General features: G+C 44.7%; 4 protein-coding genes and 5 pseudogenes across 6 annotated transcripts in view; 5 read left to right on the top strand and 4 right to left on the bottom strand.

Moving 5' to 3' along the window:
- Nucleotides 1-3,470: 3,470 nt before the first annotated feature.
- LOC123637895 lies at nt 3,471-4,087 on the bottom strand (annotated as a pseudogene).
- Nucleotides 4,088-27,980: 23,893 nt separating this feature from the next.
- Nucleotides 27,981-28,342, top strand: LOC123637897 (annotated as a pseudogene).
- A 919-nt stretch (nt 28,343-29,261) lies between these two features.
- LOC123631051 lies at nt 29,262-29,459 on the top strand (annotated as a pseudogene).
- Nucleotides 29,460-30,475: 1,016 nt separating this feature from the next.
- LOC123639675 (olfactory receptor 10H3) lies at nt 30,476-32,727 on the bottom strand. The gene is made up of 2 exons (XM_045553749.1): nt 31,766-32,727; nt 30,476-30,611 (listed from the first exon to the last, which is right to left on the bottom strand). Exons 1-2 carry the CDS (start codon nt 32,725-32,727, stop codon nt 30,476-30,478), a joined length of 1,098 nt encoding a protein of 365 aa, XP_045409705.1.
- A 15,183-nt stretch (nt 32,728-47,910) lies between these two features.
- On the bottom strand, nt 47,911-48,943 carry LOC123637902 (olfactory receptor 10H2). Its single transcript, XM_045551067.1, has one exon. The coding sequence runs from the start codon at nt 48,919-48,921 to the stop codon at nt 47,971-47,973; it is 951 nt and encodes a 316-aa protein (XP_045407023.1). The 5' UTR covers nt 48,922-48,943; the 3' UTR covers nt 47,911-47,970.
- Nucleotides 48,944-59,259: 10,316 nt separating this feature from the next.
- On the bottom strand, nt 59,260-74,139 carry LOC123637907 (annotated as a pseudogene). The gene is made up of 13 exons (XR_006735089.1): nt 74,036-74,139; nt 73,457-73,655; nt 71,521-71,665; nt 68,913-68,966; nt 68,694-68,821; nt 66,690-66,811; nt 65,620-65,890; nt 64,083-64,149; nt 63,755-63,884; nt 60,341-60,474; nt 60,181-60,245; nt 59,926-60,008; nt 59,260-59,518 (listed from the first exon to the last, which is right to left on the bottom strand). The product of XR_006735089.1 is annotated as a cytochrome P450 4F2-like (transcript).
- A 631-nt stretch (nt 74,140-74,770) lies between these two features.
- LOC123639752 (olfactory receptor 2Z1-like) lies at nt 74,771-101,876 on the top strand. Its single transcript, XM_045553873.1, is given in 4 exon segments — nt 74,771-74,800; nt 75,147-75,174; nt 76,307-76,369; nt 100,915-101,876. Coding segments are annotated over 4 exon segments (1,083 nt in total).
- Nucleotides 101,877-125,589: 23,713 nt separating this feature from the next.
- LOC123639817 lies at nt 125,590-126,510 on the top strand (annotated as a pseudogene).
- A 12,641-nt stretch (nt 126,511-139,151) lies between these two features.
- Nucleotides 139,152-144,179, top strand: part of TPM4 (tropomyosin 4) — a 22,970-nt gene continuing 17,942 nt past the window's right edge. The window contains exon 1 of one of the 2 annotated variants that reach the window (XM_045551092.1): nt 139,152-139,334. In XM_045551092.1, the coding sequence (XP_045407048.1) occupies nt 139,221-139,334 (114 nt within the window). In that variant the 5' untranslated portion in view covers nt 139,152-139,220. The remainder of the gene's footprint in view (nt 139,335-144,179) is intronic. The other variant, XM_045551110.1, reaches the window with a different exon arrangement.

Genomic DNA, 144,179 nt, shown 5'->3' on the forward strand with positions numbered 1-144,179 from the left:
AGTTAAATTGTTGTGTCTTTACTGGATTTATCATAAATATTCATTCACAATTACTAAGCTATGCAGACATGATATAGACCAAAGAATTAACGTTGCTTAAAAGGCATAAACCACAATGAATAGAACTGGAGTGTAACCGTAGAATGCAACTCTCATAAGATTAGAAATGGAACCATGACCTGATGTTAATAGTAAGTCAGAACAGCTGCTACCTGTAAATTAGTTTAAGAATAGAATAAGATAAGGAAATACTAACACTCTGTCAGCATAGTAAATGGCTCAATCTCCTAGTTATTAAGGAAGTCGTAGTAAAATAGCAATTATCTGGAGAAATTTATGAATTTATGGTTTTAAATTTATTTAACAAATTCAGCTCTGTAACACAATGCCAGGCATTATTTTAGGCACTTTACCATTATTACTACATTAATTCTCATAACAATCTGAGGATGGGATACTTTTTATCCCCACTATACAGATAAGACAATTTAAACACAGAGCTTGAAAAACCTGATGAAAACACACATCTAGTAAATGGTGGAGCTGAAATATGAACCCAGGTAATTCCGCTCTAGTGTGTTTTTAACCACCGCACTATCCTAAGAGGAAAAGTAGACTCTGACACCTTGCTTTTAGGAGTATAAACAGCTACAACTTTTAAAGAAAGGAATATTACAGTGTATATGAAAATCTAAAATTCACACATCTTTTTGCCCAGAAATATTACTATTTTGGGGAATTTATCTCTACAGAAGTAATGGACCAAATATTAGGATGCTGTACAACATTGAGTATAGTGGCAAAAAAATAAATAAAATAATGAAAATAAAACAAACCAAATATACATAGATACACACACATACTCCACCTCAGAAATAAGCAGGATGATTAAGAATAGGTAAATTTTGAATAAATTGTAATATATCCATTCTAGAGAACCATGTGTCTCTTGAAGTAAAGCAGTTTGATATAAATGTATACCCCAAGGAATCATTAATAATATATAATTCAGGCCAAGAAAAAAAGCAAACATTATTCTGGAAAGTACTATTCAATATAATCTCATTTTTACATAAAACAAGACACTATCTGTACATACATGTTTGTGCTTGTGCTATTCACGATTGCAGGTAAAAAGTGTGTGACAATGCATACTACACCGTTACACTGATCGCCTTAAAGAACCGGAACTGAAGAAAAAGATATTAATCAATGAACAGTATTAGCTAAAGTGCATCGAGCACTGAACATGCGTCAGACACTGCTCTAAAGAAACCAAAATGCATAACAAAGATGAGGGCAATAATCAGCGAATCATGGATAAAAACCCAAAACCATAGAGATGATTAGCAAAGATAAAAGAGGCTTCTTTAAAAAAGATAATAAAACAGAATAATCTGTGTCAAGACTAATTAGAAAAAGACAAATTAGAAATAAGTCTAATATAGAATGAATTAGAAAAAATAAATCCAGACACAATAGAAATTAATAAAATTATAAAAATATTTTATGATAATTTGTGCACCAATAAATATTAATGAATTGAAAAGTTTATACCACAAGGCAAGATTTTTATAAATACAATTTTGGAGAGACTAACAGCTAAAAAATGTTGATAGGAGAACTTTCCCCAAAATAACCCAAGTCCAGATAGTTTTACACACGTATTCTATCAGACTTTTAAGAGGCAGGTGATATCTATTTTTATCTTTTATAAGTTGTTCCAGAAAAAGTCAGAGAAAGTTTCCCAGAGAACTTTAGAAAGACAACATAAACTTAATTCCAAAATCAGATGGCACAACACAACCAGCCACATTTACAAATTTCTTTTTTTTTATTTTAGAAGAAGGTGTTTCCATTTACATTAACGGAACCAAGACTTAACAACCCAGCATATTTAAACAACAAACTGATGAAAATACTCACTTTTTAAAACATAATACCATTCTCTCTCTCTTTCTCTTCCATTCTTAAACATAAATCAGTCTTCACTTTCTACTTAAATTGCAATGAGCAACCCCACAAACTAGGTATTTGAAAATCAGTGGGCAAACTAAAATTGTTAAATCCAAACTTCTTTAAACCAAGTTATTTCTTAAATGTCACACATATTGTCAACCACCCACTGACTCAATATTTCACTACAGAGAGTAGCACCTATTTTAAAACAATGTGAGAAACTAAAAAAAAAAAAAAAACAAAAACTTGAGGGTTTGATGTGAAAAATATTGCAAGATGGAGTCTATCAACCAGAAACCACCTATTCTAGTTGCTACACTCCTAATGCACTCTTAATTTCAAAATATAGGAATAATTTTTTAAAAATCCAACACAGCAAATACCTAAGTATCTAGATGTGTAACAGTTCAGCTCACAGGTTTGACTCAAGACTTTGAACTTATTACTTGGAAAGATTAAGATTTTGGACCCAATTAATCAAAAATCCACTGACAAACCCATAATGCAGTTTGTGTTAATCGGCTGTGCAAATCAACCAGGTAACAGCAGTCAGATGATTCTCATCTCAGTCCAACAGAAGCAGCAATAAAATTAGAAAGTAATATTTCTTTTTAGTAATTAGATACTCAATATAACAGCACTGGGATAAAATGAAGAGAATTTCTTATTTCAGCTTCTTGTTCAATAAACTTGTTCCTCATTTTTAGATGAGGATAAAGGTATCACAACCAAATATGGGAAACTGCTTTCTCTTTATTTAGACTTTCGGGACAAAACTAACTTTGGTCACATATTATCTAAAAAAAAAACAGAACCAATTTTACATGCTTTTAAATAGATAGAACTAAATGACTACAGAATTAACTTCTTCTGTAAAAACTGGCCAAATTTTATCAAAAACCTAACAAAATGTAATTCAAATTATATAAAGACTGCTTGGGCTCATAGCATCTCAGATGTATGACAGTGTTTACTCCATCCTAATAGGTGTGAAAGTACTTGCTCTCATGTTGCTTTGGTCCAAAGAGAAGAGCTGAGTAAGAGGAAACTAATCTTTTGCAGAAATATCCATGATGAATAGTTCTACTATAACAAAGGATAATTAAAGAATATTTCTCATGAACATATCACAGTATCAAATTTTTATAAGAGAAAAATATGAAGGAACAAAAATGATAAAACTGCTACCACAAACAAAAAGAAGGGTCTCCCCCATAACTGCATCCGAAGGGGTAAAAAGGTGAGACTAGAGGACTGATGATGCTAATATGAAAGGAAGTTGAGTACTGTATTTATTTCTTATTTTGTACAACTCTTACTCTTTACAAAAAGGTTATAGTCAGGCCCATAAAAGTGTAACCAATGGCATTTGAAAGCAAACACTCTTTGTAATTATTTAAAAGGGCCTTTTTAAAAATTATAATACAAAGGTCTGTGCTCTATAAGCAGTCCTCCACCGTGCATCACAACAATAAGGCTTACTTTTAATACAAAGACTAAGTGTTTGGGAGTTAGGAACCACTGGATTTAACAAACACCATTTTATAGTTGCTTTTTGCATCTTTTTTGTTTTGGGATCCTCCACCTCATCAGGGTGCTCAGCAGCTCGGAGTTCTTCGCAGATTCTTTTCTCTGACTCTGAATCACTTTCAGAGTCATCTGGACTTTCAGGATCAGGTGAATCATCATCATCATCGTCATCATCTCCAGCCACATCACCTTCTCCATCATGATCTACCTCACTGAAGCCAAATCCACAATGTCGCCGATATCTTCCTGATAATTTACTTGTCCATACTTTGCTGATATTGAGACTCCAGTTCTTCATTAATTTTCTTGTCTTCTTCCTCCGTTCGGAAGTGCGATGTTGATTTTTGATCTCCAGTAACAAGACGACCAGTCTGTTCTTTCTTTCCTGCACCCATCAGTCTCAAGAACTTTTGTTTTCTCTCTTCATTACCCGTCTGCCGCCTCCGATTGCTAGATCCAAGATCGCCGTCTGGGGACGCTGAACGCTTCGCCCGTGGGGGTGAGACTCTCTGGCGGCGCTCATGGTTGTCGGGGTCCCGGCGAGAAATGCCGGACCCACCCACGGGGCTCCGCCGAGACACCAGCAGCCTGCAATCTGCCACCGGCCCAAGCAGCGCCACTCCGAGCGCCCGTATCTACAAATGTTAATAAAATCTCATGTAATCTAATCTGTACTAAATCCAACTATAAGTCTCCTATAGTTGTCCATTATGATGAAATGGCGATTCAGGATGGTTTAGCATCAGAAAATCTATTATATAACTGGCATTATTAAGGACTAAAGAAAAATTTACAAAGTTTTCTCAATAGGTTTGAAACCATCATTTGATAATATCCACTACCTACTTTGATGACAAAAAAGTGCTCTCAGATGAGTCAGAAATTTAGGGAAATAACTCAACCTGATAAAAACCACGTGTAAACAAATATACAAAAAATAATTCGGAGAAAACATTACATCTATTGCATTTTATGTTTTCATCAAGATCAGAAATGATCCTCACAGGGTAACCCAGGGACTGCTGAGCACAGGCCCGGAGTGTGGCTGGCGCGGTGCAAGCAGGGCGAGCGGGTAAGTGATGGGAGCCGCAGTCACTGGAAAGGAGCGGGAAGCGGCATGTAATCGAATAGTGACCACAGTGGCGCATGTCACCCCGGCTCGCGGCTTCCGTGGTCCTGTGCACGCTACCTATTCCTGTCCCTGGCCTTGACTGCGCTCTCTCCTACGGTTCTACCACAAATGCCCAGCGGGCCTGGACGCTGCCGAGCCTCCTTTCTTCAACCCAAGTCTCTTCCAAATTCCCTGGCTGGGTCAGTGAAACCGCCGCTGTCTTTCCATGGAACTGAAGATGGAAATCTGGAATTTCCAAATGGTCCCTTTTCTCACAGGTCCACATACAATCAAAGGACCGGTTTATATCTCTGATCTTTTTCCTTTCTGCTCCTAATGTCACTACACTAACTTAGATAACTATAGAATAGGATATTTATGACACCATGGCAACAACCATTTAATTGTTAGAGGTTAAAAAGAAAAGAACAAATACACAAAACAGGTAGCAAATGCTAGGGTTAACACAAGAATTAGTAGGAACAGAGAAAGAGCAGTGTCAGAATCAACTCATCCACTCCAGGTGATAACTGAGGAATTCTGAACTTCATAGGGATTCAGAACAGTACATACCACATTAATGCTGCACACAAATCTATTTCACAGTTCCTTATTGCGTTAATATAAATTTGAAGTACTTCATTAACAGTAAGTACATGAATAAATGCAAAATGGGGAATTTTTAATTTAACTATGTAGAATTAATGTTTTTAGTAGTGAATAGTGGGGTGGAGGATTACTTTAAATGACACAACAAAATGGTGGCTCAGTTGGTTAAAATGAATTCATCATGAAAAAGGAAAGTAATAGAAAAGATAACACAAATGATTACACTTCCTGCACAAAATCAAAAGAATCAAGTTAACCCATTGTCCAGGCTACCTCTTAATCGGGCTATTCTTCAATAACGGTGATTCTCTGACATATATACTTCCAAGTGTTTGCATATGGCACTCCCTTCCTTTGGACTTTCTCATCTTTTTCTGCTCTTTATTATTATAAAATCTTACTAAGCTAAAGTAACTCCTCTTTGGAAAGATCTGTTTGTGGAAAACTTTATATTCTCAGAAATAAAAATATATGTAATGTACATGACATAGAAAACAGTGATACATAATATGGGAAAAATAAAATGCAGGTGGAGACATGGATTGTTGGGTTGAGTATGGGGAAAGATATTGCAACTTTAAATCAAATGTGATTCCACACCTGTTGGAATGTCTACTATCAAAAAAAAAAAGCTGTGTGTTGGTGAGGATGAGGAGAAAAGGGAACATCTGTATGCTGTTGATAGGAAAATGTGCAGCTACAATGGAAAACAGTATGGAGATTCCTCAAAAAATTAAAAATAGAACTACCATAGGACCAAATAATTCTAATTCTGGGAATGTTTCCAAAGGAATTGAAACCAGGATTTTGAAAAGATCTACTCTTTAACGCTCATTGCAACATTATTCACAAAAGCCAAAATATAAACAAATTATCCATCGGCAAATGAATAGATAAAGAAAATGTCACACATACACACACACACACACACACGCACACACCCCACTGTGGAATCTTAGCCTTAAAAAAAGAAGGAAATCTTACCATTTGCCCTTTGCAGCATGGCTAACCCTGGAGGACATTGTACTAGATAGAACCAGCCAGACACATGGCAAATACTACGTGACACCACAGAGATGAGGAATTTAAAACAGTCAAACTCATAGAATCAGGCAATAGAATGGTGGTTGCCAGAGGCTGGGGGCAGGGAAAATGGGCAGTTATTAGTCAAAGGATGCAAAGTTATACAAGATGAGTAAGTCCTAGAGTTCCACTGTGTAGCATGGGGCCCATACTAACAATACTGTATGGAATACTTAACAAAATGCTGCAAGGGTAGATCTTATGCTAACTGTTCTTATCACAAAATAATAATAGTAACAAAATAATAATAAATAAAGATAAAAAGGGAGGGAGGAAAATTTTGAAGGTGATAGAAATGCTTATGGCATGAATTGTGATGATGGTTTTATGCGTATAAACTTACCTCCAAACTCATCGATTTGCACACATTGAATATGTACAGCTTTTTGCACATCAATCAGGCCTCAATAAATGTATTTGTTTTTAAAAAAATCAATAAGGTAGTCTGGAAAAGCTTCACAAAGAAGGTGACATTTGAAATGCAATTATTGGTGTATTTTTCATATCTCCATCCCAAATTAAAGAATAAATTATAACATATATTTAAATCACCAAGTGTGAGTTGTTATTCAAAAGAACTTATGCTTGAACAAAGGTAATTTTGACTACAGTATATTTAGGATCCTCATTTCTTTGGTATAATTGATGTATTTTAAACATACAAACTACAAATACTATTCTGAAAAATAAATACAGTTGAAATAGATCAAAACTCTACAGTAACTCTTACATATACACTTAGAATGTTTTTAATGGACCATGTTTAATTTCTTGTTTGGGCTTGTCATTAGCTATAGCAAAATAATTTTGCAAACTCCCAAGATAATGTAGGTATACAGAGAGTCCACAAGGGCCATTAAAAATGCCCTGGATGATTTTATTTGTCAGCATAAAGATCAGCCAGGACGGTTGTTAAACTATTAAATAAATTAGTGAGAAGCACAGAGAAAACTCAAGACAACCAGAAATTTATTATGGATTCCCTGTGCTTTGTAGATTTGAGTTTAACGTAATGAATGGGCAGAGGGCATCTTATAGAATTATTCGGTCTGGTTTTTATATCTCATCATATTGAATTTGAAATCTCAGCATATACCCCGTTTATCTCTTAAGATTTTAGCAATAACCACTTCCCACTTCCAATATTGCTTGCTGCTCTATGAGCTTACATTGAGTAAAATAATCCCACTTGCCCTTATGTTTATCCACAATCAGGTCAGAAGGAAGCAGTTAAAAGGCAACACTAAAAAACATAACTATTTTACCACTGAGTGGAAAAGGAATTGTTTCCTGCTTCAATGGCTACATAAGGTTCCTTGGTTTTCCATGAAAAACAAAATACTGGGTTTGGGAATATAAATTTCATACCAGTATGGGCTCTGGTGAACCCTAGCTTCACCACGTATTAATACAATATTGGCCAAATTATTTACAATTTTTGTATCTTTATCTATAAATGGATATAATACTATAATAGTAATTACTACATCGGTTATAGAGAGGCGTCATAGAGCGACTGTATGGAAAGCCTGGCACAGAGCAAGCACTAGATGCATGTCGCTCTGCCTCCCCCTCCGGCCCCCTTTCCCTCCTCCTCCGGCTCCTCCTCCAGCTCCTCCCTCCTCCTCCCTCTCCCTCTCCCTCTGCTCCGGCTCCTCCCTCCTCCTCCCTCTCTCTCTGCTCCGGCTCCTCCCCCCTCCCTCTCCCTCTGCTCCGGCTCCTCCCTCCTCCTCCCTCTCCCTCTGCTCCGGCTCCTCCCTCCTCCTCCCTCTCCCTCTGCTCCGGCTCCTCCCCCTCCCCCTCCTCCCTCTCCCTCTGCTCCAGCTCCTCCCCCCTCCTCCCTCTCCCTCTCCTCTGGCTCCTCCCCCCTCCCTCTCCCTCTGCTCCGGCTCCTCCCTCCTCCTCCCTCTCCCTCTGCTCCGGCTCCTCCCTCCTCCTCCCTCTCCCTCTGCTCCGGCTCCTCCCCCTCCCCCTCCTCCCTCTCCCTCTGCTCCAGCTCCTCCCCCCTCCTCCCTCTCCCTCTCCTCTGGCTCCTCCCCCCTCCCTCTCTCTCTGCTCCGGCTCCTCCCTCCTCCTCCCTCTCCCTCTGCTCCGGCTCCTCCCTCCTCCCTCTCCCTCTGCTCCGGCTTCCCCCCCCCCCATAACCATCGCACAATCATCCTGAAGACCGACTCACGGAGAAGGAACTCCTGCGCGTTCTCGACCCATACAGATGACTTGGTGGCTGTCATCGCTTCCAGTTTCTTCCCAAGAAAATACAAAATACGGAGAGTTCAGAAATAGACACAGGAACTGTTACAGCGAATGACCTGTGTAAGCTGAGCTTGCGACCAAGTGGCTCTGACGGCGGAACGGGTGGAGGCGTTCTATCATGTCCTTTCAGATACTTCAGTTTTCCAAACGGCAAATCTTAAACTCATGCGACAACCTCTCACATGTCTAGCATGTGAGAATATTGGCCCAGATTTGTTTTTGTTTTCCCTTCCATTTGGGGGAGCAAGATACTCTAAGACATTCAGTGGGGAATGGTCTACTTTTTCTTTTAATTTTGAAAAACGGGAGACAGTTGTCCCTATTAAGGAGGAAAAAGAGAAAAACGACTGTGACATTGGACGGGCCCCTGGAGGGTGTTTTGATTTCTAAAGGGATCACAGCTTACACAGAGCAGCCCCATGCCTAACAGAACAATAGTAACAAGGCAAAGACAACCTAGAAAAAGCGAACATTAAAATACGACCTTCTTTACAGAACCGGGAAGCGAGAGCCCGTGCGGGGCAGCGGCGAGAGCTCCGGGCGCTGCAGGACCGCGGTCCCCGCCCCGCTCCAGCCGCGGCTCCCAGCAGCCAGGCACGCAGCCCAAGGGCCCTGAGGCCCGATCAGAAACGGATGGCTTGCGACAAGGGTCTACACTGAAATGCCAACCGCAGACAGAAATGTATTTACACCTGTGATGACAAATATAAAATAATGGAGAAGCCAGGCCTAGAAATGAAAGATTATGTGCCTCATATTTAAGGAACTGAAATAAAAAAGCAAAAGCCAATGTGCAAGCCAATATAGTATCTGCCACGTCTGCAGGATAAGTAAGAGAAAATTTATACTTTGGAAGTAAATATTTTTTAACCTCTACTTGGTATTTGCCAAGTTTTCATTACGGATGTAATTTTTTTTTTATTTTGTTAGGCTAGTACTAAAGTCTGTATATTATCAGTCTCTTGTATAGAAATGTTTGCCAAAATATCTGCAGGCTGATCATCTGTTAAATAGGATACAGATTAATATATCAATTTATATCAGTCAATCAGTGTCTATATATACCTATATCTATATGTGCATGCCTGTGTGTAACCATAACAGAGCTTGTTTTACCATAAGAACTCTATGAGGATTTTGAAAACAGGTGAAATTATTTTTCTTTCTTTAAAATCATAGTTAAATATTACTAATTTTATAACACTTCATATTTTACATAACATGCTAATCCAACACGACCTTGATCTTTAATTTTTTTCACTCATTACCAAACCATATTGTCAATAGCTACATTGTTTAAAATCAATGTTAACAATAAGTATACTGACATCATGTGTGTAGTCATTTGTCCATATCTTCAGCATGGGAATTGAGTGTGTGAGAAACCATAATTAATCCTGAGTTATGCTGCATCAGTCACCTCTGATGCACAGGCACAAAGTCAGCATCTACTTTCTTTTCATTAGGAGTTCCTTTTTTTTTTTTTTTTTTTTCCATTCTAAATTTCTCTCCCTCAGGACCTTCTCACTCTTAATTTGCATTAGGAATTCCTCCGAAAGGATCTACTTAGTAGGGCCTCACAGAGTATTTATGGAAGATCTTTAGCAGCTAATTTAGGCTTTCCTAAAGCAGTCACAATGTTACAGGAAGGTTTTTTAATACAAAATTTGTGAGGAAACGTGCACAGCTATATCTTATCTATTTTTTTCTTTCTTTGCCAAGAAGAAAAATTCCAATGTGATTAATCATTGAAATATTTAATAATACAACTGCATTTGACTAACATAAAAACTGCTTTTCTAAATACAAGTTCTCTACTCAAAACTAACATCGGTTTTATGCAAAACTGGGTCATTTCTATTCCTAAGATATTGCATATCTAAGTATTCCCAAATGAAATGCCTTTTCCTTTAATCCAGTTTCTGTTTTCCTTGTTCATAACCTTATTCAAACACCCCATTTACCACCACCAATAACAACAAAACCAACCAAACATTTTGCTATTTACTCTAAATTTTATTATTCTTCTATTCACTAACTCACTGTTCTTTCAATATTTCAATGCTCCTTCTTGTCTATTTACATTGCTATTAACTGGAATTCCAGCATTCAATAAATATTTGCTGAATGAATGAAAGAACACAAGATGTTTTGCTTGTATATAATTATATTCTACCTGATTTTTCACTCAAAATGGTAATTTCATTACATTATTACTTTTAAAACTGATTGTAATGAGTATATAAGCCACATGGCATTGTTTAGCACCACATGGTCAAACTACCTCCTTCCCTGCTACCAGACGACTCCCAAAGTCACTGCCCTGTTAACAGGTACTGCAGGAATCTGAAATATGTTAAACAATGAAGCTCAGGAAAATTATCTCAATTTGCTGCACTAGTGAGAGTTGACAGATTGCAGGGCAATGAATTCGATTCCGCATATGGATTAAAAATATATATATGCCTACTGAAGGAAAACGTTATAGTCATGATATTGTAGTCATGCTGAAATCTTTCAACTGGAGGTGTTCATGCTTTGATAATTCTTAGGTATTTTTATTAATATCTTCCAGTATTCAAATATGATTTCTGAAATTTTCAAAAAAATGTCAGTGTGATTCTCAGATTGTGGATGCTTCTGCAAACCTTTGTTAACTTTCTTTGTGGAAACTGAAGCTAATCCCAATGGTTGTCTTTAAATGGCTTACAGAATGGTACTTATGTTTCACAGAAAAAAAAATGTAATTAAATGATCAAAATGCCTGCAACAAACCATTTATAGGAAGTGTGCTGTCTTCACTTTCGTTTTCATTTCTTACAATCTTTCCTAATTAAAATGGCAACTATTCTGTGTCTCTGGGGCCCAGAAAAAATACTCTGAAGCATCATCTTCTAACTCCTGCTTGTAACATTTTCCCAGTAGGCACTTTGTTGCAGAAATACCAATGAGTAATCACTCTGAGGATGATGCTGTGAGGATAAATTTGATCAAGATACCAATTCTGAAGGCTGTAGCAACCAGAAGTAATTTTTCTGATGCTGACTAATGAAAAAGAAAGCAGAAGATGTATTAACTGTGCCAAATTCATTGATTTCTATTTCACAAGCAAACACAAATATGAACATTTCTGGGTTGATTAAACAGCGTTTCAGTGAGAGAGCAACAACAGAGAGATCCTCCTCAGGGTAGGAGCTCTTACGTCTTTGCACCATATCATCTGCTTATACACAGCAGCTTGAGGTTGTGTTTAAAACTAAAAGAAGCTTAAACACAAATTTTGAATAAATTATAGGTATGAACTTGATTATTGAAATCCAGAGTAATAAACCATCAAAGTATGGTGCAATCCTTCAGCGCTTACACTGTTCCTCTTGGCTAGCTCATTCCCGCACACAGCTTTGAATCTCTCCTCTGTGAAGACATCATCTAAATTTTATCTCCCATTGCATTTGAAATCTAGCGCTGCATTTCTACCTGCTTAATAAATATGTCTTCTCTCATATTCCACGGAGATCTCAACATCAGCATATCTCTCAAATCTCATTCATTCAAGGCCCTTCATTCCTTTAAATTGAAATACTGAATTTGTAATCAGTGGTAGGCTCTCTATTCAGTGCCTAACTACTGAAATTAAAATACTACCCTCTTGCTTCAAGACTAAAGCAGATGAGTTTGGGCTAGGAGAAGGAGCTCAGGATGAGCTTCCAGGAGTTAGCAAAGCCTTCAGAAGAGAGATAGGTGAGCACAGGTGTGCTAGGTCCCAGGCACGGACACAGGGCTAAGGCATGGATCCCTGAGACAGAACACACAACGCGGTGACTGTAAGAATGTCTGTATTCATTATAGGGAGTGGAGGGGGAGTAGAAAGGAATGAGGCTGGAAGGGCGGCTAGGAGCCAGTTTGTAAAGGAACTTGTATCTTCTGAGTATAGAGTTAATCAACCTTGAACTGTCAGAGTGCCTTCTTCCCTGGTCTATCCATTTTCAACTTCCCTACTCAGGTCTGCCTTACACACCACTGTTAACACACACTTCCTAACATGCAACTTTGATAACTTAGCTCCTCCAATGCTTTATTAAGCCCACAAAATGTGTATTTTCTGCAATATGGTTCCAACTCTCTCTGCTCCTTCCGTCTACATATTTATGTACATGCTGCATACAGTCCAGACAGCCTCCTGACCCTTTCCCTGCCTCCAGTCTCCCAAAATGTTTCTGTTTGTGCTGTTCTCCAGCTTCATGATAAGTTCTGTGTCCTTGGTGGTCTCTATAGTAACAGCAACAGTCACAGTAGTAGTAATAGTAGCAATGAGCATTCAGTCACATCTACAAGCTCGTCTGCATGACACTTGCCTCATGACCTCTTTATCTCCCAAAAGGTTTGCATTCACTTTTGAATAAATTGAACATTTTATGACTTTCTCATATTTTGTTTTGTCTTTAGTCATTTGTTACACTTTAAAATATGAGACTGTAACTTATTCATTATAAACAAAATTTCATAAGGCATCCAATGTAAGTTACCATATATAACACGTTCACTGTACATGTACTGTATACCTTTGAGTTAATACTCCATCAGGAAAAGGTAAACCCAATCAATAGTCCATGAAAAAGCCTGCAGAACAGGCTTTTTGGTAGATAGAGCTGTTTCTTGCATTTTTGGTATAATAACTGGAATTTCCCTAGGGTTTCTACCAGATAACCTCTGGGAAAAATAATTTAAAAGAGCACAGGAGACAAAGATAATACCAGCACATGATATTAAATGGATTTATTGTTTAATAGATTCAAAAGTCTACATGTATATACATAATATAATTTATGATATACATATATGTCTGTGTATATCTACATCTATATCTATATTATAGCATCAGTATCTATATCTATATCTTTAAAGAGTAACATACAACTCAATTCAATTGCCTTAGAGTTGCTGGATAATCACACAACATAAAATTCAACAAATACTTGGTCCATCACCCGCTGAAAGGCCCTACGACTTTGTCAGCTGTGTTAACTTTCTGTTATGCTGTGGAATGCAGAAACCCTGTGGGAACAAACCAGTTTCATATCCTCAGTGGAAACACACCAGGATGATCAGTGCTGGAATGCGGACTGTCCACTCTCATTCGTTGCACTGCCTAAGTGGGTTGACTCAGAAAGGGAATGGACTCTTCCATGACTAAATTGCAATAGGTAATTTGCAGACAAGCATGGAAGGATTTGTTTATCAGAACCTTGTGGTTTGTTTACAGTAATAGGAAAGATAAAGTTTATTTATTCTGTGAGAATCATTGGTCATTCTGGAAAGCCACAGAGACCCTCCTGCTGCTTCTCAAATGCATATGAGAAAAAAAATTCTCCTCCATATATTATCAGGTACTTGGTGGTTTAAAGCCATTTTTTGGCAGGATATTATGTAGCTAAGAAGACGGGAATGGGACAGAGAAAGTAGGGAAAGATAAGGACTTTAGCAGACGTGAAAAAGTGTTTCAAGCATAATTAGCAAGAAGTTCCACCCTTTGAGAGACCTTGTTCAATATCTTAGATATTTTACATGACTGGCAGAGGAAATAAAAAATAAATTATCACCACTATCTCATGCCCCAGCCCAAATAAACAAACTGTCTCACCCCAGCCTTCCTAAAATGTAAATAAGAACGGCAGAGCGTATCACCTGGCCTCATAACCAACCCACTTTTCCTGACTTATTAATGGCTGATGTGAAATCTTTGAGAATAGGCTAATTATGTCAAGTATTCACAAGAACACACAAATTCAATCCATACACAACTAACAACTACGTGTATGTTAAAGATTTTAAAATTAAGATGAATAAATGGTCTTGCAGAAATATTTTCTATATTTTGCATTTTAAAATGATATACTGTTTTAGACATTTTTATTTGCCTAAAGAGAAAGTAAAAGATTAAGAGAATGGGATATACATCTCTCTCTCTCTCTCTCTCTCTCTCTCTCTGTGTATATATATATATAAATATAATGAACTTAAAATACTTGCCAAAATACATAAAATCAGATGATTATGAAAGGTCAATATGTTAATCACACTTTAGCAGTCGGGAACAGCAACAACAACAAAAGACCCATGGATTTACAACAGAACAAAATAATTTTTTAAGCACCATGTTAGCTATGACAATAACACAATGACAGATTGTTGAGCTAAGCCAGGATGTATATGACCTGCCATTTCCAATTTCCCACCAAAGCGGCTCAAACAATGTAAGAAAGATTTTTATTTTTTACTGAAGAAAATACAGAGAGTTCTTACCCATCAATATTCAGCAATTTTTGTGAAAATGGTGGAGTGGTAATAAAAAGTGGACATTATTGACCTATTTATTAACTAGTAGCAATCCACAGAGCTTGGGGAACAGAAGAAGGCTTGGTTTTGTATGCTTGTGGGAAAATGCAATAGGGCACAATGATTGTCACCAACTCTGCTACTGTGCACTTTGACATAACCTGTAGAAAGAATGGAAACTTCTACCAACTTGACAGCCTGCATCTATCAATTTCATAGAGAGAGCAAAGGATATTCCTGTGTTCAATATCCTCATGGTAGACCATTGGGTAAGGAGCTGTTACGTCTGCTGCCACAGGTTGTCTGAATAAATACGGAGAACAGTGAGATTCTATACAAATGCACGTTCTCTGGCCCTCTCACACTCTCTTTTCATGGAGTTGTATTCTTAGCTTTTCCAAATTAAATGTTTCCAATACTGGCAAGGAAAAATATCACAGTGAATACATTGGTGCTCATTCCAATCAAATGAATGATTTTGAAGATAGTATTCTATTTCTCCAGATTTCCATTAACTGCAGAGAATTCACCAAACAATTATCTTTTACATTAAATAAATTCACACTTATTTCTGGTCACTCAATGCCTAACAGCTAACAAGCACTCAGGTGAGGTATGTGTTCTTCAAAATGCAAATGGCCTCATAAGGCGCTGCGCTTCTTTCCTGTTGGTGAGATTTAGCAAAGACAATAACTTACCTCATGCTGCCTATGGAATGTCTCTTGTGTCCCTAGCTCCAGTTATACCCAAGAATTTAACTGACGTGTCTGGCCTGTATTTTATCTGACCAAATAAGCCAGCCTCACCTAGCGGCACATGCTATAGCAATTCTCACATATCCTTTGTCTTTCTCCATGATATCATCAATGCAATAAATTCAGTTGCTTTGATGATGAATCATAACTAAATATAAACAATGGTGCCTCGGGCAAGATTTACATGGACACTTAGCAGGGTAAAGGAATCTTTCACATCAAGAATTATGAAAACAAAAAACAAAATGAACTAGGTCTCTAGCATCATTCCATTTGGGCACATTAAAAATACATGCACATGAAACTATTCTATATGACCCAGTAATGCTGGATACGTGTTTATTTGTCAAAATCCATAGAATGAAGCACACAAAGAGTGAACCCTAACCATGGACTTTAATGAATAATAATGATATATCAATACTGGCTCATCAATTGTAACACATGCAATAAATATATAATAGGGAAAAATGCATGGAGGAGGGGATATGTAGAAACTCTCCACTATTTCTGATCCATTTTTCTATAAACCTAAAACTTCCTTAATAAAGTCCATAAATTTAAAAAGTAAAAAGTTAAATAAAAAACCCACACGCATGTAGAAAGCAAAGGGGACAAAATATAATTTTTTTAACCCTCGTAAGTTCTTAGTAGAGGCACTCCCCTGAAAACAAAAGTCAGGAGGCCGGTGGATCGTTAGAGCTTAGGAGTTCAAGAACAAGCAAGAGCAACACCCCATCTCTACTAAATGTAGAAAAATTAGCTGGGCATGGTGGCACCTGCTGGTAGTCCCAGCTACTCAGGAGACTGAGGCAGAAGGATTGCTTGAGCCCAGGAGTTTGAGCTAGGCTGATGCCACGGCACTGTAGCCCAGGTGACTGAGCAAGATTCTGTCTAAAAAAAAAAAAAAAAAAAATCCGTATGTGAACATGGATACTTTTATTCCTTCTTGTCCAATTTGTATGCCTTTTCTTTTTCTTGCCTAATTACTCTAGCTAGAACATTCAAGAACTTCCGGTACTTTGTAGACAAGTACAGGCTAAGTATCCCTTATCTGAAATCCTGGGAACAGAAGTGTTTCAAGTTTCAGATGATTTTTTGGGTGGACGGATTTTGGGATATTTGCATATACACAACTTGGACATGGGACCCAAGTCTAAACACAAAATTCATATAGGTTTCATGTACACCTTATACACTTAGCTGGAAAGTAATTTTATACATTATTTTAAGTGATTTTGTGTGTGAAACAAAGTTTGTACGTTGAATCACAAGAAAGCAAAGGTGTCATTGTCTCAGCCGCACATGTGGACAAGCTGTGGTTGTTTGGCGTCACCATCACTCCTGACTCTACTGACAAGCAATCGCTTCCTTGTGCTTATTCACATGGAAGTATGAGCGCACACTGTCCTTCAATAAGCCCGTCACATATTTTCATGATGTCATCTATGCACACTTTTTCAGCAATGTTAACATCCTCTTCATCATTGAGGACTATCTTTATATTTCAGAATTACAAAGATCTGACCCAAGAAACCTGGTGTACACTCCCTAATTACAGACTATGGGAGAGTCTTACTTCCCTTACTTTTTTTTTTTTTTTTTTTTTTTTAAAGACAGAGTCTTGCTCTGTCATCCTGAGTAGAGTGCAGGGGCATCATTATAGCTCACTGCAACCTCAGACTCCTGGGTTTAAGTGATCCTCCTGCCTCAGCCTCCCGAGTAGCTGGGACTACACATGTGCACCACCATACCTGGCTAATTTTTCTTTCTTTCTTTCCTTTTTTTTTAAATTTTTTTGTAGAGATTGGGTCTTGCTCTTGCTCAGGCTGTTCTCAAACTCCGGTCCTCCCAGTTTGGCCTCCCAAAGTGCTAGGATTACAGGCGTGAGCCTGGCCTTGTATCATGTTTGACCATAGTTTTACAAATACAGTGTTTAAAAGATTCAAAATGTTTCTAGAAACTCAGGAAGACAGACAGTATATGAGATGAAAGCATATGAGAACTTATGTTAATTACTAATTCCTTTTAAATAAAATATTGTGTTATTCTAAATGAACTGGGTGTTAACTTGGTGGTGAAGGAATGAACCACAGGTTTTTCCCTTAAAAAAATTCAGTTTCAACTTCGGTTCATTTGTCCTAAGTAGGATTTCACCCATCTTCTTTTGTGACCTTGGTTTATGAAAACTGCAAATATAAAACATGCACATATAAAAATGAGGCAGTTTTCATATCTCAAAAACTGAGGTGTTTTTCATATATAACCATAATATCATAACTCACATCATGAAACATAATGCTTCTGGCTACTCCTCTTATATTAATAGAAAGCCATTAAAATTTTCCCACTTTGATGATGTCAAATATACCTCATTTTCCACTAAATTAGGATATTACTCAGTAAGTCTCTAATACCAATCGAGATAGTGATATTAAAATCTCACTAAGTATATAAAATTTAATTGCAAGGAATAAAAGACTCCCTTCCATGTGGAGTAGGCAATATAGAAATACATTTCATTTTGTTCGTTAAACAGAGGGGACACTCACTGCCTCCTGAGACGATGTAAACATGTCAATTTAGCCTAACACGCACATCTCTGAGACGCGGGTGGAAACTGGAAACCCGAGCACACGAAGAAAACCAACGCAGACACGGAAAGGACATGCAAAGTCCACACCAGCGACAGACCCGGCCCGGAATCGAATTTTTTCCTCATCGTTATAATGAAACATTGAGCAAAATGACATTATTTAAGGACCTGTTATATACATGTATACAGTTTTAAGTGTAGCTGTGAATTTTCATAGGTGTGTAGTTACACCATCACCAAGTCGGAAAACAATCAGGTGGAGAGGAGACACGTGTCGCCCATTTTTTTATTTCAGCATATTCCAGGGGTACAAATGTTTAGGTTACATATATTGCCTTTGCCCCGCCCAAGTCAGAGCTACAAGTGTGCCCATCCCCCAAGTGGTGCGCACCACACCCATTAGGTGTGAATATGCCCATCCCCCCCACCTGCCCGACACCCTATGAATGTTACTACCATATGTGCACATAAGTGTTGATCAATCAATACCAATTTGATGGTGAGCACATGGGAGCTTGTTACTGAATCCTAAACCTTTAACCACTGAGGGGGGTTACATCCCCATCCCTTTGCCTTCGCTAGAAATTATACAAATAAAACACAATTTGCCTTATGAGTCCCTCTTATCAGATTTGATGCCACATTTGCAAAAGTGCCTAATTATATGAAACTGGCAGTATTCTTCTGAGTTTGATTCTTGGACAGTGCCCAGGACACGTGGTGACACATTCGGCCATCACACTGAGAGACTCTATTGTTATGAGGTATACGAGTTTGGGTAAGGCCCTGTGCTCCCTCTAAAATGGAAGGAATGATTTTGGGGAAATGGAGAAAGGATCAAATGAGATACTAACAACCACGAAATTGCATAATCTCTAAAATGGGAAGAGAAATTAGAACTAAAAAGGGACAATGACTGGATTTCCTCTGTTCTTTGATAACGCGCTAAGCTGTTACTCCCCACCTTCCACGACCTGTGCTGAAGTCTAAGCGTATGGAAATGGTACCTGCGAATAGAAAATGGATCCTGGGGATTTGTGGATCATTGGAACACGATGTTTCCAGCTATTCCTCTTACAGAAAGACATTAAAAATTCCCCACTGTGCAGATGTCAAATATACCCCCCTTTTCACTAAATTATGATATTACTCCAGTGATAAGCTCTGTCTGCAGCTCACCTCAACTATTCCTTGGATAACTGCCCTAAGCATCCATAGCTCCTTTTGGTATTTCAACCCGGACATCACAGTGGACTTGCACAGACATCACTCTGCTCGTAGGAAAATACCATGATGGTCCAGCACTGTGTAGATGACCAGTTCTTCCTCAAACTAGGAAAAACTCCATTTTTAAATGGTATACGTATTGCATCACTCACTCTGTACACCAGCAAAATGACACTACCAAATATCAAAGGCCGTTTAAAATCTTGAATGACATTGAACAGATACACCACAAACACCTGTGGCCCAAAGTAATGAGAAGGCTCAAGTCCTAGAATTGCATGTCCAAACTTAAGGTGACATATTACATGCACTAAAACTTCTACCCAATGCAAAAATGAAGATGAACTATACCTGTATGTTTACCTTTAGGGGAATCATGACTGCTAATCCCCCAAATTCAGGACTGGTTATATTGCTCCTTAATGTCTACATCCACACTTGGGCACTTCCTGAAAAGTGTTGAAGATGTATTAGATGTGGAAACAAAAATGATCAGTGATGATATCTTCGCTGATGCTCCTACCCTGCGTAGAGAAGACACACACACACCAGCTTTCTTATTATCTCACATGTCATCATTTATTACACTTTCCTTTAATCTCCATCCTAAATACCAAAGCATTACCATTCATTCGCTACCTCTTTTTTTCACAAAACTATAAGCACCACGATCGCAAGAATTTGTGTTTTCATGCCTCTGTATTCAGAGCCTGGAGGTCCTGGATTATTTGCATTTAATTCTGTATGTTTTTAGTCCACATCTAGCATAGGAAAAATGTTGAAAAATTAGCATCAAGAGCACATTATCTGAGCAAGGCTTGACTGCAGTGATACTGTCTTTGTCCCTTCCTAGGCTTGTATTCTGACAATTTACCTAAACATTTCGGCCTCTTTATACTTATAAAGGAGATTTTTTAAAAAGCTTTATATAGCCTGCTAAGGAGTGAATTTATTTATTTTAACTGAGGTACAGACAATCCCTGACATACAATAGTTTGACTTATGATTTTTCAACTTCATGATGGTGTGAAAACAATTTGTGTTCAGTAGAAACTGTACTTCAAATTTTGAATGTTAAACTTTCCCGGCTAGCAGTATGTGCTACGATGCTCTCTCATGACGCTGGGCAGCAGCAGTGAGCCACAGCTCCCAGATGGCCGCATGATCACGATGGTAAAAGACGGATGCAGAACACCGTATTCCATAAATTATATGAGACGGTCAGCACTCTGTTATAAAATAGGCTTTGTGTTAGATGATTTTGCCCACTGGAGGCTAAGTGTTCTGAGCACGTTTAAGGTAGCCTAGGCTAAGCTATGAGATTTGGTAGGCTAGGTGTATTAAATGCATTCTCAACTTATATCTTCAACTTAAGGCGGGTTTATTGGGATGTACCACACAGGTAGTGGGGGGCCATCTGTGCTTTATGGAAAACAGTGTCCAATACATCACAGGAAATATGTCAGTGTTTGGATAATAAGAAAGGCAAAAACAGTTCCAGAAGACTAGAATCCAGTCTCCACTCATTGCAAATTCTTACGCTGTTAAAAAAATACATCATATACCTCAAATATTAGACCGTGCTCCTCTGTAACCATGATGGACCAAGACAAAAACAAGAGCTTTCTGTGACCAAGTCTCTAAAACTGGTAAAAGAGAACACATTCCAGTCACAGAAATGACAAAAATTCTCCTTTTCCTCACTACTGAGACTCCCTAATACAGAAAGTCCTCACTTAACATAGTTGATGGGTTCTTGGAAACAGACTTAAGCGGAATGACATAGCGGATACTGTACTGTATCCCATAGGAACTTAACTCTTGTGCGTACCAATCAGCCAATGGTAAAACAGGTTTCATTATTTAGTTAAGTCATTTCACTTAGAAAGAACCTCTTGAGGACGTTACGTGGGGACTTACTGTACTTCTCATGAATTAGGTTTCCCTCCCCTCCATTCTTGCTGCCTTCTAGGTAAGAACTATTACAACTGCCGAGGATAGAATCAAGTTCACCCCCTCACTGCATCCAATAGAGTGAAACATCTCACTTCTTTAAACAGCAATCGATCCACCAAAAACAAACACAGATTTGTAAGAAATTCTTACAAATTGAGAAGCCACTTACTGATAAATGACACAGTCATTTATGGTTTTAGGTCATATTTATTACCAGAATTTATTACACCCTCTTTGACATAAGGTATGGTTCTGGTGGTCTTTGGCAAGAGATCACTCCTACAGCATGATTTAATTTTTGGTATTATGAGTGAATGAGAAATTGCTATCAAAATAAAAAGTGTAACTATATAAGCATGAAAAGTAAAATTTATATGAGAAAAAAATGGAATATACAACTTCAGAGATGTATATTCCTGTAATACTGACTCACAATGTCGAACCAATAACTTGGCAGTTATAAATCTGATCCAATCTGATCCAATCCATAGTGCAATATTTTAATATATCTTCTCAGTAGATAAAAAAGATAATAACATTTGCTAGTACACAAGTTGTTTAAAAATAATAAACATCTAAGAAATGTAAAGAAATTTTGTTTGAAAAAAATACATACTGTTTTTAATCTCATACAATTGAACATAGCTGAAAATGAACTGAGGCAGCCCATTCAGCAGTGACAGGAAACACCTGCAATCTTCCTGCTAGTAATGAAAGGAAGATGATTATCATCACGTGAAAGTACAGGATGAGACCAGTCACAGCACAGTGTGGCAGACGAACAGGCATTATTACGCCCATTTCACAGATGAAGAAACCAAGGCTCGAAGAGGAAAAGCTATGATCCCACAGCCACCCAGCAGAGCCAAAATTTCAGACCAGATCGGTCTGAGGTCACTCCCACTTTCCCAAAGCTCCAGCTGAGACCCTGCGTTCAAGGGACTCACATGCATGACGTTGGCACTCTTGTCGAAAATCTTCATGTAGGGCTTTAGGATTTCAAAGTGGAAGGCGGGCGTCAGCAGGCGCCAGTGGTGGTTCCACTTGTCACCGGCACGCACCTCCTAAACCATGGGGATAGGAGGCCAGCAGTTGAGTCAGGACCCTCAAGCCCTGCTCTGTGGGGTGACCTGCAAGGTGGCTGTCACCTGCCCAGAAGGAGCCACATCCCGTCCCCCCTGCAGCCTCCAGAGGCGGGTGGCCTTGGCAATGAGCTGTCTGTCTGGATTCTGCACAGATGGAGGGAATCTCTGCTTCCTCCTGCTCTTTTCCTCTCGGGACCAAGGTGCATCCCAGGACAGAGGGAGAAGACCCGCCTCCGCCCAAGGAGACGGTCCCCTTGGCTCACGGGGAAGGGTTTCCTCATCCTGAGAGAGCCTCCATCCCGGGGCAGCCCGGGTGAGAATCCCTGCAGGGGAGGCTGGCAAGTGGCAGGAGCCCCGGGGCTCTGCACGTCTGAGGGGGTCACTGGGGCAGGGGGGCCTCTCCTGCAGCTGGGGCTGGGCAGGCAGCATTCATGCCTTATCCTCAGCGTCATGGGTTTTCAGCCCAGGAGTGTCGTGATCTAAACTAAATTTCGGAAAAGTCTCCGCAGGGCTGAGGAGAGAGTGGACCAAGCGGGGCAGGAGAGGCAACAGGGAGGCGTTCGGGAGACAGATGGCAGCGTAGGGGGCCGGGGGTGACAGGAGGACGCAGAGAAGGGACCGATTGAGGAGAGACTGTCCAGGTGTCAGCACCATACGTGCTGAGAGATGGGATGTGTGGGCGAGAGAAAGAGGGGGTGAGGGGACCCCAAAGCGTGGGGTCTGGGCAACTGATGGACTAGACCGAGGGTGGGGCCGGTGCGGGGAGGGGGCCGTGAGTCCAGATTCACACCTGTTGCGGTTGCGGTGTCTGTGAGACCCCCCACGGGGCAGTGGGGAAGTGAGACGGGAAGGAAAACACAGCAGCTGGGGGAACTCGTTAGAGGAATTTCCACTGTGGGCAGCAGGGGCTCGGCCCTGCCTGGTGCCTCTGGGAGACAGCACAGGACATGCACCTCGGAGTCATCCCAGAGCGAGGGAACAGGGGCATCGATCCACCGATACCCACCCGCCATTACTCAGGGCTGCTTCCCAGGGCGTTATTTCTCCAGAATGTCCTGCCGGCGCTGCCAGGGTCAGACCTGGGGACTGGGCAGGGGCTCTGACATCAGCTCCAGCGGTGAGCAGGAGCACAGCCGGTGTGGACTGTTACAGCGCTCAGTGACACCGACACACACACACACACACACGTGCACACACCACAGTCACGCTCCAACACAGTATGTAAGTACACACACACATGCACACATACACATGTGAACCCACACATGCACACATTGTACACACTAACATACACATGGGCACATACTCACGTATGTCACAAAAACAAACACACGGACATTGAACTAACGGAGACCAGACTCCTTAGAGCCCGTTGTCCCCAAACCATCCAGCAGAAGAGGGAGCGTCCTTTACACTCAGGAGAGGAAGGAGACTCCCCGCAGGGTAGCCCCTGACAGGACCAGGTCTGGGTGTGGTTTGAGAACTACACACTCAGGTGCAGCAGAGTCCCGGGGACCCACAGACATCAAGTGTCCCTGCTCCCTCTCTCATTCATTCACCATCACTCCCCTCGGGAATCTCAAACCCTGTTGGAGTGGGAGAGGAGAAATCTGACACCTTAACATGTAAATGACTCTTTGAAGGAGTTTGCTGCATCATGGAGCAAAGATGTGGAGCAGCAGCTGGTGGGAAAGTGAAGCCTGTAGAAATTTCTTTGACAATGAGGAAATAGCAGCATTATTTGTAAACCAGTGGCAATGACTCAACAGAGTGCAGGACACACAGCCAATATACAAAACTCAATTCCATTTCTGTATTCTAGGGGTCAGCAAACTATGGTCTATGGACCACATATGGCCTACGGCCTGTTTTTTATGGTCTATGAACTAAGAATGGTTTTTATATTTTAGAAGATTATAAAAGGAAAAGAAGGAGAAAGAACCATAAGGGACATCCAAGGCCTAAAATATTCAGATGGCCCTTTATAGGAAAAGTGTGCCAACCCCTACCATGTAAAATAGTATAAGCAATGTGAAAGTAAATGTTTGAAACTATAAATTTTTTTAGTCTCCTGCACCAGAAAAAGTGAAATTCTCAGCTGTAAATTCAGCAAAATACATGTAGGATCCTCATGGTGAAAGCTTCAAGACATTGATGAAAGAAATGCAAGAAGACATAAATAAATGTAGAGGTATACAATGTTCATGGATTGGAAGACTAGATATCGTGAAGATGTTCTTTTTCAATTGATCTACAGGTTCAAAGAAATCCCAGCCAAAATCCCAGCAGGTCCTTTTGTAGAAATAGATCTGCTGATTATAAAATCTACACAAAAATACATACAACATAGAATAGCCAAAAATTAATTGAAAAGAAAAAAACATACTTAAAGCATTCGAATTACCCCTTTGAAGGCATATTATTATATATAGCCATAGTAACCATGACTATGTGGTATCGGCAAAAGATGGACCATAACAGGGAGTTCAGAAATACATCCACCCAAATTTGGTCAATTGATTTTTTACAAACCTGCAAGCCATTTTAACACAAAAAGAATAATCTTTTCAAAAATGAAACTGGAATAATTGGATGCCCACATGCCATAATTAAAAACAATGAATAAACAAATAAAAATAAATAAAATCAATTTAAGAAATAAAAATAAGTCAAACCTTACCTCACACCTTACACAAAATTTTACTAAATAGAGATCATAGAATTAAATGTTAATCTAAAACTGTAAAACTTTTAGTAGAAAACATAGAAGAAAATCACTGTGACCATTGGCTAGGAAAAGAGTTCTTCCATGTAACAGTGTAAACATAATTCATAAAAGGAAAAAATTGATAAATTGTACTTCATACAAATTTAAAACTTTTGCTGTATGAAAGAAACTTAATGAAAAGACCATCCACAGACTAGGAGAAAACCCTTGAAAATCACATATCTGACAAAGGGCTTGTATGCAAAATGTATACAGAAGTCTCAGAATCCAACAATAAGAAAGCAAATAACCTACGGAAAATTAATGGGCACAAGATTTGAACAGACACTTCACCAAAGAAGATATACAAGTGGCCAAAAGGCACAGGAAAAGGGGTTCAACACCATAAGTCATCAGGAAATGCAAATTGAAGTCTCAATAATACACCAGCTCACACGCATAAGGATGGGTAGAAAAAAACTGACACTACCAAGTGCCGGTGAGTTTTTGGAGGAACTAGAATTTGCAGATATTATTGACAGGAATAAAAAATGACAGACACTTTAGGAATGGTTTGGCAGTTTCTTACAATGTCAAACGTGCATTTATAATATGATCCAGCCATTCCACTATGACAGCTATGAAAATGCAAGTTCTCATGAAAATCTGTACACAACTATTCATAGCAGTTTTATTCATAGTAGCCAAAAACAGAAATCAATTCACAGATCCTTTAACTGGTGAGAAAAACTGGCCCATCTGTGCTCAGAAATGAGCACTAAATATTACAAACTTTATTTATGAAAATTTGAATATAATTATAAGATGACACAGAGGATGATTACACATATTATTTGCCTAAATATGCTATGAAAGACTACATAAAAGTAAAAATGTTTACCTTTATGATGCAGAAGAAACTGGGCAGATGAAGGCCATATGTAGCACTCATATTTCTCACTGGGTGCATTTTATTTTGTACATGAGTGAATGTATTTCCTGTGAAATTACTACAGTTGAAAATTTAGGCAGCATCTGTCAAAGGGTCCAATCTGCTAAGTGGTTCCCAGGTGATCTGATGTGCCGAGGGCTGAGACCCCCTTTGAAAACCACTTTCTTTGCAGGTTAAGGCATGGCCTCTGAAGCCACACTGATCACATTCACTCCAACTCCACCTACCACTGACCTTAAGCAAGTGAGTTAATCTCTCCAATCCATAAGACTGGCGTGAGAAAGAAATCGACATATTTACCTGGGGGAGCTGGAGTATCACCTTCTCCCTTCTCAGTGGTCTACCACTGTTAATAGAAGCAAAAACTCAGTGTCTGTGGAGTCTCCAGGCCATACCTGTTCTGTGAAAGGTGTCTCACCACACCCGTATCTGCTATGAATATATGTGCATCTATTGCTACAAAAATGAAATATCTACCCCAACATTATTTGATGAAGAGTAACTCAATTTGTAATTGACAATGATATCTCAAGCCATCAATGTGTATGCAGAGAATTCCACAAAAGTGAGACAAAGCACTTTTAAATTGTTTCCTAACCTAATGCCATCTTTCTAAAAAATAAAGGGTGGCTTGAACACTTAACATAAATATTTTAAAGATAGCCAAATAATATTTCATAAGATGATTTAATGTCATGGAAAGATGTTCACAACATATTCCTGTGTGAACGACAAGATTAACAAATAAATAAAATAGCAATTTTTTGTTGAGATAAAATTGTATCACATAAAACTCACCATTTTAAGCATTTTAGTTTTGTACAATCCCATGGCATTTAGTAAATTCACAATGTTGTGCAACCTTCACCACCATCTAGGTCCAGAACATTCTCGTCATTCCAAGAGGAAATTCTTTACTTATGAAGCAGTCTCTTCCCATTTCCACCTCCCCCAGCTCTGGCAGCCGCCAATCTGCCTTCTCTCTCTATGGATTTGCCTAGTCTGGATGTTTTACATAAACAAATCATAAAATATGTGAACTTGTGTGACTGACTTCTCTCCCGCAGTTTAATGTGTTCAAGATTCACCCATGTTGTAGTGTGAACCATTACTTTATTTCTTTTATGGCTGAGTAATTTGTGTGGATGGAGGACACATTGTCTACCCATTCATTTCTCAGTGTGTATTTGGATTGCTTCCACCTCTTGGCAATGTGTGAATAGGGCTGCCATGAACATTTGCATACAAGCTTTTTGTTTGAACACCTGTTTTTAATTCTTTTGAGTCTATACCTAGCAGTGGAATATACTCTGTTTGGATAGGGTCACAGGACAGTTCTCGGCTTCACTTTTGATGAACCTCCAAACTGTTATCCACAGAACCTGCATCATTTTACGTTCCCACCAGGAAGGTGTGGGGGTTCTTAATTCTCTGCCGACACTTGTTATTTTCCCATTTTCATAATAGATTCTAGCCGTCCTAGTGGCTGTGAAGTGGCACCACACTGTGGTTTTCATTTGTGTCTCCCTAATGACCAATGATATTGAGCATCTTCTCATGACTTCTTCGTGTTTAAATACAAAGCATTTGTATTTAATGCTTTAACATAACATAGCATTTTAAGTAGAAAAGTACACACAAATGGAATTCATTTGGATGTCAATAAAAGTTTTCACATGTAAAAAGATTACATATAGCTTGGTGAGTAGGCTCCACCAGGCCGAGGTTGGACTGCGCCGGTGTCCAGTGGGTTGCCGTTTGGAACTCCAGATCCTAAACTTCGTATCTTGTCCTTTGTATGTTCTAGGCTGGGGGCCGTCCCGCACCTAAGGCAGGAAGATGATGGCCGCAAAGAAGACAAAAAAGTCTTTGGAGTCTATCAACTCAAGGCTCCAACTTGTTATGAAAAGTGGAAAGTATGTGCTGGGGTACAGACTCTGAAGATGATCAGGCAAGGCAAAGCGAGATTGGTCATCCTCGCCAGCAACTGCCCAGCTTTGAGGAAATCGGAAATAGAGTACTATGCCATGTTAGCCAAAACTGGTGTCCATCACTACAGTGGCGATAATATTGAATTGGGCACAGCATGTGGAAAATACTACAGAGTATGCACACTGGCTACCATCGATCCAGGTGACTCTGATAACATTAGAAGCATGCCAGAACAGACTGGTGAAAAGTAAATTGTGCAAATTTTTTCTTTAATAAAATTTGACAGTGCCTATGATATATAACAAAAAAGATTACATATAAATTAAAAATCTGGAAGTGCATGTGAGAGAATGTTAACATGCTTATTCTGACATGCTGCGATGATGGAGGATTTTCCTTTCTTACTTTTGCTTACTTGTATTTTTTCTATAAATACGCATCTTTTCAATAAAAAATGTAAATAAGAGCTCTAAAGGCAAAAAACCAAATTTGACTTTTATCTTAGAATATACATCTAATTCCACTCTAATTAGATGTATATTCTAAGATAAAAGTCATTCCACTCATTAGTAGGTCTGTGACCCCTCCCGCTTCGACCCAGAAAACATCAAGGAGACGGAACCTCTGGCTTTTATTCCCTTCTCCGCAGGGCCCAGGTGAGGGTGCTGTGTGTCCCAGGCAGGGAAGGGGTGATGGGTGAGGGGGTCTGGGCATGACAGTGGGAAAAGGTGGGGGAAAGGGAGCTGCAGATGGTCACAAATCAACTGTCCTTCCCCCTCCCACCCCTCCCCCTCCTCCGCTGAGGTTAAGGGCAAAGTTCTACAGAATGGGGTCCCTGGGAGGGGACGGCGGTATGCTCAGAGCCCCCTTCCCCTGGCTGCTGTTGTGAGTTGGGGGCTGCAGTCTGGAAACTCAGCCACTGACACAGGTTCGTCCCACTGCCCCTCGTGTGTCTACCCACCCATCCATCCTTCTCTCTGCTCCCGGGGGCTCGAGGGTACATGCCCTAGGACACACCGATATTGCAGCGCAATAGTGTGAAAAACACTTGGAGGGGAGAGACATGGCTATCTTATTATGGGCTATTTGTTATGTGTGATAATAGCTATCTTATCATGGGCTATTTCTTACATGTGACAATGGCATGGTGGCTCTATCTATAAAAGTGTTAGCTTTGCATAGTGTCAGTATCACAGCCAATGAGGTTTATCCGAGGTGTGATTATTGCTACAAAAATAAATAAGTAAATGAATAAAATAAAGTGTCACGTGTCAGAGGTCCATACTGAAGTCATTATGGGTTAAGTAATATAGTGCTTGGGATTTTCTTAGCAATGCTATAGGCAATTCATGGCAGGCTTATAGATGAAACAGAACTGGTTTAGTGTTTACAACTATTGAAGCTGAGACATCAAAAATCATTGTTTTTCTTCTACTTGTGTGTCTATTGGAAATTTCCACATAAAATGTAATCAACACAATTTATCTGTTATTAACTATTTAAAAAGAAAAACATTGTTTAAAAAAAAGTCAGTGAAGCTGGAATAGAAAGGAAATGTCTTAGCCTGTAGAAGGCAACTACTCATGAACCTTCCATAAATATCATGCTTAACAGTGAGATGTTGAGAACATTCTATTCTAAATACGAAACAGTCTGTGCATTCCCACTGTTATTTCTCTTTAACATTATAGCACGGGACCTAGCCACCGATGTAGGAATAAAACAGAAATGCATTAAAAATTGAAAAGGATGTTACAAAAGTATCACAATTCATAGATGTGACTAATTTGTTCAGAGATACAAAAGAATCTACCCAAAGAAGTTGTTAGAATTGTTAAGTATGTACCAAGTTTTTTCATTCAGTGCACAAAGACAAACTGCATTTGAATCCAACAAGAACAAATTGAAAGAAAAAAGAAATATATAGAAAAGGTTATACTTACAACAGTGTACACTACACATATTCATAACAAATTCAGATATTTTAATGTCTTTAAATGAAGAATTAACGAAACTGTGTACAAACACATATCAGAAGGCCCCAATAAATAGTTAGTTATAACCTGTTCCTGAATTAGAAACTCATATTGTCAAGATGTAACTCTCAGAACTGCTGCAAGAACTTATACTGAGGGAGAAACATGAGCAGGATGGTGGAATAGGAGATCCCGGCCTTTCTGCCCTGTACAAAGAGCAGCAATTTGGCAGCTAGTCATGAATGAACCTAACTCTGGAAGAGCTCTGGAGTCCACTTAGGAAGGTTCAACACCGTGGAAGATGTAAATGAGAACAACCACACAAAAAGGGGAGCAGGAAGCTTCATCTGGGCTGTATCACCCCATCCCCAGGTCAGCCCTGCCCAGCACCAGAGGGAAGTCCCTGGCTCAAGAGTGCCCCTTGCAGGGTACAGGGGAGCCAGGTGGACAACTGGCATCCCCAGGCTTTTGGGGCACTACTGGAATGACCAGCTTCACTTTCGTCCCGCTGAGATTGCTGTGGGAACCAGCAGAGCTGAGCTGTCTGCAGACAGTGGGGAGCAAGGAAGAGAGACAGGGGTTACCCGTGTCAGCCACACAGTGTGAGCTACCTGGTGCCCAGGGACCTACTGGGCACAGGCTTCCAGCAAACTCCTCTGCTGAGCACCTAGTAGGACTCCAGGCTGCTGTGCACCCCCCAGCTCGCAGTGCGCCAAGGACCAGCAGTGTTCACCACTGCAGACCCTGGGGGGCTGAACACACAGGACCTAGCGGCCCTTGACCTTGAAGAAACCAACACCCAGCTCAGCAGTGGTGGACCTCCTGCAGCTGTCACCCATAAGGGCCCCATGATTTTTCCCCTTTGCAGTCTCCAGGTGCCTGAGCCAACATCCTTCCCTCCATCCCACCCTCTTCCTTCTCTTTCCCCGCCCTCCCACGCAAAACCGAGTCACCACCCTCCTCCTCCTCTTCCTTCCCTTTCCCCAGACTGTGCCCCAAATTCTTTTTTATTCCACTTCTCATAGAGAACAAAAAAATTAAAGAACTCCCTTCCCACTAGCTTACACCTTTACACCTGCTCACTCTCTCAGTCTCTCTCTCCACCCCCCCACTTGTATTCTGACATCCTTCAGTCAACTCAACTCAAAATATAATGTCCCCTCTATTAGGGTACATCTCTCCCAAAGACAATGAAAGGAACTATAAACATTAAACCCTTTATTTCTGAGACAAGTAGTTTATTTTCCTTTATACATGTCTTCTAATCAAAAGGATAATATTTATTATACACTGGTCACAGTGCCTGAGACATAGAAAAGGTGCAACCGTTAGTGGCATTAATATTATCATTATGCCATTCTTGTTTTTTCTTATATTAGGGGAAAATAAAATCTTTCTTTGCTTCCCCACACAAGAAGAATCATGTGCATAAGTGCCCAGACGCATCCATGTGATGATCCCCACCTGCCCATAGACAGAAAACATGTTTATAGGCACAGGTAACGAGACGAAGTTCATCACAATGAGTCTCAAACAAGAGATGATGATCGCTTGAGCCTAAGCAAGAAGTGGGGGAAACAACAGCTAGCATGCATCAGACACCTGTCGATATGGGTGTTTTCACACCTGAATCCTTACAACAGTCCTACGGAGACAGACACTGTCATCCCCAGCCCTCCTGTCATATTTCTCCACCACCTAGCTGGCCATCGGGAGACGAGGGGGCAGAACTTTCTGCGGAAGCTTCCATTGATGGCATTCTTCAGCTCCTTGTTCCTTAGGCTGAAAATGACCGGGCTAAGGAAGGGGGTGAAGACCGTGTAGGTGGTGGCCATCAGGGTGTCACTGTACATAGAATGGGGACCCTTGGGCTTGAGGTAGATAATGGAGGCAAAGCCATAGTGCACAACCACCACGGTGAGGTGGGATACACACGTGGAGAACGTCCTGTGCCGGCCCTCAGCAGAGGGGATCCTCAGGATGGCAGCCACGATGAAGACATAGGATAGGAGGATGAGGAGTAAACAGCCCATCAGGGCTGTGACACACACCAGGATCACACCCATGATGACAGAGGATGTCCTGTCCCCACAGGCCAACTTCAAGAGGCTAAGCACGTGGCAGAGAAAATGGTGGATCACATTTGACCTGCAGAAGGTGAGATGGAAAACTATTGATGTCACCACCATCCCCATGACTGAGCCACCAGCCCAGGTCCAGGCCACAAGACGGGCACAGCCACGGGGGCTCATGAGCACGTGGTAGCGCAGGGGGTGGCAGATGGCCACGTAGCAGTCGTAGCCCATGACCATGAGCAGGAAGGAGTGGGTGAAGCCGAACATGAAGGAGAAGAACATCTGGTTGGCGCAGGCCACAAAGGTGATGGAGCGGTGGGTGGAGAGCAGGTCGGCCAGCATGCGGGGAGTGACGGTGACCGTGAACAGAATCTCAGAGACGGACAGGGCGCACAGGAAGAGGTACATGGGCGTATGGAGTCTGTGTTCAGTCCAGACGGTGGCCATGATGAGCAGGTTCCCCAGCAACGTGAACAGGTACATCAGGAGGTACAGCAGGAAGAAGGCGGGCAGGAGCTGCTGGGGGAAGGCTGAGAAGCCGAAGAGAATAAACTCAGACGTGGTGCTATAGTTCTGACCAGGCATGGATGCTGCGTCTGGTGAGACGACAAACAGAATGAAGGCGCACTGGTTCAAACCTAGGCTCTACCACGGGTGAAAAGGCATAAGGGCTCTACGCTGTTCGACAACTTGCCGAACTTTTCTGGGTCTCACTGTCTTCATCTGTAAAATGGAGTAAATAATAATAGTTTTTAACATTCAGCAATGTGATAATAATGAGATCAATATAGTAAGTGTTTAACATTTAGGAATAACATTAATCGTTTTTAGGAATAACATTAATCGGGTGTCGGGCAGACGTGGTGGGGGAGGGGATGGGTGTATACATACATAATGAGTGCGATGCGCACCGTCTAGGGGTTGGACACGCTTGAAGCTCTGATTTGCAGGTGGGGGGGGTGTGGGCAAGGGCAATATACGTAACCTAAACTTTTGTGCCCCCATAATATGCTGAAATAAAAAAATATGTTAAGTGTTTAAGACAGAGTTTGGCTACTAATTGGGTTTTTATTAATACTGACTAAAACAAGGAAAAGGGCCGATATTTGGAGCCATTTGAGACAGGGATGGATGACCAGTGTTAGATTCTCTTGACAATATGCCTGTTCCAGAAAACATGTATTTGGATCTTGAGGTTTTAAAAATTTCCTGTCAGAGTGTTTATCTTCTAAATGGTTATTTAACCCATTTACATTTAATTTAATACTATTTTGTAGGTACCCATTGGTACTCACCTCATTTCATATTTTGCCTTTACTATTTTAAAGAAATTGAACAGAATGTTTGAAAATAAAAGGACGGATAAATATATGTCAGGCAAATATGTACCAAATGAAAGTAGAGGCTTCAATCTTAATAATTTAAAAAATGGAATTTAAGGAGACAATAATCTAATAATGTCTCTGATACCAAATGCCACTGAGGAGCCAGGGTTCCTCGAGAAATGGTTGATTTGTGGTCTGGACATGGATGAGAGCCTAGGACATCTTACAGAGTGTAAAATGAAACTTTCACTGAGGAATGGGATAATATTTAAAGGATGCAGGTACCAGACTGAAAAGATACCCACTGGCCAAAAAGAATAATCATTATACAGAAGATGGAGGAATGAGCTAAATGACCCCGTGAGGAAGCAGTCAGACAAATCCAGAAGGTGGAACTTTCCACAGAACAATCGGTAAACCAGGGTCGTTCGAAGGATGAGAGAGATTCAAGGACAGGACAACCTGATGCCACGTAGGGTACTAGATTGGATCTTGATTTAGATGGATCAGCTGTACATATTTGTAAGGCAAAAGAGAAAATTTTGTTTATGATATGAATGAATGATTATGTATGATTAATATCAAGGGATTATTTTTGACCTGATTACAAATTTTTAAGTGTGATCTCATTATTTGGGCAATGAAGGAAAATGTTCATATTTTCTCAATGCATAGTGAAATTTAAAAATCACACACACACATGCACACACTCTAAGGCACAAAGGATAATATTTGTACTGGTTAGAAGCACATTACAGCAACCAGCATAAATATTACAAATCTATATAACAATATCCCTGGAATATTAAAAAATAACACAACTTCATCAAGATAGACAGTGATAGAGAGATAGATCAATAATTATCAAATTATCATTAGAAATTTTAACCCAGAGTTCAGAAATGCAATTTATTAATTACAATGCAATTAATAATATTCAGACATTAGCTATTGGATACACTTAGACTCTTCACCAAACAGAGAATAAACATTTTTTTCAAGCACACAGAGAACTTTTTACAAAAATTGACATTTCATTAGGACATAAAAAGTTCTTCATAAATTCCAAAGTATAGATATTCTATAGATCATAATGCATTAAATTAAAAAATAAATAGGGCAGGAATGGGTTTTTTCAAATACCACGTATTTGGAAGCTAGTTATATAATTAAATAATCTTTAGTTTCTATAGTAAATCATAAAATAAATGAAGAAATATTTTGATGGACATATGTGGAGGGCACCAAGCGTGCTTGATGTTGGAAGATGGCAGGGAAGGTACAAAGAAAAGAAGCAGGAGAATTACGAGTTGGTCAGGCAGACTAGGAGAGTGAAACGGCACTCCAGGAAGAAAGAACAGTGCCCACCAACTGGGGAGAGATGGTGTGGACCCTCAGTGGTCACAGCAAGCCACTGTCATTTTCACAACAAGCCTGAAGGCCACCTCTATTCCGACCCTTTGCTTTATCTTATAGATTCTTCTCTTTATGTTGAAAAAATAAAAGAAGCGGATGAGTTAGAAAAATTAAAAAACGAATTAATTAAGAAATATTTAAAATTAAACGATACTTTAAACATGGAATACCAAAATTGTAACCTAAAATAGCACTTTCAGGGAAATATACAGCTCTAAATGTATTCATCAAAAAACTTTGTAAGGAAAAAATCATGCTTAATAAAACCAAAATCAAGTTATTGGAAAAGATAGGAACAAGGAGAAGATGCCAATAACAAAACCCCAAATTACAAACATATAAATGATTGCAGAGATAATGGGTATTTTTAAATTAACAAAAGTATTAAGAAAAAATGTTAATAAATTTGACATTGTAGATGAATTGAATAAATTCTTAGAAAAATACAAAATTCTAAAACTGGTATAAGAAAAGAAACAGAGGATCCTGTATATTCAAATAAGTTTTAAAGAAATTGAAAAGATAGTCAAAGACTTTCTCTCTCTAAAATCATTGCCCCACTGGGTTCTACTAAAATGTAGTGAGTTCTATTAAACTGTTAAGAAACAGTTGGTTAGTATTTTATACATGATCTTCAAAACCATAGAAAAGAGCTATGAAATCTGCGCAGCTCTTCTCATCAGGTTAATGCAATCATGGTCTAAAATCAGGTAAGAATGTTTACTAAAAAAGACAATTATATGCCCATTTCTCCTATCAATTCAGATTTTAAATTCCAGAATAAAACACAACCTAGTCAACTGCAATGGTGTACTAAATATAGTTTATCATGATCAAGTGGTATTGATTTATCTCATAAATGACAAGGATGGTACAGCAGCAAAAAACAAACCATGGCGATTTATCACATGAATCAACTAAAAAAGAAAAACAATGTGATTATTTCAATCAAGGCTGAAATACATTTTCTAAAACTCAACCCCTATTTATGATTTTTTAAAAAGCCTCTTCACAACCCAAAATCAAAGGGGTCTTTCTTATCTAGTAAAGAATAGATACCATAAAACTAGCAAATTCTTCACTCAATGGAGAAATGTCAGATGCATTCTTTTAAGACCAAGAACAAGCCAAGGATACTCACTAACTGTGCTGTTCTTTAACATGGAACTGGAAGTCGTGAGTGATGTTAAAAGGACAGAAAAGGAGGAAAGATAGATAAGGACTGGAAGGGAAGAGACATGCACATCTAAGAGAAAAGAGAAAAGAATTGAAGTGAGATATATTAGAACAATAACAGCATGCACCATGCTGCAGATGGCAAGATCAACTTTGGCGTCTCAAACAGTATGGCACCAGAAATAATCATTCAAAGTATATAATTTAAATTAAAAAGTAAGACAACATTTCCATAGAACACAAGCTGTAAAGAAACATCTCTCAAACACTGTGTTCTCAGGATCACTTTACACCCCCAAATTATTGAGTGCCCTAAAGGAACTTTGTTTAGATAGATGTGGGAAATCCTTGTCTCCAGGACAGGACCGCCCACAGTTTCTCTGCGTAGTTTTATCAGGGCATTGTCTCCCAAGTATTCCCCCAGCAGGGGTCAGCCTGGAGCTTGGAGGACAGGGAATCACCTGGACAATGAGGAACTTCACAGGAATGAGGACGAAGGAACCCACATGGGAAGACTGCACTTAAGACCTGGGGGAAAAAGTCTCTGACCACCCACTCGCCCTCCCCAGAAGTCACGCACCAGCATCAGCTCCCTTCTGTCCCTCACCCTCCCAGCACTTGGCGTCCTCTCTCCCTGCTACACAGCTCTCCCTTTTCTCCCCTCCCCTCCACCCTCCTGGCTCCATCCCCTCCCTCAGGGACCCCTCCCCACACTCCTTCTCTGCACCCACTCCCCTCTGGCTTCCAGAGAGAATGTTCTGAAACACACACAAGCCATAGAGTCATCAGACCCAGGGCTCCAACCCCAGCTCCCACTGTGTGACTTTGGAGAAAGAACTTTCCAGCTCTGGGCATCTTCTGCCCAACTGCAAGAATGGCGGTAACCAGAGAACCGCCTTCAGAGAGCCCCCGAGGATTCAGGTAAAGGGCTCAGGGTTCACCTAACAAATGGAGTCGTCATTGATTCTGATACGGTTTTCGGTCTTCTGAGCTGGTTGGTTTTCATCCTTCGGTACCAGATGTCACTAACTGACCCCATTCTAAACTCAGGGGCTCTGACCCCAGCAGGGCCCTGAGGACCTCTGGTAATGTCACAACAGTTTCCCCAGGGGCTGATCCAACTGTCACCCTCTCCCCAAGCCCCTGCCTCACCCCTGCGGTCTGCCTTCCCACCTCCTGCTGGGTAGAGCACCCAGGGCTCTCGGGGCTGGGCTTCCCCATCTCCTCTGACAGGCGACAGAGCTCTGCCACTTTGGTCTCACTGAGGATGGCCCACACACAGGCGCTGAGCAAACATCTCACAGCACGGGGACGTGCCCAGCTCCGCCCTGCCTTCCCCACATCTTCCCACCCAGGCTAGCAGGGACACAACAGCGAAGGCAAAATACACCCAGCACAGGGTTTCCCGACCTCAACACTAGTGACATTTGGGGCTGGGACATTATGATGGAGGCTGCCCTGTGCATTGTCTGACATTTAGCAGCATCCTTGGCCTCAAACCACTAGATGCCAGAAGAACCCCACCCCAAGTTGTGACAACCAAAGTGTCTCCAGACATGACCAAATGTCCCCTGAGGGCCAGAATCATGTCCGGTTGGAAACCAATGACCTATAAGCTGCAGTGGGCACCTGGGCTGGCTGAACAACCAGGAACCAGACAGGCAAACAGAGAAGACCGCAGCCAGCCACCTGAGGCTGAGGACTCCCTCTCTTCCCCTCTTCTCCCCAGCCCTGCACCCCATCTCCAGGCTGGACAGCTGTACCCACAGCTCTCTGATTCTGCCTCGTACCCTCTCACTCCTGGTCCCTCTCCACCGGCCAGAAGGAGAAGGCAGGAAAGCACCCCTGTCTGATGCTCTCGGGAGCGCCTGCAGGCAGGTGTAGGTAGGGGCCAGACCAAGGGCCTCTTGGTTCAGATGCTGTGCGCTTTATACCTGCTGTGGCCTTCCCGGCAGGACATTCCCATGGGCCTCTCCAGGAAGCCAACCTGGAAGGGCTGTCCTCTGGGTCTGGAGAGGCCGGGAGGGGACCCAGGGGGCCTTCAGGGACCTGCAGCCCAACTCCCTCCTCCAGCACACAGCAAGGGCTCCCTGTCGCCTCTTCCTGCCCAAAGAGCCCCGGCCCCTGCGGAGGTTGAGGAGCTCCCAGTCTTGGGGGAGACAGACCTGGATTCAGAAGCCTCCAGCCCCTTACAATTGTGGCAGGGTCAAAGGGAGGACAGGAGAGGGGGGAGCCCAGAGTGGGACTCCAGGACTCAGCCCTGAGACAAGAGCAGCTGGAAGGCTTCCCAGAATAAGGGTAGCTTGGAGCTGGGTGTGTTGGAAAGTGGTTTCTCTCAAGCAATGTAAGTGTTCGGTGTCTTCTGCTCAAACTGGACAGCCCTGCCTCTCTTCTTGGTCAACTTCTACCCCATCTCTCTTGTCCTGGTGATCCAAGCCAGAGAGTTTGACATCAGTGGCGCGCCTCCTGTGATATAATAAAAAATAAACATTGGCTCTGTCAGTGGAAAAGAACCCAAACTCTGTAAAATAATTTAAAGAGGTTCATTCTAAGCCAAATATGTGCAACCGTGACCCAGCCAGCCAGGCCAAAGAAGCCTTGAGCAAGTGGCCCTGCAGTGATTGGGTCACAGTTTGGTTTTGTACATTTTAGAGAGAAAGGAATTATAGGTAAAATCATAAATCAATTCATGGAAGGTATGTATTGATTTGGCCTGAAAAGGCAAGAGATCTCGAAGTGGGGGCTTACAGGTTATAGGTAGGTTTAAGGATTCTTTGATTTGCAATTGTTTAAAGAAATGAAGTTTTGTCTAAAGGCTTGGAGTGTTTGAGTTAAGATAAGGAAGTCTGTTTCTTAATCAGAGACAAGCCACTGGACATGTACCGAGACTCGAGTGACCTGTTAAGTAAATTGATGACCTGCAGGTGTGGATTAACCTTTGTCTTACATAGCCTTAGGCCTGTCAATGATTTATTAATGCAGTGCATAAAACTACAGTAAAATAAACTAGGGGAATCTGAGTTAGTGTCTGATTGTTGCAAAGAGTTAACTCCAGGAGAGCTGGGCATAGCTAGGTGTGTTCGACCTCCCTTCTCCTCATGGCGACAACTCAACTTTAAGATTTCTCGAGTCCCCTTGGACAAGAGGAGGTCCATTCAGTCAGCTGGGGTGCTTAGGATTTTATTTTAGTTCACAACTTCCCCCTTTCAGCCAAGATCTGCCAGAGACAGCAATGGCCAAACTTTTACTTTGTCCCGTGGTTGCCAGGGTGGTGTGGCTACCTGCCCTGGGTCCTCAGTGACCAAGGAACTTGGTGCCAAAAGCCTTACAGCCAATTAAACATTCTAGGCCAAGCGGGAGTGGAGGTGGATAGGCACTCATCAACCTTTTGGAACCTTTTTGGTGACATAAGAGTAAAACCCCAAAGTCCAAAGCAAGTTACAAAATTAACTTATCTATAAGCAGTGAGCTATGGTCATCTTGGGTTTAGTTAGAGCCTTGTAGCCACCTGTTACATAACATATAATCACTGTTAACCACTGAAGCTAAGGAATTTACAGACTTTTGTTGCACAGCAATGTATTTTTCCAGTCACTTCAATCACTTGCTCTTAGATGGCCAATAAATTTCTTATTGTGTGTCTGTTTGCATAAACCCCATAATTGGGAACATCTGTACCTGTTACTGTCATTAGGCATCTTGATATCCTCTCTTGTCATTTTTGTTTAAGTTTATGGGAAGCGAGAAATTCTTTATGGTTGGGATGGATGCCTGGACCACGTGGCCTGAAAAGGCGAAGTCCCTCATTTTAGCAGCTGTTGAGGCAATTGTGTGTCCGTCCTTGATCTAGATGGTGTGAACTAACTCCATCCCTGGAAACTGGCCCTCACAATGTCATGTCCCTTCCTCTTCCACTATAGTCCCTGGGCCTTCAGGGAGGATGTTTACAGTTTTAGCAGCAGGGTTTTGGCAATACAAAACAGGTTGGGGCTGGTGGGATAGAACGTTTTTTAAATTCTGGAGGTATCAGGTAAACTTTGTTATTTACAAAATATTTGTCTTCACTCTGGAAAACAAAACAAAAAAGTCAGTAATCTTTAAAATAAAAAGTCATAAAAATATTTTAGTTCTTTCCATGAGTTATTTTTTCAAAAGCAAAGTTTGGACTGTCATTGATTATAAAAGGTTGTTTGAGAAGAATCAAAGCAAAAGAATAATTGTCTGTTAATGATAAAAGTCTTACAATGGCCATGGGTAAAGACACAAAGGAGATTTGGTTATATTTGTGGCATATGACAATTTATCATATAATTATTATTGTTAACATATACCAACACATATCAGAATTTTAGGAATCTCATACCATTTTAGAGCAGATATTCATAATATATTTATACAAATATAACCCAAAGAAAGTTAAACATCATTTCATATTTGACAATGCTTCCTGTATGGTTTTAGCTTACCAAATAAGCTTGAAATGTCTTCGCTGGGCTTTCATATTAAAAAGCTGGTGTGAGGTCAAAAGGACCGAATTTAGAATTTTGTTTTTGGAAAGTTTGTCAAATAGCTAAGGTTTAAAACATTTGTTCAAAATAGAATCACAAGTCACTTTAAAATAATGGTCATTCATTTAACCAAGAGTGATAGAGTCACCCCAAGACTTTAAAGGAAATACGGGAAGTTACATGGCTGTAAAAACCTCAACGTTTTTAAAGTTTAGTCTTTCCAGTTAGTCAAAAAACCTAAAGAGACAACATAGGCATTGTCTTGACAGAGCACCAAATCTTTGCTTTTTTGTTTGTTTGTTTGTTTGTTTTAGGCCAAATACCCAAAAGGTAAAGAAAAACATTCAGTAATGAGATTGTTTTTTTTCTTGTTTGTTTATTTTTTTATGGGAAGGCCATTTAGACAACTTTGGAGCTAAACCTGTTGAAAAGGGTACTTGAATTAATCAGACACAGTGAGTGTGTCCAGGGTCTTGAGTGTACATAACATTATAGAGGACTGTGAATAAGAAAAACTAGTACCTTGATGGTGGACACATGACATCTAGCAATAGCATGAAAAGTCTGACCATATGAAATAATTTAGACATAGCAAGAAAAGTCAAAAGCATAGGATTAAGTTATATTGGAGGAAAACATGGCTTTTCTAAACGTTTAAGATGAAACATTTTAGCATCAGGCAACATTTTAGCAACAGACTTAGAACCAGAACAAATAAAAAAAAAAAATTACAGGAGCTGAGGAAAGGTTGAAGGTGACAGTTACCATCCCAATTTTTTTAAGGGCAAAAAAAGCTGAAATCTGTAAGACATAGAAGTTGAACTTTTGAGATATAAGCCTGAGAAGTTTTCTTTTTTTCTTTTTCTTTTTCTTTCTTTTGGAGACAAAGTCTTGCTCTGTTGCCCAGGCTAGAGTGGTGTCAACGTAGCTCACAGCAACCTCAAACTCCTGGGCTTAAGCAATCCTCCTGCCTCAGCCTCCTGAGTACCTGGGACTACAGGCATGAGCCACCATGCTCGGATAATTTTTTCTACCTATTTTTGGTTGTCCAGATAATTTCTTTCTGTTTGTAGTAGAGATGGGGTCTCACTCTCACTCAGGTTGGTCATGAAGTCCTGACCTTGAGTGATCCGCCCGCCTCGGCCTTCCAGAGTGCTAGGATTACAGGTGTGAGCCACCTGGCGTCTGACCGAGAAGTTTTCTTAATTTAAAAAGGAAACAGGTTATAAAATTGAAATGAATACATCATGTAATTTCATTAAGAACAAATTAATATTTTAAGAAAACTTTGTTGTTTTAACCAAAAATTTTCTTTTTAATTATAGCCAACTTGATAGTATACAAAATCCCTTCATAAATTCTCTTCTATGAACCTTAGACTGACTCGTACAGCCCATCTATAATATGCTTAAGCTTTCTGTTTTGTCCTAAATTTTCTTTTTATTAAGTGACTACTTATTTTATTTTAGGGCAAAAATTCACCAAACAAGATCCTTTTACATACAATATTATTTTCTTTTCCGTTTAACCTTTCTTACCAAAATATATTTTTATATTCATAATTTTTTTTTTTTACCTCTCTCTCCCATACTTATTGGTGATTGGTTCCTTTGCAGGTTTTGTAATCTCCTTTTTGGTAAAATGGGTTATGAGGTGGACATACAATTTTTGGTTAATCACAAACAATCCAGACATATAATGAGCATCTTTTATCTAACTTAACAAAACTTTAAGATCATTCTGAGCCAAATATGTGTGACCACAGCCCATAGAGCCACATCCAGGAAGCCTTGAGCAAGTGGTCTCCCTGCGCTTGGGTTAAAGTTTGGATTTATACATCTTAGGGAGACAGCAATTACACGTAAACGCATAAATCAATGCATGGAAGGCACGCATTGGTTTGGCCAGAAGAAGTAGGACATCTTGAAGAAGGGGGATTACAGGTATAGGTGGGTTTAATGATTCTTTGATTTGTAATTGGTTAAACAAATGAAGCTCTGTCTAAGGGCTTGAAGCACTTTAAGTGAAGATAAGGAAGCCTATTTCTTAGTCAGAAATAAGCCACCGGACATATACTGAGACTCAAGTGACCTGTTAAGTATATTGCAGGTGTGGTTTAACCTTTGTCTTACATGGCCGTAGGCCTGCTGATGATTTCATATCTTACTGTTACAAAGAGTAACTCCAGAAGGGATGGGCATAAGTAGGCATGTCTGACCTCCTTTCTCCTCATGCCCAGCAACTTAACTTTAAGGTTTTTCTGGGGTCCCCTTAGTCAAGACAGGGGTCCACTCAGATAGGGAGCTTAAGATTTTATTTTAGTTCACATTTCTGTAAAAAAATAAAATAAAAACAATATTAGGACCATCCAAACTCGTTATGCCAAAGAGAAAGTTGTCTAGATACTGAGTCATGTGATTGAGTCATGAGTCATGTGACACTGGTGTTCCTTTCACAAATACATGACTGTTGCTTCCCACATTGCTGTTAAGGTATTTTACATTGGCCAGACCCTGACACACACAAAAAATCACAAGGCCCCATGCATCTCTGGATGCCTGCCCTCAGAAACTATTCATAAGTAAATTCTTCATTTACCCCCTCAACTTTTCAAGACATGTATCGTCCCATAAACAAACAGATGTCAACTGTAACCTTAGCTCTGCAACTAAGTCTGACCCCTTTCTTCAGGGAACTAAAACACGTCAAGTTTCACGCTGACAATGTTGATTACAAGCTTCTTTTCCCAGGTGCAGAACAAGGATAGGATGAGATTGATCGTTCCTCCACCGGAGGCTGAGAATTCTACATCCGTGGTCCCCAATCCGTGTTAGAAACACGGCCACACAGACACGCCTAGTTATGCTCCCTCTCTTCGGAAGTTACTCTTTGTAACAGTTCCATACTAAACCATTAGCAGGCCTAAGGCCATGTAAGACAAAGGTTAAACCACACTTGCAGGTCAGCAATTTACTTAACAGGTCACTCGAATTCAGTATACGTCAGTATATGTCAATTGTCTGATTCAGAAACAGGCTTCCTTAACTTAAAACACTCTAAGCCTTTAGACAAAGCTTCATTTCTTTAACCAATTAAAAATCAAAGAATCATTAAACCCACCTATAACCAGTAAGCCCTCACTTCAAGATGTCCTACTTTTTCAGGCCAAAGAAATGTACATATTCATTTATGATTTTACATGTAATTCCTTTCTCCCTAAAATGAATAAAACCAAACTGTAACCCAGCCACGGAGAGACCACTTGCTCAAGGCTTCTTGGGTGTGGCTCTGTGGGCCATGGCCACACAAGTTTGGCTCAGAATAGACCTCTTTGAATTATTTTTCAGAGTTTGGGTTCTTTTCCATTGACAGTATAGTCACAGAGTTGTACAATCATCACAACAATACATTTTAGGACATTTTCACTGTCTCTAAAAGAAACTTCCTGTACATTAGCAGTCACCCCCCATTTCCCTCCCCCTACCTTAGGCAGCCACTAATCTGCTTTCTGTCTCTATGGATTTGCCTGTTCTGGACATTTCATTTCAATGGAATCATATAATATGCAACTTTTTATGGCTCACTTTTTTCACTCAGCATAATGTTTCCAGGTTCATCTATGTTGCCATTTGTATCAGCACTGCCTTCCTTTCTATGGCCAAATGACGCTCTATTGCATGGTTATATCCATTTTGATTATCTGTTCATCCATTGATGGACATTTGGGTTGTTTCCATTCTGTGGCTATTATGAATAGTTCTGCTATGAACACTGATGTATGAGCAAGACAAACTTAAAAGCACAGGAAACTGGAATGAGCAGGCAGCTAATATTCCCATTGTACCTACTCTTGTGCGTAGCCACCTCTCCCTCAATCCCACTTTCTGCTTCATGGGGAGATCTCTGTGATGAGTAAGTTGAATAAGGAAGAGAATGTGGAATCTAAGGGAAACCAGGCATAGTAGGTGGGTGGGAAGACCCAGTCCTGCCTGAACCCCATCCAGCACTTGGGGAGGAAATGAGAGAGAAGTAGAAGGAACTAGGAAAGATCTGGGGACTGAATTGACCCCACAGGGTAGAATCCTGCCAGCACACTGTGCAGGTCCCACTCATGACCGCCCAACCTGACACGCCCTCTTGAACTCTCTCTTCAAAGTTCTTTCCACTTTCTCCTATGACACTTGTTGGCTCTTGGTCTGGGAAGCTGAATCTCTTCAGGAAGGACTAGGGCCTCATAACATCAGGACTCCTTTTATGTGCATTGAAAAGATCTCCCAGCCAGGCACTGTGGCTCAGGCCTGTAATCCTAGCACTTTGGGAGGTTGAGGCCAGAGGATCACTTGAGGCTACAAGTCTGAGAACAGCCTGAGCAAAAGCAAGATCCCATATCTACTAAGAATAGAAGAATTAGCCAGGCACAGTGGTGCCTGCCTGTAGTCCCAGCTACTCGGGAGGCTGAGGCAGGAGGGTTGATTTAGCCCAGGAGTCTGAGGTTGCAGTGAGCTGTGATGAGGCCACTGCACTTCAGCCTGGGCAACAGAGTGAGACTCTGTCTCAAAAACAAAAAAACAAAAACAAAAAACTCCCAGTCTGTCATTTCTCTTTTAAACTTTGCTGTGCATAATCTCAAAATGAAAAGGTATCAAATTTCTCTTTTCTTCATGCCTATGTTGTGTCTGGTTCAGTTCTTAAAGTCTGCAGTTGCATTGTTTTTCTCTTTCTTCACCCTGCTAGGTGCTTTTCATCAAAATTCGTTGTTTGATTTCTTATTTCATAGAGTGCTTTTATTTTTATTTTCCTGCATCAATTGTCTAAAATGTCCTTCCATTTCCTGGAATAAATCTTCTCTCAAAAATTTGTTCTTGGAAGTTTAAAAGTTTTGTTCTCCTCTTCTGCATGACACTCATTCTTCTTATAAATTAAGCAACTTATTTTGGCAAGATTTCCATTTGGGTTCATTTTCTTTGCCAGATATTACTGTTGGCATGTAATCTCTGTGAGGACTCCCACTCTTTCTTTTGATTCTACTCCAGTCTTCTGTTACAATTGACCCAGAGATCTGGGTGTTGCTTTGCTAATTGATGCAGCTTCCTAAGTAAGACTACGAGGAATTAGGAGTTTTGGCAGCTGCACACTGGGAATACCATCTATGTATTTTCTCTCTTCATTTGATTAATTTCCCACACCAATGAGCCAGGTCTCAGTTTGAGGAAATTTTACTTTCTGCGTGGAAGATGACCCTTTGCTGTGTCCACTCCACAGTGGGAGACAACATCAATGCCTTCACCACATAAATCCAGCTCAGCAAGTTAATGACAAGATACTCCTACTGCAGGTTTCATGGGAAGATGGGGAGGAAGCCTTAGCACTGATATTTTGTGGAAACTCTTTTTTAAAATCTATTTCCAACACCTATGTTCATAAAATCAAGTTCTCCATCAGGCTTTGAGCCATCATCTGCTTTCTCTTCCCCTAAAGAGCCCAACATGACCAATAACAGAGTCATCTTATCTTGTTTCTCTGTCTCTCCCCTGCAACCCCCACCTCACCATCCTCATACCTAATGCTCAGCTCACAAGCAAGTCTCTTCCTATGATTCACTCTCCCTCAAAGCCAGTGAGGAATTATAAATAATGAGAAATTATAATAATGAGAATATTGCTGGCACAATAAATATTCTTTTTGTATTCCTTTACAAGTTTTTAGAAATTAAGAAATGATCTATGAAAATTAGTGAACATAGTTACTGTTCAACATATAGTAGGTACAGTGGTTACTAATATTTTTTTACTATTGCCATACAGCAGCACTGGAAGCAACCTAATAGCCAGCAATAAATTTTTTGTTTGCTAATTCAATCTGAATAATGTGTACACCTAGCTGTGTGTGTATGATGAATTCCTCACCTCACAAAATTATATAAACACAGCCATGGATCACAGGTGGAAATTCACAGACATGGACAGTTTCAAGGAGATTGAAATCACACTGAAATCACACATTAAACCTTGGCCCCTACTCCACACCATATACAAAAATACACTCCAAATGGATCAAAGACCTAAATGAAAGAACTAAAATTATAAAACTCTTCTTAGACAACACAGATGTTCATGGTCTTAGATTAAGCAACGGTTCCTTAGACCCAACACCAAAAGCATGAGTGACAAAAGAAAACAATAGATACATTGATGCTATCAAAATTAAAATTTTTTTGTGCCACAAAAGGACACCAAAAAGAAAGTGAAAAGACAACTCATAAAATGTGGGAACATATTTGAAAATCACATGCCTGATAAGGGAGTTGTAACTTGAAAACATAAAGCATTCTTACAACTCAACAACAAACAAATAAACAACCCAATTAAAAAACAGGTACAGTATCTCAATAGATATTTCTCCAAGAACACATAGAAATGGCCAACAAGGACAGGATAAGATGATGCACAACATTACTCATCAGGGAAATGCAAACCAAAACCACAATGAGATACCACTGCACACCCACTAAGATGGTTATGGTCAAAAAGACAGACAATAAAAAGTGTTGCAGAGGATGTGGAGAAACTGGAATCCAATAACACTGCTGGTGGGAATGTGAAGTGGTGCAGACAGTTTGGGAAACAGTCAGGCAGTTCCTAAAAATTTAAACATAGAGATGCCATTTCACCCGGCAATTCTACTTTAGTGTACATACCCAAGCAAAGTGGGTATATATATATTTTAACAAAAATTGTACACAATCGTTCATAGCAGCATTATTCAAAATAGCAAAAGTTAGAAACACTGAAATGTTCATCAACGATGAATGGATCAATAAAATGTAGGACATCCATACAATGGAATATTATTTGGCAATAGACAGGAATGAGTGCTGATACGTGCTGCAACCTGGGAGAATCCTGAGCACATTAATGCTCAGGGAAAGAATCCAGTGGAAAACACTGTTTCCATTTATACTCTACTGATATGAAATGTCCAGGATGAGCAAATCTATACGGACAAAAAGCAGAGAGTGACTGCTAATGGGTGTATGTTTCTTTTCTGGGTAATCGAAATGTTCTAAACTTGACTGTAGTCACGGCTACATAATCCTGAATATACTGACACTATTGAAATGCACACTTTAATGGGTAAATTGTTTGGTATGTAAATTATGTCTCAGTAAAGCTGTTAAAAAAAAAGCTCAAGAAAAAATAAAACTAAGATAAGGACACACAGATCAAGGGTTCAAGAAAATTTTTAAAAGTGTTTAACATTTATTGAGAACCTATTACGTGATGAGTGTTATCATATGCAAATCTTTGCAGCAATATTACAAGGAAGGCATTATTAACCCCACGGTACAGATAACAGTATGTCATCCCCCTACCGTATGCCACAAATACCTCTGCACTAGCTACTCAGGTGCCTGAGGAATGGAGTTTGCTGAGGAAGGTCTTCTTCAGGGCGACCTTCAGCTCCTTGTTCCTGAGGCTGAAGATGATGGGGCTGAGGAAAGGTGTGAGGACCGTGTAGGTGGTGGCCATTAGGGTGTCACCTTCCTGAGAGTGGGGACCCTTCGGCTTGAGGTAGATGACAGAGGCAAAGCCATAGTGCACAATGACCACAATAAGGTGGGACGCACAGGTGGAGAAGGCCTTGTGCCGACCTTCAGCAGATGGGATCTTCAAGATGGAGGCCACGATGAAGGCGTAGGAGAGGAGGATGAGGAGGAAGCAGCCCAGCAGAGCTGTGATGCACACCAAACCCACACCCAGGGCCACAGCTGGTACATTGTTTCCACAGGCCAACTTCAACAGTGGTGGCACGTGGCAGAAGAAATGCTGGATCTCATTGGGTCCACAGAAGGAGAGTTGGAAAATGGCCGTGGTCACCACCATCCCCATGACTGAGCCACCAGCCCAGGACCAGCCCACCAGGCAGGCACAGCCACGAGGGCTCGTGAGCACGTGGTAGCACAGGGGGTGGCAGATGGCCACGTAGCGGTCGTAGCCCATGACGGTGAGCAGGAAGGAGTGGGTGAAGCCGAACGTGAAGGAGGAGAACATCTGGCCGGCACAGGCCGGGAGGGTGATGGAGCGGTGGGCTGACAGCAGGTCGGCCAGCACGCGCGGGATGACGGCCACGGTGTACAGGACCTCGGAGACGGACAGGGCGCACAGGAAGAGGTACATGGGCGTGTGGAGGCTGCGCTCGCTCCAGACGGTGGCCGTGATGAGCAGGTTGCCCAGCAGCGTGAACAGATACATCAGCAGGAACAGCAGGAAGAAGACGGGCAGGAGCTGCTGCGGGAAGGTGGAGAAGCCGACGAGGATGAATTCAGACGTGGAGGTGCGGTTTGGCCCCAGCATGGCAGCCACACCTAGCGGGGAGAGAGGGAGGAAGACCTGCTGGTTAGGGGCACAGATTGCCCAGTGAGTCCACCTGGGAGCACACCTGAGCCTCTCCCTCACCTGTCCTGAGACACATCCATCTGCAAAAAGGCGTTAATAATGTATTGAGATTTAAATGAGATCATGCATCTTAAGTGCTTCACACAGCTCCTGGTACATAGTAGGAATTCAATAAATAAAAACTGATAATAATTATTATGCTATTGTTATTATTACTAATATTAGCTCCATGCACCTCACCTCACACCATGCTTTTCTGCCTTTGTTCATGCTGCGCTTTCCACATTTCTCCCATCTTTATGGGTCCAAATCCTGTCTGGATTTCAAGCTACTCCTCAGTTGCCACCTTCAGCTGGAAGTCACCCCTTCCTGTGGCATGGGAAGGACATAGGCTCTGTTTCAGTGTCCCAGCACCACTTACTACCCATGAGACCCAGGGCGGGCTGCTTCCCCTCTCTGGGTCTCATTGCTCACATGGAAAATGGAGTAATCATTTTCGTATCACAGGGCTACTGTGTTGCTTAAATGACATGAGGCACATTAAACACTTAACTGCTGTTTTTCTTGTTTGATCTGACTCCTACGAGTCCCTCACAAAGATGAAGCACTAATTGGCTTCACTACAGAGTCACAGTCTCTGGCCCCAGCTGGGCAGTCTGTCTCTCGTCACTTGCCAATGCTCTTCTCTGAGTCTTCTCCCTTCTCCTTGACCCGCACCCCAATCCTCTGATCCCCAACCTCCTGAGGAACGCAGAAACCATAGCTCTCAGCCAGGGCTTCTCTCGTCTCCTTCCCGGAGTGGCCACAGAACTAGATCCACCTCAGATCTCAGTGAGGGCAGCTCCCCTCCCTGAAACTGCTCTGGCAGGAGCCCATCCCTCTGCCATGGCTTCTCTCCCTGTCTCTTTCTCTCCAGCCTGCAAACAGGGTGGATGCAACATACCAAATGTATGTTGAAATGCAAAATGGATCAATGGATACACAGAATGAGGTCCACACATACAGTGGAATATGATGCAGCCATGCAAAGGAACGAAGCTCTGGTCCAAGCCACAACGTGGACGAACCTCGAAGACATTACGCCAAGTGAAGCAAGCCGGACTCCAAAGGCCACCTGTTGTAGGATCCCGTTTATAGGAAATGTTCAGGATAGGTTAACCCATGGAGAAAGAAAGCATGTGAGTGGTTGTCAGGGAACATGGGTAAGATGGAATGGGGAGTGACTGACTAATGGGCTTGAGGTTTCCTTTCAGAATGGTGAAAATGTCTTGGAACTATATAGGGGTGGTGGTTTCACAACATTGTGAATGTACTAAATGCCACCAAATTGTACACTTTAAAATATTTAGTGGCTAATTTTTTGCTAGTAAACTTAACATAAATAAGAAAAAATGAAGCACTGATTCATGCTATAGGAGGGCGAACCTTAAAAACACACTGAATTAAAGAAGCCAGACAGGAGAGGTAACGTATGTTCTGATTCCATTCGTATAAAACATACGGAACAGGCAAATTCGTACAGACGGGAAGCAGATTAGTGGCTGCCAGAGGCTGGGGGAGGGGGGTGGGGAGGGACTGCTAATGGGGACGGGTTTCCTTTGGGGCTGATAAAAATGTTTGGAAACTAGATAGGGATGGTAGTTGCACAACATTTCTGAATGAACTTAATGCCAGTGAGTCGGGCACTTTCATTAGTAAAATGGTTAATTCTGCATTGTGTGAATTTTATCTCAATTTTTATAAAAGCACTCTGGACTTCCCTCGGCCTTCCTCTGCCTCTCTCTGTCTCTCCGCTGTGTTCACAGCCCAGCCTGTCCTCAGGAAGTGAGAGAAAGGGTCTCCGCGTGTTCAAGGCCAGCCCAGAGCTAAGGGAGGGAGAACCCATGGGCTGCCCAGCTCAGCCTTCCTGCTCCCGAACCCGGGTCTTCTGAGAGCAGAGGGGGAGGCTGCTCAGGAACGCTCTGCTCAGAGATGGGCAGCCTCCATCTCCACACGCAGGACACAGGTGCCCACTGTGTCCCCCGCACACCTCTTCACATACCTGCATCCACCTGCCACCTGTCCCCACACGCTCAGCTGCTGCAGGCTCTGTCACTAACACCAACCGTGCACACAATGGGGCGACGCGTGCACCAGCTGCGTTTACACCCTCAGCCTTGCAGGCCCTCACACAGAGGCGGAGACCCCGCCGGCAGAGATGGGCACACACCTGCAGAGTCCCGGCCCCATGCACGCCTGCAGGTGCACGCCGACGTGCACACTCACAGTACCACGGTGCCTATGGAAACACGCAGGTGCTGCGTAAACGCCTGTGTCCCTCACACTCAACTTTCACTCTATGACCTGCAGCGACAAGCACACAGCAATCCTGGGTAGAACACGGTAATATGGAGCCACCCCAGAGGCTCAACTCGCCTTGGACCTCATGGGGCCGGTTCTAGGTCCAAGATCCGCCCCCAACATTCCGGTTACCCTCAGCCCTTCCCCAGATCCCGCTGGCATCACCTCCTCCAGGAAGGCAGCCTGGGGCGCGCACTGACCTCTCTGCACTGAGCGGGGAGCGCAGGGAACCCAGCCCCCTCGCCACACAGTGAGCTCGGACAGGGGGCAGAGGGGAAGGCTGCGCCCTCAGTTTATACCTATCTTCTCCAGAGGCACGTTCCACGTAATCTCGGGGGGCCCGTCGGTGCTGGATGCGGGTGGGGCCGCTCTCAGGACCCAGGAGGCAGCAGGGACCTCGGGGAGCCTTGGGGACCTCTGAGAGCCTTCAGGGCGCGTCAGGCGTCCCCGGGATCAGCGCACGTTCGTCCACGCAGCCCCCAAACCTTCTTCCCTGACGGCCGCTGTGCCCGGGTCGCTCGCAGCTGGGCTCTTCTGAGCTCCCAAAAGGGACAGTTAGTCAGGGTGATGGAGTGACGGTCTGTCCCTGGGAAGGCTGGGGACAAGTCCTGGGTCAGAAAAGGAAACAAAGGAGGCCTGCAACCCCCTTCTCTCAAAGCCCCTCTCCTTCCCTGGCTGGGAGGGACCAGCGTGCGATCACCCCATCGCACAGCCCAGGCTCCATCCACACTCCCCGGCGGCCGCCCCTGGGCATCCCTGGGAGGACAACGCAGGCTCCAGGAAAGGACGCCGCCCACGTGGGTCGGCAAGTCGGGGGTCCCACTACCGCAGGGAGTTTGTAAGGGTGGCGGGGACTCGCCTGCTGCCTGGTGCTGAGGAAGATGAGGGGCGGGCCCGAGCAGGACTCTGTCAGGGGGACCCCACCCAGTACCCAGGCTGTCCAGGGCTGAAGAACTGGAGAGGGAAGCAGGAAAGAGCTCCAGGCCAGGCCCTTCAGCCTTGAACTTGGGGTGAGATTCCCGTGTGCTCCAGGCTCGCCTGGCTTTGGGGCCAAAATGGGACTCAGAGTCCAGCCCCTCCCCGAACCGCCTTACTCCTCATCCCCAAGACCCCCAGCCTGGTGCAGACACTTCTAACCCGGGAGACAGCGTCAGTCTCCGCACTAGTCCTCTGGGGCTCCCACAACAAAGTACCACAAACTAGGTGGCTTAGCAGTAAAAGCAGAAATTTAACCAGGCACAGAAGGATGCACTTGCAGTCCCAGCTACTACACAGGCTGAGGTGGCAGGATCCCTTGAGCCCAGGAGTTTGAGGCCAGCCTCAGCAACATAGCAAGACCTTCATCTCTAAAGAAAAAAATTTATGCGTTGTGTTCCAAAGGCCAGAAATAGGTGTTGGCAGGGTTTCTTCCCTCCCGGGACTGGGAGGGAGAGTTTGTTCCATTCCTTTCCCCTGGCTGCTGGTGGCCAGTGGCAGTCCTCGGCAGTTCCTTATCTTATACACATTATCACCCCAACATCTGCCCCTGTGTTCACATGCCCTTCTTCTCTGTGTCTATGTCTTCTGTGTTTCTAACAAGGACATTAGTCACTGGGTGGCCCCTAAACCCAAGATGGTCTTGACTAATTATATCTGAAAAGAGCACATGTGCAAATTATTTCACATTCTGAGGTCCCAGATGGACATGAATTTCTGGGGGGACCCTCTGCCACCCGCCGGCTTCATCCCTCACCCCTGCAGCCTGTCTGCTGTACAGCACCAGAAGGATCCTGCTAAACAAACCAGATGACATGCACCCTGTGCTTAGAACCAGCCAAGGCTCCCTGCTCCCCAGATGCCTTACTGAGACCTAGAAGGTTCTGTGCAGTCTGGTCCTTGTTAGTTTCTCTGATCTCTTCTCTCAGCTCCCTCCCCCACTTCCAACACCCTCTCTCCCCTTTTAATCTCCAGGCTAAAATGAGACTGGAGCATTTTAAGTATCTTGTCTGTGCCAACCTCCCTCTCACCCCAGGTCCCTCACTCCTCACTCCCCCCTCCCATCTGCTTCAATCAAACGGACTCAGGTCTCATGTCACCTCTTCCAGGAAGCCGTGAGATCCTGTAAGGCAGGTGAGCAAATGGAGCAGGTGGCATTTGCACCGAGCTTCGAGGAATGAGCAAGAGTCCCCCACACAGCACCAGGGAGGGCGCCCCAGGCAGAGGAGCCAGCATGAGCAGAGGCACCGAGGACAGGGGAGACGGGAAGGCGCACTGGAGCCAGTCTGTGAAGGGCTTTGGAGGCACCTTAGAGCCATCCCTGGGGCCTGGCTGGGGGATGGCAGGGGCTGGAAGGAGAGGCCAGGAAGGGGCTGGGGCCTCTAGCTTGGCAGGGGCAGATGCCAGCCTGGACTGAGGGTGCAGCCAACACTGTCCTTGAAGCTCTAGCCTCCCAGGACAGCAGAAAACCCAGAATTTGGAGGAATTGGGCTGGACCCACAGATGTCTCTGAGATATTTCCTTGGCACAGCTGAAACCAGAAAGGGACATCAGAGAGACAGATGTGCAGACAAGAGATGGAGCCAGGACTCCGAGAAAGGTCTGTTATTGCTCCTTCTGGGAGCCCAGAGAGATGAGGACGCAGAGGGGGCTGGGTTCCCGGGACCCAAGGTGAGTTGTGAGCCAGGGGACAGGCTGGAGGGGCCCAGGTCACGGTTCAGCTCCATCCCGACGTCCCGCCTGGCGGGGGCGCTGTGACCTGGGGCCAGGCGCTTGGCCTCTCTGGACCTCACTTTCTCTTTTGTAAAATGGGGCCGGGTTATCGGGTAAGGGGCGCGTCCGCTGGGAGCGGCCTGGCGCACAGTAGGTGCTTGCTCAGGGTGAACTCCCCTCCCTCTGCCCTCACTTTAAATTTTCCTTGAGCCGCGACCCTGTTCTTTCATTTGTCCCACAAGTGTTCGCTGAGCGCCCGCTGCGCGCCGAGCAGTGCGTGGCCCCTGCAGGACCCGCAGCCCCGGAGCTCTGCTCGGCGGCTCTCCCAGGCAGGGCCCCGCACTTCGGGGTCCCCAGTGGGCTTCCCCAGGGAGGACCGATGAATACGAGTTCGAGTGGTTTCAGTCCCCAAACGTGCGCCACCCTCGCTGTGCACCAGAACCTGCGCTCACAGCTGCAGGGAGGGGACGGGCAGACCCAGCTCCCCGGGAAAAACCTTCTCCGCCTCCTTCCCTCCCTGCACCTGCCCTGCAGCTGGGAAGGGGGTGGCCATTTCCCTGTTTCTTCAACCTGATCTTCAGTGCATGAACCCTGGCAGATGCTCTTCAGTGTTTAGGTGATTTATTTGCAGATGGATTCTCTTTCTGGATCTTTTAACCTGGAGGGGTTTCAGAGGAGGGAGAAGGACTGTAACTGCCCCAGGGGCCTGTCCCACCTTCCTTGTATTGATGTCCCGGTATCTGAATGACTTCTGCGCTGGTCTGTCTCCCTCCCTTGTCGAGGAGCTCTTAGAGGTGGACTCTGGGTCCCATCACCTTTCCTCTGTAGCACAGAGTGCTTAGACCATAAATATTTCTAGGATAGCATTTCCACTAGAGACTGGAAGTTTGGGTTGGGTTGAAGGGCTCTTCAATGCCATGGTCAACGTCTTGCTCAAAGGTCTCCTCCTTCTGAGACAAGCAGCTGCCTGCCAATAAACAGAGGCAGGAAACCTCATGCCTGATTTACCTTTTGGTAACAAGGAGACGTCAGAACAACTGCACCAGCTGCTTAATATGATAAAAGAAAAAAATGACCAGCCTCGGTACCTAAAGACTGTGTACAAGATAACCCTTATCTCCAGCTTGGAGGAAATCCTGCCCCAACTACCACACGTTCAACAGATGTGTCCGGGGCGTCTGAGCCCATCCTTGAGCCAGGAGCTGGGGAGGTCACAGGGGACAGGACAGACATGGTGCCTGTTCTTGTGGACTTTACAGTGGAGGGGAGAAGGTGGGTGAGGAACAGCTGAATTTCAGACAGTGTGAGGAGGAGATGGCAGTAGCTGTGAGAGTGGACAAACTAATCCTTGGAAAGCAGGGCAGGCTGATGGGGGAGGGCTTCACGGAGGAGGTGACATTTCAGCTGAGACTTTCTGCTCCAGGGGCAGAGAGAGAAGAAAGGGTGCACCAGGCAGAGGGAAGAGCGTGTGCAAAGGACCTGCAGTGGGATGATGATTGGTCATCCAAATAACAGGAAAAGGCCGACATGACAGGGAGCTTGGGCAGCAAGGGGTAGGGAGTGGCTCCAGGGGCCTAAAAAAACAGGCAGGGTCTGATCTCAAAGGACCGTCCCCCATAATCCCAACAGCCCTGAGATGACACTCGTCTCCATGGGGGATGCTGTCTATGATACACGCACAAGGGCAGATGAGTTCTTGTGATGTCAACCACACCTGAAAAGTGAGTTTCAGATAAGTTAGAAGGACTTTGCAACTCACAGACTCTCCATAGGGTTGTAATGAGGGAGCCCCTTGTTTTCCCGGCAAGTATTTACTGAGCACCTATTAGGGGCCAGGCATCAGGATCACAGTGCTGAGCAAGTGCAGTGTGGTCCTATCCTCTCAGGGCTACCAGTGCAACGGGGAAAGAGGGCAGGTGTTGACCAAGTAATTTACATAACAGAGTAGGGCCAGTGTTACGATGGAGGAAGTGGAAGCCTCAGCCTCCCTCAGAGCTCTGGAGACCTTCACCCCCATCTGTGCTGGCAGCATGGCATGTTCACAGGCACCACTGGTGGCACCAAGTGCTTTGCATTCCATGGCTCTGCTGTCCAAGGTGCCATGGTGCTTTCTGTAGCATTTGATCATTTGAAGCTCTGGGATTCTAGTGTCTTGGGAAAAGAAAGGGCCCCCTCCGATCCCTACCTATGTCTCTTGCTGCTTGTCAGACACCTAAGTTTGGCCTGAGGCTAAGGGGGAAACTATCAGGGATCATTCCTCCAGAGTGGGCTGAACCTGTGACTGTCTCCACCTCAGTTCTCAGTTGTGAACCAAACCTCATCTGCATGCAGCTCTGTGGCTGATCCTCAGGGACTTTTTAATTTACACAAATGAAGCGGAGATGGGAATTGTGTGTCAACTTTTAATGAGCCCGCAGGGGTCACTGAAAATCCCACGGCTTGTTCACTAAGAAAACTTGGAATTGGCTTCTCAGGGACTGTTATGGCAGTGGAGTTTGCCAGGTTGTGCAGGCAGGTGTCCCATTGGGCCGTTTAATGCCAGCCAAGACTCTCACCCTGTTCTTTGATGTGTCCTCCAGGAAGGATGCCCAGGGGCTTTGAGTGATGGGCACTTAGAGCTTTGGAGCAGGGCTGGAGGTGGCGGGTTCAGACAAATTCTGCTAATTGCCTGGTTTGGAGACCCCATGACATCACTGCGGTTGAATTCTCTGGGGGATTGTTGTTTTCTTCTTTAAACAGAGAGCAGCTCATCACTAGTGTGAATTGTTTGTTTCTCTTTGGGTTCTTAAACACAGATTACTAAGCAAAGTAAGATTTGTAGAGGAGCCTGGCAGTTTCTTATGCAGCAATTGATAACTCACACAGTCTTCATGGGGATTTTCCTCCCAAATATGAGAATCTCCAGTTATGACACACCATGGCCCTTGAACACTTGGTTTGTGCACCTGGCTGAGACAGAAGGATTGCTTGAGCCCAGGAGTTTGAGGTTGCTGTGAGCTATGATGATGCCACTGAGTTCTACCCGGGGCAAAAGAGCGAGACCCTGTCTCAGGAAAGAAAAAAAAAAAGTCTTGGGTCACCTTGTTAACTGCTTACAGCAGCCTCTGGCATGGGTTTGTTCTGAAAATGATGAAACTGTGGCTCAGCGAGTTTAACTTTCTCACCCAAGGATGTGCACATCATAAGGGGCAGAATCAGGATTTGGACCAGCTCTGCCTGACCCCGAAGCCTGAGTCCTCACCACCACGGCACCAGGCTCCAGGAGACCCCAGTGTTCTAAAGCTGTTCACAACTGGCTGTTTGTCTAGGGGGCACGTACATTAGCATTGAATCCTGCTCCAACTTCATCGGATTAAACACCGGGGGTGACTCCAAGGCTGAAGATAAGGAGAGAGACAGCTTCCCTTTGCATCCCCTCCCATCCCCGCAGCCATCAAGCTACCCAACCCACAGCCACCCTCCTTCCCATCCCGACCCCAGCTCTGTGGGTGCCTTCATTTCTGAGATGGGAACTGGGGGTCCTGGCTCACTTTTATTGTCCCAAACCCCACCAAGACATCCCCTCCCCGTTTGTCAGTACAATGCTGAGGAAAGTGACCACCAGAAACACGAACAGGGTCATTGTCAGGCAAAGAATTCCAGGGATTAAATGTTTGCTCCCATCATCCTGGGGAGAAAATAATTCAAGGGAGGTCAGGGGGCAGAGAAGAGCCCCACCTCCCCTCCCCAGGACACATCCTAAGCCCCTGAATTTCCTGCTTTACTCTCTGCCCAGCTGGGGGTGAATTTTCAGAGGCTGAGTCTCTTCTGTTAAGGGAGAAGACATCAACACGTCCACCTCTCCTGGCCCTGCCTGGACTCTGGGTTATAAGTTAAAGCACGATTTATGCGGAAGATTTACAATGCCTGACACACCTGGCTGAGGCTCCTGCACAGAGAAATGTTGGGAGTGGAGGCTGTCAGGGTCAGAGGAGGAGATAAGCCCACACTCCAGCTTATGGGGTTGGGTTAAAGATCCCCTTTGCACAACTCTGATCTATCTGACCCACTTTGACCCTTTCTCCCCACTATGACTCAGTACTTAGTATAGTCCCATGTCTGACCCTTCCCCTACTTGCTCCCCTGAGCCTGCAGGTCCATAAAACTGCATGAGCCTATTGTTGAGAGATTCCACCACGCTGAGACAACCCCACGTCTGTGCAATCCACCTGACCCGCAAATGCCAGGGGGAACATGGACAGGGGGGAGCCGGTGCTCTCTCTGGTGTAGCCTAATGCTTGTACTGTCTCAGCAACTGTTGAAAGTCTTGACTGTTACTTTAATTTGGGCATATTACCCTAATTGTCTGTGTCTCACTTGACAGATAGCTCTCTCTCCTGCTCAGATGAGCTTGTGACAAATAGAAATGAGCAACTTCCTGGGCTGTCTTCTCTTCCTTCTGTTGCATCTATAACTTGTGGGTCAGTTCTGTTTCATCTGGTTCTTTCTCTTTCACGCTCTTAGGAAAATAAGGGTGAATATGGGTTGCCCTGTTGGTGAGTGAGTGAGTGAGTGACCGTGTTGATTATTGTTGCATCTGTTCTCTTTGTGTTCATATCACTCCCCATCAGGGCTCTTGGTAGGTGGGTGGATCGTGATGCTATCAACAGTCTCGGGTGGTGGGAGGGGGGCAGGCAGGCTAAAGAGCCCTTCCCAGTTGCTGAATTTAGGGAATTTAGGAAGACCTTGCTTGAGGAGGCTGAGTCTCTAGTGAGTTTCCTTCAGTGTCCTGTTCTTTGTTCCACTTTCTCACTATTCACCGTGGAGATCTGGAGTCAGGGGAGAGGAGTCTCCATCAGACTCCAGTAGCATGAGATGCACCACCTGTAGGTCTCCGGAAAGACAGGGAGAGGGAGAGAGATTAAAAGACGGAGAGGGAGAGGGTGAGAGAGACGGGGAGAGGCCAGTGGGGAGGGTGGGGGGCACCTGCGGTCCAGAATCAGGGACCTGCCTCTACTGTTTACTCCCTGACTCAGAGCCTCAATCTTGCCCCTTAAATCCATCCTTAAGTTAGTCCTCCTGCTCAAACACCTCCATTGGCTCCCTATGGAGAAAGTTGACACTTGGGTTCTCAGAGAACGCAGGATCTGCTGAGGGCCTGTGTTCAGCCAGAGAGGCAGTCAGGACTTTGGGCTTAGAAACACCAGCCCCACCTCCACCCACCCACGCACATGGCCCTGGATCCCCGGAGTCCCTAAGTGCCCCTGATGGCTCTGGGTGAGGCTCAGGCACAGGTGACGCAGTTTTATTCCTGGGCGTCTGCAAAGGCAGGTGGGAGGGTTGGAGTGGGTCTTAAGCCTGCAGCGCTGAGTCACTGCTGGCCTGTGCTCAGCGGCTCCACAGCCATCGGCTAGAAGGATAATTTCTGGCTTCCTGCGCGGCTCCCTGTCGTCAGGCAGGATGCGGAAGCGCAGCAGCATGAGCGCCAGGACCACCTTCATCTCGGTCATTCATCTCGGTCATGGCGAAGGTCTGCCCGATGCAGTTCCTACAGGTGGAGGTGGGGACTCTGACTGCACCCAGGACCCCCATCCGGGCCCCATTGCACCTGGAACCTGGCCCAGGACCCCCACCATCACCCCAATCAGTCTGAAGGGCAGAAGGGGGTATAACCGTTCCTGGGACCTCCACGTGGGCTTGCATGTGCCCCGACCCTGGTCCAGATTCCAGCCCCCAACTCACAACAGCAGATGGGAAGGGGGTTCTGAGCACATCGCGGTCCCCTTTTGGACCTACACAACCTGGTTCCGTGGACCTTTGTCCACAACCTCGGAGGAGGGGTGGGAAGGAGGGCTGGAACTCTGACCATCTACAGTTGACCCCTTTTGCCCACTGTCATGCCCAGACCCCCACACCCATCACCCCATCCCCACCTCACACACCCACTGCCCTCACCTGGGCCCTGCAGAGAAGGGAACAAAAGCCAGAGGTGACCGCTCCTTGACGTTTTCTGGGTCAAAGCAGGAGGGGTCATACACCTGGGGGCGAGAGGGAGGCAGGCTTGCTGGGTGGGTCTCCCAGGACAGCCAGCCTTGGAGAGACAGATGAGAGTGTCCGGTAGTAGGGGGAGAGAGGAGATCCGGCATTTCCCTGTCAAAGCCCTTCCCTCTGTAGGACCCTGGAATGGTAAAATAGGGAATCAGTCAGCACCTCAGGGTCTGGCCACACAGCTGGGTTGTGATGGGTCCCGAAAATACTGATGAGGCAGATGACACCTGGACGAGAGGAGGGAGCAGTGAGGACAAGGCCCCACGGCCTGATGGGCCCCTCTTCCTGTCCAGGAGCCTCCTCCCCCTGCCGTTGTGGTCACCTTTGGGGATGACCCGGCCATCTGGGAGCACAATGCCCTGGGTGCAGCAGTGGGAGATGACAGTGACTGGATGATGCAGCCACAGACTCTCCTTAATGCACATGGTCAGGAAGGGCAGTTGGGCCAGGTAGTCCCTGTGGAAACACCCGCGCCACCCCCCCCAACTATTAATCAGGGAGCAAGGAGAGAAACAGAATCCTCCAGCCACTGTGTTTCCAACCGAGAACTTTTCTCCCTATAACAGAGTAAGCTCCACAGGAATCAAATATTTGAGAATTAAAAAGCAGGAAAAATTAGAAGAGCAGAGAATTAGAAAAGTACCAATGCTTAGGCAGGTAGTTCTAAAGGTCATTTCTCATGAAAAAACAACAATCAAAAGCCAAATGTAAAAAGTTAACAACTTTACATAAAAATAAAGAAAATACACTGTAAGAAAGAAAATACACTCTCAGAAAGAAAATACACGGATCCAGTGTTTTACACTTATTTATCACTGTACTTGAGATACTAGCAAATGCAATTAGATAAAAGGAGAGTAATGCAATTTGAAATGTAGGGGTAAATGTATCATTTAGGCAGATACTGATATGATGCTTAGAAAACCAACGTGATTCCACCGGGCAAAACTTATAAACATTGGAGATCCAGTAAGGGAGCTCAATTCTTTTCCCTAATCTTTCTCCTTTTGTGTAGCTATTTAAAATGTCAATGCCTGAAACATTTAACTGTTTTAAAATTTGGAAGCTATAAAATATTACCCACTTCTATGGCTCAAACCACCCATTTCCCACATATAGAAAACACAGGTTGCATAGGCTGTTTTGAATGCATTCTTCCATAGCTACATTCAATCATTAGAAAAACATATAGTAGCACACTACATACCATATGCACTGTTCTGTGTCATTTATCAATCTATTCTTGTATATCTCCTGGGACTTTTGTCAAAATGGGATTCTCCCTACTCTGTAGCTATAAAATAATTTTCACATGGTTTAGATCTCTTAGGATTCCTTGTTTTATACATTACAAATACTTGATTTATGTGGACATTATCTTGTCATAAGACAGCAGAAGAAGGTTGAAATGACTTTTTTCCAGGCAGTTCCCAGTTGTCCCAAGAGCTTTTATTAAATTATCTATAATTGATAGATTAAATGATCCTATTGATGTGAGACACCATATGTAGCATTTACTATGTTCATTGGGTACAAAATTTGTATGCATAAATCATTAGTTTTTATGTAGAAATGACAAACATCTGGGAAAGATAATAAAAGAAAAGATGTTAATAATAATGATGGTGATGTAAAATACTTGGATTAAAATTAGCAAGAAACATGAAGTCTCTATATTCCAAATGAACTTATAAAGTTCACTCAAGCCAAATAAAAGAGATATTTCTCCATAGCAATGAAAGTATCTAGGGGTTAATTTAATGAAACATGCATAAGATCTCTAAGCAAATATTTTAAACTCTATTAAAAGACTAAAGATTATTTGATTAGATGGATATCAATTTTACACTCTCAGAGGGCATGTGTCAATATTATGAAGTAACCCATTTTCCATAACTATCAATCAGATATTCAAATCAACCAATAGGATATATTCACTTTGAATTAAAACCTACTTGATTTTGGGGGGAACTGATATACTTACTCTAAAACTTTTCTGGATGAATAAAACATTGTGAAGAGCTAGACCAATACGAAAATAAAATATTAAAGAGGGAGGAGTCACTCTACCATAGTCTAAGACCCATTACAAAGTCAGAGTCATAAAACTAGTGTGGCACTGCTGCAAACACAGAAAAGCAGACCCATGGACAGAACAGAGAGCTCAGACACAGACACATGAATGAGTGAAAACTTCACGTTTGGTAAAGGAAGCCCCACAAAACCCTGGGAAATGGATCGACAGTGTTACTGTAAAAGAAAATTTGGACAAATTTGACCTTGCAAAAATTAATCAAAAGTACCCCCACTCAAAGTTAAAAGGCAAGGTTTTGCAATACAAAACAGAAAAAAAAGATTAATTTTAACACACATTCTTAAAAGTAAATATTTTTCAATGATCCAAAGAAAAAGAGCAAAAAGAAATGACAACCACACTTATAAAAATGACTTATCAACATGTGCAGAAGATGTTCAATCTCACTCTTATGTAAAGAAATGTTCATTAAAAGAAGAAATATGAAAATTGACAAAGATTTAAATTCGATAATACAACAAGGCTATTGGTAAAATTAGGGGAAAGCTGATAACTTTAAACTCAGCTAATAGGAAGGGATCTGTAATTATAAGCAAAATTGCACAACACAAATCGTCTTTAATTCAGCAACTGCATTTCTGGGAATTTGTCCTGCAGAGGTGCTCCCACATGTAAGCAACGGTCACTGTACAGGCACGCTGACTGCACCACGTTTAACTTAGCAAAAGTCTGAAACAACCCAAACATACATCAATGGGAAGATGTTTAGATAAATCATGGTACATCCACGCAACAGACTACTACACAAAAGGAGGAAATAAGGATCACTAGTCCTATCACAGACTGCAGCTTGGAAGTTAAATCAGTACAGAGACCCTGTGAGGCAATTCAGCAACATCTATCATAATTGGAAATGTTTAATTAAGTGTCTTCAATGTAACATAGAGTGACCTGAATATGGAATGTTATGCAGCACTCAGAAAGAGCTGTAATACACCCTGCTGAGTTAAAGGAACAAGTTACAAAATGTGTGTGTGTGTGTGTGTGTGTCTGTGTGTGTAATACCAAAGGACAAAATATATGTGGATATACACATGGAGATATAGATAGATAGACAGATGGACAGATAATAGATAGCAAATCCCTAGCTCTAGAGACCCCTCAGGAGAAAGGAGGAGGATTAAGTTGGGTGGGAAGAATGTCAAGGATAACCCTAGTCTTCTCTGTAATGTCCCATTTAGTGCAAGAAGAATGTGTTGTTATCATTGTTTCTCCAATTTAACACTCATTTTCCCTGTGCTATATACACACAATGAAATACTAATCAGCCTTAAGAAAGAAGGAAATTCTGTCATTTACAATAGAATTTAGACATTATGCTAAGTAAAATAAGCCAGGCACAAAAAGACAAACACTGCATGATCTCACATATCTGATGCATCTAAAATAGTCAAACTCGTAGAAGTACAATCACATATTGTCACTAATTTTCTCAGCAGTCCAGATATTTTTGTCCCCAAAGCTTGCAACCTTTCCCCTGGTAACCAAGCTGTGTACCAAATCCTGCTTGTGGTCTCTGCTCACATTTCCACTAAGCAACAGTAGCAAAATCAGCTACAGAAACCATCTTCCCGCTTCCCCACCTGGCAGCAGAGCCAATGATAACAGGCTCAAGAACAGGCCATGAGGACCTGCACTCACCATTCAATCTCCATAGGCTCGCGGTCCCTCAGCAGCTCTCGCACCTCCTGCCGGCAGCGCTCCTGGTGTTCCGGGTGCCTCGCAAGGTGGTACAGGACCCAGGAGAGACCACTGGCCGTGGTGTCATGGCCTGAGGGGCAGCCAGGCAGGCTTGAGTCTCTGGGCTTCTCCAGCACCAGGGTGTGGACAGCGCCCTATACTGAGGCTCTCAGGGAGGATGGGAGGAGGGAGAGGATGGGCAGAATGGAGTGATCCAGGGTCCACCCACCGCATCCCTGGGGATGAAGAGACCCCTGTCCCCACTGTAGTCCCACACCGGGACCCTCACCCTCAAACATGAAGGTGTCAGCTTCCGCTCTTATGTCCTCATCTGACAACTGCTTCCCATCTTCATCCTGGACAAAGAAGACAAGATCCCCCAAATCACACTAGCATGTACGTACGGCTCCTGAGTCTAACCTGAGACAATCTCAAAGATTCATCCTCCTTCCAGAAGCCCAAGCCCACCCAGCACTCCTAGACCTCTCCTGGTCACCATTGCCAGAGCCCTCACCCCACAGGCTTCCTCCCTGGCTTCCTTGCCTCCTCTTTTGTTCCTGGTGGGAGAAATCAATGACCCATGAAAATGTTTATGTTTCTGCATGATGAGAGATTTCTCAGTAAAAAGTTCCTTACAGCCTGGGTTATAGGATGATGAAATGGCCATATTCCTTGGAAGTCAGAGATTAAGTACTCCTCCAAAGATACTTGCTCATATTCTAGAGTAATAAATCCAGAGAATCTTATCTGCCTTGGACACATTTGAGTTGTAAACCTATACACTTTGGCGTCTCACTGGAGATGATTTTTGTTATGCTTCAGAGAATTAAGAAAAGTTATTTTTCTCTCTCTTTCTCTCCTTCCCTCTCTCTCTCTCTCTCCCTCTCTTTCTCAGAAGAGGGAATGTGCCAGGTGCCCTATGTAAGTTCCAAGACTCATAACACAGGGACCCTGTCTTGTGGTGCAAAATCTGCTGCACATACAGATGGAAGCATTGCATCACCTTCGGAGGCATTTGGGATTGGGGAGCCAGTGCTGCAATCCAGCTCTGGCTGCTATTATTGCCATGAGTAAGAAATGGGCTTCTCTGATCCAGGGGTTGCATCCGTCAGAATAGATATAGACATAGACCATGCATAGACATCCAAATAGAAACAAAGACATGGGCAAAGACACAGACATAGACACAGACAAGGACATAGAAACATGCACATGCATACACATAGACAAAGATAGACATAGATGAAAACATAGGCATCAACATGGCCACAGACACGGACACAAAGCCACAGACGTAGACACAGACACATTCACATACACTGAGACACAAACACATAGACAAGACATACACATAGTTAAATATAGATGTAGATGTTGATATACGGATAAAAACGTTGCAGACTAATTTCTTAACTTGTAAATAGAGTAACATCTCAGACTCTTCACAGTTTCAGACTTAGCAGTAAGTCTCTGTTGTTCGCATTCCAGAGAGTCATCTCCAAAACCTATCTCAACCTGTCCCTCCCATTTGCAAAATAAATTCCGTGACTCCCCTGTGCCCTCTGGATCAAGTCAACATTCTTCAATTTACATAAATTTTAATTCTTTCCTCATTTCTTTGTTTGTTTTTTATAGACGAGGTCTTGCAGTGATGTCAGGCCAGAGTGAAGAAGCTACTCATAGGCGAGATCATAGCACACAACAGCCTGGAAATCCTGCGCTCAAGCAATCACCCTCCTCAGCCTCCCAAGGAACTGAGACAACAGACGTGCACCACTGCACCATGCATCATTCTAGCACTTGAATTCAAATCCCAGGAAGCCCACCTTGCTCAGCAGGAGCACATCAATGAAGTCCAAAGTCTTGCTCTTGGCTTTGGCCTTGAGGAAGTCTTCAGTATCCTGATTGAGGAGAGTTCGGCGTCGCTCGTGGATGACTGCATCTGTGAAGTCGTGCACCAGGCGGCAGAACTTGAGGAAGTGGTGCCCACTGGTGGTGAGATAGTACAGGAAGTCTATGTGCTGTAGGATGTGCTGGGGCCTTTTTGCCAGAAGGGCAGTGAGCTCCAAGATGGCAGCAATGTGTTCACTGGGCTTCCTTCAGGATGAGGGAATAAGGGAGGAAACAATGTAACCTACTTTAAGGACCAAGATCACCTCCCAACAGAACCCAGGATCTACCTCCCATCAGCAAACTGAGGCTCCAGAAACAGGTGGCCTCACAGATACACAGGGGATAAGCTGTGAGACTCAAAGCCATTAATACAAACCCTCTTCTCTGCCTGCATCTACCTCTGTGAGCTGCCCACGTGCCACTAGGTTCCCAGAGCATAACTTGGACATCATGCCCCTCTTGTCCTCTGTCTCCTACTCAGTATCCAGTCCTGCACCTTCTCCTTCCTGAAACTGTCTACACAGGTCAGACCTCATCCTCTTCCAACTGGTGCATGGCCCAGACCCCACCCTACATTCTTGCATCCAAAGTCAGATTCATCTAGTGTCCACATGACAGTCAGTTCTCCACAGAATTCAGCTCTGACCGTGCCCATCAACAGCTCAAACACCTTCAATGGCTCCCTGGGAACCTCATGAAAAACTTCATACCACTCTGCCTTGGTTTTCAATGTCCTTGAGATCTAGCCCCTCTCTACCTCTACAGCCTCATTTCTGTTGTCTACTGCACATGCTCTGTTCATCCTAGGCTCCTTTCCTTTACTCAGACAGTTCCAAATACCTGGAAAGACCATGCTTTCTCTCTCCCTTTTCCCAGCCTTCCAAGCAGAGCTATGACACAACTCTTCAGGGAAGGCTATTCTGGTTATCCTGGTCTGTCCTCCTACCCCCACCTATACCCTTGGGTCCATGGCCAAGTTCCCATGCCCTGAGCAAGGACTCACTCCTGACAATGGCTGTCGAAGCTGAAGATGCATTTCTGCAGACTGTCCAAGGTCATGAGGCTGATGTGCTCAAACATGTCCAGGCAGGTGCTGCCCTCCGAGGCCAGGCGCTGCCACTTGGCCTGGACAGAGAAGGGGACAGAGCTGGGGTGGGAACCTGACTCCCTTGAACCCTTCTCCAAACCTAACCACTGAGATGGACTCCCCCAGAACCAGCATCTTGTCCTCGGCCCCAGGAACCCATCTGCAGGGAGAACAGGGTTTAGGGGGAGGGGGAGCAGAAGCTGTTATTACTTGGAGATGAGGACCCAAGGCTGGCAGTCAGGAGACCTGAGTTCAAGTTCCAGCTCTGCCTCCTATGCTCTGAGTGTCCTTGGTCAAGTCCTTGCCCTCCCCTAGGTCCCACCTGCCAAATCTTCAGTAACAATTAAGTTGATCTGCTTTGGTGCCAGACAAACAAAACAGGTTAGCACCCCTGCTCCACCACTTCCAGATCACTTACTGGCTGCATAGACTTGGGCAACTCCCCAATATCTCTGGCCCTCCATTTTATCATCGATAATGGGGCAAAAATAATCTCTCCTTCCTAGAGCTGTTAAAATTAAATTACAAAATATACGCTCATATCATGGAATTGGTGCATGGCATTGTTTCTGGACTAGGGAGAGTACACAATAAATGTTACATTTTCTTGGTTCTGTTGTTACAAATTGGATATGAAAATATCCCTATGTTGGGAGAGGCAGTCCTCCATGGGCCCTGAGCTTCCTTGCTGGGCATGCTAAGGAGGCAAAGCCCTCATGTTCGCAACCTGGGTCACTTCTCAGACTGGTGTTTGCAGAGAACAATCTTGAGGGATAAGGTAATGACTGCCCCTGGACACATGTCACACTTCTGTCTGCTTGCTGTGAAGATTCCCTAAGCCTACTGCTCCTCCCATGTAATGCAATAGACTACTTGAGCAGGCATCTATAGAATACCACCGGTGTCACCTCCACGGGATTTGGGTGGCTTGGAGAAAGGATGCAAATGAACAAGAAGCATATACTGCTTGCAGGGCCAAGAGTAATAAGCTGCCCTTTGTCTCTGACCCTGGAGTCTCTTGTCTTCTGGCAGAATCCATGAAACAGTAACAAGTTAACTATCACCTTGCACATAAAAAAAAAAAAAAAAAACCACTGCACTTCACTAAACCCTTATTCCCAATTCTTCACTTCTCCCCATAGCCAAACTCTTCACAATGTTATTTTTTGGCAACTTCCATTAAGACATGGAGCCTATTTTACCCTTCTTTGATTTTGTGCTGGACTTTTGGCTTTCTATGGCCAAATACAATGTAGACAAAATGATTAGGTAGTAACAGTAAAATACCTAAGACTCAAGAAATATTGCACCCTCCTCTCACTTGGAACCCTGTCTCTGCCATGCAAACAACGATGCGATTCCTTCCTGAGGGAGAGATCAAATGCAGGGCAGTCCAGTTGTCCCGGTTAAGAACATCCTAGATCAGCCTGAAGATATCCAAGCCCAACACATGTGAGAGACTGAGCCAGGGTCAGCAAAGCTGCCTAATGCAGCCACAGCTGATCACACACCATGAGGCATCCCTTCTACACCCACAATGAGCCAACTGTCCTGTATACATAGTAGCAATCACAAAGCCCTACTGCTCTAAACCAGTTGCACAGTTGGTACTCAGCAATAGCTACTATGCAGTCATCGTCATCATCATCATCATCATCGTTCTCTTGAGTTGGCAGGGCTTCCGTGAGAGAAACATAGAAACTGACATCTTCTGAGCATCCACGTGTACCAGGGACACACCTCCATTGCCACCTTTTAATCAGGGATTATAGACCCATTTCACAGCTGAGGAAAGCAAGGCTCAGAGAGAAAGAGCAATGACCCTATGCCACCCAGTAGACCGCAAACTCCAGACCAGATCTGTCTGAGGCCCCTTTGACCCCAAGGATCCAGTTGGGACCCTGGGCTCAAGGAACTCACGTGCATGATGTTTGTGCTCTTGTTGAAAACCTTCACGTAGGGCTTCAGGATGTTGAAATGGAAGGCAGGAGTCAGCATGCGACGGTGGTGGCTCCACTTGTCACCAGCACTCAGCAGGAGTCCATCCCCTAGTAGGACAGCCAAGGGCAGTGAGCAAAGGCAGCACCTTTTCCTCGCCCCACAAGGCTGTCCCCACCCCCTTTGCCTGCAGTTACTCACCCAGCCAGGGCTTCAGGAAGCTGTAGAAGAACATGTCCTTGGGTGCAATGGTGGCTGGGCAGAACAGGGACCATCAGGGGACATTGAGAGGGGGAGGGGAGGGACATGGGGAGGGGGGGTGGAGGCTCCCAACCAGGGCTTGCACTTCCACCTCCAAGCCCAGCATAGCAGGAAGGGGGCCAAGTATGAGGATGGGGGAGGGGAGAGGGGCCCAGACCAGGCTACAGAAGCCCAGTAGAGCAATGACATGGCACAGCATGTCCCAGCACAACATGACTTGGATCCTCAATGGTGCAACACGTTCTGTGACACCAAAGCATAGCTCAACAATCCACAAAACACCTTCGTAGGGATTTAGGACATACTCTCTCTACCAAAACTCATTGACATCTCCTGACATGGACCTGGAACATGTGACATGGCCCTGATATGTGAATATACGACAACCCCAACCATGACACAATGTATTCTAACATGGAACTGAGATGGTCTGACATGACCTAAGTGTGTCAAATAGATGGTCTCCAGATAGGAATTAAATATGGTCCCTTTAATGTCCCTGACGTGGCACAAGTGTGATCGAGACTGTTTCTCAGACATGACTTGAACATACCCTAAGACCCGCCTCAGATAATACTCAAAAAAAGTTCCAGACAGTTCACAAAAGTACTCTGGTTCCCAGACATTGGGCAAGCCTCAAACATATTCTACACGTGACCAGCAGGGGACAAAGACAAACAGAAACAGTTTCTCAGACAAGAACCAGAAACATCTCATGATGCCTGACATGACGTCAGCCACAGCTGAGCCCCAGCCACGACCAGCTCCATGCAATTCCAGCTGTAAACATACACCAGGTGGAACCAGGACCCAGGGGTAATTATAAATGTGACAGGATGTGGCCTTACAGCAGACACGGCCCTACAGCAGACATCACACAGACGCGCCCCAGACATGCAGTGGCATCTCCAGCACAGCCCCTCCTGTCTACATTCAGGTCACGGGGCCAGCTGGAGGCAGCACAGAGACCTCAGCAGTGGGCAAGCTGCAGCCAGGGCAATGTCTGCCTGGAGCAAAGAGCATGGGCTTGATGCAGGTGGGGTGGAAGATGCGCACAACGGCAGGCCAGGGCCCCACCCCCAGAGGCACACATCCCCAAAGGTTCTCGCCAGGCCCTGTGCGTATAGGAGACCTTCCTCTGAGCTCTGAATCTGTGGAAGAACAAACAGGCCCCAAGTCATGCTCTTCCAGGCTTCCAGACACAAGGACCTGCCAGGTAGAGACCCAGACCCGAGCCCGGGGGATCCCGTGCAGCATCTCATCAACCTCTCTGTGCAGATCCTCCCCTGGGCTCCCTCCCCACGTCCTCTCTACATGACACTCTGAGTCCTTCAGTTCCAGGGGCAGAAAAGGTCTTTCCCCATTTGGATTCCAATCACCATGATCACCTGGGTTCTGCTCCCTCCCATTTCCGGGTAAAGAGACTGAGGCTCCAAACCTGAGTCCCTTGCCCATGGTCTCCCCCGCAGTAAGTGGCATGACTGATACCTGAGCCCATGACTGTCTGAATCCAGGGCCTGAGTCTTTATCCATCACCCTGATTTGTGCCACCAAAACAATAACTCTGGAAACTCCACACGTGCCAAGATTGCACAATCACAGTCACAGTGATTGGATGAAAACTTAGTCCTGTGACTCACACCCGGACAATTAAAGTGAATCATGGTTCATCTGTGGAAACTCTGGGAGAAAGGAGAGCTTTCCCATAAAAACTGACCACCAGGGACTCCTCATTGACACCAAAAGGAAAGGGCTGCTTTGAAAAACACGGTGACACAGAGAAAGGTGAAACCAAAAGGGGACAGATTGTCTATGACACTGATACCTGGAAGCAGCCGTGCCTGAAGGCCAAGCTCCCTGGAATATACACTCAATCAATCTTTTTTGTTTGCTTAGAATAGATGGGGTTGAGTTTCCATCACTCACAACTGAAAGAGACCTCAGTAGGCAGAGGAAGCCAGGACCTGTCCAGAGTCACTCAGCATTTTGGAGTCAGAGCTATGATCTCTATTGCTCTGGGCCTGGGGGTGGGCAAGGCTGATGCTAGGCCTGGCAGGGGTCCTCAAATACTAACAGAGCCCACTGCATTACCCTACCCTCTTGTTTAGAAAATTCATACTCATCATTCCAGACTCAGCTCCAGGAACTCCTCCTCCAGGAAGCCTGCCAGCCTGGCCCAGCTGTTCTCCTCTGAGCTGTCACAGCCCTTTCCCCTCTGGCCCATTCCTGCCCAAATGAACTTGGAGATGTCTCTGTCCATATCCATGTCCTGAAGCCTGAGGGTTCCCACAGGACAGAGCACTGGATTGGTGTCTCTCACGGCCCCAGGGGTACCCAGAGCACCAGGACGGGGGCAAGATGGCAGTGCAGGGAGGGGACACTGAGGTGGGGGTTGGTGAGTACATGAGAGAAAGACAGCGATGGCTGAGAGGGAAGAGGGAAGGAGGGGCTGGGGCAGTGCAGGGGACGTGAGGAAGCTCAGGGGAGGACCAGCCCGAAGCCCTTGGATGTGCCATGGCGCCCACCACCAGGTGTTCCAGATGGGTACCTGAGGCGCTGAGGACAGACCGGATAGTGTCAGGGTGGCACAAAGTGATGATGGGGGAGATGGGGCCCATCCAGGTCTTAAAGCTCTGAGGGTAGGTGGCCACCAGCTGAGTCAGGACCCGCATCCCCTGCTCTGTGGGAGTGACCTGCAAGCAAGGCAGAGCTGTCACCTCCTGTGATGGTTAATTTCAGGTGCAAACATGATCGAGCTAAGGGTTGCCCAGATAGCTGGTAAATATAAATTCTGGGTGTGTCAGCGAGGGTGTTTGCAGAAGGGATGAGGAGTTGAATGGGTAAACTGAGGAAGGAAGATCTGCCCTCCCCAGTGAGGGCAGGCACCATCCAGTCCATTCAGGGCCCAGAGAGAGCAAAACGGTGGAGGACAGGACTTGGCTCCGTCTTCCGGAGCTGGGACATCCACCTTCTCTGCCCTTGGACCTCAGAACTGCAGCTGCTCAGGCCTGTGGACGCGGACCGAATGACAGCTCAGCGCCCTGGGTCTCCAGCTTGCAGACGGCACAGGGTGGGACTTCTCAGCCTCCACAGTCACATGAACCAGTTCTCATAGTAAATCCCCTCTTATCTCTCATCTCTCTCTCTCTCTCTCACATGCATGTGCATGTGTGCGCATCTCGCTATCTCTATCTCCCTCCCCCACATATACATGCATACATATATGTACATAAAAGTTAAGAGGGGGTATAACCTATTGATTCTGTTTCTAAGGATAACCCTAATACAGAAGGTCCCCCTTGAAGCCTGCAGATGTGGCACAGTTCCCCAGTGACCAGTGTGCCTGGATTCTGCACAGGTGCAGGGAATCTCTGCTTCCTCCTGCTCCTTCTCTCAGCGCTGTCTCCAAGCCCCAGCGGTGCATCCCAGGGCAGAGGAAGAAGCCTGCTCTGAGAGAGACCCACCTTAGCCCAGAGGAAAGATTTTCTTGTCCTGGGAATGGTTCCAGCCCAGGGGCAGCCATATGAAGTACTCCCCACAAGGGGTTTTGTGGGCAGCAGTGTGGCCTCAGCACATGTCCCTAAGGCTGATTTCCACATCCTTTCTTCACCTGCCTGGTCCACATGGGCTCCGTTTCCTTTGGATGAGCTTCTATTATTGGCCGACCTCAGGGGAGCAGACGGGAGCTCTCACTGTCCATCAGGACAATGAGTCCCACCTGTGAGCACCTTCTGCAGCCCGCGCTCTGAGCATAGAGTGTGCTGTGCGCCCTCCCACTGAGCCTACAGACACGCCCATGGCCCCTGCCGTAACAGGTGAACAGACTGCGGCTACAGCCCCCAAAGGACAGAGCAGGTCCAAGTCAGAGGCCAAGGTGTGGGAGGGGGTGGTTAGGAAAGGCTCCTGAGAGGGGAAGGGAGGGGCCAATTTTTATCCAGGTTGGGCAACAGGACCCGCTGGGACATCTCAGTGGGGAAGAGCAGGTAAGAGGAAGCTGCCCAGGAAGGGCAGGGGTGGCACACTGTCCCCACCTGTCTTCTGGGCCAGCGGTGCCCCTGTGTGTTTGGGGGCTGGGGCAGTCACAGCCCAGAGAGGGGCAGACACAGGACACGGGCCAGGCAGGGGGCAGACCCCGGACGGTGCCCCTCAGGAGGCCTCAAGTCCCGCAGCGGAGAATTGGGGACACCGGGGGTCCCCGCTCTGTGCAGCCCTCCCCAGGAGCCCTCACGGTGCACCAGTGTGGGAAGACAGGCAGGAAAAGGATGCTGAGCAGGCTGGGCTGGGAGCACAAGGGGGGGACAGAGGCCTGGGACAGCGCAGCAGAGCAGCGAGGCGGTGAGCAGAGGCGTGAGTGAGCCGCCGCCCTCGCTTCTCTGCCGTCCCAGACCCCAGCCCACCTCCGCCCCGGCTCCCTGAGCCCCTTCCCGGCCCTGGGGACGTCCACCCACCCTGACACCCCAGCCCCGTCCTGCTGCCACACTCACCAGGCCCAGGTGACCCCAGAACCAGCTCCGCGTCGGGGGCTGCGGGAAACAGCGGAGGCGGCTGCAGGTGCCATAGAAGGCGTAGGTCCAGGCCAGGACGCGGGCCAGGAGCCAGGAGGCTCCGACCAGCAGCAGCAGCAGCCACGGGGAGGCGGCCACCGGCCCCAGGCCCAGCCAGGACAGGCCCAGCTGCGGCATCCTGCAGGGCAGACGGGTGCAGGGGGAGTTCCTGAGGCCCAGGGGAGGGAAGGGGGCTCCAGGGCCAGTGCAGTGGGGCAGGGGCGGGAAGGGGAGGGCTCAGAGATGGGTAAACAATGCCTGAGAGCTAAAGTCCAGAAAGGCCAGGCCAGAACCTGCAGCCAACTGGCCTCCGGTAACCTGGCAAAAAACCCAGAAAGGGACAGAGAGAGGCTGATGACAGTCAGAAAGGCCCAGCCTGAATCGCAGGGAGTCTGCAGGGGGCTCAGTTTCCAGGAAACCACCATTCCCAGGGCCACATCTCTGGAGCTGCCCCAGCTTGGGCAGCCCCTCCCCATCCCGGGCCTGGACCCCCCAGGCCCACCATCCCCAGCCTGGCACCTTCTCTCAGGAGCAGTTTGTCCACACAACCTCCTCGTCCCCCTGCTGGGAGGTCTTTGCCCCTGGGCCATGAAAAAGGGTGGCTGAAGGAGGGCTTGGCTGAACCATGCCCGGGCAGGCAGGTGGCCAAAACATGGGGCGGGGAAGCAGCTGGGTGCACAGAAACAAGCTCAGGATGACACAGCACAAACACTGGGCCCTCAGGACCTCCAACGTGGGGCGTGGGGGTAAATTGGGGGTGATCAAAGGTGACTCTGAGCCCCAAGGTGTACAGTTGCCCATGCGGTGGGTTGAGACAGGACCACTAGGAGCAGAAACAAAGAATCCAGCCTCCCTGGGGGTTACCCGGGTCAGGTTCTGGCATGAAGAGCCCGGCTGCAAGGACAAAGCTGGAGGCTGGGCTCAGTGTCCCAGGACAGAGCAGAGAAGTGCAGGGTGAGGCTCAGAGGGGCCGTGAGCACACGGGGTCCAGGCGGGGAGGGCAGAGTCAGGGGACCCTGAGTGGAGTCCTCCTGCTTGTCCTGACCTTGCTCCAACTGTGGACAGGGCCAACTAGCTGGGCTCAGTCTTCCCATCTGGGAAATGGGATGCCTGGTGAGAGACTTAGAGGTGGGGACTGGGGAGAGCTGCGCAGAGGAGGGAGCCCCAAAAAGAGAGAATGACGGGGAGGCGCTAAACACTAGCACTTGAGCTGCTGTGGGCCAGTGCTCTGCTCCGTGCAAAAGACTGTACGTAATGTCCTTCTTCTGTGTGCCGGTGCTCTACGTAAGTGGCGCCTACTGTGTGCCAGGCACACTATATAATGTGTATTTAGTCTGCACCAGGTAATCTATATAAATCTTTTCACTTACTGTGTGCCAAGGGCTCTAGATAAAATGGACCTACTATGTGCCAGGTGTGCTCAATACAAGCATCTACTGTGTCCCAAGTATACTACGTAACAGGTACCCAGTGTGTGCCAAATACTTGATATAAAGTTTGCCACCTGTGCACCAAGCACTCAACATGTGTGCCTACTGTGTGCCAGGTGCTCTATGTAAAGTTCACCTGCCTTGTGTCAGATGCTCACATGTGTCACACTGCCCAGGTTTTCCCCTGACCCTTCCCTTAGCTTACTGAGTCGGAGCCCTGCAGATCGGGTAGAGAGACCCAAGTGACAGCATCCAGAGAAGGGAAGATGCCCATTTAACAGAAGAGCAGACTAAGGCTCAGAGAGGGAAAGCCTCTAGCCCTAGCTGCACAGCTCAAAGGAACCCAGGTCTATGAGACCATAAAGCCCAAACCCTTTCTCTCTGTCACTTGTTCCAGCTCCATTCATTTGGAAAAATGCCATATCAATCCAGAGACATTTATAATGGTGGAATCTCAGGCAATGTGGTGGCCCCAGAGGGGCAACCCCCTGAAGCATTGAATCACCACCTGCGTCCTCCTCCCACACCAGGATGCTCCACCCAAGAATCTGGTGCTCCCCTCTGGGTCCTCCCTGGATCCTATCCAGAATTGCTGTACATGGTAGTCTTACGTGGGAGTTATTGAAGACAGTTCTCCTGACACTGATACAATGAGAAGCTCCCAAACCTCCCCCTCTCCTGCCTTCTCTGCCATCTCCAGCTCAATAAACCAGGGATTCAGGTGACTCACCCTAGAGCCCTCAGTAGAGTGGGATGCACCCCCCACCCCTGCCGAATCTCCACTCTCTCCACCAGGACAGACTTGACCTGCGTGCCAGGTACTCCATGTCAGGGTCCAGGGTTGGGGAGCAAATCTAGAGTTTGATAAACCATGTGGGGCACTAGAAACACAGAAGAAGGAGCCCAATGGCTCAGGTCACTGGAGACCTACTATGTGCCTGGGGTGGGCAGGCAGCCTAGAGCAGGAGTTGCGGCCACTACCCTTTGCCAACACAAGTCACTGAGCCTGTTTCAAGTCCTTTAAGTACACTAACCATTGTTTTTTCATTTTCCAAATGAGGAGTCAATTCTGAAAAATACTTAAGTGACTGCCCGCAGTCACACAGCTAGGGGAGCCAAGCTGTGACTTCCACTGCCTCACATTGTGTAGGCACCTGCTGAGCTCCTTCATGTCTGCAAATGGGCATTTCAGTAGCACCCACCTCACAAGATTGTGCAGCAATTAAGAGACAGTGCGTGTAAAATGCACAAGGCAGAGGGAGGGCTCGATCGAGGCTACTCATTGCTGTTGCTGTGACCGCTGTTGTTGATTATCATGCAACAGCCCTGCGCTGTCACCCTCAAGCGCCCATTTTTACAGAAGAGGAATCAGAGATTCAGATTCAGAATGGGGAACAACTGCTCCAGTCCCACAGCCAATTCGGTAAGTGTGACAGCACAGCTGACAGCGAAGTGTCTGTGTTCTTGCTTTCTTCCTCAGTCGTTCTGAGATAAACAGAGATGTGGGGAAACTTCCCTCTGGGTCCATGGGGGAAGCAGGAGCCCGACACGGTGCAGACCCACAGCAGTGATGAAATCCAGCCCAACATTCAAGCCAGAGCAGATGCTGCAGTCCATTTACGGCAACAGAGGTCATGAACGTGAACCAGCCCCTGAAGGCATGTCCAGGGCCACATCCACTGGCCGAGGCTGTCAGCGTCTTGGCAGAGGTGCCAGAACATCAGTTGAGCTGATTTGGGGTTTAAGAAAAAACAAAAGGCCTGAGGAAAGATTCAGAAAGGTCCACAGGACCCACAGTAGTTGGTACCCACCTCCCTGGTGGGATCCCTTGGGTGGTGCCAGTTCTGAGCTGTTGCCTCACCTGCCCCACCAGCCCTGCCAGCCCCACCAGCCCCAGAAGGGAAGGACTCAGGGCGGCGTCCACAGAGACCATCCCTATGGAGGGTGAAAGGGTGCTTCTCATCAAAAACCAAGGGAGAGGATGACAAAAGCATCACTCAGAATGAGCAGAGGAGCCTGTGGGGGGAGAGACAGAATTTTGCTCCTCATTCGGGTGTCTGCTTAGCCAGCAGGCAAGGTGACCACCCAGGGCAGAGGCACTGATCAAGCCCCCCTCTTCAGGGGCATGCAGAGCCGGCGCTGACCCGCTGTGGGCAATGAGCTGCCACAGCAGTGTGTGGGCACCTGCTGCAGCCTCTCCAGTCAGATCAGGAGGTGGTGCTTTGGTCAGTGGGCACAGCCAGAGGAGCTGAGAGGGGCCAGGGGACTGAGGTCTGTCCTCTGCCTTCCTCGTACAGCTATACATTCTCCCTCTGGTTTCCAGGAACAGCTGCTTCCTGGCCCCCAGCCAGGGGGTGGTGACAGCTCTGCGATGATGCTCCCTCCCTCATGGTTTCCCTGGACCCTGCCCACACCCTTGGAAGTGGCCCCTTCTGAAGTCCCCTGCTTTAGCCCATTTGAGGTCTCTTCCAGGATCCGAATGCTACACTCTCCCAGGGGATGGGACTCCCCAGCAAATCAGTTATGTGCATGTTGATGTTTGTATAAACACATATAAAAACCTACTCAGTGTAAGTATATGCACACACACACACATATACTCACAAGCCCCAACGTGCACACAATTACAGTCACACAATCGCATGCTCTCAAACACATGTGCACACAGTCACACAAATACACACAGTCCCATATACACTAACCCACAGTCACACACACACAAACATACTGAGCTAATGGAGATCAAACACCTTAGAGCCTGTTGTCCCCAAACCATCCAGCAGGGAGAGCCTCCTTCACACTCAGGAGAGGACGCCCCTGGGGCAGCCAGTGACAGGACCAGGCCTGGGTGTGGTTTGAGAATTACACACAAAATTGCGGCAGAGTACTGAAAACCCACAGGCCCCAAGTGTCCCCACTCCCTCATTCATTCATTCATCATCACTCCCCTTAGAGGAATCTCAAAGTCTGTTGGGAGAGGAACAGGAGACATGTGACACCCCAAGTATAGGGGACTCGTTGAAGGAGTTTGCTGTATGTATCATGGAACAAAGATATGGAGCATCAGCTGGTGGGAAAGTGAGGCCAAGAAAAAGACTTTGTTTTTAGATTGAGGAAATAAAAACAATATTTGTATTCTAGTGGGAATGATCCAACAGAGTACAGGAAACACAGTCAATGTCCAGAAATCAATTATATTTCTATATTCCAGGGGTCTGCAAATGGTAGTGTATGGAGGAAATATGGTCTATGGCTAGTTTAGAGGGTTTTGTTTTTTTTTAATTTTAGACACAGGGTCTCACTCTGTTGCACAGGCTGGAGTGCAGTGGCTATTCACAGGCACAAGGATAGCATACTACAGCCTCCAACTTCTAGGCTGAAGAGATCCTCCCTCCGCTGCCTCCCAAGTAGCTGGGATTACAGGCATGCCTGGCTGTCATTGTATGACCAATGAGCTAAGAAAAGCTTTTGTATTTTAAAATGGTTATGAAACGAGAAGAAGAAGGCAGATGGGGCACGCAAGCCTTAAAATATGTATTATATGGCCCTTTATGGAGACACTATACCAACCCCTACTGTGCATTAATAATAAACAATTAGAAAACCAATGTTTTAAAGTGCCACTTTTTTAGTATTGTACTCCAGAAAAAGTGAAATCCTCAGGTGTAAATCAAACAAAATATGTGCAGTATGTCCATGGGGAAAGCTTCAAGACACTGATGAAAAAAATCCCAGAAGACAGAAATGAATGGACACATATTCACGGATGGGAAGACTTGAAGTTGTTAACATGTCAGTTCTCTTCACATTGATCTATAGACTGAAAGAATCCAATCAGAATCTCAGCTGGACTTTTTATAGAATTGGACATGCTGATTGAATATTTACATGAAAATGCAAAGAACATAGAATAGCCAAAAATTATTCAAGAAAAGGCTTCAAATAACCCGTTTGAAGATACAATATAAAGCTACAGTAACCATGACAGTGTGGTACTGGCCAAAGGTGGAACAGAATAGAGATTCTAGAAGTACATTCACCCAAATTGGGTCAATTGATTTTGTTTGCAAACCTGCAAGGCAAGTTAATGCAAAAAGGATAATCATTTTAACAAATGGTGCTGGAACACTTGGATATCTACATAGCAAAAAAGGAAAAGTCAAACTACACCTCTCATATCAAATTTAATTAAATAAAGACCATAGAATTAAATGTGAGATCTAAAACTATAAAACGTTTAGAACAAAATCTCCATGACCCTGGGTAAGGCAAAGAGTTCTCATATATAACAGTGTAAGCATGATCCATCTAAAAGTTGATAAATTGTATTTTATAAAAGTTAAATACTTTTTTTCTATGAAAGAAGTTTAAGATCACGACAAGACCAGCCACAGACTAGGAGAAAACACTTGCCACTCACACATCTGACAGAGGACTTGTATGTAAAAGACACAAAGAGCTCTCAAAATCCATAATAAGTAAGTAAAAGACCCAAGGAAAATTAAAGGGCAGAATATTTGAACAGACACTTCACCAAAGAAGATGTGTGAGTGGCCAATAGGTAGATGAAAAGGAGTCAACACGGTTAGTCATCAGGAAATGCAAACTGAACTCTCAGTGATACACCACTGCACACCCGTAAGGATGGCTGGAAAAAAACTGACACCACCAAGTGCTGGTGAGTATGTAGAGAAACTAGCGTATTCACACATTATTGATAGACATTTAAAATGACAAAGACACTCAAAACAGTTTGGTAGTTTGTCATCATGTCAAACATACAATACAATCCAGCCACACTCTAAGAGCCATAAAAACTTAGTTTCTCACTAAAACCTGTCCGCAAATAGTCATAACAGTTTCATTCATCATCTTCTCCCTTCTAGGTGACCTACTTCTGATAATGGAACCAAAATGTCAGTGTCTATGGGGACTGCAGGCCATACCTGAAGGTCACCTTCTACCAGAGATGTCTAACCACACCCGTATCTTACATGAATACATGTGCATCTATTGCTGTAAATAAGAATTCTCTTTCAAAGTGAGACAAAACACTTTATTTTCCAACAAAATGCCATTTTTAAAAATAAAATAAAGAATAGCTTGAATACTCAACACAAAGATTTTTTAAACCACAAAATATTGTTTCATAAGATGATTTAAAGTCATGGATAGATGTTCATAACATATTATTATGTGAATAACAAAAATTAATTGAACATATGTATGATAAAATAGCATTTTTTGTTTGGGTAAAATTCACCATTTCAACCATTTTAAAGAGTACAATTTAATAGCATTTAGGACATTCACAATTTTGTGCAACCTTCAACATTGTCTAGTGCCAAGACATTTTTATCATCTCTAGAGGAAACCCCGTCCCCATTAACAGTCACTTCCAAGTCCCACCTCCCCGCAGCTCCTGGCAACACCAAACTGCTCTCTGTCCCTGTGGATTTGCCCATTCTGGACACTTCCTTGAGTGAATCATATACTATGTGACCTTTGTGTCTGACTTCTTTCACACAGTATAACGTATTCAAGGTTCATCTGTGTTGTAGTGTCAGCACTTCATTCCTTTTATGGCTGAGTAATATTCCAATGTATGAACAGACCACATTTTCTTTATCCGTTCATCCGTTAATGGATACTTGGATTGTTTCCACCTTTGGCAATTGTGAATAGGGCTGCTATAAACATTCACATACAAGCTTTTTCTCTGAACACTTGTAAATTCTTTTGAGTAGATACCTACAGTGGGATATGGTATAATGGAATAGAGTCATGTGATGATTCTATGCTTCACTACTAATGAACCTGCAAACTGCTGTCCACAGCACATGCACCATTTTACACTCCCAACCAGGCATGTATGAGAGTGTCGATTATCCCACACCCTCACCAATATTTGTTATTTTCCCTTTTTTTGGATTCTAGCCACTCTAGTGGTTGCAAAGTGGCATCACATTGTCGTTTAAATTGGAATCTCCCTAATGGCTAATGACATGAACATCTTACCGTGTTCTTCTTAGTGTTCAAAACAGCATTTTAAACAGAAAATTACATGTAAATGTAATTCATTCAGACATAAGTGACATTTCATGTGTAAAAAGATTGCATATAAATTTAAAAACTGGAAGTATATGTGGGAGAATAAAAAATGATTATTTTCTCACATTGGGATTATGCGTGGTTTTTATTTCTTACTTTGCTTACTTATATTTTCTTCCATGAATATGCGTTTTTGTGATAAAAGTATTTTAAATTTTAAATCAACACTCTAAAGGCAAAGAAAAACAAATGTGACATTCAGCTTAGAATATATGAGATATTTATTCATTTCATTTTGCAGAATGCATTTCTTATTTTGCAGCAATTCATGCTCCCAGACCCCCAATCTGTAGCACTGAGACCCTGCCCTGCTTGAGCCCCTGACCTCCCGTGGGGAGAAGGGGGAGACCTAAGGCAGCCGCTGTCCCTGGTGCTGACAGGAGAGGCTCATTTCTGCCCTCCTCTCATTGTGGAAAACCCGGATTTCTGCTTCCTAGAGATCTTCACTTCCTAGAATATGTTGGTGAGAATGAAGTCAGGTTCATGCCTCCCTGGGGGAAAAAATAATTTTTTTCGATTCTAAGCTTTGGGCCAGCTTTGACCCCAAAGCCCATGTAATTATGGGTATTTTGAATGTACTGAATATACTAACGGATTTTCTTCAATAGCAGGTTGCCATGCTTTCCAAAGCTTAAAGTTACCTCCCCTAATGTTAAGACATTTTAAAATATAATGTGATGCAAAAAGAAATGAAAGGGATGAAATTAACCCTCATGAACTACCGATGCTTAACAGATTTGACTCAGTTATTTTGTACTGACTGTCTTGTTCAGTGTTCACAACAATAAGGTGGATGCTATTACATAGTAGAGAAACTGCCATACACTTAAATATGAGTTTTCCACAAGCCAAACAGCTAATATATAGCAGACTGGGAGTCTGACCTTGACAGTACAACTCCAAGATGATATGAATTGTCTTAGTCCATTCAGGGTGCTATAACAAAGCACCTTAGACTTAGTAACTTATAAATAACACACATTTATTGCTCTCAGTTCTGACAGCTGGAAGTCCAAGATCAAGGCACCCCAGTACATCTCATGCCTAGTGTGGGCCTATTCATCACAGATAGCGTCTTCTCTGTGTTCCCCACATGGTGGAAGAAAATAACAATCTTGCTCAGGTCTCTTTTATAATTTCACTTATGAAGGCAGAGCCCTCGTAGCCTAATTATTTCCCGAAGGTCCCCCATCTTAAGACCACCACATTGGAGACCAGACTTCACCTGTGAATTTGTGTGGGGTGGGGGACATTAGGATCATAGCATGGATCCCAGATCATCTGCCCCTGCTGCCAGCTATCTGCCCAGGGCCCTGTCTTCCCTAAAGAGCAGTCCCTGCCTTCAGGTCCAAGATAAGCTCCAGCTACCACATCAGTCTTACAAGGAGCAGGAAGGAGGAGAGACAGGACTGACAGGGAGAGTGTCCCAGCCTTCTTTTAAGGAAGGTTACCAGAATTACCACCACCTAATCTTTGACTTCTTCACATGAGACGGGTCACAGCCATTTAAACAATCCAGCTTAAAGAAAGGCTTTCATTCTTGTGATACTTCACTTAATATAATGGGTTCCAACTCTCTCCAGGAGAACCAAAGAGATGTCGTATCACCATTATTTCTTATACCTGAGTAATACTCCATGGTATACATATACCACAATTTACTAATCCATTCGTGAATTGATGGGCATTTGGGTTGTTTCCACATCTTTGCAATTGTGAATTGTGCTGTTATAAACATTCGGGTACAGGTGTCTTTGTTACAGAATGACTTTTGTTCCTTTGGGTAGATGCCCAATAATGGGATTGCTGGATCGAATGGTAGGTCTACTTGAATCTGTTTAAGGTATCTCCATATTGCTTTCCACAGGGGCTGCACTAGTTTGCAGTCCCTCCAGCAGTGTATGAGTGTTCCTGTCTCTCTGCATCCACACCAACATGTGTTGTTTTGGGACTTTTTGATAAAGGCCATTATCACTGGAGTTAAGTGATATCTCATTGTGGTTTTGATTTGCATTTCCCTGATGATTAGGGATGTTGAGCATTTTTTCATATGTTTGTTAGCCATTCTTATATCTTCTTTTGAAAATTTTCTATTCATGTCGTTTGCCCACTTTTTGATAGGGTTGTTTGATTTTTTCTTGCTGATTTTCCTGAGTTCTAAATAGATTCTTGTTATCAGTCCTTTATCTGATGTGTAGTATGCGAAAATTATTTCCCATTCTGGAGGTTGTCTGTTTATTCTCGTGCATATTAAGTGAAGTATCCCAAGAATGGAAAAACAAGTATCACATGTACTCACCAGAAAATTGGTTTCCCTGATCATCACCTAAATGCACATTTGGGAATGATACCAATTGGGTATCAGACTGAGGCAGGGGGTGGGGGGAGGGGATGGGTGTATGCCTACATGATGAGTGCGTTGCGCACTGTCTGGGGAATGGTCATGCTTGAAAGTGCTGACTTGGGGAGGTGGGGGGTGGGGAGAGGGGATGGAGGTATGACTACATGGTGAGTACCAAGCGCACCATCTGGGGAATGGACACGCTTGAAGCTCTGACTCAGGGGGATGGGCGGGACATGGGCAATATATGTAACCTGAACTTTTGTACCCCCATAATAAGCTGAAATAAAAAAAAGAAAGGCTTTCAAATATAACCTGTGTTTCAGGCACCGTACACTTACATATAAATTAGAGATTCTCAGTGGGCAAAAGCGAATATCAAAGTGCACAATTAGCAGTCTCGGACATAGTCCACTCCATTAGCTACAAAAATGTCCAATGCAGACTCTCCTTCCTACACAAGGACACACTCATGACATCCACAAAGGAGTCAAACCCAGATTCCATCTGCTCCCTCTAGACAGCTCTGAGTTCAGGATCTCTGGGTGATGTGCAGTCCTCTCCCTCCAGTTCTCAGGGGAGCTTTGGGAATCTGGAAATCTATAAATTCAAAGGCAATTATCATCCCTACTTAATCCAAGAGCAGAGTGATCACTGCATCATGAAAACTTAAGAACACATTTCAGACTAGGTGCTTCTATTAATGGCAAGCTAACTTATTTGGATTAAACTTCTAGCTTTTTAAGAACAACTCTAGAGCTGAATGTTTTTCCAATTACTTACAAGAATAAATGACATGAAAAGATAGGAAAAAACTAGGAAGACACAATTGAAACGAGAACAGAAACATAGAGATAAAATGAACGTAAATTATATGTTCACTCCGCAGGCAGTTTTCAGAGTAGGAAAACGTGAACCTTGTCTTAATATCCTCATGATGAGAGGGGGAAAATATCAAAGCAACAGAGTGACACAAGGAGGGAAATCTGGAAGAAGACCCTTCTCACATAAGGGGAGCCCTCAAAGGGCTACATCTCTCAGGGGGACAGTAAACTGAAGAGAAGGAGCCTGGAAGTGAGATTTCACCTTCAATCTAAAGCCTGCCACGTGTTTCTTCTAAATCCTGGTCCCTGTCCTGCTCAAACACCTCCCATGGCTCCCTATCATCCACAGAAAAAGTCCATCCTTGGGCTCCCCATCAGTGTGGGAGCCCTGTGTTCAGCCAGAGAGTGAGTCAGGCTCCTGGGTTCAGGGACACCACCCCGCCTCCACCAGCCAGTCCCACCTACAGGTGCCTGCAGTCCCCACACACCCCTTGCTGGCTCTGGGTGAGGCTCAGGCACAAGTGACAGCAGTCTCTGCTGGCTGCATTCTAGAGGGTCATCTCTAAAACTCATCTCTGACCTGTCCCTCCCTTTCTCAAAATAAATTCCATGGCTCCTCAGTGCCCTCTGGATCAAGTCCATGTTCTTTAATCTGAATCCACTCTTTTTTTTATATAAACAGTGTCTTGCTGTGATGCCCAGGCTGGAGTGCAGCGGCTGTTCACAGGTACAATCATGGTGCCCTGGAGCCTTGAACTCCTGGGCTCAAACGATCCTCCTTCCTCAGCCTCCCAAGTAACCAGGACAATAGACATGCACCACTGCACCGTGCATCACGGAGGAGTGGGCCGGGTATAAAGAACACCCCCTGAAGCCACACCGGGAGCTTTAAAGACCCAGCACCAGGTGGGGCAATTGAAGCACCCAAAACGTGTGTCTGTTCTTGCTTCTTTCCTCACTCCTACTGAGATAAACAGAGACATGGGGCCATTTCACTCTGCGTCCATGGGGGAAGCAGACATCAGTTGGCGTACAGACTCCCAGTGGTGGTGAAATCTCACCCAATATTCAAGCTGCAAACTGTTGCTCCCGTCCATTCACCACTGTACAGATTATGAGGCATACCTAGCCCCTGAAGGCACCCCTAGAAATAGCAGACAAGATGATCTTTTCCATAGGAAGAGAGGGGGCACCTTAGTATCTTATACTGATTGTACGTTGCCCCCAGCAGTCTCGCCCATGAGGCACGGGCAGGCTCTTTGAACATAAAATCAAACAACTATTAAAGAACTCCTCCTGGGATTCTCGGTGAAGCCAGAGGATCAGTAGCTTCTCTGTGAACTACACTGGATTTTTTTTTTATGTGAGAGGGGGTCTTGCTTTGCTCAGGTTGGTCTCAAGCTCCTGAACTCAAGTGATCTGCCCGCCTCGGCCTCCCAGAGTGCTAGGATTACAGGCGTGAGCCACGGCACCCGGCCAAAACTGGATCTTCATGGCAAAGAATCTTTTTATCATCCTCTCTTGACACCCACTCTCATGCCTCATTGAGCTTCATCTTCTCCAATCTCTCCTCAGTTGACATCTTTTTCCCTCCACCATGGGTTCAAAAACACCAGAGGTCCTCCAGAAGAGAACAAAGTAACCATTTATCCAGCCTGCCTCCACAGGATATCCTATGCCATGGTTTTGGCTGGGAAGAACCGTCTCCTTGACAATGGCTTATTTGTAGCCATTGGTTTTGTCTACTGTTACACATTTGTGAGCTTGTAGCTCTGAGCCAAGCTAGTTCTGTATCTTTCTTAGTTCCTTACTACTTTTGGGCAACCCTTACTTCCTCATCTGATTTTGGCTTAGGTGTCATCACATCACACTATGATTTTTGTCATTTCTTCAGTGACCTTGCCATGGCCCTCGTGGGTACCAATGATACAGGAAAGTGGACCCCAGTTTTGAAGGCCAGGTGGGTTCTTGGCTACATGCAGGAAAGAATTCAAGAGTGAGCCAACGGAGTAAGGCAAAAGCAAGTTTATTGGGATAAGAAAAGAAAAGGGAAAGGGTGCTTCCCCACAGACAGAGTGGCATTCACAGCAACAGAGAGTAGCACTCTTGAGTTTCCACGGTCTTATTTTATACCTTTTATTTAATTGTACATTAAGCGGAGGAAGGATTATTCATAAGATTCCTGAGAAAGGGATGGGGAGTTCCCAGAATGGAGGGTTCCTCCCCTTCTTCAAACTACATAGGGTAACTTCTGGGAGTTGTCATGGCATTTGTAAATTGTCATGGTGCAGGAGGGAGCTTCCTTTAGTACACTAATGCATTACAAGCAGGGTATAATGAGCAGTGAGACAACCTGAGGTCGTTTTTCATCACTGTCTTGGTTCTAGCTGGTTTTGGCCGGATTCTGTACCACCTCCTGTTTTATTAGAGACCTTAGTTCAGGCCCTATACTCCTCATCAAGCAGGGCCTGACGGCTTCCTATCTCACCAATACATCCAGCCTTTGCTCTATTGCTTGATCTTGGGTCTGTGAGTTCAGGGAGCACCCTCAGAGAATGTGGTTTAGAGAAAGAAATTATCCTAGAATAATAGGTAGGGAGAGACCTGCCCACACCAGCCCAGAGATGGCCACCACCAGTGAGCCGTGAGCCTCTTTTGGACAGGGCACCAGGCTCCCAGCTCCCTCGGGCACCTCCCGGTCCGCAGACCCTAGCTGAGTGGCAGGCGCCATATTGCTTCATTCTCCCCTCCCCTTTCCCTACCGGCCGCTGACGAGAGACAATTTAGCCACCACCCGGAGGCATCTGCAGGGAACGAGACCTCTCCTTTTGGGAACCTACAGCAGACTGAGAGGTACTCAGATTGTGAGCTCCCAACCCACACACCCTCCCAGGTGCTGCTTGCCTGGTGACTCCAGGAGAGTGAAGCAAATCCTGAGGTGGAGAGACACCAATCCAGCTTGGGCACCCCGTGGGTGACTTGAGAGCAGCACTCCTCTCCCTGGAAGGCTCAGGGACTGATCTCCAGGGCCCAGGGGACAGGCCTGCAGACCAGGTCCCGTACACCCAGGCCTCAATCACACTGCCCTGGGGCACAGAAGGTTATGTGTGAATGACTATACTGAGTGTGTGTGCCTTCAGGGGCAGATCAGCATGCCTGAGGGGCAACCCTCCTCTCACAGGTAGGCCATGAGCCCAGCCCAGGCTACGATCCTGGTCAGGGAACCTCCTGGCCTGCATGACAGCCAGGGTAGATCCACTGGCTTGAGGTTCTCCCTGCTGACAGAGGCCCGGGAGAAACTGCGGAGTAGGGGAGGGTGGAAAGGAGCGAGGCTGCTCCAGACTGCATGTCTCAGACAGCCTCAACCCCCCCACAGGACTTTCCTGCTGAGAGGGGCCATTCCAGCCCCTCCCTGGCAGCTTTGCCCAGAGGCAAAGAACAGAATTTGACCCCTGCTAACAGCATTTGTGGAGCTTGAGGGCAGGCTCACCCAACCCAGTTCTGCCCAGCCTCACTACCCCACCTGCCTCCACTGAGGTGCAGAATAAGGACACACCTGGAAGTCCCAGGGCCCCACCCACCACATGAGGCACTAGAGTGTCTCTCCAGAGGAACCAGAGCAGGAACCAAAAACAGCACTGCAGCCTGCCCCTCCCAGCAAGCACGACCTACTGACAGGGAGGTCATTCTGCACACCCTTTTACTGCATCTACTGACTCATCATATAGGGTGTGGTCAAATCTCACCCACAAACACCACCTACTGGCACAGAGACTAAACAGGGTGTGTCATTATCCAAACGAAAATCTAAAGGCAAGAAGCAGCAGCTGATCCAGATGGGAAGGAATCAGCGAAAGAACTCCAGAAGTATGAAGAATCAAACAGAAAGCACACCCCCAAAGAGAAACACCAGCTCTCTAGCAATGGACATTAACCAAACTCAGAACACCAAAATGACAGAAGAAGAATTTCAAACATGGATCATCAGAAAACTCAACGTTATGCAAGAAAAAATGGATAACCAACACAAAGAAACCACAAAAAAAAAATCCAGGATTTGGAAGAAAAATTCACTAAAGAAATCAAAATATTAAAGAAAAATCAAACTAAACTCCTGGAAATGAAGAATATATTCAGGGAACTACAAAACACAGTGGAAAGCCTCAAGCGCAGGGTAGATCAAACAGAAGAAAGAATCTCAGAGATCGAAGATAACACCTTCCAATTAAAGAAGTCAGTCACAGAGATAGAGCAAAGAAATAAGAGAAAAGACCAAAGTCTGCAAGAAATGTGGGATTATGTGAAGGAGCCTAATTTGAGAGTTATGGGCATTCCTGAGGGTGAAGAAGATAATATGCAAGGGTTGGATGAGCTATTTGAAGATATAATTGAGGAAAATTTCCCAGGCCTTGCTAAAAATCTAGATATACAGGTACAAGAAGCCCAAAGGACCCCTGGGAGATTCATTGCAAATAGGAAGACACCAAGTCATGCAGTCATCAGACTGACCAAAATATCCATTAAAGAGGCCCTTCTTCAAGCTATAAGGTGAAAGAAACAAGTGACATACAAAGAGGAAAGCCCATCCGAATAACGCCAGATTTCTCAACTGAAACCTTACAAGCAAGAAGAGACTGGGGCCCCATTCTCACTCTTATGAAACAGAATAATGCCCAGCCTAAAATCTTGTACCCAGCAAAGCTTTGTACACGAAGGAGAAATTAAGACATTCTCCAATAAACAAAGACTGAGGGAATTCTCCAAGACAAGACCAGCCCTCCAAGAAGTACTCAAAACAGAGTTGCACATGGACCAGCACAAGAAACACTCACGAATGTAAAACTACTCAAAAGCTAAAGATCAAAGGCCAGATACCACAATGGCTCAAGAGAGAAAACAAAGCAATTAAGGTCTACCCAACAGGATGAACACAAATCTGCCCCACTTATCAATTCTCTCAATAAATGTGAATGGCTTGAACTCCCCACTCAAGAGACATAGGCTGGCCCAATGGACAAAAAAATATAAGTCAAGTATCTGCTGTCTCCAGGAAACTCATCTAACCTGAAAAGATGCATTTAGACTGAAAATCAAGGAATGTAAATCAATATATCAAGCAAACAGAAGCCAAAAGAAGGCTGGCATGGCAGTTTTAATTTCAGATAACTTAGTTTTTAAATCAACAAAAACAATGAAACACAAAGATGATCACTACATACTGGTGAAGGGTACAGTTCAACAAGAAAACATAACTATACTTAATATGTATGCACCCAACTTAGGTGCACCCAGATCCATAAAGCAAACCCTACTTGATCTAAACCAAATGATAAACAGCAACACCATAATAGCTGGAGACTTCAACTCCCTGCTGACAGCATAGGACAAATCCTCCAAAAAGAAAATAAACAAAGAAATAATGGGCTTAAACCGAATGCTAGAAAAAATGGGCCTGACTGACATTTACAGGACATTCTACCAAAAAACCACTGAATATATGTTCTTCTCATCAGCTCATGGGACATTTTCTAAGATTGACCATATCCTAGAACACAAAGCGTGTCTTAAAAAATTTAAACAAATAGAAATTATACCATGCATCTTCTCAGATCACAGTGGAATAAAAATAGAAATTAACCCTAACAGAAATTCTCATTTCTACTCAAAGTCATGGAAGCTAAACAACCTTCTCCTGAACAACTATTTTATAAATGAAGAAATCAAGATGGAAATCAAAAGATTCTTTGAACTAAATGACAAAGGAGACACAAGTTATCAAAATCTGTGGGACACAGCTAAAGCAGTCCTGAGAGGAAAATTTATTTCCATAAATGCCTATATCAAAAAGACAGAAAACTTACAAATAGATAACCTAATGAATAGACTCAAAGAGCTGGAGAAAGAAGAACGGACTGAGCCCAAACCCAGCTGAAGGAAAGAAATTAATAATATCAAATCAGAACTAAATGAAATGGACAACAGAAAAAGCATACGGGAGATTAATGAAACAAAAAGTTGGTTCTTTGAAAAGATAAACAAAATTGACACACCTTTGGCTAGACTAACAAAAAGCAGAAAAGAAAAATCTCTAATAACCTCCATCAGGAACATGAAAGGAGAAATCACAACTGATGCCACAGAGATACAAGATGTCATCTATGAATTCTATGAAAACCTTTATGCACACAAACTGGAAAATGTGGAGGAAATGGACAAATTTTTAGAAACACTCAGCCTCTCTAGGCTCAACCAGGAAGAAATAAAATTCCTGAATAGACCAATATCAAGAACTGAAATCAAAACAGCAAAAAAAAAAAAAAAAACCTTCCCCCACTCCAAAAAAACCTTCCCAAAAAGAAAAGCCCTGGACCAGATGATTTTACACCCGAATTTTACCACACCTACAAAGAAAAACTGATGCATATCCTACAAACATTATTCTACAACATTGAGAAGTACAGAATTCTCCCAAACATATTTTATGAAGCAACATAACTCTGATACCAAAACCAGGAAAGGCTGCAACAAAAAAAGAAAACTACAGACCAATATCCCTTATGAATATAGATGCAAAAATTCTCAATAAAATCCTAGCAAATCGAATCCAGGTGCTTACCAAGAAAATAATCCATCATGTCCAAGTGGGCTTCATCCCAGAGATGCAGGGATGGTTCAACATATGCAAATCTATAAATTTAATTCACCACATAAATAGAAGCAAAAACAAAGAAAATATGATCCTCTCAATAGATGCAGAAAAAGCATCTGACAAAATTTAACACCCTTTTATGATAAGAACACTTAACAAAATAGGCATAGATGGGGCCTATCTAAAAATGATACAAGCCATATATGACAAACTCACATCCAACATCATAATGAATGGGGAAAAATTGAAAGCATTCCCACTTAGAACTGGAACCAGACAAGGTTGCCCACTGTCCCCATTACTTTTCAACATGCTGCTGGAAGTCCTTGCAAGAGCAATCAAGCAAGAGAGCAGAATCAAGGGTGTCCAAATAGGGACAGAAGGGACCAAACTCTCACTCTTTGCTGATGATATGATATTATATCTAGAAAACCCCAAGGATTCAACCAAGAGACTCCTGGAATTGATAAATGAATTCGGTAAAGTCTCAGGATACAAAATCAATACACACAAATCAGAGGCATTCATATATGCCAATAACAGTCAAACAGAGAACCAAATTAAGGACTCAATACCCTTCAAAATAGCAACAATGAAAATAAAGTACATAGTACTATATTTAATTAAGGAGGCAAAAGACCTCTACAGGGAGAACTGTGAAACACTGAGGAAGAAAATCGCAGAGCACATAAACAGGTGGAAAACCATACCACGCTCATGGATCAGAAGAAGCAACATTGTTTAAATGTCTGTACTACCCAAAGTGATCTACAGATTCAATGCAATCCCTATTAAATTACCAACATCATTTTTTGCAGATATAGAAAAAATAATTTTATGCTTTGTATGGAACCAGAGAAGACCCCGTTTCGCAAAAGCAATTTTAGGCAATAAGAACAAAATGGGAGGTATTAATTTAACAGACTTCAAACTATACTACAAGGCTGTGGTTATTAAAACAGCTTGGTATTGACACAAGAACAGGGACACAGACCAGTGGAACAGAACTGAGAATACAGATATACAACCATCCTCATATAGCCATCTAATCTTTGACAAAGCAAACAAAAACATACACTGGGGAAAATAATGCTTATTCAATAAATGGTGCTGGGAAAACTGGATAGCCACATGTAGAAGACTGTAACAGGACTCACAACTTTCACCTCTCACAAAAATCAAATCACAGTGGATAAAAGACTTAAACCTGAGGTGTGAAACTATTAGAATTCTAGAAGAAAGTGTGGGAAAGACTCTTACAGACATTGGCCTAGGCAAACAATTTATGACAAAGACCCCAAAGGCACTCACAGCAATAACAAAAATAAATAAATAAATCAGACCTGATTAAATTAAAAAGCTTCTGCATAGCCAAAGAAACTGTCGTGAAAGTAAACAGACAACCTACAGAATGGGAAAAGATTTTCACATGCTACACATCCGATAAAGGACTGATAACTAGAATCTATTTAGAACTCTGGAAAATCAGCAAGAAAAATCAAACAACCCTATCAAAAAGTGGGCAAAGGACATGAATAGAAATTTTTCAAAAGAAGACAGAAGAATGGCCAACAAACATATGAAAAAATGCTCAACATCTCTAATCATCAGGGAAATGCAAATCAAAACCACAATGAAATATCACTTAACTCCAGTGATAATGGCCTTTATCAAAAAGTCCCAAAACAATAAATGTTGGCATGAATGCAGAGAGACAGGAACACTCATACACTGCTGGTGGGACTGCAAACTAGTGCAACCTCTGTGGAAAGCAATATGGAGATACCTCAAAGAGCTACAAGTAGACCTACCATTTGATCCAGCAATCCCACTATTGGGCATCTACCCAAAAGAACAAAAGACATTCTATAAAAAAGACATCTACACCCGCATGTTTATACCAGCACAATTCACAATTGAAAAGATGTGGAAACAACCCAAGTGCCCATCAATACATGAGTGGATTAATAAAATGTGGTATATGTATACCATGGAGTTCTATTCAGCCGCAAAAACCAGTAGTGATCTAGCACCTGTATTTTCCTGGATAGAGCTGGAACCCATTCTACTAAGTGAAGTATCCCAAGAATGGAAAAATAAGCACCACATGGACTCACCATCAAGTTGGTTTCACTGATCATCACCTAAGAGCACATTTAAGAATAACATTAATCGGGTGTCAGGCAGATGTGGGTGGGGAGGGGATGGGTGTATACATACATAATGAGTGCGATGCGCACTGTCTGGGGGATGGACATGCTTGAAGCTCTGACTCGGGGAGGGGTGCAAGGGCAATATATGTAACCTAAACTTATGTACCCCCATAATATGCTTAAATAATAAAAAAAGAATAATAGGTAGAATAGGAAAGCTAGGTTATTTCCTGGTTTTTCCTCCAACTTCATTATTTCACTGAGAAGAGATTCTCTGAAGATCAAAATTAATATCTCGTAGCCAAGCACAGAAAGACAAATCTCGCATGTTCTCACTCATATGTGGGAGCTAAATATTAAAGACAATTGATCGCATGGAGACAAAGAGGAGGATGACGGTTACCAGACGCTGGGAAGGGTGGCAGGGAGGGTGAGATAAAGTGGGAATGGTTATTGGGTGCAAAAATATAGTTAGATAGATAGAATGAACAATGTTTGATAGCACAACAAAGTGACCATATTCAGGATATATTTTAAAATAACTAAAAGAGTGGAATCAGAATGTTCCCAACACAAAAAATGATAAATGCCTGAAGTGACGGATGACCCAATTACCCTGATTTGATTAATTCACATTGTATGCCTGCATCAACACATCACATAGACCCTATAAAAATACACAACTATTCTGTACCAATAATAATTAAAAATTTTAAAAAGATAACATTGTGTGCAAAGGTGTCCATGCTAAAAAAATAAATAAATAAACAATATTTTCACATCCCCTTCTTTCACAGGAGGACAAATGAAGACTGTTCAATTATCTGACACAATTGTTTGGATGTAGATCCTCCAGAATGTTCAGTTATCCACCACAGTGCTCTCACACCGTCCCAGAACTGAGAGTTGGAAAATGCTTTTTGCTGTCCTCTGGGGATCATTCTGGTCTCAAATTCTCTAGATCCCATGGCTGTTAATTTTCTCTCTGACAAAAAGGGGAGATGAAAAAGAAGCTTTCTGATGCAACATCGTCCTCCAGAGTCTCCCTACTCAGAAAATTTTGTCAAAAACCTTATAAACTGAGGCAGATTCATTAAGCAAAGTCACTGGATTCCAGGGAGGTTTGATCAAGGAGGCATCCCATAACATGGACAATCGAGGTATATAATAGGGGTGGAGAGAGGAGGTCTCTAGGATCCTGGCAAGTAGAAGTGGGAGCCAGGAACCCCACTGTTAGGGGGACTCTCTAAAATCTAGGCGTGATGTCAGCAGAGATATTGATGCAAGCAACACCCGAGGAGCTGGAGGTTTGATGTTCATGTCATGATCATGCCTGGTTGAGGTATATGCAGGCATTTGGAGGGGAAGAGAGATTCTATCAGTTTGTTGATGTTCCCCTCCTCACAGGTGGGCATCTGAGCATTTCACCAAGTCCTCAGAGGAGGTCACCTTTTTAAAGTCCGTGCTTGAATTCCATAGCAGCTGCTGGAGTGGGAAGACTTCCAGCACTTGGCAATTGCTGGGAGGTTAGACCTAGGACGTGGTGCCTGGCAAATCTCAGAGACACCTTCAGCTGCCCTCTAGGGGCAGCCAGGAACAATGACTCCCTGAAGCAGTTTTCAAACATCAAATCAGATTACCTTGGAGGGCCAAACAGAAATACCCAAAGCTCAGTTCAACTGGCGAAGAAGACAGAATTATCTGACTTGGAATCGATCAGAGGGAGATTCAGTTTCCAGCTCCGCCAGTCAATTCCTTTGTCACCTTTAGACCCCTGTCACAACATTCAGTATTTCCCTCATGGATTTCCTTCATTGAGCAAATGCTTCTGGTGTACTTGTGCCTCATGGGAAAGAGGGTTGAATAGACACACACACCCCCTAAAAAAAGGGAAATGCTTTGTGAACTGGGCTATCAAGGAATTGTTTTTCTTATTATTACTAAACTAGAAAAGGCAGACAAAGACATAACTGTAGTGTGACTTTCATGGGCTGGGAAGACACCCTTACCTCCATGGGCTCCTTCCTCCAAAAACATAATATTAAAAGTTATATTTTCAGCTGGTTGTTTGTAGAAAGATACTTCTACTCCAAGCTGGATAGAATCATCTTTTTTATTCTGAATTTAAAAGAAATTAAAACCTTTTTGTGGGCCCTCAGTTTCCTGTGCCTTATGAAGAAGGGGCTCCATCATGGACGGAGGATGCTGTGAAGGTTTTATTTACAACAGGGTGTCAACTAACCCTAATGCTTCTTCTCTCACCTCTCATTTTTAGCAAAGGGCATCAGATCTTCAATGCAAGCAGCAATGAAAAAAGTGGAAAAAGGAGGAGTTTGGGGCTCTTCATCCTAAGATACCAGACAGCAGATTTAATACAAAGAAGTTATCCAGCCAGGCTCAACCTAAACCAAGATCTGTCTGTGTCCAGTCCTGCCTGCCTGACTGGGGAAGGTGGGTTTAGTGCAGGGAAGCATCTTTCCCTAAAATGTCCTGAAGGAATAATATGTCCCAGGGCCAAGACAAACCATGACATAAGGGGATCGCAATCCTATTCAAGAAGCTACTTGCAGGAGATTCTAAAATGCAGTGCTTTCAGGAAGGTGCTTCGTTGTAGATGCATCATTAACAGAGAGGCCACCTGAATTTCTGGAAGGAAAGGTGAGGCCAGTGAAACACAGGGTGAAGTGTGTGAGAGGAAGAAGGGAGACTTTTACCAGGAAGACATTAAAGACATCCCAGATTGTCTCCAAAGGCAGAGGACACAATATACCAGGGCCGGTGGTATGGGTGCACACAGTGTCCCTGGCCAATCAACACTTCTTGGAGGTAAACCAGAATGAGTCGACCTGCATGGTATCTTCTCAAGACAGAGCCTGAAAAACTGTTGATCCATCAGGTTACCCATCAGCTGAAAGGACCACCATGCCAGCGCTGGGTGAGTGACCAGGGGCGTACCAGAGCAAACACATCAAAAAGACCATGCACCCTATGTCTGGTGAGGTAGCTTCAGCCCCAGGCTGGGGAGTAAGACAATCATTAAACACAGGAGCTAAACACAACATGATTGGAGCAAGAGAACTAAAGTTTTCCTGGGGAATCAGGTCCTTCATGGTCTATTACAGTTCTGGTAGCAGAAAGTCAGATGTGAAGGGGAAAGCAGGAACTCTGGATTGACATCAGCTGTTATTTAAAAATTTATTTCTTGGCCAGGCACAGTGGCTCACACCTGTAATCCTAGCACTTTGGGAGGCCAAGGTAGGAAAATCGTTTCAGTCCCAGAGTTCTAGTTCAGCCTGGACAATATAGGAAGACCCCCATCTTTAAAAAATACATATTTTTTTAAAAAAGTAAATAAAATTTGATTCTACCACTTGTTCGCTGGGTGATCGTGGACTGGTGCCTTAATTTCCTGCCATAAAAAAGTACCACAAACTGGGGGGCCTAAAATAGCAGGAATGTATTCTCTCGCAGTTCTGAAGGCCAGCAGACTGGGACTGGCAGAGTTGGCCCATTCTGGAGTTTTGGGGAGACAATCCTTCCCATGCCTCTCTCCCAGCTTCTGGTGGCTCCAGGTGTTTCTGGGCTTGTAGACGCATCACCCTAGTCTCTGCCTCTGTCTTCACATGGTCTGCTTTTCTTTCTTTCTCTGTGTGTCCACTCTTCTTCTTATAAGGACACCGGTTACTAGATTTGGGGCACACACTAAATCCAGGAGGATTTCATCTCCAGATCTTAACTAACTACATTTGCAAAGGCACCGTTACCAAATAAAGTCACATTTTTACTTTCCAAGTGCACATGATTTGAGGGGACAGGAGGACATTATTCAACCAAGATTAATCAGTTACTCTGCTTCTTGGGAATCTCTGTTCCCTCATCCACACAATGCACACGATAATGACACCTCCTGGTGAAAGAAACCCTTCAACTGAAACCCATCAGCCCTCTCTGACCTTAATGTGGCACGTGGTCTATGGTAAAGGCTTAACAGTAACCAACTTCCTTTTTCACCTTTAAGGATGGGAGTGGGGACATGTGTCCAAAAAGAAGAACCAAGTCTATCATCCACTTGAAAATCCTTTGTCACAGTTCAGAAGGAATATTTGGCTATGCATTGGCCTTAAAGGATGAGGCTTAAAGAATGAAACTTTCTCTAGACAGAGATGTGGAAACAGAGAAATTCCTCCACGAGGTAAGCTGAGATTGGTTTTGTTAATAGCTCCTTTAAATGTTTATGGAAATGAAATTTCACAGAGAAATCTCTAGTCTTGCATGTGACATGAAGCTCATCTCTGCTGGAACACCGAGTCAATGGGCTCAAGAGACTTCTCAGAGGCTCTATCCAATATCAGAAAAGGGCTGATGAGTTTAAATTAAAGATTCTTTGATCTTGGCACTGTTGACATTTGGGATCAGATAATTCTTTGCCATGGGGGCTGCCCTGTGCATTGCAGCATGTAGAGCAGCATTCCTGGTCTCCATCACTCGGTGCTAGCAGCATCCCTCTGGTTGTGATAACCAAAAATGTCTCCAGATACTGCCAATGTCCCCTTGTGGGGAGAAGGAGGAAAAATCACCTCTGGTTGACAGCACTGAGTTGGGGTAAGAAGAGAAGAACTGTCATTTCAGGAGAGCTTGGCTGAGAATGAGCTAGAATTGGTCCATTTTTGCCATGTCCCTGGACCAGAGTTATAATGTTGAATAATGTCAATAAAAAGAGCTAATATGTGCATTGAGCAGTCTCACTAAATACCAGATGCTGAGCTAAGTTCCTGGCATATCTTACCATACAAAGGGATATTAGAAGTCACACAGCCAATCCTTTTAATGTTTGCATTTCCTTTACAATATAAATAATAGTTGTTTACTTAAGTCAAGAAACTACCATATGTGGGTCATTGGGCTAAGTTCTTTAATTCATTATCTCATTTAATCTTCATAGTAACTCCTACAAGGATAGTGTTATTTAGCCTCACATGCAGGTGGGGAAATGAGTCCCAGGAAGGCTGAATAACTCACCCAAACTCACAAGGCTAGGATGCAGCTGAATTGACATTCAAATCTTGCTGTTTAACCCCAGAGTGCATTCTTTTAACTACATGTCAAACAATCCATACACACCATCTTCCTTCTTGGGATGACCTTGCTTTCTCGGTCTGCCTAGAAAATTATTCCTGCTGATTTTCAATACTCAGCTGAAAGGTCTTCTTCTTTGTGACATTTTTTTCTAACCACTATCACTCCAAGGCAAAGCTGGGCTCTAGACCTCTCCGAGAATCCACAGCACCATGTATATGTCTCTGTTGTTCTCTTTTCATATGGTCCTGAACTGGTTTGCTTAGCTGCTTGCATCCCTGCCAAACTCTAAGTGCTTTGCAGGCCTTGCTAAGGAGTCTTTGTATTTCCAGCCCATCCATTGTTGATTGAATAGGACAGACTCGACCTCATGAAGCTCTACATGCTATTGTTGGGTAGATTTCATTCCTGTAGAATGTTTTGTTCGACAGAACCACAGCTGGCCTGTCTAATTCCCAAGTACAGGTGAAGTGGGCTAGTTAGGTCTCCCCTTCCCTTCTCATAGCAGTTTGTTAGATTTTGACAGCAGCTCTCACCTGTCCAGAAAGACCTCCCTCAACCATGTCATCCAAAGATATTTTCCCTAGCAAGTTCCTATACGATCACTCTGTTTATGTTTTTTACATTTATTTCAATTTAAAAAGTATATGGTTTACTTCTTTCTTCTCTCTCTCTCTGCAATGAAACTCTGAGCCTCATGCGTGGAAGCATGACCTTGTTCATCTTTTTCACTACTGTGTTCCTTCTGCCTCCTTCAGCGACTCATGCTAAGGAGGAGCTCAATTAACTGTCACCGAATGAATGAATGAATGAATGAATAGTTGGGGACAAAAATCAAAATGTGTAGTAATCTAAGAAAGCCTTAAGGCCAGGCACGGTGCTCATGCCTGTAATCCTAGCACTCTGGGAGGCCGAGGTGGGTGGATCATTGAGCTCAGGAGTTCGAGACCAGCCTGAGCAAAAGCAAGACCCCATCTCTACTAAAAATAGAAAGAAATTAGCTGGACAACTAAAAATATATAGAAAAAAAATTAGCCGGGCATGGTGGCACATGCCTGTAGTCCCAGCTACTCCAGCTACTAGGAAGGCTGAGGCAGAAGGATTGCTTGAGCCCAGGAGTTTGAGGTTGCTGTGAGTAGGCTGACACCATGGCACTCTAGCCCGGGGAACAGAGTGAGACTCTGTCTAAGAAAGAAAGAAAGAAAGAAAGAAAGAAAGAAAGAAAGAAAGAAAGAAGAGAGAGAGAGAGAGAGAGAGAGAGAGAGAGAGAGAGAGAGAGAGAGAGAGAGAGAGAGAGAGAGAGAGGAGGGAGGGAGGGAGGGAAGACACCGATGAGATGATGGATGAGAAGGGACTGCCCTGACCTAGCAAAGAATATTTGATGTTCTTACTCTCAACCTCACCTTTCAATAAGCAAACTCATGCTGTCCTGAAACACCACTTGCACACATCGCCTCCAATACTGAGAACTTCTGAACTATGTTCTGGACTATTTCAACACTATGAACTTTTGGACTCTGTCTCAAAAAAAAAAGCCTTAAACTCCAGCTTTAGTGTGACATCGAGGTGAGCAAAACAAAGAGCTAGAGCTAGAGATGGCAGTCAGAGGTTAAGCAAAGGAAAAACATCTTGATCGAGATTCATGATTACAGAGAATCAAGTTAGAGAACCTAAAAGATAACCAAGGTAAGTAGCATCATTGATTTGGGCACCAGAGGACCTTAAGTAGTCACCCACCCAACAGGGACCCTTCCTGGTTTTCAAATAGACCAACTTCTTTGGGCATCTGGTAAAGCAGACCTTTACTGGATCAATCCAAGGTCTACCCTCCTGGTCTGAAAAAGCCAGCTTCCCCTTCCATCTCTCTATTCTCCTCTATATCTCCCCACTAATCATGGCAAGAGATGCTCCTTGCATCCAGAAGTTCTCAGTGTTAGAGGTGACGTGTGCAAATGGTATTTCAGGACAATATGGGTTTGCTCATTGGAAGGTGAGGTTGGGAGTAAGAACATCAAATATTCTTTGCTAGGTCAGGGCAGTCCTTTCTCATCCATCATCTCATTGGTCGTCTTTTTTGTCAACTACATTCAGCAGATTTTTCTTGAGTGCTTAATACGTGCTAAGCATAATGTTCTCCACTCCTGTCCTACAAAATCAAGCCTCAGACAGATGGCTGATATTCTGGACAACTTCTCACACACCTACACTGTAAAGGGACATATGAGTTCCAAACTCGATCACTCATATGTCCTTAAGTCCACGTCCTAAATATCATCCCACCTCTGCCTCATTGCAAACTTTGGCTCTGCTCTTCTCTCACACAATAATTTGGAAACAAGCCCTTGCTCATGGTTCTAGACTTAATTTTTTTAATCCAACCTCATCATCCCATATTATCTTGGGCAAGGTCTCCCTACATTACATTCTAGTCTCGTCAGAATCTCATCTTGGTTTTGGCCCCAGGGAATCCGGGGTGTTATGTATTCTGACCTTTCACTTGGGCTGTCTTGTGTTTGCTAGCCTGGGGACAGACAGTTTAACTCCAAGCATTTGTAGATAGTGTTTTTCTGGAGGGGGAAGGCAAGACTTTTAGTTAGAAATGGCAAAATCAGGGCACAATGTTACTGTTCCCCACCTCCTGACCAGAGCAGACATAAGAATCAATTATGGCATATTTTTTTCTTAATGAGCCTGAGCTGCTCATACCCTTTCCCAAGAGACTCCAGACAGCCACCATCAAACAATTGAAGTTAGCATGTAAGATGAAACTAGCCCCAAGGAGACCTCTTGCCAAATGCGCTGTTCTTCCTCCAGGTGAATTATGCCTCCTGGAGGATGGAGGAATCAAATCAATGGCCACAGATTTTATTCTCATGGGACTCTTCAGCCACACAGGGCCACACTTAGTCCTGTTTTCCCTGGTGTCTGCCACGTTCACCACAGGCCTTCTGGGCAACACCGTCCTGCTCTTCTTGATCAGCACAGAATCCAAGCTCCACACACCCATGTACTTCCTGCTCAGTCAGCTCTCTCTGTTGGACATTGGATTTCTACTGATCACCATCCCCAAGATGGCAGCCGACTTCCTGCATGGAGGGGGGTCCATCTCATTCGGGGGGTATGCAGCTCAGATGTTCTTCCTGATGCTGATGGGCATCTCTGAAATTGTCCTGCTGTCTCTCATGTCTTATGACCGCTACATGGCCGTGTGCCACCCCCTGCATTATCCCATGCTCATGTGACATCAAGTCTGCCTGCTCATGGTGGGCACTTCCTGGTTCTCAGGTGTGCTCGTGGCCTCGGTCCAGACGTCCATCACCCTGCGCTTTCCCTACTGTGCCTCACACACTGTGGACCACTTCTTCTGTGAGGTGCCCGCCCTCTTCAAGCTCTCCTGTGCTGACACATCTGCCTACGAGTTGGCACTGTCCATCTCAGCGGTGCTGATTTTGCTACTGCCCATGTCGCTCATCGCGGTCTCCTATGGCCATGTGTTGGCAGCTGTTCTTCACATGCACTCAGCAGAGGCCCAACACAAAGCCTTCACCACGTGCTCCTCACACATCTCCGTGGTGGGGCTCTTTTATGCGGCTGCCCTGTTCATGTACATGGTGCCAGGCACCTACCACAGCCCACAGCAGGACAACGTGGTCTCTCTCTTCTACAGTCTCATCACCCCCACACTGAACCTCCTCATCTACAGCCTGAGGAACAGAGAGGTTCGGGTGGCTTTGGTCAAGGTCCTTGGCAGAGGTGGCTTCAGGTCAAAGAGATGACCTCTTTGCTGGCAAATTCTTTCAATTACATGAGAAAGAAATAATGCCAATCTCATACAAATTCTCAAAGAGAAGATAGAAACACTTACTAACACATTTTATAAAACCAGAAAAACCCTGATATTGAAACCCAACAAGGACTTTATAAGAAGATAAAATTAGAGATCAGTATTCCTCATGAACATAGCTGTAAAAAATCCTGCAGAAAATAGTAGCGAAATAACCCATCATATATAAAAAAGAGCATCATGACCAAGTGAGGTTTACTTCAAGAGTACAAGTTGGATTTGCTATTTGCTATTTGAAAATCTATCAGTATAATGCAGCATATTGACAGAATAAAAGAAAAAAGCAAGAGGTTATCTCAATAGATACTGGAAAATCATTTGACAACATTCAATATGCAGTAATCTTAAAATAAGAAAAACTCAACAAACTATACATAGAAGGAAAATTCTTCAATATAATAAATAGTACATACAAAAAACATACAATCTAACATCAAACATAATGGTGAAAGACTGAATTCTTTCCCCTTTATGACTGGGAAGAAGGCAAGAATGTCTGCTCTCATCATTTTTATTTAACATTTCACTGGAGGTTCTAACCATTAGATAAGAAAAAGAAATAGAGTCATAAAGATTTCTTCAAACTGTCTTCTTACAGGCAGCCTGGTTGTATACATAGAAACTCAAAAAATCTACAAACTACTAGAACTAATAAATGAATATAGCAAATGTAGGGGGCAAGTTTAGCCTATTAAAAATCAATTATATTCCCATGTGCTATCAGCAAATAATTGGCATATGACATTTTTAAAACAATAATATTTATAATAGCATCAAAAACCATAAAATAACAGAAATAAATGTAATAAATGTGTGCAAGACTTTTACATTGAAAAATACAAAAATTTTTGAAATAATTTTTTAAAATAAATGAGGAGATATACGATGTTCATGAATAAGACTCAAAATGATTACAATGTTTATTCTTCCAAAATCAATCTATAAATCTGTATGTTAATCCTAATATAAATACCAACAAGATTTTCATAGAAACTCACAGCCTGAATCTAAAATCTATATAGAAATTACAAATGTGACCTTGAATAAATTGACAATTGTGAGGAAAAAAAGAGCACAGTTAAAGGACTCACTACCTAATTTCACAACAAAATAGAGTCCAGAGATAGTCTCACACATATTTAGTCAACTGATTCTCTACAAAGGATCTGCAGTCAAGGGGAAAGGTGAATCTACTCAACAAAGTGTGCTGAAGCAACTGGATACTCTCAAAGAAAAAAAAATTAACCGTGACCTACCTCAGACCATACACAAACATTAAGCTGAGATGGATCATAAACTTGAAGGTAAAATCTAACACTTTAAAGTTTTTAGAAGAAAACATAGGACCATGGAGTAGGCAAGAAAATGTTTAGCAGAGCACTAAACACACTAACCCTAAAACAATTCATAAATGAGACTCCATCATAATTAAAAACTTTGCTTATCAAAAGATACCATTTAAAAAATGAAAGGCAAACAGACTGGGAGAAATATTTTTGATAATATATCTAACAAAGAATTTATATTCATGGCCAAGCACAGTGGCTCAAGCCTGTAATCCTAGCACTCTGGGAGGATGAGGCAGGAGGATCACTTATGGTCAGGAGTTCCAGACCAGCCTGAGCAAGAGTGAGACCCTGTCTTTACCAGAAATAGAAAAAAATTAGTTGGGCATGGTGGAGTGCACCCATATTCCCAGCTACTTGGGAGGTTGAGGCAGGAGGATCTCTTGAGCCCAGGAGTTGGAGGCTGCAGTGAGCTATGATGACACCACTGCACTCTAGCCTGGGCAAGAGAGTGAGACCCTGTCTCAAAAAATAATAATAATAATTTATATTCATAATGTGTAAAGAACTCCTACAAACTTAATTTTTAAAACTCATTTTTAAATGGGCAAGAGACTTGAACAGACACTTCACAAATGAAGAGATGTCAATAGCACATGAAATAAGCCCATGAAAACATGTTTAATATCATTAATCCTTAGGGAAAGGCAAAATCACATTACAAGGAGACACTTACAACACACATTTGGGTGGGAAGAATTTAGACAACTGACAATACCAAGTGTTGGCAAGAATGTAAAGCAACTGGAATGTTCATAATTTGCTTAGAGGGAGTGTAAAACAATACAATCGCTTTGGAAAATGGTTTGGTGCTTTCTATCAAAGTTAAACACACATCTGCCTCATGACTCAACAATTCACCCCCTAGGTTGAGACATAATGCACACATCCACAAAAAAGACTTGTATGAAAATATACATAACAGCTTTATTCATAATAGCAAAACAACAGAAGTAACCCAAATGTCCATTTACAGGAGAACAGATAAACAAAATGTAATCTATCTATACAATACAATGGAATACTATGTGGCTATCACAAGGAATGAGATACTGACACATAAAACAACATGGATGAATTTCAAAAGCGTTATATTGCATGAAGAAGCCCAACAGAAAAAAAATACACAATAATTCCATTTATTGAAGTTTAAGAAAAGACAAAAACAAATGGATCTATGGCGATAGAAATTCAGTGGTTGTCCTGGGAAGGGTATAATGGGATTGGGACAGAAAGGGGCAAAAGGGACATTTCTGGAGTGATGGGAACACTCTCTATCTTGGTTTCAGTGATGTTGAAATCACTGTGTGTTGATTTGGGTGAATATTCTCTGTTGTGATTTGGGTGACAATAACATAAGTAAATACATTTGTCTAATCTCATCAAACAGGGGTCCCCAACCTATGGTAAGTGGTATAATTCTTTCATTATATATTGCAATGTATAATAATAGAAATTACAATGTAACAAAATTACAGTGTAATAATGATAGAAATACAATGTAATAATGATACAAATAAAGTGCACAGTAAATGTAATGCACTTGAATCATCCCAAAACTATCCCCCACCCCCACCCCAGTCCGCGGAAAAATCGTCTTCCGTGCAAGCGGTCCCTGGTGCCAAAAAGGTTGGGGACCACTGTTTTACTGTATATAAATTATACCTCAATTTTTAAAAAATTTAAAGGCTGGAGGAAATGACAATGGGGACTGCAGGTGCAAGACAGGCAGACATAAAAAGAGAGCACATGTCTGAGGGGGGCGCTCTATGTTTGGAGCTACACAGGACGGAGTAACTTTGAGGCCAGAACCGGGGAGTGGATCCCATCACAGAGAGCTCTTTCTGCTACTGCGCTGCCATATCCACATACTGAGAGTACGGTCAATGACAGACCACGTATATGACGGTGGTCCCATACGATTATAACACCATATGTTAACTGTACCTTTTCTGTGTTTGGATAAGTTTAGATACACAAATACTTACCATTGTGTTCCAATTGCCCATGGGGTTTTTTAATGAATAAGGCTGTAATGAACATTTTCGTGCATTATTTCTCTTGGTAGAAACGGATCTTGCTATGTTGCTCAGGCTGGTCTTGAACTCCTGGCCTCAAGCGATCCTCCCACCTGGGCCTAAAGTGCTGGGATTACAGGCATGAGCCACTGCACCTGGTGCCTATGTATTCAGTACAGTAACATGCTGTTCAGGTTTGTACCTTAGGAACAATAGGCTACACTAGACAGCCTAGGTGTGTAGTAGGCTATATCATCTAGGTTGGTGTAAGTGTACTCTAGGATGTTTGCACAATGACAAAATCATCTTATGACACATGTCTCAGAAGGTATCCCTGTCACTAAGTGACTCTTTTGTGGTGTATATTCCAAACCAATCACCAGGAGGCGCTAGCATGTCAAAGTCAAACGGCTCGTTTCAGAAAATTGTCCGGGGGCATCGTATTTTGCTGCTCAGAGTCTGGACAGGCCCAGCTATTTCTTTCCCCAAATATCAAAACTGGGCAGTGCCCTCCCTGGCCCTGCATCTTCTCAGGAGACTCTGAAAATACTGGAGATCTGGGTAGGGAAAGAAAGAGAGAGAGAGAAAGGAAGGAAGGAGGAAAGGAAAGAAGAGAGAGAGAGGAAAGAAAGAAAAGAAAGAAGGAAGGAAGGAGGGAAGGAAGGAAAGAAGGAAGAAAGAAAGAGAAAGATGGAAAGAAAGAAGGAAAGAGAGAAAGAAAGAAAGAAAGGAAGAAAGGAAGAAAGAAAGAAAAGAGAAAGAAAGAAAGAAAGAAAGAAAGAAAGAAAGAAAGAAAGAAAGAAAGAAAGAAAGAAAGAAAGAAAGAAAGAAAGAAAGAAAGGGAGAGAGAAAGGGAGGAAGGAAGGAAGAAAGGAAGAAGGAAGGAAAGAAGGAAGGAAGGAAGAAGAAAGAGAAAGAAAACAAAAAGAGAAAGAACAAAGAGTTTGGCTGCAAAATACAAAAGGAAAACTACAAAAACAGAAATCAATAAACATTTAAAGAAATGACTGCCAAATGGAATGTCACATTAACTCCATTCCTGGTTGGCATTAGCATTTATAAAAACACCATCACAGCCTGCACAAATGACCCAAATGTTCTTCAACAGGTGAATGGTTAAACAGACTCTAATATATCCATGCAATGGAATACTCCCCTGGATCAGTTTCCTAGGGCTGCCAAGCACCACAGACTGGGTAACTTAAGACAACAGAAATCTATTTTCTCACAGTTCTGGAGTCTAAAAGTCCGAGACCAAGATGTCAGCAGGGTTGGCTCTTTCTAATGGCCATAAGGGAAGAACGTGTTCCCGGATTGTCTCCGTGGCTTGTGGATGGCCGTCTCCCCCCTGTCTCCACTTCATCTTCCCTCTGTGCATGTCTGTGTCCAAATTGCCTCATCTTATAAGGACACCAGTCATATACATTAGGGTGCATCTTCATGACCTCATTTTAACTTAATTACCTCTATAAAGACCCTATCCTTAGGGCTTCAACGTATAAATTTGGGGTGGGAGGGGAGGACACAATTCAGCTCATAGCATACCCAACGATTAAAAAAAAAAGAAAACATAATATATCCAAAATGACTTGGATGGGTCTCAAGGGCATTTTGTTGAGTGCAAAAAAAAAATTAAAAGTTAGTCACAAAAGGTTGTATACTGTATGATTCCATTTCTGTGATGCCCTCAAAATATCTAAAATTATAGAGATGGAGAACAGGTTAGTGGTTTCAAGGAGGAGGGAGGGGGATAAGTGTGACTATGCAGCGGGAACGGGAGGGATTCTTGCAGTCAGGAAACAGTTCTGTCACTTGATTGTGGTGACGGCTACACGAATCTACACATGTGATAAAATCACAGAACTGTATACACACGTTGTACCAGTGTGAATTTCTGGGGTCTGATACTGCACTGTGGTTATGTAAGATGTAGGTAGCTATTGAGTAAACAGATTCTATTGGGTATGCAGGATTCTATGTCCTATTTTAAGAACTTGTCATGTGTTTATATTTATTTCAAAATTGAAAAGGTTTTTTAAAAAATCTTGCTCTGGTAATCCTCTAAGTATCCAGCTAAGGGTTACATAAACTCATGGTAGCAAAATAATTTGAAGAGGAAAATTATAAAGATCCTTTCCTTTTTTTATAGAAAAAGTGTATACACACACACGTAAATTTAATGTAAAATTACATTTTAATTTGTCTCATAGGAAGTGGCATGTCTAGCAGAGTACAGAGATGGGTTGAGCTACCCAGGTTTAACCAAACGAACCCTCACATAATGGACAAGTAGCTTCAAGAAAGTTCCTTGAAAGGTACCCACAGAATGAAATTAATTTTAACAATGCAAGCACCGTGCCTATGAAAATGACTAAGGAAGGACCCTTTGCTGGGCACAATGTGATAGGAAAATAATCTATCAGCTGATTTGGCAGATTACATTCTCCAAGGGTGACCATACCAATATATCTATCTCCCACCTGCATAATCTTCTTACAATCTGATGTTGACATTTCTCCATTGAGAAGCAGGGTTTAAGTTCCCTCTCCTTAAATTGGGTGCTGGGGGGAGGCTGTGTCTATGACAGAGTGGCATTATGTGACTTCCAAGGCTGTAATTAAAGGTGATACAGCTTCCACCTGGTCCTAGCTCTTGGAAGTCAGCAGCCATGTTGTGAGGAAGCCCAGCAGTCACCTGGAGGCACCATCTGCAGGTGTTCCAGCCCAGCCCCAGCTAAGGTCCACCCGACAGCCAGAGTACATTGCACCTTCAATGGATCCTAGCCCCTAGCCAGCAAGTGGAAGAGATGCACTGACCTTGCCAAGTCCTGTTCAAATTGAAATTCATAAGCAAAATTAATGTTGTTTTTATCCACTAACTTTTGAGGTTATTTGTCACACAGCAATTGATAACTGAAACAGCTGGGGTAGATGTCAGCTCTCCAAAACTCAAAAACGTCAAGAGGACAGATTTGCATGCATTGATGTTAACCTTGACATGTGCCTTGAGGTATAAGCTAAGAATACTATGAAGCCTCCCATAATTAAAAATCCATGTAAATTGTATTTATTTCACTCTTGACTTTTATAAATTAATATTCACAGGTTATATTTATGTAAAATATCACATATTATGCAAAATACTGTACATTAGGTAAAATATTATATGTTATCTCTGTAGTACCTGTACATAATTTAAAAATAAGCATGAGTATATGGTACAAATGCTTTTAATTATAAAAGTGCTATGTAAAAAAGTGAGGAGGCCACTGTCTAGATATGTGAGCCATGGTGGGATTTGGAACAATAGAGGAGCACCAAGGACTTGCCACCAATGACCCAGGAATGCCAAGGAATTCTGAGATTTCCAAGGCTCTTGTAGAAGGTCCTCCCTAAAGTAAGTGCCCCAAAGGCCAGGGTCTCTCACCACCCTAGGCTCAGCAGAAATGGAGGAAAATGAAAAAGGACACAGTAAGTGTGGCTCTCTTTCCCCAAGTAGCCACAGCTAACTGTGGTTCCATTTGGTGCAGACAATTATGTGGCATCTGGTTCCCTAATAAGGGACCCAGGGGCTCAGCTCAGGGTGCAGGGATGGGGGTAGGAGCACTTTCAGCCCCTCCTCAGGGACCTGCCCCCCAATGGACAAAGCCCCGACCCCATCCCCCACATAATCCAGTTCTCCACTGCATAGATACCCTCAAAGTCAGAAGGCACAGATGGATGGGCCATCCTGGGCACTAAGGCTGACAACATTGCTCACCTTCCAGGTAAATGGGGAGAGAGGTAGAACAGGTGAAAGCAGAAAGAGAAAGTAGGTGTTCTGAAGTCAGCCAGAACTGCTGTGTGACCTTGGACAAGTAACTTTGCCTCTCTGGGCATTGGATAGTTAGTCTACATGTTACATAAATGAGACCATAAACATCTCACATGTGTCATAATAGATCTTATGTCACAATGTATTTAACAGTGGGCTTTGGAACGAAACAGACCTGGGTGACTTCACCTCCTGGAGCTGCAGTGTCCTCCGCTGAAGAACAGAGTAACAGTAGCTGCCTCAGGGAATGAGATAAAATAGCGTGCAGAAAATCACTCAGTGAGTGCTCAGTACATGTGAACTGTCTACAGCAGGGAAATGGGGAGCTACTGAAGGGGCTCAGCATGGGAGAGGCAGGTCGGGTTACTTTGCAGATTGCCGGGGTGGTGGGGAGTTAGAGGAGGCATTCAGGTGACCAGAGAAGGGGCAGATGGGCAGTCCAGGTGAGAGAGGATGCAAACCGTGTGAGGGTTCTAGGAAGGGGTGTAGAGGACAGGAAGGAGGTCAGATCAGGAGGGTGGTGAGACGGATTGGCCCTGTGTGTGAGGAAGAAGCAAGAGGGGTGGACAACACCTGGTGTCCGGTTTGAGGCAGTGAAGGTGACGGGGAAGATTATCAGGGAGGCTGAAAGTCCTGAAGGGTGTCCACCAGGAGATGCCCAGGAGGGTAACCTCAGCCCAAGCAGTGTGGATAGAATCCAGAAATACTGGACTGTCTTAGTCCATTCTGGCTGCTATAACAAAACACCATAAACTGCGTGGCTTATAAACAACGAGCATTGTATCTCACAGTTCTGGAGGCTGGGAAGTCAAAGATCAAGGTACCAGAAGACTCTGTGTCTGGTGAGGAAATGCTTTCTGGTCCGGACATGGCACTTTATAGCCATGTCTTCACGTGGTGAAAGGAGCAAAGCACCTCTCTGGGGTCTCTTTTATAAGGGCACTAATTACACTTCTGAAGGCTCTGCCCTCATGACCTAATTATCTCCCAAAGGCTCCACGTCTTAATGCCATCACATTGTGGATTTGGGTCAACACATGAATTTTGAAGGGGACACGCAAACATGCAGCCACAACATGGATGGTGGATCCACTTCATTTGTTCACACATTCTTCCTTGAGAATGAAGGACAGGAACCATGTCAAGCATGTGTGCAAGGCTGTGTGTGGGTGAGAGAGAGAGAGAGAGAAAGAAACAGAGACAGATACTGAGAGACACAGAGATAGAGAGACAGAGAGAGAAACAGAAAAGCATTTAGACTTCAGGCATTCAGAAATTGTTTAGTATCTTTTTTATTATTAGTATGCAATGTCCACAGAGATTGTTCAAAATTGCCAATGCTGACTGTGTCACAAGTCACCATCACAGGGTGTTGGGAAGAGCTTTTAATTCACAATAACCATCCCTTATATGAACTTCATTGGCTATGATACTACCACTGTGCAGAGCTTGTTCAGTATCTTGATTGTGGTGATGATTTCCCGGATCACACATATGCTGGAGCTCATTGAAATTCTGCATTGAAATATATACCAATTATTGAATGTGAGTTACACGCCAGTAAAGCAGTAATAAAGGTCAAAAGGGAAAATGTTCACGTATCATTAATAATATTAATATCATTTATAAGGTAGGTCTTAAGGAGAATCAGTAACTTCCTGTGAGGCAACTGCCTTAAGTAAAGTTGTTGCAAGGTCTTCAAACCACGTAAGACTAATCTCATCATTTAGGAAAAGAGTGGTTGGGTTTGGTTTGTTTTTTGCTAGAAAGGAAAACATAGGGGGGGTTAGGGGTTCAAAGTTCTCATTTTTCATATATATCCAACCCAAATATTCCCATTCTAATTTTCATAGTCCAACTCCTCACCAATCAACACTCTAATTTTTATATAAAGAACCTTGCAAGGCTGTGAGTTTGACTTAAACATCATTACTCTGCACATCACAGAATCAGATTCCAGGTCTGTTTTTCAGCTACCTCAGCTGTCAGCTACAAAAAGTAAGAACATCTTTTAAAGCTGTCTTGGAAGAGCTCTGATTCTCTGACCATGATTTCAGCCAAAGATTTAAAGCCCCGAGCTTGCCATTTTCTTTCTGTAAACTCTCCAGCGCAGCTTAAAAAAACAGCCATCTCATCCCACAGCACCTGCAATTGTCGTTCTCGCCTTAACAGTCTACTGTTGCAGGCCCTGCTCTTCCAGAACAGGCGACTCCAGGTAGCAATGGAGGTAATTGTTTTGCTGATGCCACAGTGGACTCACAGTAGCCCACTTGCCACTGGCAATTAGGTCATCACTGCATACAAGTTCAAACAAAAAATAAAATCAATCCCAAAGTCATAATCTATTTGAGAGTCCATTTCCTAGGGCCACTGCTAGTACCAAATACCATATCAGTCTAGTTTCAGTCAGGAAAATAGAAACCACTCTAGGTATTTCCAACAGAAAAGCATTTAATAAAAGCAATTAGGTTGGAAGTTCAGGAAATTGGTGAAAGATCAGAATGAGCAAAAAAAAAAAAAAAATTGAGGGGAGATGGTATTACCCAGATATCACCAGCTTCAGAAACCACTGCCATTTCTGCAAGAAACTGCATTGGTTTGTCCCCATGCTGCTGTGAAAATTCTGATTCCTTGCTGGTGGCTGCCCCTGCAGGAGCCTGCATTCTTCAGCACACACTTTTCTGTCCTTGCATTGCCACGTCAGGGCCTGTGTAAGATTCTGCCCTTCCCTGCCACTGCCATGGAGCTGTCAGAGACGCAGACATCTCTGTTCCATCACTCCTCATCTCCTGCTGATGCTACTGTGAGAGCCTCTGGCACTATCACAGTCATCTACCTCTTCAACCATCCTCCCACCTTCTGATTCTACGTGAGGCCCTCATATTGGCAGAAAGTAAGCGGAAACCAGTTGGCAGCTGAGATGGCACCAACGCGGAGAAACACAGTGAAATGTGAGGACTGAATGAGGACATGTCTCTCCTCGTGCCCTGGGAGGCACCACATCCTCTGTAGCCCTGACACACTGCAGCCCACACCCTCTGCCCAGGACAGCGCCTGGCCAGACAGGCTTTCCTGGCTCTTCCTCGGGGACCCCTCTTCATCCCAGGGTCTCTCAAAAGCCATCTGAGCATAAGATGTCCAGGTCCAGAAAGAAGGTGACAGACAGCCTCACATGCCTTCTGAAGTTACGCACCAAGAAGGACACAACACCACTTCTGTGGTTCCTGTGACACTGTACAACTTGAATCTAAGCATGAGGAAACATCTGGTAAACCCACACTGAGAGGCATTCCACACAAAAGCGGGCCTGGATTTTTCAAATATGTCAGTGTCAAAATGGTGAGAACTAGGTCAGGCACAGGTGGCTCACGCCTGCAACCCGAGCACTTTGGGAGGCTGAGGTGGAAGGATCGCTTGAGGCCAGGAGTTCGAGCCTGCAGTGAGCTGTGATCGCAATACTGCACTCCAGCCTGGGCGACAGAGCGAGACTCAGTCTCTAAAAAAAAATGAAGAAAAAAGAAAGAAAATGAATTTTAAAAATGGAGAGGGAACTGCAGGGCAAAGGCAGATAGGCGGGAAGGGAATGTTGTGTCGGGGGCGAAGCACACCTCCTAGCCGGAGTTCGGGTTTCCCGGAGACGGGATAACTAGCAGGGAAGAGTGAGGGGAGCCGGAAGCCCAGCGGGGGCTGCCGGTGGATTTTTCTGCAACCCCACGTTGGCGCCGGTCCTGCCCCCTCCCAGGGCGCGCTTCCCAATCGCGACGCTGGGAGGCGCTGGTACATCGCGAGCCCCACGACGGTCATTCCACTGACGCTGCGCAGTCACCCTTTTTCCACCTATAGACCCAGAGACCCGGAGCCGCGCCCGTAGGTTTCCCAGAAGTCTCCGAAAACATTCGAGGCCCAGAAGAAAAAATTAAAAAGCCACACAGTTGCATGTTCCAAAACGTAAAAGCAAGGCAGCAAAATCAAAATCAACAAACGTTTGCATGAAATGTCTACTTCGCTTAACGTGGTGTCGCCTGGATTAATCGCTGGCTTTAGCGTTGCCCTAAAATGCCATTGTCCTGGAAAGCTATTTGTGGGCGAGGTGTGTTCTGTTTGCAAGAATCCCTGTGGATGCACAATAAGATAATGTGTTTTGCACAGCGCCTTAATAATTTCAAAAGCAAAAATATAACTTTTTTTTTCTACTTTTTTTAACAAAGGAAGAAATACATTTAATGTGAGCATCTTTTAATACGTTTGATGTGAGACAGGACAGGACCTCCAAGAGTGCAGGTGCCCAGCCTTCTGCCTTTGCACGTGCTGTTCCCTGGCCCTCAGTCACCTTTCCCTTCCTCCCCATTTTGGCCAACTCACCTCCCATTCACCCTTCCTATGCCAGCTCAGCGTCACCTCCTCAGGGAAGCCCTCCCTGGCCCCAAATAAGGGCCCCATTACCCGCTGTCTCAACAACACATGCTCCCCTGGCTCTCTTCACATTGTAACCACAAACTTATTATTTATGCCATTATTGGACTTCTGTCTCTCTTCTCCATACAACTGCAGCATAGATGAGGGGTGAGATACTGTCTCTCTTCACCTGACCTGGGGCTTGGAACATAGTAAGTACTCAGTGATAATTGAATTAATTAATTAATTAATTAATTAATGAACACAGTGCATAAATATTAATAAGCATTATAAACTTATGCCTATAGGGACAACCTATGGTATCCCCATCCTATGGTGAGTTGTATAATTGTTCCACTATATATTACAATGCAGTGATAATAGAAATAAAATGCACAATACATGGAATGCGCTTGAGTCATCCCAAAACCATCCCCCTTCCCCAGTCCGTGGAAAAATTGTCTTCCATGAAAACAGTTCCTGGTGCCAAATAGGTTGGGGACCTCTGCTGTAAGGGCTTTCCCATTCAACTCAAAATTCATATGATCTCAGTGCAACAAGATGAATACTAGCTCACAAAGTCATCTTCCAAACACACTCATTCATTTCAACAACAGCCTCTCTTCTCCTGCCGGCCTTCCGTGCCAGCCCTGTGCTGAGCTGTGATGAGGCAGCAAAGAAAGCTTAGCCCAGGCCATGCCCTCGCCAAGCTGCAGTCTGGGGTAGGAGCACAGAGCCTGACACAAACATCCCCAGCCCATGTGTTTAGGGACAGGCCACAGTGAGCACTCCAGGGACGGGGAGTAGTGAAGGGAATATGTCTTGTAGAAAGAGCTTGGGCTTGGCATGGAGAGCAGAGTATGAGGAATAGTTAGGAAGCATTAGGGGATTCCAGGCAGATAGACTACAGATGCAAGGGCTCTGAGGTTTGAGACAGGGCAGTTTTAGGATAGAGTAGGGGATGGGAAATGGCTACAGAGGAAATTAGCAAGGTCAACTGGAGCCAGCTTGTGAGAGACCCTGATGCACAGCAACAGAATAGAGCCAGCATCAGCTGTTGTCAAAGTGGGGCAGGCAAGATGTTCCAATGAGAAGCAGACGGGGCTGCTAGGAACAGTGGACCAGGTTGTGCACTGCACTAACTTGATGGGGTGCCATCCACACAGATGGCAATGAGAGCAAGCACATGTGCACACAGACACGAGGGAATGATTCCACATAGTGGTTGCTATAGACTGAATGTTTATTGTCTGTGCAAAATTCATACCCTCAAACATAATCCCCAATGTGACAGTATTTGGAGGTGGGGCCTTTGAAAGGTGATTGGGTCATGAGTGGGATTAGTGCCCTTATTTTAAAAAACACCCCAAAGAGAGCTGCCTCACTCCTGTCTATCACAGTGAGATGACGGCCATCTGTGAGCTGGGAAGCGGGCTCTCTCCTGAGACACCAATTCTGCTGGCACCTTGATCTTGGCCTTCCCAGCCTCCAGAACTGTAAGAAATATGTTTCTGTTGTTTATACACCACCCAATCTGTGATATTTTGTTATAGCAGCCTGAACAGACTAAGGCAGTGGCCCTACATGTAAGGAGATAACTGAAGAACTTTGGTTTACATTCATTTTTATCTTCCAAACATTTTTTTTTTTTTTTTTGAGACAGAGTCTCACTCTGTTGCCCGGGCTAGAGTGTCATGGCGTCAGCCTAGCTCACAGCAACCTCAAACTCCTGGGCTCAAGCGATCCTCCTGCCTCAGCCTCCCGAGTAGCTGGGACTACAGGCATGTGCCACCATTCCCAGCTAATTTTTTCTATATATTTTTAGTTGGCCAGATAATTTTCTATTTTTAGTAGAGACGGGGGTCTCGCTCTTGCTCAGGCTGATCTCGAACTCCTGACCTCAAGTGATCCACCCATCTCGGCCTCTCAGAGTGCTAGGATTACAGGTGTGAGCCACTGTGCCCAGCCCAAACATTTTAAAAAATAGTAATAATTATAAAAATGGGAAAAGACTTGAACACTTGAACCCTTCACCAAAGAGGATATACAATGACCAGGAAGCACGCAGAAAGATGTTCAACATCATTAGCCCTTAGGAAAATGCAAATGAAAGCCATGATAAGATACCACTTACCATGACAGCAACCAAAATCTTCACACATTACTAGCAGAAATGCAAAATGGGATGGCCACTCTGGAAAACAGCATGGCAGTTTCTTACAGAGTTCCTCTTACACGTAGCGTATGGCCCCGCAATCCCATTTCTGGGCATTTATGTACATGCAGATATGAAAACGTATGTACATGAATATTCATAGCAGCTCTATTCATAATATGCAAAAGCTGGAAACAACCCAAATGTCCTTTAACTGCTGAGTGTATAAACAAACTATGGTCCCATCCATGCAATAGGACACTACTCAGCAACAAAAAGACACAAGCTATTGATACATGTAACAACCTGGATACATCTCAAGTCAATTATGCTGAGAAAAAGAATCCAATCTCAAAAGGTCAGATACTATATAATATTATTTGCATAACATTCTTGGAACGACACAATTATAGGGATTGTTTGCCGAATTAGAGTTGCCAGGGGTGCGACGCGCCTATGAAAGGTCAGCGTGAGAGAGTTTGTTAGGGGTACTGGAACAGTCTGTGTCCTGAGTGTGGTGGTGGCAACATGAGTCGATGCAAGTAGTGAAATTTCACAGAGCCATTCAAAACGACAAGCACACAAAAAACTGATGATCTCTGGGGTGGGGGGAGGAATAGGGGGGTTAGTGTTTAACGGGGACAGAGTTTGTTTTATGTGATAAAAAAAAGTTCTGGAAATGGATGGTAGTGATGGTTGCACAACAACGTGGATGTATCTAATACCCTGAACTATAGTCTTAAAAATGGTTAAGATGGTAAATTGTACGTTGTGTGTCTCTTGCCACAATAAAAAATATTGGTGAATTCGGAATAAGATCTTTAGTTAATATTACTGTACCAATGTCAACATCCTATCTTTGATAATATTCTGGGGCTACATAAGATGTTAATATTGGGAAAAATTGGGTGAGGCATACACAGGATCTCTGTGTATTATGTTTGCAACCTATATGTGGTTCTAAAATTCTTTCAAAATAAAAGGGCTTTTAAAAATGAAAAGAAAATGTACCTTAATAATAGTTTATATTCCACCATATTGACTCAGATTTCAGCCTACATTGATGTGCATAATGCAGTTTCCATGTGCCGAGATGATTAGATTTACAGGTTGTGTTATCCATTTTTCTTTGTTTCGTTTTTGAGACAGGGTCTCATTATGTTGCCCAGGCTGGTTTCAACCTCTTGGGCTCAAGCGATCCTCCTGCCTCAGCCTCCCAAGCAGCTGGGATTGCAGATGTGCACCAGCTCATCCGGGTACATTTTTATCCCAACCAATCATCAAAATTGAACTTGTGAGGCAGGCCAGGGGCGCAGCTTAAGCCTGTAATCCCAGCACTTTGAGAGGCCAAGGCAGGAGAATTGCTTGAGGATAGGAGTTCAAGACCAGCCTGGTCAACATAGCTAGACTCCATCTCTACAAAAAATAAAAATAATTAACTGGGCACAGTGGCTTACCTGTAGTCCCAGCTACTCGGGAGGCTGAGGCAGGAGGATCGCTTGAGCCCAGGAATTCGAGGCTGCAGTGAGCTATGATTGCGCCACTGCACTCCAGCCCGGGCAATGTTGGCAAGGATGTGGAGAAATTGGAACACTTGTGCATTGCTGGTGGGAATGTAAAATGGTGCAACCACTATGGTAAACAATTTGGCAGTTCCTTAAAAAGTGAAGCATAGAACTGCCACATGACCCAGCAATTCCACTCCTAGGGATACAACCAAAAGAACTGAAAACAGGGCCTCAAACAGATATTTGCACACCGATGTTCACTGCAGCACTATTCATAATTACCAAAAGTTAGAAACAACCCAAATGTCCATCCATAGATGAATGAATAAACAAAATGTAGTATATCCACACAAGTGAAAATTATTCAGCCATATAAAGAAATAAAATTCTGATCCATGCTACATGCTACAAAAAAACCTTAAAAATATGTCCAGTGAAAGAAGCCAGACACAAAAGGTCACATATTGTACAATTTGAGATGTGAAATGTCCAGAACAGGCAAATCCATAGAGACAGGAAGCAGATTAGTGGCTGCCAGGGGCTGGGGGAGGGGAGTAGGGAGTGACTGCTGATGGGGATGGGGTTTCCTTTTGGGAGGATGAAAATGTTTTGGAACTAGATAGAGGTGGTGGTTGCACAACAACGCCAGTGTCCTAAACAATGCCACTAAATTGTTGACTTTAAAATAGTTAATTTTATGTAATAAGGTGAATCTCACCTCGATTTAAAAATAAGAGTTAAGAGGTCATTATTCTCAGCAGAGGAGAGCCACGCTCTTACCCCAATGTTGGGCAGGTCTGGCAGAGGTGGGAGAATTCCCAGTGAGGCCCAGAGCCCCCAGCGCCCCGGCCCCACAGGAGTGACTGCAGCCGCCTCCTCCCCAAAGAGGTGGGCACAGCAGGGATGGGGCTTGGAGGGACAATTAGCAGGTGCCCTAATAAGACACAGGGACTGAGCCCGATATCTGAGGACAGAGGGATAAATTGTGTTCTGCCGGATCCTCATGTCCCCTCCCGTGGGGCTGAAGACCTGCCCCTACGTCTCACACAGCCCAGCAGGACCCTTCCCCAAGAAGAGGTGGCTCACCTCCTGCCAGACATCTCCACAGCCAGAGCAGCACCTCCCATAGGTGAGTGGAGAGAGACAGAGAGAGGGAGGTGCCATGGAAACTTCAAGCAGGGGGTGGTGGAGTCTCCAGCCAAGCCTGCTGTGTGACCTTGGGGACATGAGTTTGCCTCTCTGAGCCTCAGTTAACTTCTCTGTCAAATGAAAACAAAATGAAATTGGAAGCCCCTCTAAGAGGTTGCAGCTTCTACGTCATGCATGGCAGAGTTTTAACAGCTTAGGAACAAGAGAGATTGGGAGATAGTGGATAATTTTTCTCTCCAATCTTCCTCATCCTATAATTAGAGGTAAGAGTCTTTGTCTTAGAGGGTTAAGTAAGAGGAAGGCATGATGAATTCCTAGTCATGGTACCTGGTGCACAGGAAGAATGTAATAAATGTTAGTTATTAGTAGCAGGGTAATAGGGAGCCAGCGCAAGATTTTAAGCAAAGAAGAGGCAGGTCATTTGGCCCTGGTGGTGGCCATTGTAGAGGGTGAACTAGGAAAGCAAGGCTGGAGCCAGAAAGACCAGTCAAGAGGCAGGTTTGAGAGTCTAGGAGTGACAAGATGGGAATCTGGTGGGGTGCTGGGAAGGAGAGAGGGGACCAGGTAAAATCGTCAGGAGGCATGAGTGGGCCAGAAGGGGACCCGGCTGCTGCCTGTAACTCTGCCTGGGTAAGAGACTACGGGGTGGTCAGCTAATCTGGGGTACAGAGAAAGAACCAGAATTGTGGATAGACATTGAGCTGGGTTTGACACCGAGTCTGCAGGGGCCTGAACAAGCCCACCAAGGGAAGAAGGACACCCAACAGGTGTCTGGACCCTTGGGATGGGAGCCCAAAGGACACACTGACCTTGACCAGAGGTCGGTGATGGAATCTGTAATTCACTTATCCAGCCCATCCAGCTCTCTCCTAGTAGGTCCTGGAGGGTGGAAACCACATTGCGCATGTGTGTGCAATATTTCAAAAATTCCAAAAGCACAGGTAATAATTCAAGCTGGAACACACCTTGCATTCATCACCCAATTTAAGAAGTAAAGACATCGCAGAGAAAACTGATGTCCTATGTCCAACTCATCACTTCCATGTACTTCTCCCACCCCATTTAGTGTTTCCCATTCCCGTGCACATGTTTTACCTTTACAACACGGATGTATTCACGAACAATATATCAAATTGTGTTGTATGTTTGTAAACTTTATATAAGTGACATTACTCTGTGCACATCCTTCCAGAATTAGTTTTCTTCTCTCTCAGCATTATGTTTTTGAGATTCATCCAAGTCAGTGCAAGTATTATAGTTCCATCTTTCTTCCATTTCTATGACTATGGAAATATCCACCAAGTAGGAAGGTCATATTCGATGCACGCACCCTACTGTGGATAGACATTTCTCCTTTCCAAACATTCTTGAATGTGCCTCCCCATGCAACTCGAAGAGAATTCCTCTTTGTTGGAACCGCAGGGTTGTAGGACATGCATGAACTTCAACTTTATTAGATGTTGCCAAATTGCTCTCCAAAGTGTTTGTACCAACCAGGAGGCCACCCTGATGTGTGTGAGTGTTCCGGCTGCTCCCTGGCCAGGCCAGCGCTTGGTAGTGTCAGATATTTTAATTCTGGCCAGTCTGGTGGGTGTGAAATGGCATCTCATCGTGATTTCCGGTTCCTGGTTATCAGTGAGGTTAAGCACCTTTTAATTTGTTGAATGGCCATTTGAGGGGTCAGGGATGTCTCTTCTGTCATATGCTACTGGGTTAGGGGCAGGGGGACACTGTCTTTGCCATCATCTTAGAATCCCCTTCCACAGCTTGGGGAATGCTTCGCTGAAGATACTCAATAAGTAATTGATAAGTTAACAAGGAAGTGAAACTGAGTGTAGACTTCCTGGGCAGGGGAGGACAGAAACAGGCAGCAGGCAGAGGGGTCCATGGAGAAGGACCCTCTCCACTTCCAGACCCCCAAGTCATACGAAGGCAGAGAGCCCAGGGGCCACTGTGGGCTGAGCTATAGGAGAAGGAAGGATTTGATGAGGGTCTTGAAAGCTGGAGAGAAGTCCTGAGGGAAGAACATTCCAGGTAGAGAAAACAGGAAGTGCAAAGGGCATGAGACATGATCAATCCTGGACCAAGAGATCTGTGTGGCTGGGCCTCAGTGATATGAGTTGAGATGTTGAGAGGTGAGTGGGGGCCAGACTTTGTAGGATTTGTAATTTTGTTCTAAATAGTACAGGGAGAGGGTGGTATGCAGAGGACAAAATCTAATTTACTGTTGTAAAAGCTCCTCCTGCCTGCTTAGTGGAGATGTTATTGTAAGGACCAGAAGTCGAAAGCAGAGTCGTGTGGAAAGAGAGTTCCAAGCAGAGAAAACAGCAAGTGCAAAGGCCCTGAGGCAGAACTGTGTCTGGCTTGTTCAAAGACCATCAAAGACCATCAGAGTGAATATGCGAAAGTAGAAGATAAGATCAGAGGCTGGGCGCCATGTAATCCTAGCACTCTGGGAGGCTGAGGCAGGAGGATCACTTGAGATCAGCAGTTCAAGACCAGCCTGAGCAAGAGTGAGACCCCGTCTCTACTAAAAATAAAAAAATCAATCAGGTGTCATGGCGCATACCCATAATCCCAGCTACTCAGGAGGCTGAGGCAGGAGGATCACTTGAACCCAGGAGTTTGAGGCTGTGGTGAGCTATGATGACGCCACTGTACTCTACCAGGATGACAGAGCGAGACTCTGTCCCAAAAAGAAAGAAAGAAAAGAAAAGAAAAGAGGTCAGAGACGATGGGGTGGGATTTCTGATAGGGTCTTGTAGGCACAGTGAAGGACTTTGGATTTTTCTCCAATGATAGGCTTTGAGCAAAGGGCTAATGAAAACAGATCTATGTTTTAAAAGAATTTCCTCAGCTGTCATATGGAGATGAGGCCATCAGAGGCCAAGTGTAGAAGTAGAAAAACCAGTCAAGTGACAACTGCAAGACCCAGGTGCTGAAGACAATGGCTTGGAGTAAAATGGGAGCGGAAAAGGTAGTGAGACCTGTTTGGATACTTGGATATATTTTCAGGGTGGAGTTGACAGAATTTGCTGAAGGCTCAGATGTGGGTGTGAGAGAAAGGCAGTTGGAAGATGACGCTAAGGTTTTAGGTGCAAATGACCAGAATGATGGAGCTGTCATTTGCTGAGATGGGTTCAAAGTGATAGTCACCAGGTCTCCTGCATCCTAAAAAAAAAAAAAAAAAAATCAAGATTTTTCTTTCAACATCATTAATATTGTTCAAAGTGTTGAGTCTTCTCTCAGCTTCTACTAACTTAACAGAATTATCATGAAAAGCAAAGTCCTAGTTCTCCCAACGCTGTCTGAGATTTTTATGTATTTGACACCTCACCCCTTGATTAAGTCCCAGAAATTGTTTAATTATCATGTTTCTTCGATCACCTTAAATTTTATTAATATCTGTTCCACAGAGCTCTGACCAGCTTCTAGGATTCAATAAATGTAGTCACTTTTCCACTTTAGTCATCAAACAACAAGTTTATTTTTATAAAATTTAGTACATCCCCAATACATTCTGCACACCACCATCACCCCCTCTCCCAGAACTGACACTTATCCTGTTAGCTTTCAAAAATGGCGTATCCCACATCCTCTCTTACAACCAAACTTCTGCTTCAACATTCCCTTAACTGGTTTTTATGAGTTCAATCACTTTTTATGTATCGTTTGGTATCTATTGTCATGCACTATTGGATACATTATTATTAGCTTTAATGACTGAAATATTTCTTTCTTGTAAAGCCAAATGAAGTATTAACCTCCCTGTTACAACTGCATTTACTAAAGCCAAATCTTAAAAAGCAAAAAAAAAAAAAAAAAATCTTTATTTTCTAAGCGCTTATTTACTCCTCTCTTACAATTTTTATTGAGAAGAATTTATAAGACAACATGATTTCCAAGCTTCTTTTGTAACTCCAGCCCTGCCGGGTCCAAACACTCCTCCAATTCCCTCTTTAGGTACCTTTGGTTTATTCTTTCTGTATTTATTAAATGCATGGTGACAAATATATAAAGCTTTGAGAAAAAGGTTTAAAGTGATTCATTCGCGTTATATCTTTTTTTGAATCATCCAATATTTGTTAGACTGGAATGATACCATATTAAAACATCCAGAAAGTTTTTGTACATATTACCTGAAACTCCAGACTTAACTAAATATCTCTTCAAAATCCAAGAAGGTTTTCACACAAATGTTTTTCCATTGAAATGACATTTCTAAATACCACCAGAGCATCACAAACATCAATTCGGCCATGTTTTAGATTGAATAAATTTAAGTGCATTTTTACTTTTTGCAGATTTTATTTCCGATGTTGCTCTGAAATAAATCACACAGCCTCATGGTGTCCGCAACAAATCTTAAACTGCCTTCAAAGTCTTGAGTTTCACTTTTTATATTCCAAAAACTTCCTGGAGTTGTAATTATGGAAACAATTTTAATGACACCTTGGAAATGTAATAGACAATGGTTGAAATTGTGCTGACTTGATGTGGTTTTCTGCCAAGCTGTTATCTCTTTTCAGTAAATGGGTTTTGCCACAGTAGATCCATGAGTCTGACTGGCAAAGTCATGCCCATATCAATTTTACTTTTTTAAAATTTCTATTAAATATTTTTAATAACTGAAAAGTCTGTTACTTTTAACTGTACATTAGAGTGGTTAAAAAATCTTACATTACTTTCTAAATGCTTTCTGTCTGCCGTTATCAACATACCTTCACTTAAAACAATTTTTTTCCTAGAACTCTTTTATTATTCCAGTGCTTTATACGGTGGAACTGAAGGATGATGTTCTTTTCATTTTTCCTCACCGACTATTGCAAATTTTCTTTACTTGAGCCAAAAACTAACAAAAAATGATTGCCATTCAGATTAAATATTTGTGTATTCACATTTTCACCTTCTTTTCCCCAGCTTTATTGAAGGGTGATTGACAAATACAAATTGCATCTATCCTCAGGCGTGCAATGTGATGATCTGATATGCATTGGGAAATGGCGGCCACAGTCGTACTAATTCATACATCCGTCCTCACGTAATTACCTTCCTTGTGTCTTTTGTGGTTTAAGAATATTTAAGATCTACCTTTAAGCAAACTTCAAGTATGCAATGCATTATTATCAACTACAGTCACCACTGGGCAGATCCAGAACTTACTCTTATAACTGAAACTTTGTATCCTTTGACCAACATCTCCTTCCCGGCACCCCCAGCAGTCCTGGTAAACACCATTTATTTCACTCTCTGTTTTTAGGAGTTTGACTTTTATAGATTCCACATGTAAGTGACATCAGTAGTATTTGCCTTTCTGTTTCTAGCTTATTTCACTTAACATAATGTCCCCCAGGTTCACCCATGTTGTCATACATGTCAGGATTTCTTTCTTTTTTAAGCAACCTCACTTCTGGGTTTATCTCCAGAGGAAACAAAATCACTGACTCAAAAGAGGTATGTGCGCTCCCATGTTCATTTGTGACATTATTTTTAACTTCAAATGAACAGTTTTTGAGCAGAATTTGCAACTAATATTTATAACACCTGCACCATAAACAATTCATATTTTTGTTTAAAATTTTGTATTTTTGGAGAAGGAAGAGGAAGAAGAGGAGGAGGAAGAGGAGGAGGAGGACAGGGATGGAAAAGGGTTTGTTTTGCGCTTTGCTGAAAACCTTCAAATGGTTAATATTGCCACAGCAGCCGCTAGGCTGAAAGAAAATATGTTTTCCTAATCTATAAAATTCAAAATAAATAAATAAATAAAATTTTGTACTTTTAATTCCAAAAATACAAAATCGGCTATTATATTTCACAGCGAGTCTTACCTTATACAGTAGCACGACTGTGCCAGGTTTCTCTGATTTCTGCAAGAATTAGATGCTTTAAGGCTGCAGTTCACTGTGAATACTATGGCTTTGCTGTTCTCCCATGAGCACCGCGGAGCACAGCTCACGGTATTTAACAGGAACTTTAAGAAGCTCATCCAGACTTTGTTGCCTTTTCACTCTGGACACTTTCTTTCCATGTTTTATTATAAACTCTCCAATTTACAATCATCAAACATCATACACTTGCAACTTAAACAAAAGTTATAAGGCATGAACAATAAAAACCAAACAAAATCTTCACTATTTAAAAACCAGAACCAACCACAAAATGTGAAAATATGGTTGGATATTAATTGTAGATTAGCAATAGGAGGTCACGGTTGCCTTTGACATGCAAGGACAGATGATATTTTTGAGGAGTGATGAGGGCCAATGGAGCAGAGAAAATGGGTAGTTAGAATGAAGAAGGGATTCTTTCGAAGATGGAATAAATTTTAAAATTCTTGCATCATACTTGGATTCTCCCCAAAGCAGGTTTTGAGTCAAGGATTTGAGTGTAAATAGTTTATTTAGGAGGCTGGGCATGGTGACTCATGCCTGGAATCCCAGCACATTGGGAGGCCAAGGCAGGAGGATCACTTGAGGTCTGCAATTCAAGACCAGCCTGGGCAACATAGCAAGATCCCATCTCTACAAAAAATAGAAAAATTAGTCAGGCGTGGAGGCATCCACCTGTAGTCCCAGCCACTCGGGAAGCTGAGACAGGAGGATCACTTGAGCCCAGGAGTTCAAGACTGCAGTGAGCTATGATGATGCCACTGCACCCTAGCCCAGGGCAACAGAGCACGACCCTATTTCAAAAAATATATATACAGTCTATTTAGAAGATAATCCTGAGACCTAACGAGCATTGGGAGAAGAGGGAAATGGGAAGGGAGGTTGCAGATGAGTAGGCTCCCACTCCGGGCAATTGCAGGGTGATTCCTCTAGGGAGCCCAGAAAGACTGTAGAACACCCCCAGAACTGGCCCACTTGGGAATGAGGAAGCCAGGGATTCACCCCATCATTCCTGTCTCTCGACAGCCAAAGGTCACTCCTAAGGGCATCAATTCCCAGGGCTTCCATGTTACGTCTGCATGCAAGCTGAGCTGCCCCTGTGGCCAGATGAAGTTTTTGGCTTAGAGATACAGGTGGTCGAGATAAGAAACGATGGGCGTGCTTGAGAGCTGCCTGCCACGCTGCAGGTGACATCCTGCAAGAGGGCTGGGGGGAAATGAACAGTATCTGCTCCGGTTTGTGTGTTGATGAGAATGAACAAATGGGGAAGGGGGGGGAGAATTGCTGAGTATCTGAAACCGACAAGAGGGGATGAGATCGGGGTGCAATGGATGAGTGGACGTCTCCTCTGTTTCCTTTCTGATTTATGCAGGATGGCGAACTTCACTCAGGTCTCCGAGTTCCTGCTCCTGGGCCTCTCAGAGGACCCTGAGCAAGAGCAGCTGCTGTTCATCCTCCTTCCTAAGCATGTATCTGGTCACAGGACTGGGGAACCTGCTCGTCATCCTGGCTGTCGCCAGCGACACCCGGCTTCACACCCCCATGTACTTCTTCCTGGCCAACCTGGCCTTCGTGGACATCTGCTTCACCTCCACCACCATCCCCAAGATGCTCGCCAACCACATATCAGGACGCAAAGGGATTCCTTACGCCGGCTGCCTGACCCAAATGCTCTTCTTCATCTGGCTCGCGGGCATCGACAGCTTCCTGCTGACCGCGATGGCCTACGACCGCTATGTAGCCATCTGTCACCCTCTGCACCATGCCAGCTCCGTGACACCACAGCTCTGTGGCCTCCTGGTAGTGGCATCCTGGACCTCCGCCTTCGGGAACACCCTGACCCACATGGTGTTGCTGACCTGCCTCTCGTTCTGCACCCACAACCGGGTCCCCCATTTCTTCTGCGACCTGAGCCCTCTTCTGAAACTGGCCTGCTCAGACACCTTTCTCAACAACGTGATGGTGTGCACCGTGGTGCCCTGCCTGTCATCGCCCCCTTTGTGGGCACATTAGTCTCCTACACCCGCATCTTTGGGGCGGTGCTGAGGATTCCATCTGCAGGAGGGAAACGGAAGGCCTTCTCCACCTGTGGCTCTCACCTCTCTGTGGTGTCCCTGTTCTATGGGACACTCACTGCGGTTTATTTCAGCCCCACGTCCTCCCACAAGGCCGCTGCAGTGATGTACACGGTGGCCACCCCCGTGCTGAACCCTTTCATCTACAGCCTGCGTAACAGCGACATGAAGGGCGCATTAGGTTCTCTCATCAGCAGAAAGCCAGTTGTTACTCAGTGAACACAGGATTGGGAGGTCGGAGTGTCTGAATACAGTGCTCCTCTGTCCTGAATTGCCCTGCACGGCCCCAATCTCAAATACCGTATTACTTTCATTTCATTTGTCTATTACTTTATTCTTCCACAAACTGTTTATTGAGCCTCTATTGTATCTTAGGCACTCTTTTAAGGGTGGAGGCTGCGGACGGGGAAAAAACAAAATCCCTGACCTTGGGGGCCTTGCACTCCAGAATGAAGGATACTCACGGCCTAAAGGGAAGTGCTCCAGACACCAGAGACACCAAGATTCGCGTCCCACTCTGGATTAAAGTTAATGTGAAGCTGCTATACAAAAAGACCCAAGATGCAAAGGCTCAAAAGCCATAAGCTTTTGCAGACTGGACTCTGTTTCTTTAGCAACATAGTTTCTTCCAAAAAAAAAAAAAAGAAGAAGAAGAAAGAAAAGAAAGAAAGAAAGAAAGCAAAAGGAAGGAAGGAAGGAAGGGAGGGAGCGAGGGAGGAAGGAAGGAAGGAAGGAAGGAAAGAGAGAGAGAGAGAGAAAGAAAGAAAAAGAAAGAAAGAAAGAAAAAGAAAAAGAAAAAGAAAGAAAGAAGAAAGAAAGAAAGAAAGAAAGAAAGAAAGAAAGAAAGAAAGAAAGAAAGAAAGAAAGAAAGAAAGAAAGAAAGAAAGAAAGAAAGAAAGAAAGAAAGAAAGAAAGAAAGAAAGAAAGAAAGAAAGAAAGAAAGAAAAAGAAACTTAGTAGACATCTGGTCTAGTTGCTCCTAGTTTGTTCAATTCCTTGGAGTGGCATCCAATTTTTTTTTTTTTTTTTTTTTTTGAGACAGGATCTGACTCTCTTTTCACCTGGGGCTAGAGTGCAGTGGCATCATCATATTAATGATGATTAATAATGATTAATACAATAGCTCATTGTAATCTCCAACTCCTGGACTCCTCCTGCCTCAGCCTCTCGAGTTGCTGGGACTACAGGCACTGCCACCACACCAAGCTAATTTTTCTATTTTTTGCAGAGACGGAGGTCTCACTCTTGCTCAGGCTGCTGTCCTCCCAACTCAGCCTCCCAAAGTGCTAGAATTACAGGTGTGAACCACTGTGCCCAGCCCATTAATTCTAACACAGAAATTGGTTCCAGAAATGAGGTGCTGCCATTATGAAAATGACAAATTGGTTACATTAGCTTAGTGGCTTGGAATTGAGGACACAAATATTGCAGGCTGCAAAGCTGGTGAACCCTTTCTATGTCTAAGAATAAAATTTGGTAAGACCACCACATGTTATCACCTAAAAGGTAGATCATGTGTCTACTGAACATGTGTTTCTAGAATGATTGGAAAGAGCATGAATGTCACCAAAAGTTGGCCGCTTCTTGCTGCTTCTTAAGCCAAGAATTACAAGAAACAGATGATCTTAGACAAGAGTTGGTCACCCTTCAGGGTCAGAAACATCACCCGGCTGGGCTCACACCTATAATCCTAGCACTCTGGGAGGCCGAGGCAGGAGGATTGCTTGAGGTCAGGAGTTCGAGACCAGCCTGAGCAAGAGTGAGACCCGGTCTCTACTGAAAAAAAAAGAAATAGAAAGAAATTATCTGGACAACTAAAAATATATATAGAAAAAATTAGCTGGGCATAGTGGCACATGCCTGTAGTCCCAGCTAGTTGGGAGGCTGAGGCAGGAGGATCGCTTGAGCCCAGGAGTTTGAGGTTGCTGTGAGCTAGGCTGCACCACAGCACTTACTCTAGCCCGGGCAACAGAGTGAGACTCTGTCTCAAAAAAAAAAAAAAAAAAAAAAAAAAATCACCAGATTGGAAAGACCAACAGCTTTCTGTCTCCCAAACAGTAGACACAAGGTCTTCCTTCCTTCCCAAGGCTATTGTTTCAGATGGCTGTAAGGTGAGCCTCTATTAACTGAAAGTGACAAAGATATGGGTATTTTAAGGAAGCAACTGCTGAAAATTAAACAGACATAAGAACTCTGGCCAGAAAAGAACACTGGGGTAGACTCTTCCATCTCTGTTTGCAAATTGACCAAATCCTTGCCCACCAAGTCCATATCTCTCTTGTAAGACTGCTAAAAGCAGCAAGGAGCACCAACTCACAATAATATTCTGTCTCTTTCTAATGATTTCATCTACAGATGTAGACTCAATTACCATTTGAACTATCTTTCTATTTTTCTAAGGCTATTGTTTTACTAGCTGTTTTGCCTTAGTGTAAGGATGATATATAGCTTTCCAGCCTGAAACATCTGTGTCCTCACAACCCAGCCATTAAGCAAATGCCATCTAGCCTTACAGCTGCACCCCACTTCTGGAACCAATTACTGTATTTCTTAGGACAAAAGTCTAAGCTCCAGTGCAAAGAAAAGAGAGGTCCAAAATGCAATATTTCAAACAAGAGAGAAGTTTATTTATTTTCAGGTCCAGGTGAGCACACAAGCCTTCTTCGTGCAATCATTTAGGGACTCAAGTTTTTTCCATTTTATTTCTTCTTCAATCCCTAAGACATTGCCTCGTCTGCAAGCTGGCTCATAAGTAAGTCCATACTCCAGCTTGCCAGCAGGGAAAAAAAGAGAGCAGAGAGGAGGTGGGGATACTGTCTCAGAGGCTTCATGCAGAAGGTGCACACATAACTCACATTTATGCTCCATCTGTGAGAACCACCCAAGTGGCCTCACAACCAGGGAGGCGGGAAAATATGATGTACCTGCTAGGTCACAATCTGTCAGCTACAGAAGAGGGGGAGACTAGGATTGGGACAGAGCTAGCGTTCTCCAAAATGCTTCCACTATTTTCTTCCTGTGTAGCCTTGGGCCTGTTGTGTCACCCCTCTGAACCCCAATGTTCTCCTAAGTAAAATAAAGATAATAATACCTATAGCCCAGAAATGTTAAGAGGGTTAAATGAGATGATGTGGTGTATGCATACTGACAAGCAAGATGATTTAAGATGTTAAATTGATAACTGCATTTTATTTAAATGTGTATTAGGAAAAAAACAAAACTAGTACCTCATGCCTGCACTTTAGGTACATGACCTATTTGATATTTTGTTTTAACAGTAGATTTAAAGAAAAAAAATATTACAAGTAATCCCAGCTACTCAGGTGGCTGAGGTGGAAGGATTACATGAGGCCAGGAGTTCGAGACCAGCCTGAGCAACATAGTGAGACCTCGTCTCTAAAAAATGTTTTTAAAAATTGGCCAGGTGTGGTGGCATGCATCTATAGTCCCTGCTACTTGGGGGGCGGGGGGTGAGGTGGGAGAATCACTTGAGCCCAGGAATTTGAGGCTGCATGAAGCTATGATTGTGCTACTGCACTCCAGCCTGGGCAGGAGAGCAAGACCCCATCTCTAAAAAATTAAATTAAATTAAAATTAAGAAAAATATCAAGTAAATGATAATACCTCTGGTACACAGATATAGCCTTAGCAGACACTCTTGGTCACCTCTTCCCGTATTTCTTCAGCCCACCCCGTAGTTCACCTGCACAAAGTTCTCATATACACTAACAATTGCCAACATGGAATATTCTTGGCCCCACCCAAGAAAGACCAAAAGCACCAAGGTGTTAATGTCCAACAGGTAACCACCAACCAGTGAACATCAAGAGATAGTGGGCAACTACCCTCAGTGTCCTAACCCTTCAGCGGGATGTCTCTGAGGTTTCTTCTACTCAGTCATTCAGATGATCCCATGTGGCACCCAAGCTCCCCACTTGCAAATGTATCTCCCCTTCCTGTCCCCTTTCTCCACCCCATCACTGTGCTTCCTGGGACCACCTCCCACAAATCCTTGTTTTGGGGTCTACTTTCTGGGAAACTCATGGTAAGACATGGACAAAAGTTGGAGGTGAGGCGGGAATGACTGAAGTTTGTAAACCCTGAAATAATGCATCTTAAGCACTTGCTCCGTGCCTGGCACATAGTGAGTGCACAACGGCTGCTATTAGTTATTGCTGGTGTTACTGTTTTCCCATTGCGGTAAAATGCACATGGCATGAAATTTACCATGAAGTGTACAGTTCAGTGGCATTAAGTACATTCACGTCGTGCAACCATCACCACTGTCCACGTCCAGAACTCTTTGTTTTGCAAAACTGAAACTCTGTCCCCATTAAACACTTTCTCCCCATCTTCCCTCTCCCTAGCCCCTGGCAACCACCATTCCACTCTCTGCCGCTATGAATTTAACTATTTTAGTTACTTCATATAAGTGGAATCATACAGTGCTTGTCCTTTTGTTACTGGCTTATTTTATTTAGCATAATGTCCTCAAGGTTCATCCGTGTTGTAGCCTATGTCAGAATGTCCTTCCTTTCTAAGGCTGAATAATATTCCGTTGTATGTATGGATATGTCACATTTTGTTCCTCCATTCAACCATTAATGCATAATTGGGCTGCTTTCACTTTTTGGTTATCGTGAATAAGGCTGCTATAAACATGAGTGTGCAATGTTGTCTTTACTTTTTAATTATTCATTCATTCATTCAAAGTCCCAGGAATTCCAACATGCCAATGTCCAAACTGAGGGTATTTTAGGAATAATTTCCATGTACAGTCAGCCCTCCATATGCATCCTCAGATTCAACCAACCATGGATCCAAAATACTTGGGGAGAAAAAAAACAATAAAAATTAACAGCAGAGCAATAAAAATAACATAAATTTTAAAATACAGACTAAGAACTATTTACATTGCATTAGGTATTATAGGTAGTCTAGAAATGATTTAAAATATACAGGAGGATGTGTGTAGGTTATATGCATTTACTACACCATTTTATATAAGGGGGAAGAACATTCGCAGGTTTTAATGTCCTAGAGGGAGTCCTGGATCAAGCCCCTGAAGATATGTAGGGATGATTGTAATTTGGGAATATAGAGGATTTCTCATAAAAGTAGATTCCCTAAGCAAAAGGAGACAGCTTTGGTGGATGTCCAAGATGTTGGTCTTTCCTTAAGGGAATGATTTGCAAAAAAGGAGGATGATTTAGCCCGCCCGGCAGTGCACATTTGACAATGTCAGGAAACATCTTTGGTTGTCATGACCAGCGATGGGTCGTGACATCTAGGTGGTCGAGGCCAGCTATGTTGCATCAACATCTTCCAGTGCTCAGGGGAGCCTCACATTTTAAATGATTCGGGCAGTGAAGAGTTAACACATGCCATCCTTTAAGGTTGATATGTCAACTTTGGCGCTATTAACTCTCTGCTGCCACACTCGGCATCTGGTCAGAAAGGTAGCGGCAGAGGTCGGCCAAATCCAGGATCCCAAGAGAGACACCCTGGTGACAGCTGGCATCCCAGAGAAAGCAAGCAGGTGTCAAGAACTGTGAAGGGTCTGAAATCTTACTCTCCTTGCAAGCTGACATTTTAACCTGCCGCACCTTCACGGATGCTGGCAGAAGACATGAGATTCCAGGGTCAGAGACAAAAGACTTCATTACTTGTAGCACAGTAGGTGGCATGAGCTTTGGTTCACACCAGTTCCTCCCAAGTCCCACACTGGGTTTATTCCACAGTCATGGAACCCTGAGCTTAGAAATCCCAATTTTTACAGCGGACTGCAAACCAACCTGTCCTCTGCGCCACAGGAAGAAACGATCTTCCAAAACTGTTTGCGATATAAACAGTTGTTGTTCATGCCCCTGCCTGTGAGGTGTACAGAAATTCAGGAGACCCATGGAGAATTGTTCCCCAATAGCAGCACTGGCACCCAATGGGTGTGGCTATCTGCAAGAGAAGCTAGGCTGTATGTAGACTAAGGGAGGCTGCTCAGGGTATAGTTTAGTGGTTCAGTGTGTGGTCTCTGAGTCAGACCAGCCTTGATTCTGATCCTAAGTCTGCCACTTCTTGGATGTGTGGCCTTGAGCAAGTGACTTTCCCTTTCTGTGCCTCAGTTTCTCCTTCTGTGAAATGGGAATTATAGCACCTATTTCACAGAGTGATAAGGAGAATTAAGTTAGTGTAGAAACAGGCAAGGCACTTAGAACAGCATGGGCAGATTGACATGTCAGTGTTAACTATAATTATTACTAATTACCGTGATGCTGCTGCCAAGCGTGTGGTCATGCCTGTTTTTCGGCATTCGTGGGCAAGCTCTCTAACCCACACAGTTCCCTTGGAGTGGCTCAGAGATCTTGGGGAGGACGTGGGGCCCTTTGTGCCCTCTGACCCAACACTGACTTTCCCCTTCCCAGATAATTTTTGTTTTGTTTTGTTTTGTTTTGTTTTTTGAGACAGGGTCTTACTCTGTAGCCCTGGCTGCAGTGCAGTGGCATTATCATAGCTCACTGTATCCTTGAACTCCTGGGCTCAAGAGATCCTCCTGCCTCAGCCTCCCAAGCAACTGGAACTATAGGTGCACACCATCAGGCCCAGCTAAGTTTTCTATTTTTTGTAGAGATGGGGTCTTGCTCTTGCTCAGGCTGGTCTCGAACTCCTGGCCTCAAGTGATCCTCCCACCTCAGCCTCCCAAAGTGCTAGGATTACAGGCATGAGCTACTGCACCCAACTGGTTTTTATTTTTTTATTTAATTTTATTTATTTATTTATTTATTTTGAGACAGAGTCTCGCTTTGTTGCCCGGGCTAGAGTGAGTGCCGTGGCGTCAGCCCAGCTCACAGCAACCTCAGACTCCTGGGCTTAAGCGATCCTACTGCCTCAGCCTCCCGAGTAGCTGGGACTACAGGCATGCGCCACCATGCCCGGCTAATTTTTTTCTATATATATTTTTTAGTTGGCCACATAATTTCTTTCTATTTTTAGTAGAGACGGGGTCTCGCTCTTGCTCAGGCTGGTTTCGAACTCCTGAGCTCAAACAATCCACCCGCCTCGGCCTCCCAGAGTGCTAGGATTACAGGCGTGAGCCACCGCGCCCAGCCCCAACTGGTTTTTAATTCTTGACCAGAGAACCCAGTCTAGCACTTTAGGACTCCAAGGAAGCTGTCCTTCCTTCCCAGGTAATTCATTATAAATGAGGCACCAATGAGGGGGAGGGTAGAGGTGGTTACAGGGTCCCCAGGAATCCGACAGACTCAGGTTCAAATTCATGCTTCACCACATGCCAGCTGTGTGACCTTGGGTGAGTTTTGCTGCTGGGGGCCTCTAGGGACACAGTGCACAGGTTCTAGATGAAGGATCAATAGTCCTCCATTCCCCCACCTCCCCATGTGACCTGCTCAGCACAGCGTCTGGCACGGGGCATGTCTGGATCATCCTTGGCCACAGCATTTATATTATCAGGGCTTTTTAATATTATTATTATAAAATTATATTATATTATAATTATTTTATATTATTATTATTGCTCTGTCACCCAGGCTGGAGTGCACTGGTGTGATCATAGCTCACTGTAACCTCAAATTCCTGGGCTCAAGCGATACTCCCACCTCAGCCTCCCAAGCAGATGGGACTACAGGTGTGTGTCATCACGTGCAGCTCATTTTTTTTTATTTTTTGTAGAGACGGGGTCTCCTCAAAGTCCAGGCTGGCCTCAAACTCCTGGGCTCAAGCAATGCTCCCACCTCTGCCTTCCAAAGTGCTGGGATGACAGGTGTGAGCCACTGTGCCTGGCCCAAGGCCATTTTTATCATCATCCTTGTCATCTTATTATTCAAGTGTACCCTGTGGAGCAAGACTTGTATCCATAGGATACAAGCTGGGGACGTATTTGCTCTTTTCCATCAGAACTCAGTGAACTCACTCTGTCCCCTTGGTCTCTCTGCATGCCTCAAACTGCAAGAGACACATTTTGGGGAAGGGGGGACATCCTCATACTCTCCTCTGCTGTTTGATTCCTGGAGCCTCATCACCCACCACACCCCACCTCCACCTCTGCATGCTAGGTGGACACTTTCACCTGCTCTCAGTCCCTTCCACCTGTGACTTTTGCATATGCCCCTCCCCGACCCCTACCATTCAGACCTCACCTCAATTGCCATCTCCTCAAGGAAGCCTTCCCTGACTTCCACTCAAGACTGATCAGTTGCTGGAATTATACGTGCCATTAACATTTTTAGCCCACAGTCTTGATGCCCACCCAGGTGTTCTGCTGCACATCACAGGTGACCTTCTTCCAGCACCTGCATCTCTCTGCTGGGGGGGGGAGAGAGGCTTTCTCCAGCTGATGAAGCCAACATGGCCCATATAAGGGCAGGCCAGCAGTGTTGGCGAATCAACACCCCTCCTCCCCCAAGAGCATCCTTGAACCAACAACGATGTGCAATTAATTGGTGGGTAGATACCCCAGCTCCCTCGCCCCTCAGCTCAGACAACGCCAGAGTGTGCTCTCTGCTGCCACCAGAGGTCGCTGGTGAGACGGCACCCTGTTTGCCCACAGCTGTAAATGTCCTTGTCACACACCTTTTACTGGCCTTTCTCTTCCTTGTCTCACTTCTGCACCCCTCTATTCATGTCTCCTTGGGTGACCTCCCAAATAAACTACTTTCCCTTAAATTCTTGCATCAGGGTCCACTTCTGCAGGTGCCCAACCTAAGACAGCCATGTGCCCTATTGTAATTCATTCCACAATTTATTCCACAATTGCAGTTACCGGTTGCTTAGGAAAAATTCAACCCTTGATTTTCCTCTGCCCTCACGTGACGTCAATGCAGAAGACTTCTGTGACCCCAAAATATGCGGAGATTCCTCCCCACCAGCAGGCAAGGAATCCATTCCGCAGCGGACACCAGCCGGGTGTCCTCCAAGTCAATGCCAACACAACCTCCCCAGAGGTAGCGTCAGATCCTGCAGGGTGACGCTTAGCCCCCAAGATTGCCCCGCTCTTTGGACCCCAGCTGCAAGTCTGGGCCTCCAGAACTTCTGACCGACTGGCTTCAAGTTGGGGTTCCCAAGATCCCCTCTTTGGGTTCCATTAATTTACTAGAGCAGCTCACAGGACTCAGGAAAATGCTTACTTACATTTACTAGTTTATTATAAAGGATATATATATTTTTTAAGACAGAGTCTTGCTCTGTTGCCCAGGCTGGAGTGTAGTGGCATCATTGTAGCTCACTGCAACCTGAAACTCCTGGGCTCAAGCGATCCTCCTCCCTCAGCCTCCCAAGTAGCTGGGACTACAGGTATGCACCACCATGCCTGGCTGATTTTTCTATTTTTAATAGGGACGGGGTCTTGCTCTTGCTCAGGCTGGTCTCGAACTCCTGAGCTCAAGCGATCCTCCCACCTCAGCCTCCCAGAGTGCTGGGATTACAGACATGAGCCACCGCGCCTGGCCCTATAAAGGATACTTTAAAGGATACAAATTACCAGCCAGATGAAGAGATACACAGGGCAAGATCTGGAGGGGTCCCACGCACAGGAGCTTCTGGCCCTATGGAGTTGGGGTGCATCACCCTCCTGGCACGTGGGTAAGTTCTTGGTCGCCTTCTTGTCGGCCTCCATGTGTTCAGCTCTCCAGAAGCTCCCCAGACCCTGTCCTCTTGGGTTCCTGTGGAGGCTTCATTACACAGGCATAACTGACAACCATGTAGAAATGTGACTGGGCAAAAAAGGTACGATCTAAACCCAGCAAGGCCTGTCTGCTCAGATTTTTCTTGGCCTCTCAAGGCAGCATTCCTTCCTCCAGGGTACGGAGTGGGACTCTTTCTGGAATGAGGGTCTTAGAACCTGCAGAAAGAGTAGAGTCCTGCCTTGGACAAGTGAAAGGAGGGCAGGAGGAGGTCAGAGAGATTCTGTTTCCTGAGGTTGCTTCTGGGGCTAAAAGCACCCCAAAATTTTACCAAAAGGCTGGAACAAGGGCTATGGGAGTTATGAATCAGGAACTGTGGATGAAAATGGATATGTATATAGAGAGAGACAAACATACTATATATACACTATACTATATATACACACACCATAATATCGCACTGCTTGTCTTGTCCCACTGGGCTGAGTCATGTCCAACACAGCATCTCTAAAATCCACAGTGCCTGGCATATAGTAGATGCTTGATAAATGACCCTGAGTCTCATGACTGAGGGGGCTAGGATGGTGCTGGGGACTTGTGTCTCCCCCTAACCCCTCCCTAGAAGCCCCCAAGTTGGACAGCTGCAGTGCAGGAAGGAAGCTCGCTCCTTCTAAGCTATGAATGGCAGCCTCTACTGCCTTATGCCCCAGGCCACACAGCCTGGACAGGTGGGCCAGGGCCCCCAGGGGGCCAAGAACCCCAAATGACCCTCCCAGCCCCAGCCAGGACTCCTGTGGTGTCCCTGGGGCAAATACATGAGGAAGGCATTAAGTGCATTCCAAGGCCATAGCACAGGGGCCACAAAAGTCCCTAACGGAGTGACACAGCCGGCTCTAAAGCCATGCCTAGCCCCTTTCTCCCCTCCAAGGCATAAGATTCCACCTCTGGGAAGTCCCTGAGCAACAGACTGTGCCAGATACCGGGGTCCGCCTTACAAGGCCACGGAGCAAGCGGACGTCTCCTGCAGGAGGGATCTAGAAAGGGTTCTAGAGCCGGTGGTGTCAGGCCCGGAATTAGCCACACCACCTGTGGTGAGGCTGGTCCCAGGGACTCTGGGGACAGCAGGGGTGGACGAGCTGACCTCTGATGACTTCAGCCCGAGGAAGTGAAGCTAATGAAGCCATCTTAGGACCCTCACCAGCTCTGTTCTAGGGTCAACTGGGTCACTTGCAAGCTGGTGAGCCGCTCTGGGCCTCAGTTTCCCCATCTGTAACATGTTCGGGGCTAAGAACTGTAGCTCATTTCTAGGCTTTGTTGCAAAGACAAAGGAGCCTCAGTGTGGCCACTTCACTGGCTGGACGGCCTTGGGCAAGCTGTGTAAACTTGAGAACAAACTTCAGGTTCCTCCTCTGTAAAATGAGTATAAAAACAGTCCCCGAACTCTTAGGGCGCGGGAGACTGAAGTGAGAGGTTGCAAGCTATGTGCTGGGCTCAGCTGGCGAATGAGAGTCACTACCTATTTGGTGTCTCTCAATGGGCGTTGACATTCATCCAACGCAACTATTATGGTCTGCTTTTGTCACAAGAGGAAACAGAGTCTCCACAGCCAGGACATGGGGAACGGTGAGATAAGAGAGGATGGAGTTGGGGAGGAGTCTGGGCTGGGCCCCCTCAGCTCCCAAACATGGGGAGAAGCCGACATCTTTAGTGCACGGAAGAGGTTCTAGAATGTTCCCTTGCTACCTTTCTGCCCATCCCCCATGCCAATAGGAGTGAAGTTCTCACCATGACAAAGAGAAGGAAGCTGGCTTAAGGGACGGTGAAGCAGCTGAGCAGGGGGCTGGGACCTCAATATCTTGGCGTGACCCCCAGACTCCCCAGAAGCATTCACTGGACACTGTCCAGTCTCTGCCTTCATCCTGCTTCCTCTGGGGCCTTGGGCAGAAAACAATGAGGCCTCCCTACCTACAGCCTATCCCTCCTAGAAGTCTTAATGCTCCCTCCAGGAGTGTGTCTGGGAATCTGGGAAGACTTCCTGGAGGAGGCGCCATCCGATCTGGGCCTTAAAGCATGAATAGAATTTTCATAGGCAGAGAAGCACGTGTATGTGAGTGTATGTGTGTGTATTTGTGTGTATACGTGGAGGAAATGGCATGTTTTATTTAACAAGCATTTTCTCATTTTCTGGGGGGACCACAGACAAGACTGAGGCACAGGCCTGCCCCAAAGCAGTTCGCAGTCCAAAAATGAGGCTCGAATAATAACAATAGTAGTAATAGCTCCTGCATTCCAAGGACGCACTGCCAAGGCACAGCACGTGAGCAGCACCCTGTTTCAGTGGAGTGAATGAATGAACGAATGAATAAAACTTTCTGAAGTCAGCAAATCCTGCCCCGCATTGCTGGAGGGAGAGAGGGACAGCACTGCAAGCCGGGGTCTGCACGAGCAAAGGCCTAGAGGTGGGAAATCGGGGTCCTGTGCGGGCAGAGGTGGAGGGAGGAGTCTATGCGGGGAGCCGAGAAGCTGAGGTTGTCTCCTGTTCCTGTGGGTACTGGGGAGCCACAGCCAGGTTCTGGGCAGGGGAGGGAGGGAGAACATGGGACCTAAGGAGGATGGCAGGGGGCAGGAGAGACAGAGACAGAGAAAGACAGAAAAAGACATGGAGAGAGACACAGAGACAGTCACCAAAAGAGAGACAGAGGCAGAAGATGATGAGAACAAGACCCCACAGAAACAGGTGGCGGTAATCCAGGAAGGCTTCCTGGAGCGGTGGCAGGAGATGGGACAGAGACAGGCCTGACCCCCCGAGGAGAGGGGGAAGGAGGACAGTAGCCTCTCCAATTCACAGCACCCAGACTTTGCACCCACCCAACGTGCTCTTCACTCCTCCCAATGACAGATGGGGAAACTGAGGCCACCTGGAGTGGCCCCACCCCCAGGGCTCTGCCGCCATGGGTCCCTCCTGGCCTGCACTGTGCCTGCACATCCACAGAGGACCTGTGTCACCAGGTTAAAAATGGAAACGGTGTGGGCCCTTTTTTTTCCCCCTCCCTTTAAGACAATCCGAGGCCCAAATAAGGCGCGGGCCGTGGGGCACCCAGTGAGCTGGCCAAGTCCTCCCGGCAAGCGAGTGGCGGCTGGCCCGGCGGCCGGGGCTTGGGCCTCCTCCAAGACGAGTCTGGCTGCTGGGCGGTGCACCCTGGCAGGCTATAAGGGCCTCCCCTCCGCCCTCCGAGGCTCACTAGGGCCGCAGCAGCCACCCCCTTGAGCCTGCGCCACCTGCCCCAGTGCCCAGCCATGGAGGCCATCAAGAAGAAGATGCAGATGCTGAAGCTGGACAAGGAGAACGCCATCGACCGAGCTGAGCGGGCCGAGGCGGACAAGAAAGCCGCGGAGGACAAATGCAAGCAGGTGTGCTGCCTTCCTGCGCCGGGCCGCGCCCTCTGTGCCAGGTCCCCTGCCCGGGAAGGCCAGGCAATGGGGCCGAGGGTGCGCGGCACAGGAACCTGCTGGGACCAGGGTGGGGAAAGAGTGAGGCAACGCTGCCTTCCCTGGAGAGGGGGGTCTGGGCAGTAAAGGGGGGTGACAACTGATCCCCACGCCCAGCAGGGCCATTGGGAACACAGTGAATCGGACAGAGAGAGAGGTGGGTGAGAGGGAGACGGTTTGCGGGAAAGGGAAGGATGTTCTGTGTACTAGGGGGTGTACTAGATTTTCTCACACTGGGATGGAAGCATGTCTGTGTCCGAGCATTTCTGTGTGTGCACCTGTGTGGTACACGCCTGTGTCGTGTGTGCGCGTGTGTCTCGGCTGGGGCTTAAGGTCACCGTGAGAATGAGCTCTTACCGGAGAGGCGCGAGTGTGGGGCTGCTGCCTGTGGCTGCTGGGAGGCGGGTGTGAAAGAGCGTGGATGTGCTTGTGACTCTGGGTGTAGACAGTGGTGCCGGTGTGAGTCCGTGGGGGGAAGAGTGGCTGTGTGTGTGCTTGCACAAAAGGTGGCATGACAGCGACTGAATGGATGTGTCGAGGTGGCTGTGTGTTTGTGGCGGCACATGCGTGTGTGTCAGGGGGATGGTGGGTTTTGTTGGCATGTACGTTATGTGTGTTTGGATGAGCGTGTGTTTTTGTCGGCGGGGTGTTGGGTGACTGTGTCAGCCACTGTTTCTGCTGGGCTGTGTGTGTGTCCGTGACTGTGTTTCCGTTGGGGGCTGTGTGTGTGTGTCAGCGACTATTTCTGCTGGGCCGTGTGTGTGCGTGTTTGAATGAGTGTGTGTCTCTGCTGGCGTGCGTGCGCATGTGCACTTCGGGGAGAGAGCGGCAGTGCAGGGCTGTGCATGAGTGTGGGTGGCCCTATGCCCGTGGATCTGGGAGCACCCACCTGTGACGGGAGCCTGGGGGCCCACATTGGCAGCTACCCGAGGAGGGTGGCCCCATGCCTGGGTGTGTGCTGGGGACCCAGGGCTGTGACCCGCTGAGGGGATGACTGGGTAGGGCCTGGGGGCCAGGGCAGAAGGTGAGTTGACAGTGAAGCCAAGAATTTCAGTGTGTCCCTATGGATCCGGGGGTGCCCCTGCCGTCCCTGCTGTAAGCCTGGGGGCAGGGAGAGGTGGGCGGCCCATGGCGGGCAGAGGGCAGGGAGGCCAGTTCCCATCCCCCAGCGGCCCGGGAGCCCACACAGACCTAGGGCTTTGGGGATGAGAGTCCCAGGAGGCCCTGCCAATTGGGTGCCTCGGGGAGCTAACGGAGGGGCAGTAAGCAGGGGCCTGGGGCACAGCAGACATCAGTCGTCTAGGTCTGGTGGCCAGAGCAGTGGGTGGCAGGAAGGAAGGGAGTCCCCACAAGGCTTACCACACCGCAAGGTCAACTGCCAAGCCCTCAGGAGCCTCTAGGTCTCAGATAAGCCCAGGGAGACACCCAGGAGGGGTGACACCGAGTTCCCAGCCCTGCCCAGTCCCCGCCAGGACAGCTGGGCAGGTGAAGGCAGCGGCTCTGAGTTCAGACTGGCCACGTCCAAGTTGCAGCTTGTCATTGGGTGCCCCAGAGCGAACGCCCTCACCTCTCTGGGCCTCGGTGGCCACATGTGCGAGATGGGGACATAACAGTGGTACCTCCCTCGCTGCCGCCACAGCAGGATCAGAGGTGACTGTACAGGTGGAGCCCTTGGCCTGGCGCCTAGCACAGAGCAAGCCCTTGGTAAACGTGGGTGTATTTCCTGTCCCGCCCTACTTCCCCTTTGGGCCGCCCCATCCCCCAGTGTCCTGGGACTGCTCTAAGAGTCTGTGACACATCTGCACAGGCCAAGCCCCACCCCTGCCACATACTCCCTCCTCCTTCCCTGGCAAACACAGAGGTCCATCCTGTGCTGGCCCCTGGACTGCTGGCTTCCAGCCATCATTTAGCCCTCACACCATGGGCTTAGCCAGAGATTGAGAGAGAAGTAAGTTTATGGCTCTAATTCTGACTAAGATGTGAATGACTGATACAGCTTAATCCCCAAAGGCAGCCACAAATTCAAACGGGAAGGATCCTCAAAGCCTTCAACCAACTGTGTGGCCAAAGAGGTAGGGACAGATTCTCCATACTCCAGTTGGCTTTTCATTATGCCTTTTATAATTGTTTTTCCCACAAAGCCACCACTGGGGTGGACTTGAATTCAAATCAGGGCTGGGGCTTCTTCTAGCTTTGTGACTCAGAAAAGAGCACTCTCCTGCACTTCTCTGAGCCCTCAGTGTTCTCATCCGTGAAATGGGGACAAACTATGCCTTCTAATGGCTGGATGTGGGACCTAAAATCCCAGAGGTCCGAAGCAAAAGCCAGAGACCCACAGCGTGGAGGGCCAGTCCTGCCTGGGAACAGGGGCAGGAGGTGGTGAGGAACTCAACTTACCTAGAGTGCCTTTCGCTGCAGGAGGCCAGAGACAGCACGTCTCGGGACCAGCCTGACCTTTGGGGACACTTGGAAAAGTCCTGATTCCCAGCTCTGTCCTTCTAGTGTGGAAATAGGACAAGCTAGGCCAGCCCAGCCGCTTCCTGCCCACTCCCCTCCCAGGGCAGTGACACCCTCCACAGCTGGTCTTTGACCCCACATCCTGCTGCAGTCCTGCCCTAAGGCCCCATGAGCAGAGACCAAGGTGTGTGCAGTCCATGGTCCTCCTGGCCATCTTACAGGCAGGGAAACTGAGGCCCACAGGAGGACAATGACTGGCCAGGGCAAGGCTGCACAAGCCCACACCTCCTTTGTGCGTGGAACTCGGGCAGGAGGAATGGAAGCTGATGCATGTCGGTCTTATTTCTTTTTCACAACCACTACCTACCACTGAAGGGTTTAGTGTGTCATTGATCCAGTCTGCAAACTCCCCACAGTGTTCCAACGCTGGGGCCCACAGTGACCTCACCCCCTCGACCCCCAGGCTGGGGAAACAGAATATCACACACGGATGTCCCCAGCTCAGGGGGCAGGGCTGGGACAGAGGCTGGGAGAGCCCACGGGGTGGTGAGGACTCCCCTCAGGGAAGCAGGGTGGGCCACCAACGGGGTGTGGAGGACCAGTTGGAGTCCTCCCAGCAGAAAGTGGGGAGGAGGGCTGTTGGGCGGTGGCTACACACGGCCCACTAGCCAAGCAAACCAGCTTAGATTGAAACCCCCAATCTGTGTGGCCTAGGGCAAGCCCCTTCCCCTTAATCCAGGGTCTCAGTTTGCCCTCCTGTAGCACAGGGCTTCAGTGACATATTTGTAACACGCCTGGCACATTCTAAATACCCGATAGCCCTCTTATCCAAACGTTGCCAAAAAAGTTGTCGAAACCCCAAACTATCTTTAAACCCTGATGAGTCCAGAGCTGTCAAATTTGCACTCACTCTTCTTACATGTGAAGAGAGTCCTGTGCCGGGCACACAGTTAGTGCCCAGTAACTGCTGTGATCCACAGATCTGGAAGGAAGTCGGTGGACACTGGGTCAGGGCTGAGCTGTGAAACGTCTTTAAGGAAACTGGCTCGTTTTCTCAGTGGAGGGAGAAGTTCGCAGAAGCAGCTGCCAGGGTGCTCAGAGACTACCACCTCAAGGCTTCCATTCTGCAGATGGGTAAACTGAGGCCAGAATAGGAAACAGGGGTCATGTGACTGGGATTTGGAGTCGAGCTTCCAGGCTCCCCCTCTGCCTCCCTAAACCTCCTGGAGGTCAAGTTCAGGCCCTGTGGACCATGACTTTGGCTGGAGCTGCTATCAGCCCTGGGTTGGGCCCTGTCACCCGCCCCCAGGGGTTCATGGACATTGTTAGGGTGCCCTGGTGAACTTCAGAAAGACCAGCCCTCCCTGCTGTCTGTAGCACCTCGGCTAGAGATCCTTGCAGAGCACCCCAGTGACTTCAGCCGGAACCCCAGCCTCTGCCACCACCCTCTCCCAACTGGTCCCCCATCCCCCAGCTCAGCAGCAGAGAGCGTAGATGATTGATACTGCCTTGAGGCAGGGGCCCTTTTAAGAGTTTGCGCTGGTGTGCGGGTGCAGACACGCACAGAGCACCTGGTATGCTTTGCACATAGTCTCTGGGGTGAGTGCATAACCCAGACCAGATCCAGAGCTTGGTCTAGAAACCGCAGGCGCAGCTTTTATAACATACCGTCTTCTTCGAGAGGGAAGAGAAGAGAAGCAAGTTACAGAGGAAGGAAAGCCAGATTGCTGTGAGGGACAGGGCCAAGGGCATTGTACCGGTCAGCTCAGGGATTTATAACAAAACACTATAAACTGGCTTGCCTAAACAACAGACATTTATTGCTCACGGTTCTGGAGACTGGATGTCCAAGATCAAGGTGCCGGCAGATTTGGTGCCTGGCAAAGTCTCTCTAGATGGCTTGCAGACGGCCGCCACCTTGCTGTGTCCTTACATGGAGCAGGATGAATGAGCTCTGGTCTCTTCCTCTTCTTACAAGGGCGCTAAACTCCTCATGGGGGGTAGTCCACACCCGTGAGCTCACCTAAACCTAACCACCTCCCAAAAGCCCTCACCTCCAATCACAATTGCACTGGAGATGAGGGCTTCAAGATATCAATTTGGGGGCGGGGACGCAAGCATTTAGTCTGTAACAGGCTCATGTTCAGAAGCGGGTTCACATCCTCCTGCACTGTGTGACCCGGGGAAAGTTACTCCACCTCTCCGGGCCTCCTGCTGTGAGGAGGCAGGAGAAGGAAGGTGGGCCCAGTGGGGTTGCCTGGCCACCCTGGGATAATGGACATGATCAGGGGTCAACAACCTGAGACGCAA

The sequence above is a fragment of the Lemur catta genome, chromosome 1 (genome assembly GCF_020740605.2).
Source record: "Lemur catta isolate mLemCat1 chromosome 1, mLemCat1.pri, whole genome shotgun sequence".
Taxonomy (NCBI): domain Eukaryota; kingdom Metazoa; phylum Chordata; class Mammalia; order Primates; family Lemuridae; genus Lemur; species Lemur catta.

Coding starts and splice junctions, on each gene's coding strand:
- LOC123639675 (XM_045553749.1), bottom strand. CDS start 32,727: ATGCCTGGTCAGAACTATAGCACCACGTCTGAGTTTATTCTCTTCGGC. Junction 30,612..31,765: donor GTCTCCCGATGGCCAGCTAG/GTGGTGGAGAAA, acceptor CACTGTCTGCAG/ACAGCTCAGCTCTGCTGGTT.
- LOC123637902 (XM_045551067.1), bottom strand. CDS start 48,921: ATGCTGGGGCCAAACCGCACCTCCACGTCTGAATTCATCCTCGTCGGC.